Source organism: Strix aluco, chromosome 3, assembly GCF_031877795.1.
Source record: "Strix aluco isolate bStrAlu1 chromosome 3, bStrAlu1.hap1, whole genome shotgun sequence".
In the NCBI taxonomy this organism is placed as follows: Eukaryota; Metazoa; Chordata; class Aves; order Strigiformes; family Strigidae; genus Strix; species Strix aluco.
The window spans coordinates 118,670,577-118,814,755 of NC_133933.1; positions in this window are offsets into that span (position 1 = coordinate 118,670,577).

The window sequence follows — 144,179 nt, forward strand, 5'->3', positions numbered from 1 at the left end:
GCTTTTTTGCTCCACAGCTCTGATCAGCATTTCATTCAAATTCTTCTTGGAGACCTGTGGGATGGCTCTTGAGTCCATTCACTGCTCTGTTTATCCACTCAGGACCTCGCAGGGTTGCCAACAAGCATTTCCCACATACCAAGCAAAGGTAGTCATATGGATACTGAAAAAGAAATTTGCCTTTAAACATCAGCTTGATCTGGAGTACAAGCATTGTGAAATCATGATCTGCTAAGAATATTCCAAATATTCTGGACTAGCCAGAAAAAAATGAAAGCAAAACATAAAAGCCTAGTGTGTGGTACAGATTAGTTAAATAATCAGGAGAGCTTGTTACTGGCACTGAACTGTGCAACTTAGTAAGGTAAATAAAATACAGTCATCTGGGAAAACACTGTGAGTATCTAAAGGTTAGAGAAAATATTTCAGGAGTTAACTGCCAGACTGTTTGAAGAGAAGGTGTTTTATAACTCATACCGTTGTGGATATAAGTGTTTGAGTAGTTGACACAATAAAAAAATAATTCTGACAGTTATTCCTGGAATGAAGGGGGAAAAACAAAATGTTGCTGTGACATTCAGTGTGGCATAAGGTCATGTCGCATTAATTGTACCACCCAAGCTGACACAGTGTATCATGATGAGCATGGTGTGAAGTCAGGGTCATCACTGCAATGCCATTCATCTGGTTGTACTTTAAAAAAAAAAAAAAAAAAGACAGAGTCCAAGGAGATTTTGAAAAGCTGCAGTTAAACAAATACTTTCCTCTAAAAATTATATCTAATTTCAATTAAAAAGGAGCATGACACAACAGCAGCATGAAATTTTGCAGCAAAGGGCAAAACCATACCAATCACACAGTGGCTTCTCTAATCTGTTTTGTCCTCCAGACATGCAAAGCTCAATTTTAGTGAACAAAGCTTTAGATTCTGTAAGGCAATGCAATTGTACTGGGAATCAAACCTGGTATTAAGCAGTAGCAATGTAAGTAACCAAATACCTGGAGACAAATCAGCTGGTACCTGTGACCCACTGTGCCTTACAACACTGATTCCCCACAGTGTGGTAAACCAGAAAGTGCAGGGGTAATTAAAGAGAGTGTTTCCACCTAGCAGCAGCAGCTACTGACAGAACAACCTGAATCTTTAGGGTTTTCCTTCCTTGCAACTCTCTGCCCAGTACCAGGATGTTTTATCTCTCTTCAGCCCCTTCCTTTTGCCTATGGCAGCTCTTCATCCTTGAGGTGGTAAAATTAAGTTTTGCCTACACTGCTCTGAAAACTTGAAGCAGCTTTTCTGAGTGTTACTGGAGAAGTAGGGCTGTTCTCAACCAACTCATCTCCCTGCTACCTGTTGTGCCTTGGTGTAATTTCATTGATTTTCAGTGTGTGAGTTGTGCTTTCTGAGGGCAGCTCAGGCAGAGCTCAGCCACTTCAGATTTGTTTTGGCAACAGCTAGATGTCCAATGAGCACATTTATAAATGAAACCATATGTTTAAGCTAGCCATAACACGTGCTGTCCCTGGCTCAGCAGATGTTTATATGGGTAGAAAGGAGTTATGACTATGGTTTGCTCAGCTACTTCTAGTAATTGAAAAGTTAAGCTTCTAGCTTAGGTCATTTAGCTTTCCACTATAGTGTTGCAGCTATTGACCACCTTGTAAATTCAAATCACAATCGTAATCTCCAAACACCTGCCTGAGGATTTTTATTAAACCTTTCCTGGTAGCTTATCTCAGACCCATGGGTTTGCCAGTATAAGTAGCTCAACATTTCACTGGATAAAAAGTGGATGCTATAATATTTCTATGCAGAGTTGCTCAGTCTGCATAGCAGGACTTGTGATTAGCACAGAATTTCACCTCTCATGCAAGTTTCCATCAGGCATTCTCTTTTGCCCTCAAGTCCAGTAGCTTACAAATTGTAGAACCATCAGACAGCAATGCTTTATTAAACTTTGGCAGGAAGTCTGTGTGCATTTTCACCAGAGTTCACATCACTGTCAAGAAAGATCACATTGCAAGAAATCCATGAATCAAATCTCTGAAGAAGTAGCAAAGTCAGTCCCTCATTCCCTACATCGAAGGGAAGGCCAAAGGTTTTGAGGCTTTCAAATGTAGCTCCAGCATCTTAAGTTTACATCAGAAACAGTTCATTAACCTGTTGGAGGAGAAATGAATAAGATAATAATCTTGAATATTTCTTTATATATGTTAAATTATTTTCTGTCTCAGCTGGTCTCTTCAGGGAAATTAAGTCTTAGGGAAAAATAGATTAATCTATTTCATCTATTTTACTAGAAGTAATAACAGTAAAATAATTTGTGCTGATTTGCAAAATCAGCTAAAAAAAATCAGTAAAATTATATCAATTATTTTTGGTTCTGTGTTATACACACCATATCACTTTGGCAGGCAATCTGGGAAACAGAAGGATTTGAGGAGATGAACTACTGGAAGAAATATTTATAGGTAGATCTGGCTACAAAGCAGAAAATCTGCTTCATTAAAAAAATCACATTGTGAAATGTGGTTTTGTTCTGCATATGCTGAGAGACTTTCTCCTAAGAGAAAACATTTAAGAAAGGATGGATTTCAGAACAGATAATACTTAGAGCTTCCACACTAGGATTAATAGGCCTCTTTCTAAATCCCTAGCTGATGATATAGCTACACAGTACGGGCATCAGAGCAAATTTTGACATCAACAATCTTCTTCAATGAGCATGGAAATCTGTATGGCCTAGAATACCTAGATTACTTGGAACTTTGTGCACTTACATCTTATTTATTTTGTTATCTAAGCAAACACAAACAAACACCATGTTACAGTCTACAGGGTCAACCTACCCTCAGTCTTGGAATTTAAACCTGGATATTAACGTTTCAGATGAGATTTTTAACCACCAGGGGATTGGTTTTTTTCTAAAGTTGATACTAGGAATCTTTACTAGACACTAGCAGGGTTTTTTATTAAATGTTATTGAAAAGATAGTTATCAGGAACACAAGATAAACAGCACCTTGCATCTTTAGGTCAGACTCACTGTGTTGCTAAGCATTGAAAGACTGTGGTCATACCACTACAAAGAAAAAATGGATCAAAACCTCAATAGCTTGAAATACCACTTTTCTCAGTTCTGAGGTCTAGATTGTCTTGCTTGCTTCCTTCCTAACTTCCTTTCTTATGAGAGATGAATTAAAATATATGAATGTAGATTATGATAATGTAATAAATACAAATCTACAGTAGTTTGAGGATGAGGCAATCAATATACTTGAGGACAGAACTGCCATTCAGAGAGACCTAGACAGTCTGGAGGAATGGTGAATGAAATTCAGCAAAGATTCAGGCAAAGTCCTGCACCTGGGAAGGAAGAAACTCTTCTAATGGTAAAGGCTGGGGATGGACTGTCTGGGGAGCAGCTCTGCTGCAGGGATGGGCAGCAGAGTAAACAGGAGTCAGCAGTGCATCCTAGTATATCTGTCTGTATTAACAGGCCATTGGATGGCCTGTTAACGATCACTGGGTGGTTGGAGGGCTGCAGAACTGCCCCATGAGAGGGACTGAGGAAATGGGGCTTGTTCAGTCTGAACAGCATGCCAATATCTATGAGGAGGTCATTAAGAAGATAGAACCATGGCCTTCATAGCTGTGCATGCTGGAAAGGTGAGTGATAACTTCATAAAATGAATCAGGAGAGACTCCATCTGGAGATAAGAAGAAAACTTTTCACTATGAGGAGAGTCAAACAGTGTAACAGGTTATACAAAGAGTCTGCAGATTCTCTGCCTTCAGAGGTTTTGAAGACCTGACTGGATAAAACCCTGAGCATCCTGGTCTGAAATCAGTGTTAAGCAGAAGGCTGGATTAGATTATCTTCTGATGTGCATTCCAAACTGAATGATTAGACCAGATCCCACATCCCTGACTATCCTATTAGAATACAGAGTAATCTGACCTTCTTCAAATAGTTAGATAAGCAAAGTATTCCTTTTGCTGAACTGTAAATGTAAATAGTTAACAGGAAAGTGCATTAAAATTGTAGTGCAAAGAGAATGAAAAATGTGCATTGTTTAAGAATGCAATGTTAGCTACTTGCCCAAGTACAGTATTCATAATTTCAAAGGTAAATTGGAAAGGATTCATCTACTCAAATATTCATGTCTACATGCAGTACAGATAATGACAGATGTCTGCTAAAAATCTGATCAAGTCACCTTGGACTCCCTTTATAGTCAATGAAGAAAAAAAGGCAATTTTAGGTACAATTCAGTATTTTCTGAAGTGGATATGGAAAGCGGGACTGATGAATCAAGACCTAGAAATAATTATTTCTTTTCACTGATCATAAAGTGGATTTATGGTGATTAGTTCAGCCATGGAAGTTTACATGCTGCACAGCAGAAATGAGGTGTGATGAAACCCAGCCATTGTATCTAACTCATTTCCTCCAGGAAATCACACAAACAGCCCCAAAATACTAAAACAAATCACAGTACTGAAGATGTGAACAAGAGAACTCCCCATCCTGAGAACTGAAGTATCCATTTGTACCCAAACTTTGGCCTCTTCAGGGATCTACTTGGCAGAGTAACATGGGATAAATCCCTAGAGGGAAGAGGGGCCCAAGAAAGCTGGTTAATATTCAGAGTTCACCTCCAAGCTCAGGAATGATGCATCCCAACAAAGAGGAAGTCAGGTAAAGATTCCAGAAGCCCTGCCTGGATGAATAAGGAGCTCCTGGAATTGCTCAAACACGAAAAGGAAGTCTACAGAGGAATGAAGCAAGGACAGGTAGCCTGGGAGGAATATAGACAAACTGTCAGAACAGCCAGGTATCATGTTAGGAAAGCCAAAGCCCTGATAGAATAAAATCTGGCCAGGGATGTCAAGGGCAAGCTTTTTTAGGTAAATCGGTGGTAAAAGGAAGACTGGGGAAAATATGGGCTCCTTCTGTAAGGAAATGGGAGACCTGGTTACCTGGGATATGGAGAAGGCTGAGGTACTCAATGACTTTTTTGTCTCAGTCTTCACCAGCAAGTGCTCCAGCCACACCGTCCAAGATGCAGAAAGGCAGGAACTGGGAGAATGAAGAACCACCCACTCTAGGAGAAGATCAGGTTCTAGGCCATCTAAGGAACCTGAAGGTGCACAAGTCCATGGCACTGGTGAGATGCATCTGTGGGCCCTGAGGGAACTGGTGGATGAAGTGGCTAAGCCACTGTCCATCATATTTGAGAAGTCATGGCAGTCTGGTGAAGTTCCCACTGACTGGAAGAAGGGAAACATAACCCCCTGTTTTAACAAGGCAAAAAAGGAAGAGCCGGGAACTACAGGCCAGTCAGTCTCACCTCTGTGCCCAGAAAGGTCATGGAGTGGATCCTCCTGGAAACTATGCTAAGGCACATGGAAGATAAAGAAGTGATTGGTGACAGCCAACATGGCTTCACTAAGGGCAAATCATGCCTGACAAATTTGGTGTCCTTCTGCAATGGGGTTATAGCATTGGTGGATAAGGAAAGAGCAACTGACATCATCTACCTGGTCTTTCGCAAAGCATTTGACACTTTTCCACCCAACATCCTTGTCTCTAAATTTGTGAGACATTGATTGGACAGATGGACCACTCAGTGGATAAGGAATTGGCTGGATGGTCGCACTCACAGAGTTGCAGTCAACAGCGCAATGACCAAGTGGAGACCTGTGATGAGTGGTGTTCCTCAGGGGTCAGTATTGGCACCAGCGCAGTTTAACGTCTTTGTTGATTACATGCACGATGGTATTGAGTGCACTCTCAGCAAGTTTGCTGATGACATCAACATGTGTGGTGTGGTCGACACGCTGGAGGGAAGGTATGTGCCATCCAGAGGGACCTTGACAGGCTGGAGAGGTGGGCCTGTGCAAACCTCATGAAATTCAACAAGGCCAAGTGCAAGGTGCTGCACCTGGATTGAGGCAATGCCAAGCACAAATACAGGCTGGATGATGAGTGGATTGAGAGCAGCCCTGCAAAGAAGGACTGGGGGGTGCTGGTTGATGAGAAGCTCACAGCCCAGAAACCATATCCTGGGCTACATCAAGAGAATTGTGACTAGCAGGTTGAGGGAAGTGATTCTCCCCCTCTGCTCTGTTCTTGTGAGACCCCACCTGCAGTACTGTGTCCAGCTCTGGGGCCCTCAACATAAGAAGGACACAAACTTGTTGGAGTGGGTCCAGAGCAAGGCCATGAAGATGACTGGTGGACTGGATCACCTCCCTCATGAGAACAGGCTGAGAGAGTTGAGGTTGCTCAGCCTGGAGAAGAGAAGGCTTCAGGGAGACCTTATAGTTGCCTTTCAGTACCTAAAGGAAGCCTACAAGAAAGCCAGAGAGTGACATTTTACAATGGCATATAGTGATAGGACAAGAGACAACTTTAAACTGAAAAAGGGTAGATTTAGATTAGATGTAAGGAAGAAATTCTTTACTGTGAGGGTGGTGAGACACAGGAACAGGTTGCCCAGAGAAGTTGTGGATGCCCCATCCCTGGAAGTGTTCAAGGCCATATTGGATGAGTCTTTGAGCAACCTCATCTAGTGGAAGGTGCCCATAGCAGTGGGATTGGAACCAGATGATCTTTAAGGTCCCTTCCAACCCAAATCATTCTATGATTCTATGATAAAATATATGCTTCTCTCAATCCTCCTAGCAGGGTAGATCAGAGTTTACATTTTGCATGGCAATTTAATATTTTATTTTAGAGGGAAGAAAATGTTGAGTAAACAAAATGGGAAATACAAGTTTAATTCTGACTCTGTGGCAGGTGCATCCGCCCAGTGAAAGCAGAGCTTCTTGGCTGTTGAAGTGTGGCAGCTTCTGGCTGTCTTTATTTTCAAGGTCTCGTGATAGTTGAGACCTTTGACCAATGGGAGCCACTATTGACTACAGGTCAGATTCGGCCTGGGTATAAATGGAGTCCCCTGGGGGAGCCATTTTGAGCTCGTCCCCCTGGAGCAGCACGCTGCGGTCGAGGACTCTCCCCTTGGGTTTGGGACGCTGCCCAAGGAAACTCCTCGAGGTGCCTTGAGTCAGGACGCTGCCCTGAGCAGGTCCTCGAGGTTGAGAGCCCTCACTTATCAGGTGAGTGTAGAGCATTTTGGGTTGTCGTTAAACCCTAGGTAGTGAAGTTTTGTTTGTGTTTGGGGTTGCCGTTAAACCCCTGGGGTGTGAGGCTTTGTTTTACATTTAGGGTTCCCATTAAACCCCAGGAGGTGAAGTTTATGTTTGGGGTTGCTGTTAAACCCCTGGGGAGTGGGGCTTTGTAAAGTGGTTTGGGTTGCTGTTAAACCCCAGAAAGTTATTCTGTTCTCCTCTTGCAGATATTCGAATCTGTAATTTACGGAGAGCTGGTTGGTTGTTTTATTAAAAAATAAATTTATTTATTTTTTTAAAATTGGTGGTGGGTCGCTCATTTGGAAGCCTCCGTAACAGACTCTTTTCACTATGTGTATAAGAAATTAGGAGGAAATATCAGGCATCCTCCACCTAGACTTTGCATCCAGGCTGTGTGATCCTTTTCTTAGAATCAGCACCTAGTAGAGTAAGGTTGGCTCTAATAAAAGATGATGTGTAGAAAAATTTTTTCTTAACTGTTCTACAGTATCTTACTGTTTACAATACTTGTCAGTAATGAGAGAACTGTAATTTCAGAGTATCCTCCATCTAAGCAGGCTTGAATGTATTGCTTCTGCTTCCTAAGAAAGTACTTTACTCCTAATATTGTAGTATTTCTAGGTCATACTCTTCACTAAATTATATGCATCTCAGATACAAGGTTGTAAGATCCATAATCTTCCTGAAAGAAATCAGGTGTCATAAACCTGATTGTCACTGAACAAGGGAGTATGCTTAAAAGAAAATGGGTGTCAACCCATGTGACTTTTATACTAGTTTGTTACTGGATTAAAAGAATTAAAGTAAATAAAATCACTTGTGAGAACTGTAATCCGTATAGTAACTAGGTAACTGTAAACACTGTCATTGCATCCTAATCACTACAAGTCCTTTTTATGTTTTGACTTCCTTATATCATGTTTATACCATACTTAACTTCATAAACTTCAAGTATACTTCATTTTTGAAATGCTTATGTGATGGTTCTCCAATGGCTTAGCACTAAGAGAACTCTTCTGTGTTCAAAAAGAACTCTTCTTAATGATATGGATTTAATTCCCTCCAGACCAAACTACTCTTTCTTGTTGGTTAAATAAAAAAAAAAAAAGTTTTTATTAACCCCTGTACTCTTCCATTCATCTCTGCTGCAGGATCACTCACATCCTGAAGCTTGCTGTGACTCATCCCTTTCTTTCAGCTTCTAAAACTCAATCATGACAAGGTTTCCAAACAAAGCTACTTAGATGAGTATTGCTAGCTTCCTTAAAAGGCCATTAATAAAGCAGCTGAAAAGGCTGCAGTGATAAGCTATGCAAATTATACCTTACTACTAGAAGAAAAATGCTGGAAAATAAGAGCTAAATCCTCTCCCCTCACTCTTCACCTACCAAGCATACAAACAAGGAACGAGGTGCTTAACAGCAATATACTTTTCAGGCAGTGAAATTTTCTTCTCACTCCCATCTAACTGGTAATTTCTAGAAGGGGTGAAAATCAGAAGGATTATTCAGTTCACAGCATAGTATATCCAACAAATGAAACACCAAAAGATACATTTGCTGGTAACAGATCACACTGTAAAACTTGCAATATACCACTACTCAGTGATTTTGGACCTAAAACTTCATTAATCATTCATGAACCTGTGCACTGCTAAAGGGAATAACAGTCTATAATCTTCAGGAATTGCATGGGGAAAAATCCCTTTTTTTATTGGAATAAATCAAAATGCCTTTAACCCCTAAGTTGTTTATTCTCTCCAGCTCTTTATAGAGGCAGGACAGGCAATGAATTTTGGAAGAGGGCACCTGCTACTAAATTTCAGAGACCCCTCCACATTGCTTTAAACTCTGTCATTGTCCTCTATCATAGGCCAGATACACAACTTCAACACAGCTCATTTTCCCTATGGGTAAATTAAGGATACTAATGATTTTTTTTCACTGGTGCATTGATAAAGTTTAGTCATAGCACTACTCAGACCTGTAGGCTTAGCCCTTATGCATCACAGATCCTTCATTTTCAACCAGTTATTTTTTGTTCTCAGCCCCATACTTCATTTTTGACTAACACAGATTTTTCATAAATGTCTTAATCTGGAGACATACCATTTCTCTTAATGATTTGCTCCAGTGGCTATAAACATCTTCACATTTTACCTAAGCATATCTGTTTTCAGCAATTAGTCATTGGAGTATGTTCTTTTTTTTCATAAGACTGCATGTCAGTGGGGTTAGCAGTAATCAGAATGTTTTCTCCCTACTTTGGCACTTATGATTAGAGCTGCAGGAGAGCTGAGTAACTCTGTTGTCCATTCAGGTACCCAATCCAACACTCAAATGAGCATAGATGTCTGATGCCTTTGGCTCCATCTATACCCTCAGCTGGTTTTCTGGCCCTGAGTTGCACACAAACTATTGAACTCTCTTTTCTCCCTCCCCGAAAGAGTAGTTTCATCGGTATTGCCTACTGGAGCCATGCCTGGCCAATGTTGGCCTAAATTAGGCACTGCTTGGGAGAGTGTTCTTTGGCCTGAGCCAAAGCTGTAACGGGGAACACGCTAACAATTACCCATTGCAGACTGCCGATGGACAGTCAGCAAAACCATACCTGCTTCTGTTCATCTTGTTACTATAGATGTAGACCTTGTTTCTATGAATAACATTTCTAAGTGCTTACATTACCAGTGGTGGGTGTCTTGAGCTTTATCATCTCCATCATGTTCAAGTCCCAACAGGGACTAACAGGGTTGTTCAAGATACGTGTAAAACCTCAGCAGTTAGTCATCCTGGCACAACAAACAGCTGTTTACATGTCTAACAGCAGTGTAGCATATAATCATGAAAGGCTTACCTGGAGAGCAGAATTATCTGTGTGAATAGTGAATATGGTTTGCACACAAACAAAAATTAGCTCCATATTATATTTAGTAAAAAGGAGTATGTTTTCTCTTTCTCTCACATGTACACAATACACATATTACATATGCAAAGGGGCAAATCCTGTTCATATCTCAGGAATGCAGCCATCACAGGCTTAGGGTATTACTATAGGGAGTGAATGGATGTTGCATACTAAAATAGCAGTTTTAAAAATTTCTGGAAGATGAAACAATATTTGCAGGAATACCTTAAATCTGCAAATGCTTCACAGAGATTAGGCTTCCCTGCTTCCTTGAAACAACATCATATGCACCAACTATTCAATAATAAATAGAAATCTGGTTTATGCTAGCTAGATTGTTAAATAAACCCAGACACCTGTTTGCTAGCTATAAAAGTGTACTGCTGTTGTGATGTTATCCATCTGTAGTATATGCCACATTGCAGTTGCATTACCTAAAATGAGGTAGAATGAGTCCATTAGAAAAATCCTACTTCATGGTTTATAAAGTATTCCTGTTAGGTGCTCGTCATGCTTGGGGTGTTTTTTTTGTTTTTTTTTTTTTTTTCTCCTTCATCCAGGTTCAGGGACTTTTCTTTTTATATTGAAAAATTATCTCCAAGCTGATTTATATCAAGTGCATAGTAAATATTACTTAGGAAAAAGTGCTGGAGATCCTTTTCAGGCCCTATTCACATGAGGTTATATACAGATTCCTTTATGTATGGCTACAGGAGAAATCAAGAGAGGTACAAAGGACTGTGAGAAGTTAAAAATCAGGGTGGAGCTTTGGAAGGTGCATGGTGATCCCGGGAAGCTGGGAGAGGGCAAAATGTTTGTTAGATCTGAAGATGACTGTATGGCTTTTAGCTGGGATAAAGTTAATTTTCTTCGTATTAGCCTGTATGGTGCTATGCTTTGGATTTGCGAAGAAAATAGTTAAGGGTTAAACAGGTGAAGGCAATTTGACCAAAAGAGGCTAGTGGTAGCATTGCTAGGAGGGGAGTAAGAAGAGGTCCAGTATCATGTCTGTGGTAGGGAGAAATGGCCTTGATTACTGTCTTTTTTCCGCTAGAGCCAGGCTAGTGGATGAATGGCACCCAGTGGTGATGCTCTGCTCAGAGATGCCAGCAGTCAAGGCAGTCAAGGCAATCCATCCCAGGAGTTTCGTCCTCCCGGTGGCACAGGTGACCAGGTAGGCCATGGCTTGGAGAGAGCTCATGAAGAGCTCTTATGTCTCACTGGAGCCTCAGGTGGTAAGGAAAGATAAGAAAGTTATGAAGAAACATGTGAGGAAACAGCACAAGATGCAGACCAAAGAATGTTATTGGAATAGGTAAATATTTGAGAAACTAGCATAGATTGTCCTTGATCTATTTGCACTGCATTTAAATCACCTATTGTTCATAACTATACCACTTTTGGTGAGATGTTTTGCAAAATCAGCCTGCTAGATTTTAAAACAAATAATTTAGATAGGCTCAAATCCTTTCCTTTCTCTATCCACTATTCACATTCTTGAGTCACACATACTTCCTGAGATTGAACTGTGTAAACTTAAAAGAGATGCTATTTTTAAAAGAAGGCACTGAATGACATGTTGGATGGAAATACTCTGACCAAGGTCCTGACACAGAAGCAATAAAACAAGCTCAATAAGTTTCTGCTTAACTCCTTTTTCTGCTCCACTGCATACACCTATGTAAAAATACAATTACCATGGATTTTACTACAGTCCATCCAGAGAGAAAAAACAGTTCTCTGAGAGTGATAACGAAGCGAAAACGTTTGTGTTTAGCCCTAGTGTTGCATTCTTCATTAAAAAAAAGAGAAAAGCGAAATCAGATTATTTTTAATTTTCAGAAGAGGATTTCAATGTTTGCCACTTTTGGCATCCCTTTCTCTAATTCTCCCCTTAGCTATATTCTTTTGAAGATGACAATTTGCATGTACTGTTTTGAGTGATTAAGCTGTAAATCTTAGTCTCACCTAGTCATTACGTGAAATATCAAGGCACAGTGAAAATCATGCTAGCTCAAGTTTCAAAAATCACAGATCAAGTACCGAGTAGACATAATAAATAAATCACGATGAATCCATACATTTTACAGGTGTATACATCTGTTACATATCTAATTCCATTCACGAATTATTTATGGAGAAACTGAAATCTGCTTGTGATATTTTGACAGGCAGAAAATGTGACCAAATAGGTCAACTAAATTATTAAGTAAGCATTCCTCATTTAGACTAACAAATTAATGATGTAGTATTTAATATGAGATAAAAAATGGGTAGTTATATATCGTAGATGTTCTTGTACACTTCCTTGTTCCAAGCAGTGTTGCCATCATGCAACAGGACTGAAAAAGATGGATTTTCACTATTAACTATATCCACAATGGAATAAAACTTTAATGCAGTAAAGTTATATAAGACAAATTCAAATCTCGGTGATCTAAAGAGGATGTGTCAGTGTACTAACACTCAGTATTGCAATGCTGGAAATTAATCTGTATTCCTGTAGTCCTGGAATTAGGCATTGCCAAGTGCCTGCATTTTCTGCCTGATGAATGGAGAGTTAGACACCTGAAACAGGAATTCACAGTAGCTACCGCAATAAGTTATACGTAGGTAGTCATTAGGAGCTATTGAAGAAAGCTGTATGAGACAATCTAAAATTAGTTCCACCTAGTCCTAGGTTAAACACCTACAAGAGAGTGGATCAGAATATGAAATTGTACCAGCGGGTTCACACATTTAAAAGGTACAGCTAAAGGAAGAGTCTGCAGGGCTTTTTACCTAAAAGAGGCAAGAGTTAGGCATTTTCCCTCTCCCTCTTCCCTGCTGGTCCCGCCAGCTGCATTTTCTGTTTTTCACCCGAGGGGTCTCAAAGTTCAGTGGGGTGGTTCTAGAGATTATTCTTCTGTGTCGTATCAAGGCATCTTCTGAATTGTATTTAAGGCTAAGTATTCTTCTAGATTCCTGCCCATCTAAATATTGAACACAGCAGTATTCAGGTCTTATACTCATGCTGTGTCTCTTAATGAGGTGAATATTGCCATTGAAACATAGTTAATAAAAAACTACTTTTATGAACATTGATTTGCAACATCTGGCTTTCAAATTTGCAGTTACTTCTTATTTTCATGATAATTATGTTTAAAGTCTTTATGAAAGTTAATGAATTGTAATCAAGATCAGTTATTGTTTAAAACAAAAGAAAATTTAAATTTCACATATAACTTCTCAAAGCTATGGAAACTTCAGAGTAACTTTAGAGTGACAGAACTGAAAAGATGGGTTATTTAGATTTTATCAGGTGGACTGCAGTAAGGACAGATGTGATCAGTACAGAGGAAGTAACACTGAAGACAGACTGTAGGATCTAATATGTCTTTTTAATCTTTAATAGGTTATTTCTTGGGTCAATGTCAAATACCAAACTTCATCACAGTATTCAGAACCCAGACTCACCAACAAACTAATTAAATAGTATAGCCTCTCATGCCAGGGTTTACATTTCTCTCCTGTGTAGGCACAGAGTGTGGAAGGGTTCCCCCTTCCTGCTCACCTCTTACCAGAGCTTACCAGAGACTGACAAGCCTTAGATCTTGCAGACTCTGAAGTTATAAATCATCTGTGTGTACAGAACTGCATGGCAACTTGGATACAAGAGAAAGGCAACTAAGGGTGAGCTGGAAGATGCTGTTGTAACAAAAGCACACAGTGCTGAGCTGTGTCTAAATGGTTATACTGTGGGTGGGAAAGAAATAAGATGATGGATTGTCTGCTGTCAGCCTATTCTTATAATTCTGCCTTTACCCCATCTCTTCCCCTGCCCTAGTCTGCAACTCAGGATCAGCTCCTGTTAGAAGCTTCCTATGTAGGAAGAAAGGCTGGAAAATAGACTTGGCACTACTCCGACCCCACAGATAGGGTCAGAGAGTGCGTATGGAAGAGGAGGAATGTGCACACAGCTCTCAGTATTTGTATCAACTCTCTTCCCCTTCGTCCCTCCTCCTAGTTCCCTCGGACTCTCCTTGTTCATTCCTACCACCAACTCCCTAACTCAAAGCTGTGGCCAATATTCAATCTCACACTTAGTTCTCAGCATGAGACTCATATTTTCTAGTTAAGAATCAAGTAAGTACATTTTTGTTAAGGATGTAAAATGAAATAACAATTCTACCCCATTGGATGTCAGCATCTCAGCTAATTGTAATTACGCCTTTCATTACCCATAAATTGTTCTTCTTTCCAGATAAAAATACCTAGCTCAGTCTAAAGCTGTTATGTGTAGGGATCTCTGACAGTATTTTAAAAAAAAAAAAATAATTCCACAAAACAAAAAGAACTGTTGAGTCCTTTGCAAAAATTCTCCAATAGCTTATTTATTCCTTAAGTAGTTGTCCTCCATCATGTTTCCACACTCCTCTCTGTTCCTGGAAAAAAATAAGAAATATTTTAATGTTGAGATTTTATTCCATCTTCACTTCTGTATTTTATGCTGTTGCGATTACCAGATGTGCTAAGAGGTAGAACAGTGAAAATTCTCTATATCTAATCCATTTTATTCAAATATGAATAATGTCAAGCTGAGGAATGTTTGCTTTAATAACTTTGCCAGCCAAATCACTTTCCCAGCGTTGCCATCTCCTTATACTCTTAAACACAGTTTAAATAAAACAAATACAATACCCTAATTTCTCTTCCAAGGTGAACAAACACACTCAATGTGTTCCAGATTATATTCCTGCCTTGGTTATAAAACAACTGCCATCTTTTCATTGAGAAGTGTCCCATTAATTAAAAACGAGCATCACTCTGCTGCATCCTGTAGACATATGTATATTGCCTAAACCTGTTCTCTGCACCACTAGCATAATTTTAACATACCACAAGATTCACAGAGCATCCTTCTTGCAGCTCATCAGCATGATGTTGTCAAAAACAATGTTAGGTTTTAGAAAAAAGCAAGGTAATAAAACTAGTGTATAGTGATAAAAAAGGACAACATTTCAAAGCAAGCCACAAAAGACAAAGTCAAAGCAGCAGCTGCACCTCACTGGTGATGAGCCCAAGAAGAGTAAAGCACATCTGTTAGTTGCTGTTCCTTTTTTGGCAGGCTTAATGTAAAGCCCTCGGTTAGTAATTTTTAAATACAGCTAAAGCTGTCAGCCTAAAAGATAATTAAATTACTGACAATGTTTTCCACTGCTGTTTTGTTTTGAAAAAGCCAGTGTGGTTGTGTTTTGGGGTTTTTCATTTTCTATTCTCTGTGAGAGCAGGAAGAATATACTGCCTGTTTACTAAACGATCACTCATGCAATCAGTCAGCTGAGCATTAAGAGACTGCTTAAGGTACCCTCTACTACCCAGTGTGAAGAATTGGAAAGAGATGGAAGTTTGGGGCTCAAAGAGGAGAGCAAAGCAAGACTGCAACACCCCTGCCTCTACACAGAACTATGACGTCAATATCTGGAACAAAGGTTTGCTGTTCTCATTCTTAGTTGTAGCAGATTATTTTTAACTGTGGATAAGCCACATTTCATAGTGGATTTTCTGTTTAGACAGGTTTCTATATGAAAATCTGAGTCACCCTGAGCTGCTCAGGAGGAGCTCCCCTCCTGCATTCATAGTGTTGGAGAGTATGAGATTACCATTCCCCTGAGGCATTATATGACAAAACAACTACTCAGGGGACCCTGAGAGTAGTGGATTGATATCCTGAGATCCACAGGTGTGGATCGATTCTACCTGCTCTTTGCTTAACAAGGAGAGTGAATCGTCCTTGTGAGTTTTCTCAGGCAGGTGAGCATCTGGCCCACTCCATCTCCTTCAGCGATTTGCTGAGTGCTCAGAGTACACTACAGAAATGCATACTTCCCAGGCACTCACTAGGAAGTCACGTAAGGATATACTCATGCTATCTATTATAAGTGGCTACCTAGGCATTTTAACTATGATAGTGCTTAAAGCCAAAGAGTTATGGGCAATTTAGATTGCCTACTATTTAATGCTGCCTGACATTTAAAGTCGTTGAAGAGAAGTCATGACACCTAACTTATCAAACGTGACTATGTGTATATTACATAAATTAAACCATGCCTGTGAATGTTCCTGAGCTCCAGCACACTATCATCTACACTTATAAACAGTCAGAAGTGTACTTGGCATGGTTTCAGCCTATATCCACTAGTGCTTTTTACCAGACTACTCCCAGGCACAGTTCAGGGTCTAGCATGGGGCAAACAAAGTTCCCAATATGCAGCATGGTTGTGACCATCCTGGTCTGGAAATTAAGAGCATAGAAAATACTGAAGGGGACAGATCATGACAGTTGACCTCAGGGCCAACAGCAGGCCAACCACTGCCTAATTTGCTACCATAGATATGCCTTATCATCAACAGTCTGCCCAATTTAAACATAACTTTTTCCACTGAGTGTAAAGGAAGTCATTCTTGGGAAGATCTGCCTAAAAGGCAGCCAGAGCCTCTTACCACAGTTACAGCATCAAATTTGTAGCAGGCAACCTAAACACAACTAATAGTGCTGTTCAATGCACAGACTACCACACCCCCCAGCATAGATGGAGATGTTGAAATACAAGGTAGTCTGTTTTTTTTAATGTTATAACCAGACCTTTACAAGTTGTGAAAAACATGTGTTTAAAGTACCTTCCCATTAAAATAATTTGAATACCTCCCTCAGATATTTTCTGGAGAACTGATTTTGCAAGTTACAAGGGAAAGAAAAAAAAAAAAAAAAAAAAGAAAAAACAAAGAAAGAAACAAAAAACCCCCAAAATGCTCCTGTATATGATCTTTAAGAATAGTCAGAAAAGGTAATTTATGAAAAGTACTTCTATCAATTACATGCCTTTAAAATCATTTGTATGTCTTTGTGTTTGTAAAGAAGCAAAATCAGAAATAAAAATAGCTTTTCCAGTTTATACTAATTTCATAACTACTTTTAATTGGAATATTGGATCACAGATTTTATTTGTGTTCCCAGTGGCAGTAGCCCATCTTGGATTACTTATTGTGCATAAAACCTTTATGACAGGATCCAGACTAAACAGACACATGCACAGATGCATGCACCCCCTCTCCTCTCTTCTACACTGAAACTCATAAATATACTGAAGTAAAATTACAATGGAAAGCAAAATAAGGAAACTATTTCCTCAGTTCCTTGCAAGGATGGGTCTTTTAATGATCATCAGTGATATAATTTATCTGTCATCATAGTCGTGAGGAAGGTTAAGTCAGTTTTCAAGAAAATAATTTCTTTTTCAGCAATGCAATTTTATGATTTAATAAAATGCTTCATAAATTCATACCAAACTAAAGGGTAGTTTTTATAAGGAAAAATAAGAAAAAAGCTCAGGAGAAAAAAAAAAAGTATTTTGCTCCTACAAATTCTAAATGACACATGTTGATTTGGGGGAAATTCCTTTAAATGTATAAAGATATACTTTAAAGTTGAACAAAAATAGCAAGAATAAAGTTTCTTTTTTCCCAATTGCTCTTGGGTTTTGTTCATTGTTTTTCCTGATTTTTTTTGGTTTGTTTTCATTTGTTTTGAAGTGGAGGGATTCCTAGAGGGAAAGGCTGCTTGGGTGAGGAAAAAAAAATATAGTACAACCAGTTTGAATTTTAAATGTGCACAATTTATTAATTTTGTCATTAAGCAAAATAATATTTGCATTCAGTGGTGCTGGTGCTACAATTTTTTTCCTCATAGATGAATGTCTTTAGTTCTGGTTATGGAATGATAATTTTCAGGGTTTTTCTACTTGCTTGCATTTTTATTTCTATTGTTTTGTTATTATTTGATAATCAGAAATTTGACAATTTTTAAGCAATATAACCCAGAAAATAGAAATTCATACTATAGTTTGAAGACATCTATTTCAGCTGGTTTTAGTTACTGTACCTCAATTTATACTATTCTCTTTGGGAAAGAAATTCTTTTTCTTGTTTCAAAAGTAAAATATTTATGTTTATTCTCAGGTTTCATGAATTACTGCAACTGTCTAATGAAACTGGAGGTGAATATTTAGGGCAAATTAAAGTGCTGGGTAGACTCATAACAGAGACATATCTGCATATAGATTCAATGACAGGGAGAGTGTTTGGGACCTTTTTTTCTCTTTAGAGAAGAATCTGTAAGTTGCTCACAAAATTCCATGTTTTCTATTTAGTAAGAAAAAGAAAGTGTCTTGTCAGCTTCAGTGGAAGTTGGATCACGCCTGAAATGGCTTTCACATGGATAAGTGATTGTACTTCCTGAAACAGAGCTTTAAACATTAAACAATAATGATTCAGTGCTAAGGAAACATCAGGTCATTTCTGTCGAAACAGATTTCTTCAACAAGTAAGCCAGCCATTCTCCACAAACTGATTTAAGTTAGATTTTGAGAGTGAAACAAGTGGTAGTAACCTGAACTATTTACAGAATGAACACTCATGTGAGCGTGAATGCAATAATATTGGAGACTATGAGTTGGCAAATTATTATCTTGTATCACCAAAACAACCATCTCAGCTCTTCTGCCCGGCATTACAAAGAAACAATTTAACATCAGGCTTCTGATGTCTGTAGGGAATACACTATGGAAGGAACGTGCATGTGGCAAACCCTACATTCATGCATGAGGGAGAGCAGCCAAGAACCGAGACAGTGTGAGCAGTTGCTGGTGAGCATGAAGTCTCACTGGGAGAAAAGCAAGCTCATGTTCTGCTCCTTGTTTAAATGATATCTAAGGGAGCATCAGTGAGGAGAATGTGCAGAGAGAAACCAGGCAGTTAACATGGCTGCTGGTGCAGAAGGGGTCCAGAGGCACTGCTGGACTCTGAGTGAGGCTGCCAGACTTGGTACAACAGTAGTGACAACACATGGCAAGACATGGTGCCCTGCTTGATGTGACCACCTCTGATGCACCACATTCTTCAGACCAGACTGAACTATGGCGACAGGACAGATCCATCCATTTTGTGGTCTACAGACTATGCCCAGTGCTCCCTCCTTTCACAGGAACTGGAGATGACAGTGACTGTCCTGCAGCAACTGTAGAGTTGCTGAGCAGGCAGGAGACCACAAGGAAGCAAGGAGGAAGAGGCATATTAACAGGATATTAGTGAAAACTCTACAGGGACAAGAATGCAAGTCCTACATTGCACTAAGGAGGGATGCCCTGGGGCAACACTTGAGCAGAGTGAAGATAGGGTCTGCTTTGGCATTGGTGACAGAAGCTTGTGACTTACAGAGACAAGAATATTTGTTTTCCACCTGCAGACATTCAGTTGGGGAATAGGTACAAAGCCCCATATAAAAGGTGAGAACAATCATCTGAGCTGGTCATGACTGATCAACAGATTCACACTAGTGCTACCAACAGAACGCACCACATAATGGAGAAGTGGTATTCTCTTCTGCACACAATGGAGGCACTTCTCTGCAATTCAGACCTGCTGTTTCCAGGGGCTTGCTGTTTGTCTGCAGCCAAGGACATCATGGAGAGACTGCTGTGGCTATTCCAACCCTCAGATTACTACTACCTTTTGTTGTTCATCTGTGGGTGCACCAATGATTATGCTGAGGGAGATCTTGAGTGGACCCAGTATGACTCTGTGGTCTAGGTTGAAAGGAGCAGGAGTCCAGGTATGGTTCTTCCCCATCCTCCTAGTCAAGCAGATTGACAAGGGCAGGAGTAGATGCATCCTGCAGATCAACACCTGACTGCATGGCTGCTTTCACCAGCAAGCCTTTAACTACTATGATTCAGAGACCAACTGTTGGTGAAAGACATGGCTTACCTGACAAAGTGGACCAGGAGCATCCCTGACAGGAAGTTTGCCCAGGCTTTAGGAAACCTTTAAATCAAGATTTTCAGGGAATGGAGGACAAAACCCAAAGAAAATTAGAGAAAGAGGGAGTAAGGGAGAAGCACAGATGGCATGTGGCAAAGGAGGCTTTCAGTTTCCTACAGAAAGCGAGGAAATAGGGTGTCCATTTGATCTGCCTGTACACAAATGAATGCAGCCTGGGAAACACATGGGAGGAACTGGAAGTACGTGTGCAGTCACAGACCTGACACCAGTGGGATTACACAGATGTGGTGGGATAGTTCATACAGCTAGAGTATTCCCATGGATGCAGAATCTTAGGAAAAGACAGGCAGGGAAGTCAAGGGAGTGGTGGTCATCTCTACAAAAAGGAATGGTTTAAATACATGTTGATCTGCTATGGAATGGGAAAACAACTGCTCAAGATTTTCCTGACACATTGAAAATCAGCCAGTGTGATGCCCGTATATAAGAAGGGTCTGAAGGATGATCCAGGAAATAACAAGCCTGTCAGCTTGACTTCGGTGCCTGGGAAGCTGATGGAGCAGCTCATCCTGAGTACCATCATACAACACATGTGGGACAACCAGGGGATCAGGCCCAGTCAGCATGGGTTTATAAAAGGCAGGTCCTGCTTGACAAACCTGATCTCCTTCTACAACAGGGTAACCTGCTTATTGGATGAGGGAAAGGCTGTGGATGTTGTCTACCTTGACTTTAGGAAGGCCTTTGACACCGTTTCCCACAGCATTTTCCTGGCGAAACTGGCTGCTCGTGGCTTGGATGGGCACACGCTTCACTGGGTAAAAAACTGGCTGGATGGCCGGGCCCAAAGAGTTGTGGTGAATGGAGTTAAATCCAGTTGGTGGACAGTCACAAGTGGTGTCCCCCAGGGCTCGGTTTTGGGGCCACTCCTGTTTAACCTCTTTATTGATGATCTAGACGAGGGGATTGAGTGCACCCTCAGTAAGTTTGCAGATGACACCAAGTTGGGTGGGAGTGTTGATCTGCTCGAGGGTAGGGAGGCTCTGCAGAGAGACCTGGACAGGCTGGAGTGATGGGCTAAGGCCAACTGTAGGAGTTTCAATAAGGCCAAATGCCGGGTGCTGCACTTGGGCCACAACAACCCCCAGCAGCGCTACAGGCTTGGGGAGGAGTGGCTGGAGAGCTGCCAGTCAGAGAGGGACCTGGGGGTGTTGATTGACAGCTGGCTGAACAGGAGCCAGCAGTGTGCCCAGGTGTCCAAGAAGGTCAGTGGTATCCTGGCTTGCATCAGAAATAACGTGGCCAGCAGGGACAGGGAAGTGATCTTACCCCTGTACTCGGCACTGGTGAGGCTGCACCTCGATTACTGTGTTCGGTTTTGGGCCCCTCACTACAAAAAGGACATTGAATTACTCGAGTGTGTCCAGAGAAGGGCAACGAAGCTGGTGAAGGGTCTGGAGCACATGTCGTACGAGGAGCGGCTGAGGGAACTGGGGTTGTTTAGTCTGGAGAAGAGGAGGCTGAGGGGAGACCTCATCACCCTCTACAACTACCTGAAAGGAGGTTGCAGAGAGCTGGGGATGAGTCTCTATAACCAAGTAACAAGTGATAGGACAAGAGGGAATGACCTCAAGTTGCTCCAGGGAAGGTTTAGACTGGATATTAGGAAGTATTTCTTTACAGAACGGGTTGTTAGGCAGTGGAATGGGCTGCCCAGGGAGGTCATGGAGTCCCCATCCTTGGAGGTGTTTAAGAGGCGGGTTGACATAACACTTAGGGATACGGTGTAGTTGGAAACTGTCAGTGTTAGGTTAATGGACTAGATGATCTTCAAGGTCTTTTCCAACCTAGATGATTCTGTGACTCTGTGAAGATTTTTAAGAGAAGGATGGTAAGGGAGATATGGTGAGCATGTGCTTCAGACCCCAGGGGATGTGCTCTGCTGGAGCTGTACCTTGCAGATAAAGAACTGCTTGGAGTGTGATTGTCAATGACAGTTTTGGTTGCAGTGACTGTTAGGTGGAGGTTCCAGATCCTGAAAGAAGGCAAGATGTAGAACTTGAATTTCAGGAAAACAGATTTTCTTTAGGTCAGAGATCTGATGAACAGGATCCCGTGCAAGGCTGCCCTGAAGGAGCCCAAGAGAGACGGTTGTTCTTCAGGGCCTGTCTCCTGATAGCACAAGAGTGGTCAGTTTTGACTGAAGAAAGTAGAGTAGAAAGTAGTTTGAGCTCAAATACAAAAAATATATATTTGGAAAGTGACAGTGAGGAGGGGCTGTCCAGGAAAATGACCTGGACATGCAAGGGTGGAATTAGGAAAAACAAAGTTTGGCTGCAGTCAAAGATGGAGGTGGATATCAAGTGCTACATGAAGGCAACTTACAATTATATCCTTATTTATAGATTTCAAGGCAGAAAGTAAATTAAGTGTACTGACTGAAAACAAGTGGTGGTCTTTCATAGCATCCATTCTCATAAAACTTTCAGACTTTGAGTTATTTGTAATGTCAAATTCCATATTTTAATTTCCAAAACAATTGTTTTACATCTTTTACTATATTCATTAATGATAATGTGGATTTTACATTTCACTCAAGGAGTTACTCTGCTGACACTTCCTGCTGGAAGCACTCAAGACTCCCACTGCTCAAATCATGAACTAGGTAGTTTCAAGGTTGCCGTAGCTATCCAGGATTTTGTGCACTACTCCTAAAAGACTGGAAAGATCAGCCAACTGATCCATATAGTTGAAGATCCGTGTTCCATAGCCTTCCCCATGTCACTAACGCAGTAGAATAAATGTTATGATCCATAAATAGTGGTTATGGATCATTGACACCATGTTGTGCACCCTACCTTGTTGTTACTCACATTGGTTCTGCTGCATTCCAGGCCTTCCACAGCCACAGAGGTTATGTGAGATGGGATTTATCTGATCATAATTCCTTTACCATGAAATTCTTTTTCGTAAAATTGTTTAGGACTCGATGGCTATCTGAAGACAGTTAGAAGCTACATTGGGAGCCTTGCAGAAGATACTGTGTTTGAGGAGTTAACGATTTTGAGCAGGTTAGGTCTGCTTTATTGGCCTTTCTTAGGGCTTGAGAAACCCATTTGTTAGCATGAGTAGCTGCTGTATGGGAACCTGTTGGAGTGCCCTGTGACAGGCTGTGCCGCACATACATGGGTGTTGTGACAGAGATAACAGTCCAACCTGTCAATAAACCTTCTCTTAGCTGAACAGTTTACTAATATTCTATAATTTAAAATATCTTTGAGAAAGGTGAATTGTATGTGGATCAAGGGGTGAAATGCAGTGATTCTGAACAGGAGACCAGTGTACATCAAGGTGTGAATGATCCACGTAACAGTTAACCAGAGTAGGATGAGTAGGACCAGGTCTGTGCTGTCCTGCACTGTGCTGCATGTACAGCATGATGTTCAGACTGTGTTGTGCTGCACAAATCCCTTGGACACAGGATAAACTCGGCCAACTCATTGCAACAGAGGAGGATGCAAGCAGCTCCCACTCTGCACCGGTAACTATGCCACCTCTGTGGCTTTCCTTTTATCCAAAAGTGCAGCAAGAAGTTCTCATGCAAGTGTCCTTTATGAACAGAATTGTTTTCCTGTGAGAAAATTATATAATAGCTCAAAAGACCACAAAAGGGGGACTTCTACCATAGAAAGCATCTGCAAAGAGTGCTGTGAGAAAATCCATCTAGGGTCCACCCAACACTGCACAAATGCAGGGTGCCCAGCATCTGAAGGGACAGAAGATTTACTTGTTCTCTGTATTCCTCTCTTTAGTCTATCTTATTAAGACAGATATTTTATTAAGCCATTTGTTGTTGGGCCTTTCTTATTGAGATCTAGAAACTACTCTGCATGGTCTCTCTCACCTCACCTCCTTCCCTGGTGCAGAACAGAAGCCTACTTAAAAAATGCAGATTTCTGTCTGATCAAGCATGGAACTGGTTTATATCTTTACTGTTTTCCACTGATTGCTCCACAAACTTAGCTCCATTAAAGAAGTCAAAACAAAGATTCAGTTCTGTTTAGGCTCCCATTACTCAAAACCGTTAAATCTAAGGAATGACATCAAAATTTTACATTAAACATTTTCAGAAATACCAGGGATCAGTATGAAAAAAATCACACTCACTCACCTGTAAATAGAAAAGGAAGGATCTCTATAAATCTTTAGAGGTGAATGAAGTTGGCAGCCATTTCAGATACAGCTGAGCTGGCTTGCACTCCTCTACCACAGGTATTGAACTTCTCAGATATGAGGAGTTGACTGCTGCTCCAGGTATTGACTCCTCCTCCAGATATCTCCTCATCACTCTTTAACATATGGATCAAAAAGACTTGATAAACAATTAATGAAGGCTGCTTTGGCTAACCCAACTCATTATGATTGAAACATATTAGGAATGTTATCTCCCTGCCCCAAAGGTAAGTTAGAGGAAAACTAAGCACCGCTCAGCTGCTCACTCCTTCCCCCTCAGGGCTGGGGAGGAGAAAATGCAACAAAAGTCTTGGAGATCAAGACAAGGATAGGGAGGGGTGATTCACCCATTATGGTCATGAGCAAAAGACAGACTCATTTGGGAACATCAATTTAATCTGAACACCGTCACCATCAACTGTTAATTTTCCAGTCAAACAGAGTAGGACAGTGAGAAATACAACCACATCTTAAAAACACCTTTGCCCCACCCCTCCTTTCTTCCTGGGTTCAGCTTTGCTCCCGATTTCTCTACCCCCTCTCCACCAGTGGCACAGAGGGACAGGTAATGGGGGTTGTGGTCAATTCAAAAACCCATTGTTTCTGCTGTTCCTTCCTCCTGAGGGGGAGGACTCCTCACACTTTTCCTCTGTTCCAGTGTGGAGTCCCTCTCATGGGAGACAGTCCTCCATTAACTTTCTCTGACATGAGTCCTTCCTATGGGCTGCAGCTTTTCACAAACTACCCCAGCATGGGTCCCTCCTGCATGTTGCAGTCCTCCCATAAATGAATTGCTCCAGTGCTGGCTTCCCAGAGTCCCGACCTTCTTCAGGAGCAGCCACCCACTCCAGTGTGAGGTCCTCCATGGGCTGCAGGTGGGCATCTGCTTCACTGTTGGACTTCCATGGGCTGCAGGGGCACAGCCTGTTGGACCTCCATGGGCTGCAGGGGAATCTCTGCTTCGGTGCACCTCCCCCCCTCCTCCTCCTCCATTCTTCCACTGACCTTGGTGTTCTCATAGGTATCTTCTTCATGACTCCTCCTGACAACTCCTTCTCTTCTCAGGTTCCCCTTCTTAAATACATTATCACAGAGGCACAGCCACCATTGTAAATTTGCTCGACCTTGGCCAGAGGCAGGTCTGACTTGGAGCTGGGGGAGCTTCGAGAAGCTTCTCACAGGGGCCACCACTGTAGTCCCCTCCCCTGCTACCAAAACCCCCCACCACACACACACAAACCCAACACAATGGAGTAACTTCTTACACAGGGTTATGGTGGGAAATGTCAATGGGAAATATCAATGGGGGGGTGGGTTTATTTTTGTTTCAGTCAGCTCAGACTCATATACACGTTAAAGATATGTATTCTCAGACACATGCTCATCCCAGCTAAAGTTAATCATTTAATCCAGCCGCCTATGTCAGGAGCACTATTGCTCAAGGTTTCTTTTGCAGGCAGTGCAGTAAAAAAGTATTCCCAAAGGGTGTTATGTTACCAAAGATCTGAGTTTCCTTTTTGGATATATTTCTCTCTTGACTATAGTAGGAATCAAGGATATATAGGCGTCTCATTTAAATACACTGATAAACTTTTAAAGATAGACTGTTTAAAGATAGGGGGCTGAATCTGATCACCTGGAACAGATCCTACTACATAAGGTATGTAGGATTAAACTTCCAGAGTTGAGCAATCAGCACCATCCTTCCTCTCCAGCCTTTTTAGTAGCAATTCTGTCATTTGGCTTTCATGCATAGGTCATGCTGAGTCTTTCTTACACAAGAAGCATTTCATTCCTTCAGAAATATCTTGTCACAGTTACCCACTGCTCATGTGCAGCATCACATGATGGTGCTTGTGATAATTGCTAATAGTTACATGGAGAATATTTTTAGGAATGTCTGACTTCCCAGTGTCATTTCAGTGTCTTTTATTTCAGTAATTACTCCTCTATGTTTTAATGAACAATTAGAATTTTGGGACATTATGTTTTTCTACACCTACTGAAAGTTTAAAAAATAAGAATAATTAATAACAATAAGCAGTAAATATGTTTGGTTATAAAAAGCTGGATAAACCCATTTTTGTGAATCTCTTGAAGAACAAGCCAATGTGTTAGGAACTTGAGAACTGGGACACTGCTGCTTTTGTGTGGCAGTATCTCAGGCTCCTGGTTTAGTCCTCTATTCTAATATTAGGCAGCTTCATCATCCCTGTTGAAATCAGCAATGAAATATCTACCCTTTTTTTTTTTTGTTGTTACCTTCAAAATCAAAAGCTGAGATAGTTTAATTTTGTTCATGTTCCAACAGTGCTCACATAAAACATATGCATCACAGCTTACCCAGATTTCTTCATCCCATTCATTCTTCTCTTCAAGCAGACTGTCCAAGAGATTGATGGAAGAGCGGTGTTGTTAAGTTTATTTCCATTTGGCTGCCTGCCTCATTGGCTAGAAAGGAACCAGGAGCCTCAGGTTCCCTCACAGGTCCTCAAAAATGTGATCTCACAGACCTCTCTGTCTCCAGTCCTGACATTTTAGGAGGGGGCACCATCACCACCCATTGGATTGAGGTGGCAGATGTGTGAACTGCCCCATAATCAGGGTTAAACTCCCTTTTTTCTCATGAGTTTTTGGATTTGAGGTTCTTTCTTCAAATAGCAACTAAACTAAATGTTCAATCATTAAAAGACTTCTTAAAAAAGAATTAGCTCTCTACTCACTCTTCTAGGTCTTATTATAGAATGTGGTTTTTAGAGGGTGGAAAATAGCTTTGGCTAAATCCTAAATTTCATTTAGGATATGATGCTCAGTGTTCAGCTGTTTTCCCCTCCCTGATGCATCATTTTCCTCCCAGCTTATTCTTTTTCTTTCCTATTCTTTTTCTTTCTGATTCCTGCCTAATAGCCTGGCTCAGACTGCCAAATCAATTCTATTTCTTCTATTACTGCTGGGAATGTATGACTAGAAGAGCAAACAAAAAGCAATGACTTAAACAGATTGACACTGGAAGAAGTTTTTCAGGCCTCAGACTCGCTGCTAAGACCTTATGTTGTGTTAGTAATATCCATCAGTAAGGTTCAAATAAAAGAAAACATTTTCCATTTTCTGTCTCTGATACTGTTCTTCCTAGAATTATATTTAAGAATATCCTGCTTTCTTGTAGAGGGAAGTTCAACAATAGGTTGTGATTTTCTAACCTGTCTTTGTCTTCATCCTAAGGAAAAGAGGCTCAATATGAAATGAAAACTACCACATAAAAAAAGCATATTTTTCCTGCTAAAGGGAAAGTGAATAATGGATACAGTTAACAACGCCCCCTTCAAAAAAAAGCTTTGCTCATCTCTTTTAATTACAAATACTTAACCTGTTTTCTTTCCTTTCCCTCCACCCCTGCCCCATATTTAATGAAAGATTTAAAGAATGTGCACTGGCAGCTGTTACAGTGAAAGTTTCTACCAGTGTCTTAACATGATATCCCCAACTAAATCTCACATTTTAATATTGTAACAATGAGGAAGAAGTTATTAATCTCTTATCTCAAAAATCTCTTTTATGAACACAACAAGAATAAAAGAGTTCCTCACATCCTCTGAGTAGGCATGCAAAAAAAAAAAAAAAAAAAAAAAGAAGATCACAGCTGAGTGCTTTCAGTGGTACTTAACACTATAAATAACCTATTGTAGTATCTGTGGACATGTAAGGAAAAGGAAGTATTTAAGGTGAGCTCACAGAATTTAACTTGGTTCAGCAATGCTGCAAAATGTATCTTCTGCCTTGTCACATGTTACCAAAATTTGATACTGATTTAAATAGAGCTTCAGTAGGATTAGATGTAATACATGAAATATCAGTGAAAAAAATCTAACATCAGACAGGCCTTGACAAGGAACTGTTGCATGTAAATTGATGGCATAATTAGCTAAATGATCACACTCGAAGATCTTAAACCCAGAACTCCTTATGAGAAATGAATATTTTCTACATCAGTAAGAAATTAGATTGACCTTGTCTCAAGCTTTTACAATTTCATACTATTTCAGTACATAATTAACTGGAGAAAAAATATTAATGAGAGTCATGTTTGTGACTAATATCAGTATGGCTGTGTAAAATTTCACTTATAATCTATGAGCCTTGGGAATAATAAAGTATTAAAAGTGAATATTTTACAATACAACAAGATAGAGAGTTACACATCTGTGCCAGCTCAGAAGCTTTAAAACCACATTTTTTTTCTTAATAAATGTCACACTGATATTTCATGGTTCCTATGGAGTATGGTTTATGGAGAGCAGCTTAAGTGAATTTGCATTGCCATGGTACCCATCGCAGAACCAACACAGTGCAACACAGTGTTTAATCTCCTTTGCTGGAACTGCACAGGAGAAGACTTTTAGGCTGCTTTAATGGTAGCTTAGTTCTAAATCTACACAAATCAGTGAGATGTAATGACACTTCTAGAACCATGAGAAAGGAATTTTATACAAACAGAAGTTTAAACCATGAATAATTCTCCCATGTAATGGCCTGGGTTATTTTTATCCATTTTGCTCTCTCCTTGTCCACAGTAATCAGGTTGGTCAAGCATGATTTATCTTTGGTAAATCCATGCTGCCTGTTCTCAGACACCTTCTTCTCCATCAAATGACCAAAAATGGCTTCCAAAAGGATTTTCACTATGATATTCTGAGGGACTGAACTGAGACTTTCAGGCTTACAGTTTTCTCGAGTATCCTTCTTTTGTGAAGATGTCTACAATATTTGCATTTCTCCAGTTACTGGGGTCCTTCCCTAGTCTTCACAACCCTTAAAAGATGGTGGAGAATGGCCTTGCAAGGACATTACCAGTTCTTTCAGCAACCTCAGGTGCAGCACATCAGGTTCTATGAACTTGAATGGGTCAAGTTGTCTCATATAAACCCTGGCTCACTCCTTATCCTCTTCTCCTCCTTGAACCATGCTTTCAAACACAGAGGCCTGGGAGGCTGAAGCAGTGAAAACTAAGGCTAAGAAGGCCTTATCTTTGTCTGCTGTCACCAAAATACCTACTCCACTCAGCAAAGGACTTAAGCCCTTATGGTCTTAAGTAGGAATTTACCACCATCTTATGACAGTAAGATTGGATACATCTGGCTAAATGAGATATCCGCATGTATCATGTGGCTAACAGTGAATGCAGAAAAATAGACACTTTGTGATGTAAACCAACTCATACACCAGTAGACCTTAAAAGTGTCTGTTTGTTTTCATTCCCTTTAAAACTCCATCTCACCCCATTCCCTAAGGTGACTAATTGGTGACTCTTGAATCTTACAATCAACCCTCCTAAAAAAAGGGTGGTCAAGGAGGGAAAGAAGTAGTACACAACACAGAGCTGTCTGAAAATAAGCTGAGAGTAAGGAGAAAATTAGAACTCTGATAAGCAAATGTCACAGTGAACAAGCCTATGAACTACTGTAAAGCCCTGTGTATGCCCTGCAACAGAACTGGAGGCTGAAGTGTCTCCTGTCTTTCCACACACTCAGCCTGGCTTGTATTTCACAGGGCTCCATTCCCAGAAAAACCCATCTGTTATCAAACCCCCTTTTTTGCTTAATGTGTCTAATTATAAACTGAATACTTCTAGTTCCCCTTTTGGCTTGCACTGCTTATCCCTTCATTCTGTTGCCCATGGCAGTTTCCCATTTGCTGACAAATGTAGATCTTCTCCTGGTTGATTCAATTACTATTGCTTCCTGGTATCTCATGAGAAGGATAGATTACATCTCATAGTAAAGGACAATTAATAAAGTATGTTTTTTAAATGCACCACCATTTCCAGGGGAGCAATTGGGGTACTTTTGGAAGAAATAGTATGTCCCCTGGTCTGATTCTGCTTAACCTATCCCTAATGTGATTTTCTTTATAGTTAAAAGATGAAGTGCAGTGCTTCAAAAAGGCCTTTTATTTAAAATGCTGTAAAGAACAAAAGACCCCAAATCATGACTGTTCTACTGCAAGTTAAAGGAACCTCAGTCTGTAAAACTACTTGACAGTAATGAAGCTATGTGATGTATGTTAGTTTCAGTTTGGCCTAGCAAACTGTAAGTTCACTACAAAGAAAAGATTTCTTTATAAATGAGGTCAGGAAGCCCTTGAAGACCAAACTCTGATTCTTCAGCTTTGTTACTAATGTTATGCATAGAAGCAGCCTCATAATCCAGTTGGAAATGAAAGGCAGAAAGACACAATACATAATAATTCACAGATTCATCCTTCTTCCCATCCTTTTGCTATTATGAGAAGTGTTTCTTGTTACATACCATCTGCCAGCTGTATGAGCAAATGTAATAGCACACACAGATACAATCCAATGATGGCAACAAACCCAGAACAGAAGAGATCTGTCAATAAACATATGAAACTTCATAATAGATCATTTTTGAGCTCTTTCCTCAGAAATTATGCATAATAAGGCATATGACTTTTCCAGTCATCCAAGTAGTTTTATTTCTGTTCCTTCAGAGTTGTTTATTTATGTTGAAACATATTTAATAATTCCAAGGGAATTTAATTTGATACTTCATTTAACTCATAAAACTAATTCATATAAATGAGGATCAGACTTCATTCACTCATAGAAGTTAACATCTACATTGAAAAGTGAAATGAAAACAATAATCTTATTAGTATTTCTTTACAGATGAGTCAATTCGCTGTGCATTTCCCATCAACTTTTATTATGCTCTACAGTGTCCTGAGAACATTGTATGTCTAGCAGTTTTTTTAATCAGGCAGCAATTGTTTGCAACATCCCCAAATTTCCATTACGCTTCCTCTTTGAATTGGTGTATACATAGTAATGCCTTCTTCAGCACAGTTTGGTTTCTTTTTGTTAGAGCTGAATCAAATCATTGCAGTGATCAAGTTATTAAATACTTGGAAACAAATTTATATCATACCTGGAGAAGCCAATGATCCTTTTACTTTAATAGACTTGCACCAACCAAGTAACAGCAACAGTAAATTTGCATTTTTCTTTTCCTCCAGGTTTCTAACTATTTTTATATATGCAGTTGTCATTTCTCTGGTAGTTAAAAATCCTCTTTCAGGCTCTTCCATGATTAAGTGATTCACTGCTAATGTGAATTTATAAAAGATTTATGCTTATGCAGCTTCAGGCATGATCTGCTGGCATTTGGGGAAGTGTTTTTACTGTATAGATCTGGGTATCTGCAGGATGCATACATCAGAAACAGCCTCTGTAGGATTTTCGCATTGCCAATTGGGAGAAATAGGTTCCTCCAGAAAAAAATTTATGAGTCTCTTGTATATTGTAGAAACAGAGACATTAATGAGAGGTGCAAGGTTATCTAGCAGTTGGGTAGTTTTGGACTCCCTTTCTTATCTCTCCCTTTCTCATGGTTCATGGTATAGCCTTGCACTCAAAAGCTATTGCTTATGGCAGGATTCAGAAGCATCTTTTCTGCTTACAGTGTAGTAGCAAGAAAAAACCCACCAGTGTTCTGTAAGTGTGAGGAACTAATGAAAGTTTTAAGTCTGATACTGCCTGAGTTAGGAACGGATGTGCAGCACTTCAAAGCTGTGATTCCAAGTTTTTGTTGGTGTATACAAGAATAATCTCTGGCTTCAGGGGTCCTTAAGCAGAGCAAAGTGCTGAGAGGAAAGTATCTGATAAATCAGGATAATGTAGTTTTAAGTTCTGGTATCTCATTACCTGTCATGGCTCTTAGAATTCAGCCAGGCCTGGGGAGCTGAAAGATATCAGATCTCAAAACTAATCCTGTTTTCTTGTCTTCATCCTATATCAGTAAGTGTTGCCTCCTGCTGTTGCTATTACAGTAAGTAAATTAAATAGGTTTTTCCTTCCTGCCACTGATAAGCAAGGCCCGGGGTGAGGACTGGAGGGTGCACTGACTCCCAGTCTTTGGTAGAAACTATGGAAAAGATAAAAGTATGTGCATACAACAGAGTGCCTTCTCTATTAGCACATTAACAAGATAACTAGGGTGCAGCAGAACTTTAGAGTACACTTTTGTGCCCATACGGACCTTGTGCCTCTGAAAATCTTTAGCCAAGTTGGTTTCATCCCAAAAGCTATGTATTCCATTTTGTCACCTGTCATTATTGCTTGCTTTGTTCACTTACTCTTCTTGGGAGGTCTTCTGCTACTGAGATGACAATAGTATGTTGATTCATTGCCCTGTCTCTGGTCCACATGGAGGAGGTACTCAATGATGTCAACTTGCTTTTCTTTTGCTACCCTTTTATTGCTGGTTTTGCTTCCCTTGCTTATGGTGACATAGCTCTTCTACTATTTTTGTTTAATTACAGTCACAGAATTCTACATTCCTGCTGTAACTGTTAATTAACAAATCAATCTGACTATTTAACAGATGAAAAGTGTCTATTTAAAGTCCTACTGACTTCTCTTTTCCTCTCTCTCACTTTTATCTTAAAATTGTGAAAAAACCTCCCCTCCATATAAACCCTTATGGCTGGCTAAAATCAATGTCAAACTGATTTAATTCACAATCCTAGTTAGTTCCCTAATTAATTGATGTCAGCATTCTTTAGTACCTGAGGTTTATCATATCAAAATATTGCATCCTCGGAAGTTAAACACTATTGCAATAAAATAGTAAGGCATAAATTCTTAAAAACACTGAGATTTTGGAAACAAGAACCAAACCCAAAACCTCTTTTTTTGTCCAGAATAAGTTTAACAGGAGCAGGAGCTGTGTTAGCTTCCCCTACTGCCTGCAAATGTGATTACATCTGAGTCAGAAGGACCATGCTTTAAGGAAATAAGATATTTTAAGCTCTCTGCTGCAAGCTGCAAGTCAAGTGCAAAATATTAGAAACAGTGATGTAAAACAACATAAACCTTAAAAATGTGCTCAGGATAACAACTGCTTCCTGATTACCCTGCGGCCTGAATTCGAAAATAATCACATAGTTTTTTAGAAGCCCACCGTATTTTTACGGAATTTTCTCTCATTTCACCAATGGAGGTTTCAGTTACAATGTCATGATTGACTGGTTTTCTGAATCTGAACTTTGACATTTTTTATATCAATGTACTTTCAATCAACCTTGAAGAGTTGAGGAGCTGTGTCACCACTAAATACAATCATGGAGTTACACACACCATAACAAATTGTTCAATTTGCACTATGACCATAACACTACAAATTTTCTGTAAAAATTAAATATACAGAAAAGGTAATCTAGATTCTTTGATAAATGATCCTCTAAAAGAAGCAGTTAAAGGGGAAAAAAATTCATGGGTTCCATGTTGCACACTTAATTTTAGGTATTTTGAATTACTTAAATCAACCCTTCCGGCTCAAGAAACTGCTGAGAGTACAGGCTAGAGGATTAAGTCCTAGCCCTCATAAGCTTGAAAGGAAGATCTGCCTTCCTCCTACAATTTCCAAACAGTTAGGCATATCTCACCTACTTCAGATGGCTGCAACTGATATAGTCATATAAATGAGAGAGGAAGGCACTTCATCAGACTGATATGAAAAATTTGTTTTAGAAAAAAATTATTCACACTGTCACACAGTCATTTATTTATCATTGACTATAAAGACATCCTTGAATAATTTATTCATATGTAAATGCCTGCACTGTGGATATATCTATTTGGAAAGATGATCTGATCCAGACTCTCAACTGGACTTTGATGTCTAAAATGGAACAATAGTTTTCTATATAAAAACAAAAACCTTGCTGAGATAGTCTAGAAGAAAGACTGATCAGCTGGGTAGCAGAAGAGTTTAGCTCAAGTCTTTGCTTCAGTTAATTTTTACTTTCTTATGCAAAATGAAATACCCATAGAAAAAGAGACTGAAAAAATATCATTGCACAAACTAACTACTTGTCTGGTAGCTAATTAGGACCCTTGTGAAGACTTGTGCAGGAGAAGTAAGCTTAAGTTCTTAGTTCAGATCAGACATTGCAGGGAGAAGAGTAAGATGTTTCACAGACAAGTCTCCAGTACTTTCATCCTGGACTAATGGATACCCACAACACATTTTCTTGACCTCAAAAATCACAGCCTGCCCTCTGTGTAAAGCAGTATTCAGAAGTGGTGCAGTGAGAGCTCTGAGGCAACACCTGAATCAGAGTCAAGAGCCTTCCGCTCTGTGTAAGGGATCCAGATTTATTTTTGCACTTGCACAGTGGCAGACGTTCACATGACCTGAGGGGAGAAATTTTTTACCTAAACAGAAGTGATATGTCATAAGGTACCATTCCTAGGCTCCAGCTGCCTTTCCAGAGGGGAAAAATATCCTCCATAGGTCCCACACCAGATCTACCAACTTAATGGAAGTATCTCAGGTAGCCTAGGTCAACTCAAATGTCATTAAACATTTTTTCCTGTGTTCTACCCTATGACCTGAGTTTAGGGAACTGAAAAAAACCTTAAGTGTGGCATCTGTTAAAACACATAATTTTCCACATGTAGATGACAACATAGCAGGTGTTTAAATCTCCTTTATAGTCAATGCAGATCCAGTCAGTGGAGACTAGGCATTGATTCAACTTAAAATATTCAGCTTAAAGTTTGGTGTAAAGTTTTGATCTTAGTGGTTGGCAGCTCATATGAGGGCACCTAATGAATGACTGCAGTATGGAGTAAAGAGAGGAGGTCAGAAGCTGATAGAAGAAGATGCTGCCTCATTACACATCTCTTCTACCTCTAGAAAACAGCATTGAGGAAGAGTGGTTTTTAAAAGTCCCTACTGTAAGGGGCTTAGATAGGCCAGGAAGCCTATGATGCAGTGGTAAAAGTGCATTTTAGCAGCCTTCTCAGGTTGGAGGAAGAAAAGAGTTGGAGTAGCTTAGGTGCTGCTGTTATCTATATTATTTCCTTGGTCTGACCTCCAAATGTTTTCCTCCTCTAAACAAATCTGAAGAATCTTTGTGTGTGTGTGTGTGTGTCCTTGTTTAGCAATCTCTCTAATTTACCCTCTTGAGAATAGATCATCTCATTTCCAGCTATTCCCACATCACCTTGAACAATACTGAAAGGAATAGTTTGTGTATCTTTTTTCATTTGTTTCTGATGAAAACAGTGTATGTAATCACACAGTCTTTGTGTATGCTTGTATATCCCTCTGGCAATGTTTGAACCTGCTGTCTAATTTCAATCAATGCTAGAGCTCCCATTGAGCATCCCCTAAAAATTGTAAACTGGGTAAAAGAGAAATCAGGATTGAAAATTCCTAAGTTTGCTCCCAATAATTCTTGGTCCTGTTTGTAGATTACAGTATTGAACATCAAATATGGCACCTTGTCTTACTTCCAAAATTCTCTGTGAGAAAGCCTTTTAGATACAGGCACAGATAGCAGAAAAGATTAACATCATTTGATTTAAAGGTCAATCAACTAAGAGACATGAACCCATAGGAAATGAAGTTATATTCATTTGTAATTGAATGTGATTGTAACTGAAGAGCATGTGATTGACATTATATTTTTAATGTCTGCAAACATCAATGTAAATAAACTAACAGTTTATGTAAGAAGTAAGTATACAGGAAAGTTACAATTTTAGGGAGTATTATTCATTGAATTAATTCAACATAGACATCCAGTGTGCCTTGCTGAGAATCAGTTCCGGTTTCCAGTGATGTATTTACAGGCTTTTAATGTGGACTTGTCCATTTCAGGAGAACTGATTTCCCTAATATTTTCAAAGGCAGAAGATTTTCACACTTCTCTGAATGCCACTTGACTGCAAGTAAAAATGTTAACAGCTTGTGAGAGTGCTAATTAAAGCATCATAAAATTTATTGGGATTCTTTGACACTAACTTAACCAGAAGATGAAACTCAATCTGTTATGAAAATCTGAGGATTTTACTTCTGCTTTCATATCTGAGCAAGAAATATTAAAATTCAGAATCTAGTTTTAGTTCAAATAATACCACTTTTTATGTTACACATCTTTTTATCATATTCTTGGATACTTACAGGTTCCAGAGTCCTGTTAGGTTTGTATTGGAAAAGAGAAATTCCTGTCCACCTTTTCCACATTCAGCTCTTCTTGACACAAGGCACATAAGCCTACAAATATGTATCCACAACCAATTAATAAAATTATCATAAGACATGCATTGTGACAGACATAAATATGTACATAAATGTCCACAGCAGTGTGACCCAAATAACGCTGACTTGGCTTTTGTAACTGTATATACACGTACAAAAGGAGACACAACTTATTATTCATTTTTGAGCAGATGCCTCATTCATACATTTTCTGGTTTGGTTGTTGTCTCTACAGTGCCTTAAGGAGAGGACTAAATATACAACAACTTTGCTTTCTCAATGAGCAAGTGTTGAAGCTTGAATCAAGGAAGTAGCTATACCTAAGTTCTAGGTATCTAGTCAGAGCTGGTTAAGAGTATTTCATATACTGTTGATGGAATTAGGTAAAATGCCACGAGGGTCACAGGGAAGAGATGCCATGTACTTTATTTCTGCCACTGAAGTTTGCAGACAGGATCTTCCTCTGGAAGTCTTCACAGTATCCACCTCTTCTCATTGATCTTTACATACACATGTGGGGTCATACACATGGCACAGGCCCTCCCACAGATGCCACCTGTTCTCTCAGTGCCAAAAATTCACATGCAAGTTCAATTCCCTGTTAGATAATCTGGGACTCCACATCCCTGGTCCAGACATAGCAGCAAGGGAATCTTTATGAAATGAAATTAACAGGAAAATAAAATTTTATATTATTTTATTTTATTATTTATTATATAAATTTTATATGTTATATTTCAGAAACAGTTTTACATATTAGGCTTCCACTTTCAGCATCTACATGACATGGCTAAGGTACCCTAGCATCCAGCTCACCTCAACTCCCACTGGTTTTGCCATATTTTGGGGTTTCAAAATCTGTCTAACCTTTCTTAAAATTAAGAATTCAGTTTAGGTCAAGTTTTTTTTTAAGTCAAGCAATTGCATGCGTCACTTTCTTTGAAATCTTCTTCTTAGTATCTGGAAACTATTAAGAGTTTATCTTGTTCTTCTTATCACTTACTTTCTCTGGGAAAAAGATTGATGCTTGATTTCACTCTACATCACATAATTTTAACTGATGAAACAATACTCCTGAGCTAGATTGATAGAAAAAAGCCCATCTTCCCTGTGTAGCGAATAGAGTTAAGTAATTCCTATAAAAATTATCCATTATTTATCTGACTTTAAAAAATGGATGAAAATAAAAAAACAGAGTTTTGAAAATTTTGAGTAACTCACTTTTTAGACTGAAAACCATTATTATTTGCAAGTTTTTTTCATCTACATTGTCTGTATTAGGGTGGGAATTGGAAGCATCTTCGGAATATTTGGGGAGTTTCTTCATGAATTATTCAGACTGTAATCAACTACAAAGGGAAATTCTCAAAAGCAATTAGGACTTTTGGAAGAAATTTTAAACATTTCCTTCATTTATCTAACAAGATAGTAATTTGTTTATTTTTAATACAAATGCATTGGAAGTGACAATGACAACTGGGGATTGTTTTAAATGTCAAATTGCTTAATTTTTCTATTAAATTAATCATTCATGTTTTAATGCTCAGAAGGCATAGTACATGTGTAAAAAGGCTGTTTTCTCAATACACATGAGCACCGAGATATTTACAGTTTCATTTTTATGATGTAAATCACCATACTAATCTCTATAACATGAAAACCTAACCTCAATTTTGTAAATATTTTTGTTACTTTTCCTGATAACAGAAAGCATAAGTCCCTTTATGAAGAGACACTGAGTAACAGTGTTATGAAAATATCGCACAGACTTTTTCTAATGACCACTTCTACATACACATCAGATTTAAAAACTGAGCACTTTTCCTACAATACTGATTTTACTTTAGATAATATATGGATAATTTGGTCTACATGAATACTTCTTAAAATGCTTCTACTGACACATCTGAAATAGAAACATGAAAAATATCCCTAAAAGCATTATCCATCACATAAGAAAAAGAATTGGTTTTGCTTCCACAAAAATCAAGTACTATTATCTCACCGGCACAGCAATACCAAGGAAAGCATCGCCTATGAAAACTGTGACTTGAAATTGTGCCCTGAAAATGAAGGGATCTTTTTAGTAAAGATTAGTGGTTTTCTTAATTGGCCACTTAATTTTTTCATGTTCATATTATCAAGATTTCTGCAGGAGACAGAAAGGTGAAAATATGTCTTTGTTTTAAGAAGACTTGAATATGAAGAAAAGATTGCAGGAACTAGGTCTTTAAGAACACCACATATACTGAATCTTGAACACACAGAAATTGCATAAATTGAGCCATACAAAATGCTTGAATCAGGAACTCCTGGGAAGATAGCATTCAGGAGGTCTAACCAGGGCACATTTCATCAAAACTGACTATGCAAGAGAAAGTGTGAAATCGGCCAGATGTAAAGTGCTTCAAATACACAAAGCCAACAAAATGAATTCTGTCTAGCTCCTTCAGCTACTACAGCTACACTATCTTCAGAAAAGGTTGTGATTATAAAGTTCTACCCTATTTATTGATATGTTTAAAATTATTTTTAAATATCAATGCAATTTGACTTTTATGCTTATACATGCTACTGTTATGCTTTATATATGTTATGATAAACTATATTAAATGACATATTGTCCTGGGTTTGAGTGGTGGGGTTTTTGGTAGGGGGGGAGGGGGCTACCTCAGTGGTCCCCTGTGAGAAGCTTCTTGAAGCTCCCCCGGCTCCAAGTCAGACCCTCCTCCAGCCAAAACCAAGCCAGTTAGTAATGGTGGCTGTGCCTCTATGATAACATATTTAAGAAGGGAAACCTGGGAGGGTCTGGGACTTGTAAGGAGGAGTTACAAGAAGAACATCTATGTGAACACCAAGGTCAGTGAAGAAGGAGAAGGAAAGGGGGGAGGTGTGCCAGCGGAGACACACACCCCCCCCCACCCACTCTGTATCCTGTGGTGAGAGGGCAGGGTGCCCCCCTGACACCCCCAGAGGTCTGTGGTGGAGCAGAGGCTGACCTGCGGCCTGTGCAGGGCCCCATGCTGATGCACGTGGCTGCACCTAAAGGAGGCCAGGACTCTGTGAAGAAGAAGCCCCAACTGTTGTAGTTCAGTGCTGGGAGGACAGCAACACGAGGGGTAACCCACGCTGGAGCAGCTAGGGAACAGTTGCAGCCCATGGAGAGAATTCGCGACAGAGAGAGTTCATGGAGGACTGTCTCCCATGAGAGGGGATCCACGTGGAGCAGAGGAAGGAATGCAGAGTATTGCTTCCCGCCTAGGAGGAAAGAGTGGCAGACTGACCAAAAGCCCCCCATTCCCTGCTCCCATGCTGCTGGGGAAGGAGGTAGAGAAATCAAGAGCAAACCTGAGCACCAGAGAAACAGAGGGGTGGGGAGAAGGTATTTTTAAGATGTGGTAATGCTTCTCACTGTCCCATTGTGTTTGTTAAGTAGTGTTAGTTTTGAATTAAAGTAGTGTTCTTTTTCATCCCCTAAGGAGTATGTCTTTTGCCCATAACCTTAATGCATGAGTCATCGCTCCCTGTCCTTATCTCGATTCCTGAGCCTTTTGATTCAGTTTCTACTTCCCAGCACTGGGGGGGAAGGGGTGAGTGAATGTCTGCATAGTGCTCAGTGTATATTTATATATACAACATACATACAACCTAAGGCAAGAATATACACTAATTAGGAAACTGAAATAATTTGTGGAAACTTTCCATCTTCTCAATCGGCTTGTGAGGGTTAAAATGCACACACTATGTTATGAAAGAGTGAATGCTTACTGTCGAAAGAAACAGTAGCATTATTGCATGTTATTTACACTAGAAAGATATTGTTCCAGGAGTCATGTGCAAATGAGCTTTTAGCACAAAAAGACTCAGCTAGAAGAAGTGAAGTAGCATATGTGGCTTTTTGCTGACAATTAATTTTTTTTCTGGTCTCATAAGCATTATTATCCCCTATCCCTAGTTGTCAAAGGCAACAGAAACACTTGCTGTTCAGCAGTAAATAATAAATTGTCAGAACAAGATGTGAATCACACCTGGATATCTTGGTTTATAAACTTATGCACCAGTCTGTAAAAAGGAAAGCGAATTTTTTGCATTGCTGTATTTTTGAAAGTTGTTTTAATCTTTTTTTGGCAGACCAAATATTTCCTGCATCCTTGGAACAATTTTTTCCCACAGTATTGCAGACAGCTGATGTGTCTTGGTCAACATAATACTCATTTTCACTTAAAAATGTATGCTTTTTTTCTATGAAAAGCAGTTTCGTTATAAAACCAATTGTCTGTTTTCCTTCCTACATCAGTTCCTTGTGCTATATGGCTGTTGTCACAGAAATACATTTTATGACAAAGCACTTGTAGTCTGGAACACTGCTGTTTTCATTGGGAACTGTAATCTTTTTTAAATGTTGCAAGTATGAAAGTTTACTGCAGCAATCCACATACTTCTCTACTCTAGACGTGTAAACAGCCCTTGGAAAATACAGTTGCACTCACTTCCAGCAGTATAAAAGAGTTGTGGCATCATTTGGTTTTGCATGCATTAAAAGGAGGGAGAGCATTCCTCCAAATTTCTGCAAGCTCTTCAAAAGAAATCCATTATTTATGTAGACAATAAAGCAGTAATTGTATTATGTTACCTTTTTGTACCCCTGAGCTCAAAAAGAGTGCTTTGGCATTCAAGTTATAATAAAAGCTCAAGGGTGGAGTACTAGACGAAACATGACCAATAGAATAAGTAACAAGGCACAGGATACAAGACCAAACAACAATAGATGTGTGTTTCTCTTTTTATGATAATAAAGTGAGGTGCACACACACATGCACATGCAGAGAGGATGTCAGAGTAATTAATTCTGCATCCCCATTTCTGAAGTAGATGCCAGTGCATCTGTGTGATTTCTTATCATTTTATATACAGTTAAAAGTTATCCTTACTTATGCTTGCAATCATGGGAAGCTGCAATAGGCTTTCACAAAATCTTAGGCATGTTATATCCCAAAAGAGATTTTATGCAACTCTAAAGGCTGCATTTTTTTAGTGAGAGTCAACATTTGTGTATATGTTTGGACCATTTGGGGGTCATAGCTAGCACAGCATAAACATTCATGACCCTTGTTGACCAAGGTCATTGGATATGTCATTATAGATATATTAGTCTGCTGGATAATATATAGTCATAGTGCTTTGGTAACTCCTAGTTATTAGAATCTATTACAGAAAACAATCATGTAAGACCCTTTCTAAACTGTGACACTATTCACTCTTCTGTATTAACAACCAGACAATGTAAAACCTTCCTCCTTGCTGCTCTTACCCTAGTGCTCTTGCATGTTCTTTGACACATATTTTCCCTTAATACTTTTAATTAGTTTTGTAAGTACCCTGGAGCTGTAACAAAGTCAGCAGAGTGATGCAGTATTTTACTTCCACAGTAAAGAATAGGGTTTATGTGTAACCATAGAGCAGATATTTCAGAAGAAATCAAGTTTAATTTAAAAAAAAAAAAAAAAAAAAGTAGAAATGATCATTTAAGGATTTTCTTTGTTTAAAAAATAGATTCCTGGGACCTTTTCATAACTATTACCATTGGATATACGTCTCTAACTTTTTTCCATTTGTATGATAACTAAGTGAGAATTAAGCAAGGTGACCTGCTATCCTTAACCAAGTATTGCTGTCCTGTAGGAGCTAATCCACAAAGAAGGAAAAAAAAAAAAAGCAAAAGAAAAAACAAAAAACAAACAAACAAACAAACAAAAAAAACCCACAAAAAAAACCAAAACCACAAAACCCCACACATAGGACATACTAGGTTATTATCTAATTAAGAAGATATTTCCACTGCATTCTTATTGGCTTTGTATTTGCATGTGGCTCTTCCTTTCATCATTGCAGAAACTCTGCAAGTGTATGCCTGCCTGAATACCTTGCCTTGTCCTTCCTCAAACACATAGAAAAGATACTTGATTCACCAACATTTAGGAAAAAAAAAAAAAAAAAAGGAGTTTATAACCTCTAGTTGAATGTCCATCAATACTTGAAAAAAAAGGTGATATCTGAAATCTAGAAAAAATCCCTGTATTTTATTTCCAGCCATGCTACTTCTTTTAAAGTGTATGTTTAAGCTGACAGATAACTACTTTTTGGCTATCTCCAAACTGTATAACTACAATTACCTAAAAAAGCATTTTGAATGTCTTAGTAAAGCTAGGTTATTTACCTGTAGTCATTCAGACAGGAAGTTCAACTGAGCATATTGAAATTCCACATGAATCATAAATACACACAAGACTAACAGTGATAAGATCTAGACATTTGATATTTGCGTTTGTGATCTGTGAACAAAAGATTTTTACAGAAGGTCGATATATTATTGATATTATTACAAGGATCTGGTTAATGTCTAATGATAAGTTCATCTTCATAACTTTTAGACATCATATTAATATTTTTAAATGGTAAGTTTTTAACTGGGAGGTGCAACTTGCACTCATTTAGGGTTTAAAATCTTGGGTAATTTTACTTGAATGCACCTTATGATAATATAACAGGAGTATCATCAGAGCACAGGAAGGAAAAAAAAATGTCATTATAGTGTACACTCTGTGCATTTCAGTTATTCTACATGATGCTTATTGTCAAGGAATGTTAAGTATATCTTGCTCCATTTCCTCATTTTTATGATGTGTTCTTTTCAGAATCTACTTTTCTGTCTTGTTTAAATACATTTTTAAAAAAAAGTAATAAACCAGTTCAGCTTTTTTTTTTTTTTTACAAAATCATACTGTATTCATTAAAAAAAAAAAAAAGTACTTTTTTCTTTTCTTACTCCTGCTTTATCCTTTCTATTTTATGGATCTCTGGATAAATCTTTGACAATTCCATATCTGTTTTCAAAACTCCATGTGAATATTTTGCTTTGAAAGGATTCTAGGTATAAACAGGTAGTTACAATGCCAACAACGAATTGTAAGCAATTAATGTCTGATGCTTCTTTCAGTTACAGTCTTTCGGGAGGATATATAGATAATTTAAATTCTCTCACTTTAATATTTATCATATGATACTGAAAAGGGAATGCCATGAATATTTAAGGTTTTGAGTTGGTTTTGTTTAAATAAATCTATTCAAGAGGAGAGCCATCCTAATGAGTAACATAATACTTTGTGCAGGTACCTCAGCTCCCTAGCAGGAGAAGAGTAAAAGAACCCGAATCCAGGACAATTGTGTTGTAATAGATTTCAGCACTCAAATTCTAGTAGCTTATCAAGGTCTTAAAAAAAAATTGCTTAAAATCCCTGAGGAGAAGGAACGCACTTGCCTGTGCACACATATCAGCTAGAATAAGACCCTTCTACCCTTCACACACTTCAAGAGTGAACTCCATCATATAGCACGGCCTTTCCCAGTTGCTGATCCCTGACATTTCAGTGATGGGTCATCAGTTCATCAGCTTGCTTAACTGCAGTTAGTTTTGAACACTTTGAAAACAGAGTTTAGTTTTTATTGCCATTTGCAGCTAGACCAGTTTTCTCAAATGTTGATTTTTAACTCATCTAAATAGATGAATGTCTGGCTGCAAGGTAGGTGATACTTGATTCATAGTTCTGTACAATGTCATTCCCTTGAAAGGAACTGCAGGAAATGGGAGCATCAAGGATAATTGTTTTGCAATGGGCTTCAGCTCTCAGCTCCACTCTTTTTTCAACATTCAAAACTAAAGCTTGAGCTTAAAGGATATAGAAAAGAAAAGACACTGCCTACCAGTCAAACAGTAGAAGCCTCTCGTCTCCTCCTTCTCCTTCTTACACTTCAAGAATAACCTCTAACATACATGTGAGCTGTGTACTGTGAGCATTTGGATCAAAAGCTACCCCTGTGTAGAGTCAGTGATGGATCAAGATTTAATTAATTACAAGAGTTCTTTGATAAAGCAAATAGAAGAAATAAAACTGTAAGGCTGGAGATAGGATTGTTTTTTAATCGCTCTAGCAGTCTTCCAGAAGGCTGGTCTTGGTCAAGTTATTAATTTAATTAAGTACAGCATAGCAACTATAATTAATTAGTAATCTCATAGCACATTTTCCTTCAAACTCAGCCTAGTGGTAGAGGTAGACAGCACTGCCATTGACAAGTAGAAGTGCTCACTTTTTGTGCATAATACAGTAGGACTGCTGTTCTCTCCCTTGCATCCTATTTGCATGATGAGCCTTTAGGAGAAAAGATCCTTCTATGATTAACTAGCTGGCTCCAGTGCATAAAAACAGCACAGACTGCAGTTTTCACTGTTTTAACTTATCAAGGGTAGAGTAGACTACCTCTATTGCAATTATATTTCAGGGAAAAGTGACATTTGAAAAGCATACTGTAAAATTGTCACTGATATGGACTTGTAATATTGATAAACTGTTAAAGTGGCAGTAATCTTAGACCTGTATTGACAGTGCCTAATATTAAGCTTTTCTCTGAGAGGCCTCTCCCCACACTGACCCACAAGAAGAAAGGAATTAGGAAAAAAATTATAAACAACATTTTATATTAACATTGTATATTAGTGTTTGGTTTATGTTTTATAATTTTTGTTAAATTAATATCTTATTAGAATAAATTTGCTTGTTAATATATTATTTATCAATATAAATTTATTTATTAGTATAGATTTTATTAGATTTATATTAAATTTCCTTGTTGTCCTAACAGTTCTCTTCTACTCCATCTGTATATCATGGCAGCCAAATTTACCTGTGAATAATAATAAGTTAAAAAATAACCAATTTGTTTTAAAATCATACCCCAGAATTGCTAGGGGGGGGGGGAAATAATTAAATAGTTACTATATATATACTTGGTTACCAAAACAAAGTATAAATATATATTTTTGACCGAAGCCTTCGATGCATTCAGAGTAAATTTTCACAGGCAGAAAAAAAATTCCTAGCAACATAAAAAAAAAGCATGTTCAAATTTAATGTATTCATAACTAACAAGGGATGCATGCAAATCTGCATCTGAGTATTAAAATTAAAAAAATAAAAATTCAAAAGAGTGTTTGCACACAATTGACTGACTGGCATTCAGGTTGCATGACTTAACAGAACTACTCTAGTAAGATTATTGGATAGAGATTTTCTACTCTAAAAGCCTAAGTATAAATACTTATGGAGATATGTGTGAGATACTTCTGTACAACTGACACACCTTAGTCTCAATTAATTTCATATGGTTGGTTGTAGATATATACTGTTTTATGGCCCTCCCTTTGTTCTTGAAAACCTTAAATTTCTTTCTTGTTATCTTTGCCATTTCATTGGTAAATAAATTACCTGCCTTCTTTTCAACGTGATCCCAGCCCCTTCAGCAGATCCTTACATTTCTTTAATCTTTCCTTTACTTGTGGCTCAAGAAATTGTTGAAATCAGACCAAAACACATTTTATTTCATTGAATGCTGTACCATTTTTAGCAGAATTAATTATTCAGATATGTAGTTGTGGTGGGTTGACGCTGGCTGGACACAAGGTGCCCACCAAAGCCGCTCTACTACTTCCTTCCTCAGCTGGACAGGGGAGAGAAAATATAACAAAAGGTTCATGGATCAAGATAAGGACAGGGAGAGATCATTCAACAATTATTGTCATGGACTAAAGACTTGACTTGGGGAAAAAATAGTTTAATTTACTACCAATCAGATCAGAGTAGGATAATGAGAAATAAAAACTAAATCTTAAAACACCTTCCCCCCACCCCTCCCTTCTTCTCAGGCTCAGCTTCAGACTTAATTTTCTCTACCTTCTCCCCTCAAACTGCACGGGGAGACGCTTTTTCTGCTGCTCCTTCCTCCTCAGTGGGAGGACTCTTCACCCTCTTTCCCTGCTCCAGCATGGGGTCCCTCCCACAGGAGACAGTCCTCCACAAACTTCTCCAATGTCGGTCCTTCCCATTGGTTGCAGTTCTTCACAAATTGCTCCAGCGTGGGTCCCTTCCACAGGGTGCAGTCCTCTGTTCTCACAGAGGTGCTACCACCATCGCTGATGGGCTCAACCTTGGCCAGCGGCGGGTCTGTCTTGGAGCTGGCTGGCATTGGCTCTATCGGACATGGGGGAAGCTTCTAGCAGCTTCTCACAGAAGCCACCCATGTAGCCCCCCCCCAGTACCAAAATTTTGCCATGTAAACCCAATACAGTAGTATACTACCAAACACTTTTACTATTCTGCACACCACTAGCAGATAGACTACAACCTCTCACGCTCTCCATCAACCCAGGAAATCCAAACCTACTGTTAGGTATCACTTCAGCACATATTGTAACAGTGTTGGTGCAGTTTAAGTCACTGTCATATTTATTAGTTCTGTAAAATTCTCTAAGCGGTTGGACTGAAAACTGATATGGTAGACGAGTGTTGATTTATTATTATGATAACTTTGTGAAATGTGAGATTAACTGAAGGATTGGTTTCCAAGTACTCTAGTGCCTGAGTTTGCAGTTTACATGTGAAGTGGTGCAAAAAATGTTTCTCCATTTACAGTGTAATGGTCTCATAGTCAGGTGGATAACTTTACAGGTAGGAGATAAAAATTAGGCATTTTTATCACAACATGACATGAAACTGAACCTTGAGTCAAAATTGTATAGGTGAATTTCGTATAGATTAATTCCACAGTCCTCATCACTCCATAAAAAAGACATTTGACCTGTTAATTTGTTCTATTAACACTTATGAAAGTGCTAAAAATCTGTGTAGTGAGCCACCGGAATGAAATGCTTAAAACAGTGGGTAGGAACTACAGGACAGCTTCTTTCTGGGTTTTGTTTAAACCAGAGGATGGTCAAATGATCTGTAAGTAAATATAAAATGCTCTAAAAGGGAAATATCTGATATTTGAAGAAAAAAAGAACAGGAAATCTGGAGCACATATATATCACAGTATATTGCTTCTGTTCAAAAGGCTCTGCCATTTGTTACATTATCTGCTCAATGTTCATTTTGCAATAAAATGCATTCTCAGTACAGCTATAGGTAAAATTGTTAATAATCTTTTCCATGTTACAAGAATTATTCTTGTCTGAAAAGGGGATTACTTATTAGTGGAATATTTTTCCCCAGTCTTTATAGGGATACTGAGTTTTCTACACCATACTGTGTTTTCCTGTCTCCTCACTGTTAAGGGCCTGTTGCTTTATGTTAAAAATTAATAACTGTATTTTGGAGCTCTACTGTCTTTCTGTAGGTAGTCAGGAAAAGAAAAGGAAACCAGTGAACTTTGATCTTTGCTTTTCTCAATGGAATAATGTGCAATTTGCTGCCTTACCTTTGGTACTGTTTTCATTTACATTATACTTTTTAATTTACAGCAGGGCAAGCACAAATGAAATACATTGCTAGTTTCTGATTAACTTCCTGCACATGCTATTGGAAGAGTACAATGCTGCCTTATGCAAAGATGAAATCCTAAGCTTATCTCTTTTCAGCATTAATGACAAAACTTGCTGACCAATATATTAAAATTATGTGAAGAAAAACTGTTTTCTTGGCTGTTCATATTGAGTCAAACTCATTCATTATGATTCCATATCTGAAAGTACAGACTGCAAAGTGTGGAGTTTTAAAATCCAATAACATACATATGTTTACAGAAAATGTATGTCTTCTGATATTTGAGAGTAATGATTTTCAAGATGAAGTTCTGTCTTCACTAAAATCAACAGAAATTGTGTCCCTCACTAATGGGAACACAATATCATGGTCATGTCAGCCTCTGACCCATCTGCTGATTTGTCCTGACACCTTGAGGACTCACTTCCCTAAGCACTACTTTCTGTTTAATGAGCTTGTGAAAAGTTGCTTAGCTGCTTTTGTTGCAACATGGTGAGACATGGAGCCAACTGAACTGACTGTAGTTCACTTTATCTTCTTCAATGATAGACACTGTTTTAGAACCCATTCATCAAGAATCATGTTCTATATATGCAGATGATTCAGGTTTCAGATTTATATGAGGTTTTTTAGGTTTCATCACTTGCTAAGTTCTTAAGCTTCATATTTTAATAAGAACATGTTTATAAGACAGTTCTCAAAAAAGACCCTCAAGCATTATGATATTTAGCACTACAGTGCTGAAACTTAGGTCCTCAGTGCTTGGAGTGGAAGACTTTGGCACCCAACTCTTGTACGTCATGTGGAAGTTTCATTCATGTGTTGGGATTTTAAATGCTTGCATGCCTCAGCCAATAAGAAACAAGAAAACAGGAGTCTTTCAAATATTGTGCAATCTGACATATTAAATTCAAGGACTTTCAGCTGATTTGCATTTCTTTACACAGCCATAGGACCACCTACCAGCCATCTAGACCAGTCCCTACCCAGTCATCTCAGGGAAAAATTTTCTCTGGAGAAAACATCAGTACCCAGTGTGATTTTACCAGAATTCAACTGTAACTGAGTGCAGCACTTTGCTCTGTGAAGTAGCAGGGGAGACCTTTGGTACCTCCAGATTCACAGCTGGTACCTAACCTCTGAGGTTGGAAACCCTGGACTTTGCATTTTGGCAGTGTCCTTTTCTACATTTAGTCTAAGACATCATCACCAAGTAAAAAGATAATGATGACAGTGCCTTCTAGAGTTCAGTCATCCTGAATGTTAAATTAGGGTTGCATGCTTAAAACTTAAGCAACAGCTGTGTTGTAATTTAACTTTCTCCTCACATGCATCTTCTGATGCTGCCAGATGTGTAATAACCCAGCTTTAGTACACAAGGTATAGGTCACCCTCTTCCTTTGACTACTTTAGATCCATAATGTGGGAGGTGCGAATCCTTCAACTGAAGGATTCACAAATTATTCAAACTGGAGAAGATTAGTCAGATATTTTGCTTCTGGAGCCAGGACTCTGAGGTTTGGGGAAAAGGGACATTGGGCTATACTATTCAAAACAGACAGTGGTAGCATCATTGGAAGTGTCTCCAACTGTCACTTTTTATGCTACACTTCATACTGTTGAAGCCAGATATCTCAGTTAGATATTTCAGATACATGAGATGAATTGTCTTCTGGAGAGGTACCTCCACAATCACTATAAAGGAAGCTTAGTGTGACTGGCTTCAAATCTGGTAGCTAAATTTTACATGTCTAAAGTTTGATGTCTTTTGGGTTTTGCTTTCTATTTTAAGACATGATGCACCACATGAGTGAACCTGTCCACAGAGAATAATGCAAAGGAGATGGGTGACAATATGCTCAGGTATGCCTAGCAGGACTGTTGTGCCAGCTGGTGGTCTGCACTGACAACCCACAGCTCTGCAAGCTCCCAAATGTGAGTACCAAACATAATGCCTGCAAAGCTGGCAGTCCTCCAGTCTGAACCCCTGCTTCTCCTAAAGATTCAGGTGTGCCTGGAGGCCTCTCATAGCTGCATGCAAGTGAAAAGCATATTATCAGATCTGAACAGAAGAGGAAAAAATGTAGAGTTACATAGAGAAAATGAAAAACCCTCAAACACAAACTGAAAAGTTGAGGCTGACAACTAGAAGGATCCCCCAGGTTTGTATATGACAGCAAGTGTCTGAAAGTATATGGTCCCCATAAGCTTAGTGCTTCTCAGTCTGTAATCAGAACAAGCCCCAGGCTTATTGGCTTGGGCAGACATTTGTTGCAGGACTGTCATTACAGTGGGTCTTTAATTCCCTGAACCTGATTCGATAGTTTCTTCAGTTATTGTTTGCATCATTCATCACTGTCCCACTGCCTCAAAAACATCACCTCCAGCAACAAAGAGATGAATGGTTTGAAAGTGAAAGGTTTCTGTGTACATTTTAACAATTGAAAGTCTTTCAGCTTTTTATTTTACTCCATCTGTTACACTTAGCTTCATTTTGAGCAAGAGTATTACTGTAAATAATTATTCTTTTTAAAGCAAAACAGGGTGAAACTTGAATATGAGTGTTCAATAACCAACTATCCCACTTCATGCCCTTGTTTGTACTAAAGATAACTGGATCAACACTTCCACAAGTTGCATGCTCAGGTGCCCTCTAGAGAGATTATCTTATTTTGCATACATATACATGTGTATAAAGACTGTATAAGACATTTTTCCCTGGAACCATTCTATGCGTGATTTTTATGATAGGCAAGTAAGTATATATTGTACAACATTAATAGTAATTATTTGTATTTCAGGAAAACATGAAAAAACAGCAGAAATTAGCATCTCATTTTGTTAAGTGCTGTGCAAAAAATATCAGAAAGCAGTTTTAGTGCAGAAGTTTATAAATTAACTCACTGCATGCAAATCTGTTATTCATAGCTAATGAAATGATTTGTAAGATCAAACAAGACAGAGGCCCTGTTTGTAAATAGAACCTCAATTCTGTTAAATGAATAAGCAAGCCCCAGCAGACACCTTTATCTTGTTTCAGTTAGTTTATATTTGTCCCCTGTAAAATCTGCAGTCCAGGTAGGACTTTATCCCTCTTATTTGCTAAACAGACCACTTCTGTCAGGAGAGAAACCTTCCCCACCACAGATAATTCTAGTTAGTCTCTAGGAAAGGCTACACCGAAGAACATGAACCATGCCAAGTAGTCCAGCAACGCAGCATAATTATAAAACTTCATGAACTCCTAAGTCAGTGACTTTCATTGACAGTATCTCCAACCACACATTTCTGTTAAAACATTGTTGGCCAAACCAAGATTGGGTTTCACAGGTGATGTAAATGTAGCTAACAAGTAGACCTGTTCGATCCTGGGATGATGTCAATCTTGGCAGAAGTGCATGGCCTATGCAAGCACGTGTGGGATGTTGTGGAACTATTCAGCGTTTACAATGCTCAATCATGAGCCCTGCCTTCACCCTGGAAGAGGATGGCTAAGTCAACAATACTGTTTTGGGACTGGCAGTAATGTTATATATAGCCTAGACAAATAATTAGCCATTCCTTGGCAGTGCACTAAATATTCCCTCTTTGGGGAGTCTGCGTCAGACCTCAATTGACAGTAGATGTGTACCACAGCAACAGGTTACAGGGACAACTTTTGGGATATTGGGTTGCGTCTGGAGAGCATCGTGCAGTGACACTCCTTGCAGTAAACTGGAAGAAATGCTGGCTTGGCACTGACTTCATGCTGAGAATACATTTCTCTGTCCTCATTATAACCACTGCTAAATGCAGCCAGCAGCCCTCTCAGCCCGCTTTGCTGGTTCCCCAGGCCAGGTGGGGAAGAATGGTCTTGCTGAAACAGTATCTTCTGTCTGCTAGTTTACTTATTCATGCACAGGTCTGTAATCTTCCCTCTACCCAGACACTTGTTTACGCATCTTTCACGATATACAAAAAGTCTCTACAAGCAGGATTCATGCAACTCGCTAGTGCATGGCGAATTTTTTCTGTTAATGCAAGGATAGTTGTCTTACTGACCTAAGCATTAATATGTTCCACGCTCCCACTAAGCCACCTAATGAGTCCCTGTTAGCTGGCAGGTATCAGCCAGTTAGAGTGGAGTCAACCTCCATTATTCCTTGGGACAATTCCTCCTTGAACTTGTTTTTTTCTGATTCACCATTTTTTTTCTGTCCTTGTGTTTTATACCTTTTCATGAAAGTATTTTGAATCCTGGAGTTCATAAATATCAGTCTCTCAAAATTCTGGTTTTACTTTTCCTATCTTGCATAGCTTTACCTTACATACTGTGTTACAGCTCAAGCAACTGATCTCTTTGTAAAATCAAGCCAATACCACACAGCTGTGATTCACAAAACTGAATCTTTGGTCACAGAAAACTGAACCTTAAGGCTGTGGGTTAACGGCCTTTTCAGAAAGCCTCTATGTAGCAGTTTCTCTAGTATAGCCTTGACATTTTGAAGAGGGTGCTGTGCAGAGGAATGTTTTGAAAATATACATGTTGCTACCAGAATTGCAGTTTGTGTGTGAAGAATCATCTTGTTGAGAAAGCAGCCCTGAAAGATGCACTTGCATCCCTGATGTACGGTACTGAACTTGTAGGTGTCTGATAAGAGGTATGGGGCCCAAAACACAGAGATGTATGTAAATCTGTGAGGGACTACTATCTTCGCAGGCTGCTAATCTGCTTTAAGATTTCCTTGATCTCCCCAAATCCCTCTCCCCTTTGCTTTTTTTTTTTTTTAAACAGGCAACTGGCTCATATTCCTCGGTCTGCTGAAGCTACCATTTCAGCTCCCTGGCCAGGACTGTCCTAGAATTAACAATTCTTCCACTGCTGACATGGACAAAGAAAGCTGGAACTTCCAATTCATCTTGCACTTTTCATTGCCTTTCATAGTTGTGACTACAGGATGGAAATGCTGTTGAGGAACACTCTTTGTTGTCAGAGCAATTTACATGTTGCATTTCTTTTGCTTGGCACCACTTGTTCAAAGGATCTGGTAACAACAGGACTTGTTCTCTCCAGGACCTTTGCATGATCACCTGATCAGACTATCATTGTTCCAGTTTATAGGCTGATCTAGAAGACACAGTGGGCTTTTGCACTTCTTTAGTGGAGTTATCCTTTAGACAGAAATACTGGGGGGATCTTTGGGGCATAGTCATGGCCGGATCAGAGGCAAAAAGACCACCTTTGTTTTCTTTCTTTTTTTACTTCCATGGAGTCTCAGATCCCAGCTGGCACCTTAGGCTCAACTCCCTGGGATGTACTGTGAACTGGTGGGTCTGAAGCACTTCTAAATACCTATTTCTGCATCAGTATTCTGGCCACTTCCAATTCTACAGTGGAGCTAATCCATGTGAAGTGTAAACATAGGTCTAGAAAATGAAACCGTACCTGAAAATCCACCAGCCTCTCCTCCTCTTCTTCAGCTTTCCTCATATGTTTTGCTTTCTGTAAGAAGAAATCCTGGACTCGTGGACTAGAATATAGTTGCAGAATGACCCAGAGCTGTCTAGCATTTTCCAGGAGTTTACTTTCTTCTTCTTTCTCTTTTTTCATGACTCCTAGATGACTAAATGATGTCAGATTAATAGAAGTAGTATTTGTAAGAGTAAGGAGCTGAGCAGAGTATTCTTTGCACACATCTGGTGTGAAAGGAGAGAACGAGTCCCTTAAGTAAGAGATGTAATAGTAGCATTTGTTTTTGTCTAATCTGGGTGTGTGTTGTGTAACTTCTACCCCAACTTCTTCTATAAAGAAGTATCTGATCTCATATTCCCTCTGTTCTCTATTATGTCAAAAATAATACCAAAAAACCTGTTTGAAAAATTAAAATAATTTCTGTATGTCATAAAATTTCTAACTCTCTGAAGGTTTCACACTATTAGGTCTAGAAGATGATAACTTGAGTCTGTTTTGAAATATTTTGCTTAAATGAATATCTTTTGTACTGGTTGCAAAAATACGTTTTTCATGTTTAATTTTTTGAACATCTGAACAAAACTGGTTAATATTATGACTAGAAAAAACTCTCACATTCTTTTAAGAATGTGGGGAAAAGTGAGTCTAAATATATTGTTGTCACTAAGTCTTAATCTTGAGGTGACAGTTGGATTTTTCTGATTTATTTAGAATTCACTCACTCATCACCTTTATATGGAATAACAGGTGTAAAGGACTGCTGGAAATCAAACTTTGTTTTCTTGTTTAAAATGCACTGCCTATTTACAGTTTTGATTTTTTGGTATAAAGTCTGTGTATTCCTCAACCCTGCTGAGCATTAACTCTCAGGTATATAACAAATAAAAGAGGAAGATGTGGACAGATACATTTGCAAAACTGCCGTCATTATCATTGTAATGATGCTAGGTTGAGCACTAACAGAGGCTCAGTAATTTACCAAACTGGGGAATAAAATGTTTCATAATCCATAGCTTCCAGAGTACGTGATACATATGTAGAATGCTACAGCTGTGCTCTGGGCCTTCCTGGGAGTTTGCTGTACATTTTTTGTGCTCTTTTATTGTGTAACAGCACAATTCCACTACTGTTCTGTCCTCTTTAGGTTGGTGGCAGCCATTTCACAGCCTGACAGAAGTAACTTTCCTCAGTTTCAAAATTCCTCCCCTTATGGGAGAGCTTTACTTCTTGCTCTCTTGCATTAACACTGGGAACATTGTAGTTTTATTGGTTCCTCTGTTTTCTAGTGTTCATTTTTTATGTAGGCTATTCCATATGAAGTGCAAAGATAAGTCTAGAAACTGAATGAATTTTTCACGGTTCCACCAAATTTCAGCAGCTCATAGCTATTCAGCTTATTTATAACTGTCTGGTAGACTGTTTTATGTAACATTTAGTATAGGCTTTCACAGTTCCCAAGACAAATACTGCTGTTTATTGAAATGACCAGCAGAGGCACAGAGCAGTTTTAAACATATTCATTTATTTATTACTTTTTTTTATGAACTGGGGGTCCTTTGCAAATTGTTATTCATGTAAGAACCTTGATACAGTTCCTGAGCAGAACTTTTTGAAGGTCAGCTAAGAAAACCTGAAGAACTAATAGGAAAATTTCACTTCTTGGTCACTTTTAGCAAATATCTTTTAGAAAAGGTGAGGTTGTCATCATATACTCAACAGTGAAACTAGATTTTTGAGTGACCCTACTCTCCCCTATGACAAGAAATTCTTAAGGATCCTCCAAAATCTGTTTTTCCTGATACTTCCTTGGTAATTCTTTCCTATATTGCACTGCATGACATTCCATGAAAGGTGACTGCCAGGAAACACGTGATTTATCTGCTGAGATAGCTGAAGGTCATTGATTTATAAATCAGTTTAAAGTTTAAAGTATGGATAAGGAACTAGTGACAAAGTGTGGCAAAAAAGTCATGTTTTAAAAAGAAAAAGAAAAACGGTTTGGCCCATGGATTGAAATCTCACTGAGAAAAAGAATAGAAATGGCTCCAAGATTATCAAAAAGATAGAAGAGGACATGGAAACATATCCGGTTGAAATCTTAGTTATCTGTGCATCGTTATAGGAAACAAAGAGAAATCTTAATGTTAGTATACACAAACTGTAAACAAATGAAACAGCCCTCTGGCATCACTTAGATTTAGTCAGGTAAGGTTAGGCCTGGAATATTAGTATAGACCTGATCAGGAAAGATGTCAAGAAGAAAACATTTTATGTACAGCACTCAGAGAGGTGAGAGAGGAAGCACAGTGAGATTTGCTGAGGGAAATACAAAGGGAAGGGAACTGAAGGATGTTGTGGGAGAAGTCTATCCTAGATCCTTGCCCTAGTAGGTAGATTATGTTTTTCTTTGAACACAAGGTAGATAACAGAAGGTGGGATTGGTAATAACAATAAACTTTCCTTACTTCATTGTCTATTGGAGAAACATTACAGAATCACAGAATCATCTAGGTTGGCAAAGACCTTGAAGATCATCCAGTCCAACCATTAACCTAACACTGACAGTTCCCAACTACACCATATCCCTAAGCGCTATGTCAACCCGACTCTTAAACACCTCCAGGGATGGGGACTCCATGACCTCCCTGGGCAGCCCATTCCAACGCCTAGCAACCCGTTCTGTAAAAAAATGTTTCCTAATATCTAGTCTAATATCTAGCCTATTACACCAGACCTTTTTTATTTTTTTTTAAGGAGATGTTTCCAAAGTTCTTGTAAAGTGCAGAAGTAATAAAGAAAATACTACAGGTTATTAATGAAGATCAATTATTTTAGATTTGATTCTGATTTGATTTTGACTAAGTCCCAATTACTGATTGAAAATTGGAAACTGAGGAAGGAAATTCATGTGAAAGTGATCATCAAATTTTAACATGCATGCTACTACAGAAAGGAAACAGCAGCAGAATAATGGTAATGGTTTAAAAAAAAAACCAACAAAATAAGATGGACCTCAGACTCAGGTTCTGTAGATCAGTCCTAAGAGAGAGTTCTCATGAGAAAAGGGAGTTTAGGACAGTTGGCAGTTTCTAAAAAAGACATTATTAAAAAAATCTTCTGAATACATGGGCTGTTAAACATAAAGGTGCAAATACAACCACTACTTCAGGAAGACTTTGTGCCAAATATTACTGAAAGTGCAGATTAGACATTCTTTCTTGTCTTTTGAAGGATGAACCTTTCCTCAGAGCCAGTGTGACTATTCTTCTTACGTCCTCATGATGATAGTCATTTACTTAGCTCAAAGAAAGCAAAGAATGATGTAGACCATGATCTACTTGCCTATTCTAAGTATGTAATCTAGATATTGTACCATTTAAAAAGGGCACATGGCCAGCACAGAATGATTCAAATCAACTGACATGATTTTTCACTTTGACATAGATCCCTGAATTCTATGATATTGAAAATACCTTTTTTTTAGCCACACCCTGAATTTACCATGCAATCCATTTGGTCAGAAAAAAATTACTGTAATGGCGATCAAGTCTCTTTCTCTAATGGCAGGACTGGTTTTAACTCTTTTTATTCCTTCCATGATAAGAAAAATAAAATCTAAGAAAACCCCTAGAATAGTCTTATTTATCATTGTAATCTTCTTTTTAGTGCTAATTTAGTGGGGTTTTTTTCAAAAAATTTTTCCTTTTATTTTACTTACAGACAAATATTTCTATGCTTTATTTATCTTTTATTTCTTGCTGTAGTCAATATTAATAATAGAGTTCTGCCCTCTTCATATTAGTACAATTGTTTACAGAAAGCTATTGTGTCTTCTCTAGACATGTTTCTCTCATAATAACATCTTTGGTTGTCTCTCTCTTTTTTTTATCCTCTCCTGCTGCTTTAGCTCTTTGCATTTTCCATGACATTTATTACTGTGCAGCTATGCTCTGAATTCTCTCTTTGTGCCACTTTGAGTGAACCGCTGCAGAGGAGTTCAGGATTACTTAAATCCATCCTAACACCTTGACAGCATGAACATAGTTTTGATTGTTCTGGCAGCTCTCTTGAGATTAGTTTTGTTGTAGAAATAAAGTAATTTCCAAAATTAATATTACTTCCTTTCTCCCACTAGAGTGGCTCTGTTGGCCTACTGCTCCATAGTTCAGTATGATCTTGTAGTTTCCCTTTTCAAGATGTACAGTTCAACAGCTCAGTACAACCAGCTGGCTGGTCAAAGCTTAATAGCTTAATTTCTGAGAGTACAAAATTGCAGAGTATCCAGAGATACAAAATTATCCACTGAGGCCAAAATCTGCCAGTGTATTGTTGTACCCAAAACATTTAATTTCATAGATGTTGCACCTGTTAGAAAATTACAGTGGTCTTTACAATGGGAAGGGAATCTTCAGGATTCAATGCCAAATCGCAAGAGGGTTTTTGAAATTAAAAGTGTTTAAAGACTTAGCCATTTTTATAGCATGGTTTCTTCTGACTGTGGTTCTCGCATAACAATCTGATTTGATGAAACATCATTGATATTCCCTGAGTGAAGATGAAAAGACACTCTACTAATTCTTTAACCCTTTTCATGAACCATTTTCATAAACCTTAAACACCATTAGCTTTCTATGTGGACATATCAGAAAATAGAGCATTAATTAATGGAACATTAATATTCAGAAGAAAATAACATTCAGAGAGTACTGAAGAAGAGTGTGAAGTGCTATCATTTGTGGACTCAGTATGCAACCCTCAGACTCTCTTTATTGACCGTGAGGGCTGCTAGGAAAGATATTGTTACTGGGTTTTGCATATCAGCACTTCAAAACATCAATTGTCTAATGCATGGTATGATGTCTTGATGCACACCTGAAGAAGTTCTGATATAACATACTCTTATTAAAGATTTATTTAACCCTTTGTCTTGCTCAGGCTTTAAGCAGGTGTGAAAGGAGGTGACTTTTTGAGGTCTCCTCAGCCCTTATGGTGCCACTAACTTAGGTTTTGTGGCTGGCACAAGGAAGTATGCTTCTCCAGGAGGCAAAAATAAGGTTGTGCCTCTTAACCGTGAGTGGGCAAAAAGTAAACAATATTTATTTGAACATGTCAGCAAAATCATGTCAGTAGGGAAAAGAACAGACCAGATGCTGCACAAGTGGAAGAGTCATGATCACCAGCTAAGTCTGCAATCAGTTAGAGTGGGAACCCCTGTGTGAGCAACCATTTCTGTTTATTACCTGAATGTAAGCACAGCATACAAGTCATTTGACTCATACTAAGAATTCTTTATGACTGTGACACAGGACCTGACCTGACATGCATGGATTATGATGGGAATTATTAAAGAACTGGTACTCGCTATATTCAAAGAACTAATATAGATGTCCTATCATTAGGCCTAACAGCCTTCAGATCAAATGCCTAATTTATGCCTGTTTTGGCATTATTTTGTCAGTAACTACCAACTTTAAAGAAGGAATATCTTTTTAATTTTTTACTTTTACACCAGCAATGGGATAGTTAGAATTAACATCAAATACATTGCCAATAAACCACTGGCCTGTGGATGATGCTTAACTACCTGGACTGATAGATATGTCCCTGCAATTCAGTAGTTTCATGATGAAGTGATACTCCCTGAGGCACCCCAAGTGGTAGCTTTAACTTTTTAAGTTACAAAATGTTTTACTTTGAATTGCCTTTTTTTTAGAATAAAACCTAGCCAAAGGGATAAGGGGTAGCCATTAAAGGTCTGTGAAAATAAATGGCTGCACATCATTGTCAAAAGACTGAGATTTTTACAAGTTGCTAACTGTTAGCACTTCTTTCCAATATGATCTTTTTAAAAATTGTTTGTGAGGTTGTTGTTAACTGGAGATAAAATTATTTTGCTTGTTGGACAGTAGTTTCATGCACAAACTTCTAAACAGCTGTTTTGCTCTTGTTGTGATACAACCTGATATAATTAACACTGGTTCACTGCATGAAATGTCTGGTTTGGAAAATTCTAACCACTAAGATTTTGATAGAAAACCTAAACTAGATTTTTGCAGGCTGTTCTGCCACTTGCAGATTATCCAGTAATATTACTGATCTGTCTGCAATATTAATCAGAAGTAGAAATACAGATGCCAATAAAATGACTTAGGTTTTACAGAAATCTACATGAAAGTCAAGCTGGAACATTATTTTGCATTTGGCATCTAGAAATTTGTTTCTACCCTACAAAAAAATTGGTCTTATAAAAGTAAGAACACTTCTAGCTTTAAAATTTAATAGATAGCTACTATGAAAGATGTAAAACCCACTGGGGAATAAGTCTGGATTTTAGTAAACACTGCCAAATTATATCAATGTATCTTTAAGACAGCCAAAAGGGGAACATCTCAGGCTTGATATTAAGACTGTTCAGAAAGACATGCATTTTGTTTAAAAACCCAACATATTTGTGGAGCAACGAGAGACAGGTAATATTATTCTGAAATACTTGCATAAATTGTGGTTTTAATTTGTAGGGCAATATACTCTACCTAAGTGATGTAAGTAGTAAATGTCTTCCTTCAGCTCTATATTAATGTTATTCAGCCACTGGGGTTTGACATTGACCTTAAATTGACTTGTTTCTGGCAAGGTAAGAAATTCTTTTGGAATCACATACAGCTTATTTCTGCTGTCCTTTAAATCATTGGTAATTTTCTTCTCAACATCAGCATAAGGAGCTTTGCCACTGTTGCTATGGGAATGTCATGTTTCTCTTCATTACGCTGTTCCCCCACAACCGCTGACTTACATACATCCCTCAGAAATGCATTTGTACTTTTTTGCATACACAGTCATGACAACATGCATACAGTAAAGAATGACATAAAATACATGGTGAATGTCAAAATGCCAGATCTGTTCCAGTAAGGCAATCAGAACTGAAAAAGATGCACTGAAAAGATTTACCCTATTCTCAAGCCAAAATCACTCCTGTGGAGTCATCTAGAAATGAAGAAACAGTAATCTGAAAGCAAATCTCCTGAAACAGTGGAAAAGGGAAGACTGTCACAGAACCTTGTAACAAAGCTGATTTCATGTCATCCTTCAGAGATCATAATTTTTTTTTTATTTTTTATTTTTTTTTGTTCATTTTTTTATCCTCTTAGACTGCATAGGAAATGGAGTGTCTGTAGATTGCTAGTCAGTCCAAACAAATTTTCAGCAAATTAAATTTATATCTTACTGATACAACATTCAGAGAACTTTACAAGTGTTATTGATTAACCCTCCAAATACACCTTGAGACATATTAGAACTTTCCCATCAATTTTAGAGCTGGGAAAATCAAGCCAATAGTTAAATGGCTCACCCTAGTTCTGGCAGTAGGTCAGTGTCAGGAACAGAAGATGAGAATTGCAGTTCCAGTTCTGAGATCATAATGGTCTGCAAATTATTGTAGTGCAGTTTTGTTTCATATGTGCCGTTAATTGTACTATCCATAAAGGGATTTGGAGACAAGTGATAAAAATACATTTGAGTGCAAAGACTCTAGACACTTACTAATGTAAAATGTTTTATAGCAGGCAAATCAAACTTAAAAGCTGCCACTTATAGTCACATTCATTTAGGTTCTGAGGATCCTCCTTCCCTATTGAGGATGCTTAGAGAGTAGCTGTTTCCATTATTTTCCCATACAGTTATAATCATGTCACAGCTTTCTATGGCTGTCTCACTCCCAGAGGCCTTCCTAACCACCTCTAAATGATTTGGATGCAGTTTCTCACACATTAATATTAATACTTAACTGTGAACATCAAACTCTTTAATTGCTTTCATAGTGAATACTTGATGTGTCTGAGTAAACATTCCTTACTTAAATCTGTGGGTCCATTAGTAATGATAATTATAGTACACTTCACAAATAAATCCCTGATTTTAATATACTTAAAGTGTGCAAGATATGAGTAACTAATTACTTTATAGACACGGAAAGTAGGGAGCAATAAGGAGAAAATATGAATATACAAAGATGAACTGAAGAATGTTTGGGTTGTAAAATGCAAGTTCTTTTTAGAGGTCAGAGTACACATTATATTTTTTAAATTTACCTTTTCCTCTTATATGTCTATGTCTTGAAATCTCTCTAGCACAGCTTCTGGGAAGTAGCCAGAATTTTATCTTTCTGAAGTGCAAGCCTAACTGAAATCCATTTCTTTATCATTTTCCATTAGAGTAGCTCTATTTCTTTTATGGCTTTCCAAACCCTACACTGCAAACTATACAGGCTTGCAAAAGTCATTGCTCCTTCAGCAAATGCCTCACTGTTAAAGTCACCTCCATGAGCTTTTTCAGAAGTAAATTCATAGACAGGAACCAGGAGGTCTTTACGTCCCTGTCTTTTAACTCTGCTGTGTGCACTGTATGAACTGTGGGTCATATGATGGGGAGGGCAGAAGTACCACTTCTGGATCATCCACGCTGTGGCTGCCTTCCACCCCACTGCTTTCCTATTCCTGAAAGTAATTTCCGTGGATTTTCTATGCCCACTCAGTCTAACTGACCTTATTTCCAATAAATCCCAAATCCAAGGAGAAAATTAGGCATCCAAATCACACTGCAGATTTTTCATCTTCAAAGAAGATTTGAGGAGTATTTTAAAAATCAGCCTCCTTCTGCGTACAGTAATGCAGTGGTCAAAGCTCTCACAGAGCCTTGGGAATATCCAATTTAAAATCTTGCGTCTGCCATCTCTCCACAACCATAGCCATTATGTAAACAATCTGGTGTGGAGATATATGTAACTTTCTCTTGAATCTTCTAGTCATACAGGTAATTAATCACTGTCAGCCTAAAGGAGAAATGCTTGAAAAACACAGTTCTTTATCCTGGTATTTAGGGTATTTATCTTTCTTTTTTTTAGCTAATTAATAGTAACTGAGATTTAAATGTTTAACAGCTGAAACTCATAGGTTTAGGCATATCCATTTTTGATTTAGATACCTAAATCAATTCACTTTTTCCATTATTCTTGACTCTGATTTTACATTTTCTTCAATAATACTTCACATTCAGGTTTGTGTTACCATTATATATATTCCTATCATCTCTGGGAAAAGATTCCTTCCAGTACTTACCACTGCTTCGAGGTATTCCCAACATGAACTAGTTTACACTCCCAACAGTCAGCAGTAAAACTTTGGTATTAGCAGAACTAGCTAGGTCAGCCATGAGAACTTCTGGTCTGAAAATTATTATTACTGGATCAGTGAGTTTTAAGTAAAATATCTTGTATTGTGTCATAATACATAGTACTGCAACTGTCTAAACTCTTTTCCCCAGAAAAGATTGTGTGGGAATCTCTAAAAACAACCCTTCTTTCAAGATTTCTGCAATGATAAGTCAGTCATTAGAGCCCCTCTTAGGCTTTTGGGAGATCTCGCTTAAAATATTTACATGGAGACAAGTATCCAGCACCTCCTTCAGTATCTCAAATACAACCTCAAATATTATTTTCCAGAAAAAATGACACATTTCTCTTACAGGTGGGTACGGTTAAATGAGTGCCATGAAATTATGATTCTAAATATGGTAATAAATAATAGTCACAAATATATGTAATTTGTGTATTCTTCAAAGTGACATGAGCAGTAAGTCACATTCTCCCTTCTGAAGAATCTATAGTCTGACAAAAAAACAAACATCTGCAGAACAAGACAAAGGATGACTGATTAGGTGAAATTAAGTCTGTGGTTTGATAATTACTGGCCTTTTCCTGCAAAGTTCCAAATGCCTCTTGAGAAATCAATGGGAATGGAGATCAATTGGGAATTTCTTACTGCCTTTTAGGAACCACACCTAAAAAAAGTGACAGGAGAGAGTTCTGGCTTTTTAATGAAACCAAATCCCTTCTGATTTTTGAAATCAGATGTGTCTCAGGAAGGAGGCAGCTATTAAATATAACTAGTTCCCTTTTAGTCATCCGTCTACTTGGTGTGATGCTAACTTTGTACTTATAAAATGTATCTTTTCTCCATATGTTTTTCTATTAACCTTCTCTCCATATGCTTTTCTATTAACCTAGATATTCTTCCATTTCTGTAACAAACACACTGAATATATTCTCTGCCTGTAGGGAAGCAGAAAAAGAAATGTTGCCTTACATATCAAAGTGCTTTTATAATTTCTCTCAGGCCATATTATGGAGCAATACAAAACTTGTGATGAGACCCAAGTTAGCCAGAACTTTGAGTTAGATTTACCTCAACCTTCTCCTTAGGTTCACTATTGAAAGAAATCCCAAGTCCTTTAAAATGTGCTCTCTGCCCAAGTTTCATTCTGGTAAAAATTTAGAATACCTAACATTTTAAACAGACAAAACTCAAAGTGATCAAGGGAGCAAGAACAGAAATAGGAGAGTTATGAGGAATTCCTCCTTGCAATTGCTTTCTTGCAAACAAGTAATTTCTTCCAGGTAATTTTTTGATCAGAAGATAGAGAAATAACTAAATGTGAGGAAATTGCTATTTCTAGCAGGAGGAACTGGTCAAAAATGTCAATGAGAACAGAATTTTTATGAAAAAGATCATAAAATGAAGTGAATTCATGACATTAAGAATGGGAAGAAAATGAAGACAAAATAACAAAAATAGATTTTAGAAAAGCAGGTTTAAAAAAGAATCTTGAAAGACAGCCAAAATGAAAAAAAAAAAAAAAAAAAAAAAAACAAAGAGAAAGAAGGAGTTTAAAGACACAAGTACTAACTGCTTTATTGCAGAGGAAAGACAGAAAGTACAGAAAAAGTTTAACATTCTAAAAGAAGAAAAGATTACATAGAAAGTCTAAATTAAGGCCAGTTTATTAAACACAAGTGCAGAAGAATTGTACATAAGAAAATCAGAAATACCACGATAAGAATGACATGGAAGTAAAAAGTATTGCTGACACTAACAAAAAATCATTTTTCAAGTACATTTCTAAACAAGAAGAAGAGAGAAGGAATTGTTCTCTAAAATGTTCTCTAAAAGGCTTTAACACTTTTTTTTTTTAATCTGTTCAAATGTCTTCACCTCAAATAATGTTTATAACCATATGTCCATACAAAAAATAATTTCAGTAGTAAGGTAGTCAGATAAAAGGCTATGAATTCAGTCTAGTAAAAGGAAGACACAGTTAATAAGCTTTTTCAGTTTAGAAATCACTTTTTAGCTTTTTATACAATTAGTTACATAACTGGTTAACAAAATTTCAGATCTGTTGACATACTTTGAGCACTCCTAAAGGATATGTGTTACACTAGAAAACTGGAAAAAGCAAACATGGTGCCTATTAAAAGAGAAAAGGAACATTATAGTCCAGTTGACTTCTACTTACAGAAAAATACTGTAAGAGATGGTCAGACTTCCTAATTACCTACAAGATAACATGGACATCAGTAATAGCCTACAGTGACTTTCAAGAACAGCTTGCAAATCAAAGTTACTTCTGCAACATGATAGCTAGTCTTGTGAGCATGGGAAAGAAACGAGTTCATATCATTTATCTTGACTGCTGTATGATTTCTTGGCAGTGTCTCAGACGTCCTTCTCATAAGAAGCCTGACCAAATAAATATAGCTGAAATGAAACACACATATATTTTTAAAGAAGGATGATTGAAAAACCATTCTTGGAGTGTAGTTATTAGTGACTGGCTATCAAAATGGAAAGACTTGTTGAACACAGTTCTTGAAGGATCTCTCCTAGGTCCTGGATATGGAACTATTCGATATTTTAATTAATAAAATGAATGATAAAATAGAGAAAATTAAATCCCCATGTCAAACTTAGAGGTATGTTTGAAGACGAAATTAGGGTTCAGATTGATCTTGACAAACTGAAGACATACTGAGATAGAAATAAGGTGCTGTTAAGATAGACAAGTACAAGATACAACTTACAGGCATAAACACAGGACACAAACCAGGGAAGTATTACAAGGTATGGGAGTCACTGGAGTCCTGAGGCAAGAACAAGTCAACAACGTTATACAGTTGCAAGAAACAGGTATTTGCATGCATGAAGACTAAAGCTTAGAGTATAAATGAAGTAATCCCTCTAGTCAGCTCTGATTACACCTCAGTTGGAATACTTCATCCAATTTTTAAGCATCAAATTTCAAGAAGTCATCTACTTGAAGACACTCTAAGGGAGAGTTGAGAGACCATCATAACCCAACAATAATTTTATCAGTGTGAACTAATTAGCTGGAAATTTTCCACACTACTTTTGCCAAATTCTGACATTTTTATTAATTTCACCAACTTTTTTGTACGCACAATAAAATTTTTATATGATTATATAACGGCTCCTCCCACTATTGCACGAGAACAGAACTAGACTGCAGATGAAGCAGAACTATGCAGAAATGAAAACTTATTCATACAGTCCTGTGCCGTTTGCTACAGAAGCTGGAAATGTATAGTACTTGGGGAAAGGAAAGCAATGGTTCTATGAAAGAGGAAGATAAGTGTTGCTTTGGGGAATTGAGTTCTGGCTATTTAATGGAAAAATCACTCTACTCAAACATTTCACAGGTGATCATTAATTGTATGCTACTCATTTCCTGTGTTTTTAATTAAGGGCTGTGATTTTTAGTTTGAAAGTTTTCACCTGTAATTGAAATTATAGGAGCTGTGCTACATTTAAATACAGAGTGCTATATAGTGCAACATATGCTGACATAAATCACATCCAGATATTCAAAACTGGCATCCAAAAACAATGGATGTTTCTCTCTGTCATGCCTCTATGTCCAGATTCCCCATATGTCAAATAAGAATAGCAATTCTTCATATTTTGAAGCTGAGAAGGGGAGGAATCAGTGTTTGTGAAGCTCTTGCCTATTATAGAAGAACTGCTAAAGAAAATCTGTAGGGAATATTATCACTGTTGTCCTCAATGTAGTAAAGATAACATGGGACCACATCAATATCTGTTCATTAGCTGTGCAATAAATGAGACTGAGCTCTGGAGGAAGGCTATGCTCTAATGTACACACAAAGGTCCAAAAGTGCAAGCAACCTTCACAATAACATTTCATGACATTATTTTGCACAGTCAAACTCTCAAAAGCTTTTAACATGGCTTTTTATATTTAATAAATATCTATATAAGCAGAAAGTGCCAAACAGGATTATGGAAATTAGAGTATAATCAAAATAATAATGATTCTGTAGTATATATGAGCCAAAAAGACCCTATATTGCATTCAAGTGTATCTCACCCTTTTTGACCTGACAGTGTCATTTTCTCCCAAGCAATACTTTGGATATCTGTGAGGTCATTCCTGTTAGTGAGGTAAACACACCTGTGCTCAAGAGATTTAATTCAAAACCTGAAGAAAACTGAGATTGGGATAAACTGTAAGCAATTCTCAGCACTCTGCAATCTGAACCTGTTGCTCCCAATTTTGGAAAGATTGTCCTAAGGGAAAACAAAATATCCAAGGAAAGGAATCTCACTTGTCATGCACTCAGGAATGTAAGATTGACACCATATTAAAAGCAAATATGGAGGAATTCAATGCTGCAGTTTAGTATTTAAAGGCATCTGTAAAGGAGTCCTGCAGATCTAGTTTATTTTTCGTGGACTGTTTAAAACCTTTACATTTGAAAGTTATGATACACGAATATTCATGGACTTAGTCAGAAGGAGGCTTGGGTACTATAAACTAAACAACTAAAAGAGAGAGGTGTTTACATGGTCAGTTTATCCAATGTCATGCTAATTCTGGGCATGATCCAGATCATCACAGGTACTTAAACATGTTCAGCGGTGGAGGAGAGAGTTTTATAAATCATTCTCTTGGTCTTACTTACCTAAATCCTGCTTAAACCTCATTTTAGCTGCATGATCATTTTGGTCTTCCTCAAAGTACTGTCATAGGCATCAAGTCTCATTACTATTATTTCCTCAGGCAAATTTATATAAACATAGATGTGGATTCAACCAACCTCTCTTTGAACATGTCCAACGTGATCTAGCACCTCTAATTCAACTAGAACACCACTCTATTTTAACCATAGATATAAACCATAAAATGTAGAGAAAGGGGGGGGGGGGGGGGGGGGCATGTCATGGATTATATAAAGATCTTTATTTTAGATAACCTTTTTATCAAAGAATTTGTCAGTCTCCTTTTATTGTCTCCAAAAAAAATAAAATTCTGTTTGCCTAAAAGATATTATTTTTATGCTGCAAAAGTTTTCTGTTTGAGCTACTTTTTTTTTTTATTATTATTTTCTAGAATAAATAAAACAAACTATATATGGATATGGAACATAATAGCTTTCTGGTTAATCTTCAACTACCGAGACACATTAACTTTCACCATAACTTGAAACAGAAGAGGAACAAGTTCAAAAATATTATTATATACCTACATTGAAACACAATATATATACAATAAATTGTATACTTACATTGAGATAGAGGAAAGAAAGCCCATGAAGTGCTGATGCTGCTTCAAAGCCTCCGCTCCCCCAAAGCCTCTGCCAGCACAAATGTGTGCTGCCCTGGGTGTCACAGATACTAACCCATTGCTTCCACATTCATCCCCAAAGTCACACAGAGACAGAGAATTAGAAATATAGCATAAGTCCCCATTGCCACAATACTTTACCTTGCAATAGAATCCTTAATGACTACCTGAGAGCTACTGTCAAGAGTAAACCTGGTACACATTTCATTCACAGAACTTAATCAAACTAGTGGAAGTCCGTTGGCAGTTTCACCTGGTTCATAGTAATTAATTTATAATAATTGGATCATCAAACATTTCTTTGTGCTTAAAAATTACCCAAACTGTGCATTAGATAGATCATATATGTGACATACATATGAGTTAAATATGCTTATATATATTGAGTATTTTAAAAATAAAATTAATATATTGTTTTAAGTATTTCTTGGCATGTCATTAAAAATATTAATGCAAATTTAGAAAATAGTGCCAGCAAGATGAAAATTTTCTAATGTTTTACTTTTAACTGATGTGGAAATTAAGTGGCTTTTTGATGTGTTTTATATTATACAGTATTCTGTCCCTTTATTTTTTTTTTAATTTCTAGAAAAATCCAACCTGATGCAGACTTGAAAATAAAATAATTAAATTATAAAATAATTGTAGACACCTTTAAGTAAAAATATCTTTCCTGTAACTCTCACAATGGTATCACTTTGCATTGAAACAGCTGAAAGAACAAAATGAGAACATTAATATATAGTCAATGTTCTCTTTCAGAAATGCCATGTTTTCCAAGATAGCTTTCTGTTATCCTCATGCTGTATTAGTGAGATGTACAATTGATTTCACAGTCTGGAACTCACAGGATGCCCAAAATAATTTTCATGCACTTCAATGATTTATTGTTAATAATTAACAGAATAACTGGAGCTACTATTTGTGGGTTTGTTGATCTCCTGGTTTTCATCATATACGACAAAGTTTACTCTGCCACCAATGTACATTTCAGCTCAGAAGAAAGTCGTTTCTCCTGGTCTTTGAACCCTAGCCCTTTGTCTGTTGTAGTTCAAACACAGAGATTTCATCCCTGCTCTAAATCACGGTGTGTTAGCCACCACCATGCCAAAGCATGATCTCAGAGACAGTTAATTGGCTAAAACCACTCCAACTTGTTAATGTACTTGGCTAAAAATGCAGGAACTTATAATTTCTTATTCAAAAGAAAATTATCTTGGTTTAGTTTTTCTGCATTCACCCTATTCTTAACAAGTTAATTTTCCACCAGTTGTCTCTTGTCTCTTTCTATATGAAAACGATTGAGGTATCAAAGCTATGTCATCCTCATTAACTTCCAGTGGTAGACATCTTCATAAATCTTTGAGACTACTCATAGCAGAGAATTCTGCTCATATATGAGTAAGGATGGCAAAATCTGATTCACTAGCATGAGAACAGTGTCAGGTGGAAGACTGTAGACTTCTGAATTACCTTTCCTATATAATGAGGAAAATTAAACAGACTGCATTTCAAATCGAACTGCATTAGTTTAGAACTCATTTTTTCCTTTTTGTATCTTTAATTTTAAGGAAATTATCTCATTTCAAATTCTGAGTTGACCTGTATGGTACATAATGTTCTAAATCCATTATTGGAAACCATAGTCAGTAATTAAATAAATTATGTGAAGTTAATATCCAATTAGTTTAAGTTGAACAGAAGTTGGAGACCAGAAAATACTTTACTAAGGATGGTGAAGAATTATGAAAATGGCTTAGAAAGCACAGAGATAAACTATTACTTTGGAGAACTTAGAGAATATATTTCTACACGTTATACTGCAATAATGTGTTCTGAATAAAATGGGATTTCAAACTTGGGAAAACAAAGATGAAAGGCTGAGGGTGGTTGAAGGTGTGAAAAATGTAGCAGTCCTACAGTAGCAGAAAAGACAAAGAAAGGATTTTAGGAAATAGAGGAATTGAATCTGATCCTCATGTCTCAGTTGAAATTAGACTTTATTTATGTGGTAGATTTGGGATTTGATTTAGGAATAAAATATTGAATTTTAGGGGCTTTTTCAGCTGCCAACGAATAAATATCTATTGTCATTTAAGTCACGGAGACATGTTGCCCTTGGGTGTGCAAGAGGTTTGCACACACCTAGTCCGTATTATATAACTATCATAGGAGACACGAATCCTTGTGGATCTGCAGCTAAAAGCTCTACAAAAGATTTTATCATCTTAAATGGTGCTAGATGTCCATGTAGGGACAACTGACTGTATATTAGCTATCAACATCAAGCTGAGTTCAGACTTCGAGATCTCTATTGTACACCATGGACACTGTAAACACTTGCATGTAGCCACCTATCACTCAACTTAGTGAGTCCTTTGCAATACCATAAGATCTCCCAAAAACCCACATGGGGCTGGCAGATATGAAGCAAAAGCAGTGAGAGACACTTGACCTTTTCAACAACAACAGGATGCCAGGGAACACATCCTATAATACATCAAACGGCACTCGAAGATTGAATCAAAAACTGAATCAAGCCCCTGTTGTTTAGCAGGTTTTTGTTCAGTTTCAGTAGGTTTACCTGTATGAGCTTGGCATCCAGCACTAAGTAATTTTCTATCATCTTTTTTCCTGCACTTAGTTTAGAGAATTTATAAACTACATTCCATAATTTCTATTACATATATTGCTTTCCCATTATTCCATATCCTCTAAGTGTGTTACTTTTTCTGTGAGTTTTCATCATACAGTTTTCCTAGCGAAAAGAGTATTGAAAATCAAATATTTTTAATATATGTTTTGGACAAATATTCATTAATCTTAAATTCCTCAATCTTTCAGTATTTATGAAAATTTAATAAATACCTGATAATTATACAAAAATGTTTAAAATAAGTACCCATACATAGCTCAGAACTAATTATCTGCAAAAAACACATATAAAAAAATAAGTTGGTGGATTTTTTTTCTTCAGTTTGATCAACTTTTCCTTTATAATTAAATGCAAACTTGAAGCCCTGGAGAATATGAAAATCTGCATTTTTAGCATCCATAGGAAATAGGAAAGAGGTGAATCATTGATTAACATTAAAAAGGACTATCCAAATGTGTTATTATAATCAGAAGACAGAACTGATTCACCTACTTCATTTGAAGCTCTTGGGTTCAGATACATGTTAAGTTTTTGTCTTAATATTACATTAACAGCAGAGGTCCTTTTATTAGGAATATATCAAATCTGATGTAGCCTCTGATTTCTAATGGCAATTACTGTTGTTACAAAAATAATATTTACAGTATGGAAAATATTGCACCCCATTCAATTTGCATGGTTGAAAATGACTCATATTAGCATATTTTAAGAAACTATGATTAATTACAGCATTTCAGTTGAAATGATGATCATTTGCATTTGAGAGGGAGTATGATCTATGCAAAGGGCGGTAAGTTCTTAAAAGTCACTTTCAGCTGCTAGGAAGTGCCTTAGTATTTGAAATATGGATAAATGAGATCATTGAATGCCTTGTTGGATAAATGTATGGGAATTAAATCCTTTTTCTCATACTGTATACAGAGACTGAACTCCATCAAATTCACAATGTACAGTCATACTGCCTTCTAAGCAACAAGTAGTCATTTTAAATAAATGAATAAATTATTCTCCCCAAATCTAACAGAGTTGCAATTAAATTTCCCACTAAGCAGCTGCTTTTTTTTTTTTTTTTTTTTCCCTTTTTTCCCTTTGTAAGATATCTGGGCTAAAGATTTAAACTCATCATGACGACATGGAGAGTGGAGGAAATTCAACTTTTTTCAGGTGATTAATTTCTTTTTACAGTAAATTAGAACCACTGCAAATTCATCCTACAGTATTCCCTAGATGCAGGGAAGTCAAAGATGATACAGTAAAAATTCATAGGTAGTGTAATTTTAGAAGATATCTTGCACAGAGGGTGGCTCTGGATGGAATTTCAAGAGATTATCTAGCTCATCCTCTTCAAGGCAAAACCACCTATACCTATATTGTTCTTCGCAGACATTTAACTAACCTGTTCTCTAAGACCTATGATAAATGAGACTAGTTTAGGATTGTCATTTCACTATTCCAAAGGCAATCCCCAGTCATAAACTGGTAACTCCTGTGAATGAAGTTATAACTCTATTTCTTGTATTTAGTTTAATACCTTGAAATCTGAACTTGCAAGTGAGTTATTAAAATAAACAATGAAGATTAAGGAATTTCAGGAGTTAAATTCTGGTAAATGATATGTGTTATGTCAGAAATACTTCTGGCAACAGAAAGAATTTGCCATACAAGTTGGATTCCTCTATTCTGTCTTCTCAAGAGAATGAGATGGAGAATTTTCTATGCTAGTGTTGAAAAATTACATAAGTAGAATGAAACAGTTGGCAAGCAAAACCAAGCTATGGGTACCTCCCATTTCTCACTACACTGGGCAGCTTTTAAAGCTTTCTTATGTAAATTTAAAATTTACATTTAAATTCAAGACCTGTTATTTGGAAAACTGTCCTGCTTACTCACCTCTGCATTCAACCCCTTAATCTGAAAAGGAGTTTATGCATATGTAACCATCTCAACAGAGAAAGGTTCTCATAATGTAGTTTCTCCTTTCAGATTACCCATTCATAAGAGGCAAAGTTCTCAGTGAGCTACAGAACTGACTGCATATTGCTCATGCAACTTATAGTGGTACCTCTTTCACAGGAAGCAAACAATCTATGTCATTTTCCTTGTACTGGGTAAATTTTCTGTATGGTTCATAATTCAATAGGAGTAAAACAAATTAGATCTATAGAAATGTTTTTAAATTCTATAGCAATTACTTTAGAAAACTAGAGTCATCCTGAGAATCAAATTCTTTCTAAATACATTTTAAACCTCACTGAGAAACTTATAACAGGAATTCCTCATATGTATCCTACTTTATATACATTCAATCAGCATAAATTGAGTTAAAGGCATTTGAAAGAAAAGCCAAACTTCCAAATAGAGATTACTTAGATTCTTAATGCTCCCTAGCTCCTTTCTGTTTATGTCTATGCCTGCCAATCTTTAGTTTTATTTCAATCCATAGAATTAATCCTGTATCAATGAATAAATATTGGTCTAAATATTTACAAGATTCAAACATTAGGGAATAAAATAACAATACTTGTATTTTTTTTTTTCACAATGCTGAAATTTTACCAATAATTTTAGTTCTATTACTAAAATGGACATAATAGTTAACATTGTTTCTCACAAAAAAATTTAAAAAATAATATGAAACACTACTTTTTTTCATAGTAACAGTTTTAGACAACTCTTTTTGTTCATCTTATATATTTGGAGTTTATCTATTTATAGTACACTTATTTGCATGGATTCCAGTATCTAAAACATATCATTAAATGATGAAATAAGTAGATAAAAATCACTCATATCTAATGATAATTTTTATACACTGAAATGACAATTATGAAATTACCTAAACTAAGTTAAAGTACAAAGGTATGGGCAAAACTGAAGACTGATATCTGGGTTAAAAATATTTGCAGGGTGGGAAATGCAGAGGGTCTGAAAAATGATCCTGAAAATAATTAAGAATGATGGTTTATTGTCAGCTGAACACTGCCTCTTTATATGGCAGTGTGGCCAAGTATGTAAGCCAAAGCATAAAAGAAGTTGCAACTAGGGTATCAAAAGTAAAAAACATTCTAAGTACATGACGCATAAGGAAGACCAAGAAGTTGTTTAGCACCTGGAAAAATATCCTAAGATTGCCTAATTTTCATTGAGTATTATAAATTACCACTGTGCCAGCATGTAACTTCTGTCTAAAAAAGAGATCTCAAGGGGATCCTCACGGACCAGTGAGTCTGACTTCCATCCCTGGTGAGATGATGGACTCAGTGATAAAGAATAAGACCACTGAGCAAATGCATAAACACATTTTGGTGGGAAAAAGTCATTATGGCTTCTGTAAAGGGCCTCATTAATATGCTGGAGTGTTATGAGGATGTCAGTGAACACATGGACAAAGGGTATCCTGTGGACAAGGATAAAAATGAAAAAAAGAAAAGTCCAGTCAAGAAATATAAGTTGTCACAGGGTTAGAAGAAAGGCTCTTTTATAGACTGAAATATGGTGAAAGGGCAGAAAACATAGGGTAGGTTTCCATGGACAATTTTCAGGATGGGGAAGAGTCATCAGTGAGTCCTATAAGGACAGCTTTTGAGACCAGTTCTATACACCTTTTCTATTAATGAACTGAAAAAGGGAACTATCAATGAATATCTAGGTTTCAGGATACTAAGGTTTTTAAGTATTCATATGTCATGCATAGGTTTAGGAACTCCAGAGGGACTTCATAAAAAGAACTGAATGGTCAAAAAGGTGACAGATGAGGTTCAGTGTGAACAAAGATAATGCATGGAAAAAATATGTATGTCATGCATATGTAAAACTGCACTTGGAACTGACAGTTACAATGCAAGAAAGAGATCTTGAGGTCATCATTGATTTCAAAGATTTATCATCAGCATCTTAATATGCAGCAGCAGCTAAAAAAACCTCAATAAAAAGCATTCAGCAGGAAGAATAGTATGAGCAAGGCAGAGGTCATAATTTTGTTGCTACCTGAAAACTTGGTGATCCCACATCTTGAATACGGAGGTGATTCTGCCCCTCTACTTTGCACTGGTGAGACCCCACCTGAAGTACTGCATCCAGCTCTATATTCCTCAACACAGAATAGGCATGGACCTGTTGGAGTGGGTCCAGAGGAGGCCACAAAAATGATCAGAGGGCTGGAGCACGTCTCCTATGAAGAAAGGGTGAGTTGAGGTTGTTCAGCCTGGAGAAGAGAAGACTCTGGGGAGACCTTATTGCGGACTTACAGTACCTGAAGGGGGCTTATAAGAAAGATGGGGAAAGACTTTTTAGGGGAGGGGAAGGGACTAAAAGGGGAGGATTCTGAGAAAGGTTTTAAAATCAAGAATCTGATGTTTAAGCTGAATGCAGAGCTGTTACTGCAATATTAGAAAAGGAAACCCAGAAAAACTAGTAGGACATCAGTTTAAATGGGCTAAATACATACTTTACACAATAAATAGTGAACCAGAATCAGATGTAGTGGGTACAAAGTCAGATCTTGTGGATGCTGACATTAAAAGCTTCAAAAAGAAATTAGTGAAATTCATAAACTGTGAGTGAATTCTTAGGTCTAAAAATGGATACATAGTATATCCCATAAAAACTATGGATTTATACAGCTTCATAGACAAATTCATAGGTTTAAAAGTGGATGTTAAGAGGAGAAGGTAAAAGTGTATCCTCTCATATCCTAAAAGAGCAGTTCCAGATGCTGTATCAGTTTGAGCAAAAGGACCACAAAAAGTGGGTAGATTTTGCAGTATGCCTGAATTAAATCTTGTATTGCCACTGTTGGAGATATAATGCAGAGCTAGATATTTGTTTGATCTATAGTTTGATCTATGAGAAAATTCTTTATGTTCTTTTTAAATGTAGCTGCCTTAGTCATTCTCATTTCAAGTTTCAGATAATGCTTGCTGTTGGGTCTGTTATACCACTGTGGATGAGAGCTGAGAAACTCCCACTTTTCAAGCCTGAACTGCAAATAAGTCACTACAAATATCAACCTTGACCTTTATAGCAGTGTTTAGCCTTTGCATTCTGGTATACAAAGCATGAGCTGGTCAGTCAGTATAAATCCTTACATAGGAGAGAAAACCTTGGTAATAGACTCATCAATTGGCGAGATGTAGTACCTGAAACTAGGTAAAATCTGTCTAGGAAAAAAGAAACAATACTTAACATCTGTTGTCCTTAGTCATTGGAACAAGAGCTGTGGAGAATTCACCAGCTCTTATTGTTGGGTATCTGTTCCACTGCAGAACAATGATTTACAAGGATATTCCAACAGACTGTGTTGTACTGCAGACCAGATTAGAGGATCGTTCTAGTCTTGTCCAAAATCTACAACCTCTAAATGTGTAAAACAGCCAAAGTTCTTCACATTCTTTGAAATGTGTTAATAAACACAGGTACCTACCAGAAAAAAACATATGTACATATACAGCCAGTATCAGATTTCCCCTTGGAGATATTAGTAATTATTTAAATTTTGTGACAAACCAAAGTGTATTCAGATTTCAACTACCTGATGAAACCATTAAAATACACAAGTGTAGTGGGTTAACCTTGGTAGGCAGCTTAACCCCACAAAGCCAATCGCTACCTTCCCCTAAGTGGGATGGGGAGAGAATTGGAAGTGTAAAAGTGAAAAAACTTGAAGGTTGAGATAAAGATAGTCTAATAGGTAAAGAAAAAAGCTGCCTGCACAAGCAAAGCAAAACAAGGAATTCATTCACCACTTCCCTTCAGCTGGCAGGTGTTCAGCCATCTCCAGGAAAGCAGGGCTCCATCACAAGTAATGGTGACTTGGGAAGGCAAACACTGCCACTCCAAACATCTTCCCCTTCCTTCTTCTTTCCCCAGCTTCTATTGCTGAGCACAACATCATATAGTATGGAATATCAATATGGTAAATTGCAGTCAGTTGTCCCAGCTGTGTCCTCCCCCAATTTCTTGTGTACCCCCAGCCTACTCGCTGGTGGGGTGGTGTGAGAAGCAGAGAAAACTTGCTGTGCAAACATTGTTCAGCAATAGTTAAAATTTGGGTGTGTTATCAACACTGTTTTGGTCACAAATCCAAAACATAGCACCACAAGAGTTGCTATGAAGAAAATTAACTCTATACCAGCTAAACCAGTACAATAAAGCACTGTTTCTATCCTAAATAATCCATAATCTAGACAGAAACTAATGCAAGTGAGCTTTGTGTGAGAAAACAGAAAGATAGTTGGAGCAAACAAAAAAGCAGAAGTAAGAGTGTTGAAATACAATAGAAAATATAAATTCCAGCATATTCTTTTACTTTTGAATGACTGGTAATGAAGCAAAATAATTACCAAACCTAGTTCAGTGAGAGTAAATCCAGAAAAAGTTATTTAAAACCAATACTTTACTTTCCAAAACTGACCTTTCACCAAAGACAATATTGACGTTAATCAACAGCTTTGTGGAAAAGTAAGTGGTTTTTTTTTTATTTTTTATTTTCTTCTAAATTTTTTTTTGTCATAACTTTTTTTTTTTTCCCTCCAGGATAGAAATATCAGGAAAAATGTTTTCATGTCAAGTGTACAGAAAAAATCTCAAATCACGTGCTACGTGCCAACATTTTCAGCTGCTTCTCTTATACGTTCATGCAAAATCTCTTTAGTTGCCAATTTTGCACAAAGAAAAAGGACATTTGCACATGCATTGTTCATCCTTTGTTTTTGAAATACATTAGTGTCTCATTTAAAATTCAGTGAAGTCAATGAGAGACTTTCAATTTGATTTCTGTAAGATGATCGAACAGAAAAAAAGAGGCCAGATGAAATTTAGATGGACATTTGTGTTTTCTTTCCAGTATTTTATGTGTATTTCATAACAAAGTTAAAGGCCCAAAGTACTCTCTATATTCTGAATGCTTTATCAGACCTACTCAGCCTGGAATTGCCCAAAATTAAGTGTCCTTTGGCAAAGGCAGTTTAAGAAATTACTTACCTGATGTTCCTCTCTGCTTGTCCACAGCACTGAAAGCAGGACAGATGGATCATATAATAAAAATACCTTATTCTTCTCCCCAAATTGAAAAAATAATTTAAAGAGACTACCATAAAGAGAGAGATTTACACTGTAGACACCTATAGTCTGGCAAAAAATTCCTATCCTGTAAATATAATAACAACCACAAAATTAAGTTTAAAATATCCTTTGCAGACTTTTGCTAGAAGTTTTAAGGGATACTGTTTACTCTTTTCTCTGAAAAATTGACATGTATTAGATTTTAATATAATTCTGTTGATTAGAAAGATGACAGTTTTTCTTATCAGCAATTTCAAGACAGAAATTTTTTAGTCTCAAGTATATTTTAGTTAATTATTTTGTAAGGAATATATGAGTTATTTAAATTCTGAGAGTTCTCTTTTACATTTCCTATTCTTTATTTAGGTTTTTTTTTATTAATTGGAAGATGTTCAAGCTTTCTATCACTTTGATTTTTACTATATCTTTTATGGTTGTGCCTTCCCATCCAGCCAGAGATTTAAGAAGGTGAGCTAAAGAGTTTCCATTCTTTCCCTTTCTTCTGTATAATATGATGAATTCCTGACTTCTCAGGTCTCAAATCAGATTGGGATGCCCATAAAGTGTTACACAATCACACCTTCTTCTCTTTTTCACACCTAAAAAATTAAGAAAATAAAAATCTTGGGCATCCCTGGTAGTAAACACAAAATTAAACAGTAGAGTCTCAGGCCTTCAGTTCTGATGCTTTCTGGATTCTCATAACATAGTTGTTGGAAACACAACCCAGAAGGTAAACAGTGAACTTCTTATTTCACATCTGTGTTTAAGTACTGGAGAGGAAAGCAGAAAACACTGTTTTTTCCCCTCTGTATTAGTATCACTTCAGTTGAACTAGGTGATGTTCCCTAAACTGCAGGAGCTCAGCTCTGTCCCAGTAACACTATATCACCTGAGCTTCCCTCTTCCTCTCCAGATCTTTATGTTGCCTGTCCCTGGCTCTGAGTTCATCATGAATTTAATTTCACTTGGTTTGTTGATTTGAGGGTCAATTTTGATCTACATGGGTCTGTGACCTTGTAAATCCTGCTTTTACCCTCTTCTTTTATAGCCTGTGGATTTTAACTGCTCTCACTGCTTTATGAGGTTGCACTCTAACTTCTGAAGGCAAATCAACATCAGACCGACTTTGGTGATATACTATTTGGTTTCTGCTGGATGGCGTGAACTTGTCATTTACAGGTTCTAGATTGTAAAGGTTCTATTGGAATCAGCAGTGTATAAGATACTTGGAGATTTGTATGACAAAACTAAGTTTGCGAGTTGCTCACAATCAAATGCATTAAAAATTTCAACAAATGCTTTGAAAATGTTATTACATCAGCAAGCAAGCAATACTAAAATACTGTAAATTTGATGCTTGGAAAAAAACCTCTAGTAATAAAATCAGTCAAAGAATATTCACCTATCAGAAAAATTAAAATTAAGTTCGAACTTTTTATATGGTTTCATCTCTCTGTTTCTTTTTCTTTTTTAACCACGGCAATCAAAATATCGGTTGGGTTGTGTATTACCATCTCCAGATAAAAGTTATATTGAAGGATATAAAGAAAAAGTCCAATAGGCTTCTACAAAAAGTATGTAATCATACAGAAGAGCACCAACGATCAGGCACAAAGTGACTTACGGGTATATTTATATGACAGATTGCTGCACCATGAAGAAATATGCAAGCTAGAATAGAACCAGACAGCTTAGGTGACAAAAGAAAGGGTGAAACTTTGAATTCCCATCCGCTCTCCCTGTTTCATTACTACGGCCTTGAGTTTCCTGCTCTCACATGCACATGGGGAGACAGACTAGTTTCAAGGGTCTAGAATGACTTTCTTTATCAAGGGTTTCATTAACACAAGATCTATTCAAGTTGTTTGTTTACATTCATACCGTCATTTTGAAAGAAGTAATTTTCCTCTTCAAGTTTTCGTTACGTGTATTCCCTGTCTGCACTCAGCATCTGTGGGTCAACATCCTCAATACCAAATCTTCAACTTGTGCAAATCAGTGTAGTTATACTCCTGAATCTCCCAGAAGTATGACAAAACAGTAGAGTAATATTTAGGAACAATTTCACCCCAAATTATAATTATGAGCCAAATACTAACCCAAAATGGACATACATTATACTCTGAGTTTGTTTGCATTTGAAATCTTGTATGAACAGCTCATCTCCTTTGATTTCAGCCTAAAATGGTGGAAAAATTATAGGAACAGCTCTTATTTCTAATCCCAGAAAGAAAAAAAAAAAGATTAATCAATCTACTGAGATTTCTGTCCTTTCACATGTTTTCATTTAAATCAACCTGTCTACAATGATTCAGACTGGGGAACTAAAAAAAAAAAAAAAAAAAAGAGTAAGATAACACCTTGAGGAAAATGTTCTCAAAATCCTTTTTAACTTTTCCATCAGTGAGAATGTACTCAGGAACCAAACTTAGAAATATTGTTTCATCAAAACAAATCATCAGTAGGTAATCTTCCGAGCTCACCCCAGGGAGTAAAAATGTTTCAAATTAATCCTCTAATATACGGCATGAATTCCATAACATCACCTACAGAAAAGACTGGTTTGAGAGAGACATTGTTCTTGGCAGATATAATTTTAAACTAATCAGCTTGTGTTTTGAACTACAGAAATCTGTAATTCCTTCTTGCATTCTAAAAATAAGTATCTTTAAGTAATACAGTGTCAAACCTTGTAATGCATTACTAATTACTTTAGGAGACACAGAGATCTTTCTACAAAAAGAAAAAAAAAAAAAGCTATGCATAACCCAAAGGTAAAAATATTGAAATAAATCATTGATTATATTCTCCATTTCTGCTATTAGAGGCTTTGGCTAAACATCATTCCGTATTATTGCTAAGATCACATAGGAGAACAATTAAGCCATTAATAAGAACCTAAAAATAGAATGTCACCACATTATTCTATATATGCTAAAAAACTAATTACATGTTATTTCAATGCTGATTGCATCTGTTTGAGTTATATTTACAGTTAAGAAAGTCTTATCCAAATTCTTTTGTCTCCACCTAACTTGATGACCCCACAAGCAGAAGATCCATTGCAATCCTAAAACGTTTGACTTCCACCCAGCTGTGCTGACACTCCCAGGATGACCTATTCTAGGATGTCCTAGATCATAATACTGTTGGGTACTAAGGAAAAACCCTGAAACCCTTCCCTGGGTTAAAGATAAACTGATTTAAATATGTCTCAACACTGAGGACAGTGCTTTAAATTGTCCAGGTGGATTTAAAGATATAAGACAGCTTATTTCCCTTCTGAAATTCAGTTCAAAGAGCATGAAAAGAAGTGTGCATGAATGATGAAACATTTTCTCACTGGGTATCTTTTTTGCTTGTTAAATTTTCATTTTCTTCACTTTAGTTTGCATGGAATCAACATCTAAAACACTTCAGTCTCTTCAGTAGCATCTGTTTTCAACATAATGTATTTTTTAATTTCAGCCATAACAGACCGATCTGTGTGTTTACAATCTCTTTCCTGTTTGGGATCCATCTTTATTCAAGTTTGTTGCATTATGTGTTAGATGGTTAATTTAATTTGTTGCATGGGAGTTTTCAGTTTTCAGTTCAGCTTAGGGTGGTTGCTTTTCCTATTGACTATGTTGTTCTGCTACACTGAATTAAAGACATCTTGAAAGAGTGTTCTTGTACGAATGTTTCCAACTTCTCCTGTAGGGTGTCAGTAATTATTGTTTTATAATTTAACAGAATGGAGTTGTGCACAACGGATAGATAAAATCCAAACAAATAAAATCCACTTTAAGATATATTTCAGTCAACCATAGAGAGTTTAGTATTCAGTACTCATAGTTTCAGGTCACAAAATCTAAAATTCTGTCCTTTTCCAACTCATTTGCTGAATAAAATGAATCAATTGAAGTAAGCTTCACAATAACCCCTATAATAAGTGCAGATCAATCTGACTTGTTGATAACTTAGGATCTGAATAGTGCAGATGCTGCAATTTGCATTTAAGATCAATACCCTCAAGGCAAAGATAAAAAATTAATATACAGTATGCCAGTGAATCCTAAAATCTTTATACTTCAAAAATAGAAGGGAACTTAATCTTAGCAGAGGGTACAAATATCCCTTTTTATACACTTGTACTGTTAAATTGGTTGTAGCATTCCTGGGTTGTAATAAAGTCTCCAAGGACATGATCTTTCCGTAGCTGTGAAAGAATAGGTAGACAAGTCTTTAAATCTCATTGCAGTTTGTTGCAGCCTTCAATAGCTAATATGGCTTTTCATGAAGTGCTCCTCCGAGATATCTCATTATAAAGTTCTTCCTTCAATAATCCAGATACCCTACTGTTTGGATGCTTGTGCTTTACTACAAGGTTGAAGAATAATGCTGAATTCTTTTGGGGTCTGTCAAGCTATATTACAATAACAATAATAGATACATATATATATTCAAGCTAAGAATACACAAGGTATGAAATACTTATTTTACTTTTTTTAAATACCCTTTGAAAGTAGTCTTTTAACTATTAATTTACCCAAATGGAGTGATGTACTCTTCTACTTTGTCTTTCTGCAGTCTCCCAGGTTTGTCAGAATGGTACAACCAAGATATGTTACGTCTATATAGTCACTGTTTAATTAAGAGGTGGAGCCAAAGCCTATTTCAGGAGTGGATTTATCAGAGGAGGTAGGTATAGCTTTCCTCACCAACTGTGAGTTGAGCAAAACAGTACTTCTTGAGAGAGAGAGAGGACATGCTCATGTCATAAGCTACAACAAGAAGTTACAATACCTCATCGACAGAGGAGCCAGACCAGCCCTATGCTGAAAATGGGTGCCCAGCCACCATCATTCCCTCTGCTCCACATTTCCAAAGTTAGGAAAACATAGAGTTTAAAGTTGCATGAGAAGTATAGACACATGGGTCCACAGTGACATTTCCCCAAACTAACACAGAATCCAAAGTACTTAGAAGCCATGGTTTGTACTTCTGGTCTTAATAGTTCAGAGACCTGAACATGGACAGACTGCTTCACTATCAGAAGCTATATTTGCATTGTTCTCTGTAAGTATATGTGCCCAGAGAGAGCTGAAAGAGAGCTCAGAAAATAGCCCACTTACTTTGAATACCCATCCTTCATTTTGATAAAATTTTTTTATTTAAAATGGCTTCACAAAATGTAATGGAAGTATGCCAAAAAATGCACTAAACATCATTAAAGTCATACCTTGCAAGCTGCAATGAAAGTATATAGGTGGAGCTCATAAAATATATATGTTTTCCTAAAGCTGATTAATCAGATACATGGTTAATTACTATTTCAACAGAATAAATGGGACAATTAGAGAACACTATTGCTGGACACTGATAAAAAGAGAAGTTGAACAAACAACAAATCAAATAGATTCCATAAAGTGCAATATCCTCATACATTTGCTCGTCCACTAATGTAAACATCACTGAAATTCACACCAAAAAATTTTAAATAATTTATGAACTACAAAGAAAAATGAAAAACAAACAGAATAAATTGCACACTCTTAAGAATGATAAAAAGCTGTTATCAGGTAAATGATACAAGTTGATACATCATCAAATGTACTTTACAAACACATTTGTGTCATAATACCAGAAAGCAGGCATGTTGCCACAAGGTTGTTTTTTTCCACAAACAATACATCCTGTCACCTTTCTGAGTCATAATCTATCAGTGTCTTTTTCAGATCTTTGGCTGTGATCTTTAAGTATTCACTCAGTACGGTCACATCCCACTGTAAAGATGAATGTTACTTCATTTGGCAGGATTTCAATGAAGGGTTTATATATATTTCTATGGGGAAACCAGTTAACTGCATTCTGCTAGGTCAGACAGCAGTGGATCCTTTGATCACTGAACCCACTGGAACGATTCTACACATCATCTCCATCTATAATCACTGCAGAATATACAAGTCAAGACTAGCAACCTTACTTAAATCCAAAGACACACTCTGAGGACTAATTTTTAATACCAAATGTATTGAAATTTTTAAAGCTCTGTTCTGAATCTTTCAGCATGGTGGGTATTCAGGAGTATTTTGAATAAGATAAGATGTAAAAACCCTATCATAGCTCAAAGAGGCCAATATAAACCAATTATTTCTCTAGCTGCAACTAAGGGACCAATTAGCAGTAGCTGACATTGAAGATTCCAACCCAGTTAAAAAAGGAATAGCAGCCAGAGGGGTCAGGGTCTATTTCAGAAAAGGGCCTCAGATAATATATGTAAGGTTTTTAAAAAAAAAGTATGATAGGGAACACAAAAGTGGTACCTATTAGAAGACAAAGGTAGGACCAACCCAGGGAAGAAGAAAGAGTGGACCCTTGTATGCTACTGACTCCTTTGTCTCTTATCTACAGGGGAGGAAAAACTGGCCTTTAAATATAAAGGACAAGAAGTGTCAACCTTCTGTGCTTGGAAGGGCTGAAGTATGAGAATCAGGCCCAGCAGACATTAGGTTTTATTTGTACTTTCTATTACTGCTTTGATTTCCCTGTTTCTCTGCCATTTGAACTGGCTAGAATAACTCTAGTATGTCTCTTCAAAAGAAAGTGAAAATGGATCATGCTCCTGCAGCTTTGAAGTGCTGCCTCTGTAATCTACTATCACACTGACCAGCTGAGCTGAATGATTTAAAACTTTCATAAGGTTAAGACTGCACAAAGAAACTATGAACAGAGCAAGGTCCTCTCCCCAGATGGTGAAGTCTGTAAATTTGCTATATTCAGTTCCATTTTGTTGCTTGTCTTCAATGCAGATAAGTTCATATAGTATGTCAATCATATTTCAAAAGCAATAATGGAAGGGTTTTTTTCAGATGCATCTTTAGAGTTACGAGGATTCCTTCTACAATTTTCTATAAGGGAACTGTTAAGGGACTATTTTTCTATTTTTCTGTGTGGGTAAAAAAAATACAGCCTTGAACTCCTGAATTGGCCTTTTCATATGATCTTCTTACCTGTTTATTCCTTGGGATCTCTTTGAGATCAGAACAGCAAATATGAAGTGAAGAAATCCACAAGGATCCCTTTCCCTGTTGTTAGGTTATTTCAGGAACTGAAGTTAGCTAATTTAAAGGCAAAGTCCACTAAAACACTGTATGTGTCTTTACAAGCCAGACACTTCTCTTAAATTTTCTTCATCGCTTTGACATTTCTGTCAGGATAAGCCAAAAAGTGCTAACTGTTATGAGAATACCTGTGGTTTTTAGTTCTAGATCCCTCACATAATACGAAATTATCTATTAAGTTTTGTAATATAAAACCTAGCTGCTGCATTTTAGACTGTTGATGTTAAGGTTTATGTTTCTAATACAAATTTGTCACAAGCCTGTGTCAGGAGTATCCTTAATATTAACTCTTAAAATCATGAGGTTTTCCAAAACCAAAAATTTCTATTTAAATGTTAGCTTTTATTTTATTAATTTCTTCCTCTCTAATTTTTCTAGCAGATCATGGTCTGTCACCTTGTGCACTCCTTTGTAGAATACATATGAAAACACAAACATCAATAGAAATTTAAGGGATTAACTATTAGAGTGGAATATCATGGGTCACTCTTCATTTTTATCACCTACTCATACTCACTTACATCAATATCTCTCTGCAAAGCAAACTGACAAAATAACAGGGATCATAAGATAACCTTGTATTTTGTGTTGTGTGTGTAATGGAGATTATTGTATGTATATGTTGAGGTAGTGAGTGTAGGAAAAAATGCAGGTATCTCAGTCTTTACAATGATACATAAAATTACCTTTACTAAGTGGACAAAAATTACAAAATGGCCACTAAAAATCTAATTATAACTTTTGTTCTCAGGTACACCAATCCCACTATTCTTCCATGACTATAAACACAGGGAAGACCTTAACATAAAAATTCTGCATTTGAGCTGATAAAACAAACTGATCATACTGTTGATTATGCAGCTAGCCACCGTTGTTGATTTAAAACTTTGTTCAACAGAATGAAGCTAACCACTTTTTACAGAATTGGATGAAAATGCTTGTTTCCCCCTGAAGTTGATTGTGGACATCAAGCTTTTTATACTATTAATATTTTTAATGTAGTTTCAATTAAAGAAAAGTCTTGGGGGTGTATGATGTCATGCCTACATCTACCTGATTTGCTTAGTGTTTGACACCAACATTAAATACTTCCATAAAACTGTGGGGAAAGGCTGTTCAACCTGTGTCCCCGTGTGTGTGTGCATGCTTACTTCTTCATCTTGCTATCTACCTTTTATGTCTTTTAAAATACTGGCTTGATTTACATTCCTTGATAAAAAAAGTGTACTTGAAATGACTGAAAATAGAGTTTGACATTGGAACAACTCTATTAAGTATTTTAATTCTGACTGTGAAGTCATATTATTCATAATTCACTAGTACAGTACTTTTACTCAGTTCTGCAATTCTGCAATTATTAGCACTGTATTTAAAGACATTAATCATATAGAAGACTTCTTTACCATGTAGCGGAGTCATATATCGTCAGTTTTGTGAAAATAAAGGGCAGTTATGTCTCATGCTGTCAAAAATGGGAAAGTATTCTTTTTCTGTAATAAATTTCCTCAGGAGAAATCTTGTAAGATACTCATCTTAATTACACTAGTATTTTAGTAATGCTGTAAGGGTAAGATAATGATGATGGTATGAGTCACACTGAAAAGATTTACAGCCTAAATTAAAGATGATTACTTTTAACTTACTTAAAGCATATTTTCCAAACTTTTAAACTACAAAGGGCATCTGTGTACATAATATTCTGCCTAAGGTTGAGTGAATTTGCCAGAATGTATTTTACTGTAGAAAATAAGTTTTCTGGGATGTACAACCAACACAGACTCATCCAAATTGTAACCATATTTCTTCAATTGTTTCAGGAAATGGAACTCAGTTTGGAAATACCACTTGTGAATTTGGAGATGAAAAATTTAACTGTCAAGCTAAAGAAAGTACTGATATCTTTCACATTGCAGTGAGTAACTTCATCAAAAAAGCAGACAGAAAAGCAAAGCCAGAACACAAGGATTGGATATGAAGTGTAATATTCAATTTGATATTGTTACCTAAATGCAGATGTCCATACTTAGATACTGAAAGTTTTACTAGGTTAGTCCAAAGAAATGTAGTCACTTCAGCTAGCAGAGTCTGAAGAGATATTTAGTTTACCAGCTGTTAGCATCTGGTGTCAGTTCAGATATCATAAGATATGAAGATATTTGCATGCAACTCTCAGATAAGACATAAAACCTACAGGAAACTGATGCCTTTCTGAAGTGCCAGATGCCCTCCAGAGTACTTCATATGGTGTGAGATGCCTATGTATGGACAAATGAGTCAAGGCTATAGTGGCTTCTCCTGTGCTTTAGCCCCAATTTAAGCAACATAATCAGTGTATGTTAAAAATGTTAGTTATGTTATCATGAAGAAACTCTGTACCTGTGTAATGTTTTCAGGGATGCTTTCTCAGATGTCATTAGTAAGGGGTACATATTATATTATATTCCCTGCTAATCTCACCTGTATTTGAAAGAGTGGTGGTTTAGCCTTGGCAAATAGTCAAAAGCCCACCCAGCTGCTCACTCACTCCTCCTCCTCAGAGGGTCAGGGGAAGAAAATAGGATGAAAAAGCTCATGGGGCAAGATGAAGACAGAGAGATTGCTTCAATGACTGTTGCAAGCAAAACAAACTCAGTTTGGAGAAAATCAATGTATAGTCAATTAAAAAATATTTGGGTTGTGAAAAACAAATACAAACATTAAAACAGCACCTTTTCTTCCCCCTTTTCCAGGCTCAACTTCACTCCTTCACCCCCAACTCCTCTATGCACTGCCCTGAGCAATGCAGGGGGGAAGTTGGATGGGGGACTAAAGTCACTACATAATTGTTCCTCTCTGTCACTGCTTTCACACTTTCTCCTGCTCCAACACTGGCTTTCTCATGGGTTGCAGTCCTGTTTAAAAAAAAAAAACACCAACTCTGCTTCCACATGAGTTCTCTCTAAAGACTGCTGTTCCTTCAAGAAATATTAATCTGCTCTGGTGTGGCTCCTCCATAGACTGCAGTGGATATCTGGTCAATGGAGCACCATGAAGCCCCTCCACCTCCTCTTCTAACCTTGTGTTCCCTCTGCTGTTTCCCTTTTTTTTTTTTTTTCCTCCTCTTCTGACTGTTAATCACATTTTGCCCTCTTATGTACATTTCACAGAGGTGCCACCAGCTTTGCTGATGGGCTCAGCTGTGTCCTATGATGGGTCCGTTGCAGAGTCGGCTGGAACCTGATAGAACCAGCTGTGTCCAGTATGGAGCAGCCCCTGACCGCTTCCCACAGAGGCCACTCCTGCAGCCCCCTCCACTACCAACATCTTGACACCTATACACAATACAGAAGCCAAATGAAACAAGAAAAAGAAAACTCAACCCACAAATCTATCATTTGCATCCAAATAGTCCCTCTATAATTTGAATTCAGCTGTGAATTTGTCCAAAAGACATAATGAGAACAGAATTTAATCAGCTAGGCAGTCACTCCCATACTGCTCAGAAGTCTTCCTTTCATGTTCTCATAAATGGTGATGGGAGAAGCTCAGATCTTCCTTAGACAGGAACATAGAAGATCTTTGCCGGTAACACTGTATAAGCTGATCCTATTGTAAAAAAGTCAGAAATTAATTCCTACCTTTGTCCAGGTCTGGTTTTCTCATCATCTCCTGCATATCACAGCTTACCTCCTTTACTTATATATTAGAATGAAAGCAGAATCATTGCAAAGAATCTTTCATTTCTTACCAGCAAAATTATTAAAGTGCATACTTGTTTTCAATGTAATAATGAAGTTCAATTATGTGGGCAGATGCTTGATCTTATCTACTTGTAAATCCTTTCAGCTGAAGTCACCCATCAGGCAGTAGTGGTAAGACCATATCAGATTCCCTTTATAATTATGGAAAGAATTAAGAGTTTCCAGAGGCTGATTTATCCCATTCTCAGACAAGAATCTAAAATAGATTGTATGAACTGCATTCTGGAAGTGACCAAGTTCAGCTTCCTGAAATAGGCATCTAGTGCTCTTTGGAATAACCCGGTGTATCCTGTCGAGCCTCCAGCTGCTGTTCCAGAAAAGCATGAGCACTCCGTGGGCTCCTTTCATATTTGCCGTACCTGTGTGGCTGCCTAATATACATTATGATGACTCAAAAATACACTGACTGCCCCCAGTCTGTGGTAAATGACTACAAATTAATCTTCACTAAAAGATGAATAGGCTCCAATAACTCTATCAACTTGATTTTTCCTGTCCACAATTGGAGTGTAGACAACTAGTATTCATGTGGATGTTTATATGCCAACACCTTAATTTAGGCTATCCAATCTACAGCTGAATCACACTCCTAAAGCTGGTGAGAGGAATTCCCTTCTAAATTTCCATGTGCACTAAAGAATTAAACAATGCACAGATGTACTTGTGGTAACAGGAATATAATTACCCGCACTGTTAGGTTTTTAGAATTGCAAGCAAGGCCACATCTCCCAGACTATTACTGGCCGTGATTTAATAGTTAGCAGAGGACAGATACCATTCCCAGAAAGCAGTTTGGATGTGATCACCCTGTCCTGAGGTCTAAAATATTTTATTAGTATAGATGTGGCCAGACTGTGTTAGCTGGCATAAAAGGCAGAGAACAGACTGGCAACATTTTTACTTAGAAAGAGATAGCCAGAAGATGCCACAATTAGTCAGCTACAGATCTCCCTAGCAAAGAAACAATTTACATCTAGCTAGATAAATGCAAGAAAACATGAAATCATGTGTTTCTGTATTATCCACACACCCCTACAACCACACAGAGGACGGCACTGGCAACATCCACCCATGAACATACAGAAGTCATGCTTAGGTTGCCCAGAATGCACATGTGCACCCTTCTCTATGTGCTTTGTATAAAATAAACCTGTCACAGTAGCATCCGTGGATCACAGTCCATCTTACTCTACCCATCATCTTCTCAGCTTCACCTCACATTGGGGCATTCACTTACTATAGATTTCCTACAGGAAAAATAAGCAAGGCAGTTCAGTCAGGCTCCTTAGGATGAGTAGGCATGTTGGTTCTGTCTTCTGACGTCTATGGGCAGCAAAGTGCTAGCACCATGTTGTTTTCATGTAGTTCGCTGATTCTTCCAGGGACAATTTTTTTTTCATGTTTCTTTTCTACATCTCTATGAAAGGGAGAAAATAGAAAAATTAGCCACTATTTTTGTGTGCTGAGGGTGTAATAAATTATTAAAACATAAATTCAGCAGAAAATATATGCTATGCTTTTTCTTAATAAAAATTGGCAAATGCTCTCTTTTTAATGCCCTTTATATGCAACATTCTTCTGTCTTAAAATGTCTCATATTTTCTAAATGGTGCTTTAGAAGCCTCTAGAGATATGATGATGAAATATTGATTGTCCTTTTCTTGACTTTTCCCACTCCCCAAACCCTCTTCACCACCTGCAGTACTTCTGATTTATATTTTTTTATTATTTTGACAAATTAAAACCTCTTCATACTGTGAAATAACTAGTAACAAGGGAGAATTTCATACGCACGTACATAAGAAAGAAAAACAAACAAGCATGAAGCACATATATTTCTATTACTGCTAGATGAGCTAACTGTTGAAGCTCTGGACTCTAGCCTTGCCTTTGAATTTATGGGCTGAATTCAGAACACTTAGTCCTTGATTCTGTAGACACTTGAGGGAATGCCCAGCTTCAAGCTTATGAGCAGTTATATGGAAGTCATATGTTAATAATTCAATATAGTATTAAATGTTTATAGGATCTTTGACTGTTAAACTGCCCTAAAAACAATATTCTTGTAATTTATTTCAGTCATCCTAAATTTGACTTTGGAGTGCCTTTTTTTCAGCTTACTCCATGCCTTTTCTAACCTAGTCAAAATTATGATCCATAAATTTAACTAGAAGTGATGTATTCTGGATTACTGAAATCCATGGAAGTTAACATCTCAGGTTAAAGCTGTGAAACTTTCCCTATAGGTGAGACCTAACAGACAAATTTGTAAGAGCAGGCAGACTTTCAGAAACCTAATGGACAGGAAATTGTACTCACATGTACTGGAAGTTGTGTCTGCAAAACTGCAATGGCAAAATTATGAGTGCATGGCTCATGAAGGTTGGAAACAAAATTTGGTCTAAGTCTGCATCCAGAATTTTGTGTTGCTGACTAGGAAACGGACACAGACAGCTGGCACCCTGATTTAATGTCAACTTTTAACTTAAGGTGTCCTAAGAGAGACTGCATATACCAATTCCATGTGGAATCTTTCCTAGCAATGCCTTTCAATGTAAGGTGGTTCACTTCCACATGCAAAAAGGGTAAATCTTATCCAAAATCTGCAGAACATGAAAAAACATGTCAAACCCTGAGAGAAAAGTTTTTATTCATATAAGAAATCATTTTAATATTCTATAACGATTATCAAATAGAAAAATGCAGTACATTAGTTAAAAATACAATAACGAAGTATTTTTAAAAGGAACAAATTCTCAAAAATTAAGTAGAAGGTCAATATCTAACAAGAGCTGGTGGTTCCTTTTTAATGTCATAGTCAGAATCTATGAATATTTCACAATCTATTTTTCCATTTACTCTAAGTTTAAAAAAATATAGGTCCATAAGGAGGATATGGACATTTTTCAACATTCCACTTCAACACAAAGGATTTTCCCATTTTACGATTGCCTGTTACATTTGCATTGTAAATTCCACTGTGTTGTAGTAAGATGCAAACTAGCAGGCTGACAACCCCTAACATTTTCATTCATTCAGTAAGTGAAAATTTAAAAAAAGGCAGCGTACCTTAAAATGGTCTTTTAAATTATAACAGCAACAGTCACATGTATCACTGCTAATGCAGAATAAGGGAAAAGTTAAATGCTAATCCTTAATACATGCTGTAAATTCAGTTCCCTTTTCATATCTAGCCACAACGACTTTTCTGCAATCCAGCAGAAATAACTCAGAAAATACATGATAGGACTAGCAATTGCATTACACTAACCAGTAGCATTAGAAACAAGGTCACTTATGATACAGTAGTTATCGCACACTGTTAACTCTTGACAATATACCACCAGACATTAACACATCATTCTCTTAAATGTTGGTGTATATTGCTGAGGTCAACGTGTAAAAGATTTGCCAATTCTTGTTAAGAGATGCTTTGAAACTTTATAATTTGAACTAAAGGTTTTTAGTGAGCTGGCCCCTATCTCACTGCTCTCACTAACTCAACCAATTGCTTTCAATGGTCCTGATTCTTACCCATGGGAGGTCAGAGACATCCAATCATCTCTTCCACCTCTGCAACTGCTGTTTGAATTAAACACGAATCCTGGCTAACTACTTGTGGTTTAACACCAGTCAGCACCTAAGCCCCACACAGCCACTCGCTCACTCCCCTCCAGTGGGATGGGGGAATGAATCAGAAGGGTAAAAGTGAGAAAACTCGTGGGCTGAGAAAAGACAATTGTATAGGTAAAGCAAAAGCTGCACATACAAGCAACGCAAAACAAGGAATTCATTTACCACTTCCCATTGGCAGGCAGGTGTTCAGCCATCTCCAGGAAAGCAGGGCTCCATCACACATAACAGTTACTTGGGAAGACAAATGCCATCACTCTGAACAGCCTCCCTTCCTTCTTCTTCATCCAAATTTATATCCTGAGCGTGACATCATATGGTATGGGATATCCCTTCGGTCAGTTGGGGTTGGCTGTCCCACCTGTGTCCCCTTCCAACTTCTTGTGCACCCCCAGCCAACTTGCTGGTGGGGTGGTGTGAGAAGCAGAAAAGGCCTTGACTCTGTGTAAGCACTGCTCAGCAATAACAAAAACATCCCTGTATTATCATCAACACTGTTTTCAGCACAAATCCAAAACATAGCCTTATAGTAACTACTATGAAGAAAATTATCTCAGCCAAAACCAACACACTACTGAAGACACTTTTTATTTTCAGAGTCTTCTGAGCATCACAGCAATTATAGCTGTGTAAATAAAGAGCATGCTTTTTTGGGTTTTGGCTCTACAGGTGATACTACTGAATAGGTTTGACATTCAGTAAAGATTTGCAGATACTTGCCTATCTTGTACAACTTCGTTCTTATTATAGATATCTTCCTTTCTAGTGTTTTACTCACTCTGGTTTTAAATGTCACAACAGCTGAATGGGGAGCGGAGGTTGCTTGTTTGTACTGGCTAAGAAACTGTGTTGTTTCACTCCCTGTTCACTATCCATTTACAACTATACCAAACGAGTCAATATCTAGTTTTTTGGGGGGGAGACATGATTTCCCTCCAAAAAGAAACCTTAACAACAGTTGATGAAGTAGATTGCTTTGGAGGCTAACTTCTACAGACAGTGTAGAGGAGGTAATATTAAATTCATCTTTTTTTAACCAGTACTATTCTTCAGCACTGGTCTATCAGACTTTGCATACATACATGACACACATGCCTCCATGGCATGCTCTGTGGAACACATCATGCACCCCAGTTTTGATGATATAATGCATATCTGTGGCAGGCTATAGAGTAGCCTTCTCATTTTTCTTTAAAATTTAAAAAATATGTTTAAAAACTTATTGAGACCAGAGAGATGGCTTCCGTGAAGGTCACAAAAATGAATGAATGGGTGAATGAATGAATGAGCCCACAAATAAATCGATCAGATCTCTGACTTGGCTCAAATGTGTACATGGGAATCTGCATTCAATAGCAGTATTATGTTCGCAGTAAGCTGACACTTCCTTTCAAGGCTGTGGTCTATGGCCATACAGGTAAGTATTGAAAATTTCACAAGAAATCCAGCTGGTCATGGTATAATGTGTGACAGTTAGAGAGTAATAGCACAGACTTGACATTATACCAAGGCCACTGTGATTCTCAGAGCATGCAGCCTTTTCCTCAGATATCCTGGTCATACTCTGCATGCATACTCCCCAGGCATCATAGAATCATAGAATCATAAAATGGTTTGTGTTAGAAGGGACCTCTAGTTCCAACCCCCCTGCCATGGGAAGAGATATCTTTCACTAGACCAGGTTTCTCAAAGGCCCATGCAACCTGGCCTTAAATATTTCCAGGGAGAGGCATCCACAACTTCTCTGGGCAACCTGTTCTAGTGTCTCAGCATTGTCATTGTAAAGAATTTCTTCCTTGCATCTAATCTAAATATGCCATCTTTCAGTTTAAACCCATTGCCCCTAGTCGTACCACTACAGGTCTGGTAAAAAGTCTCTTACTACCTCTCCTGTAGCCGCCCTTTAAGTACTGGAAGGCCGCTATAAGGTCTCCCTGGACCCTTCTCTTCTCCAGGCTGAACAACCCCAACTCTCTCAGCCTGTCCTCATAAGGGAGGTGCTCCATCCCTCTGATCCTCTTTGTAGCCCTCCTCTGGACCCTCTCCAACAGGTCCATGTCTTTCTTGTAATGGGAACCCCAAAGCTGAACACAGTACTCCAGGTGGGTTTTCACAAGAGTGGGGTAGAGGGGGAGAATCACCTCCCTTGACCTGTTGGTCACACTTCTTTTGATGCAGCCCAGGATACGGTTGGCTTTCTGGGCTACAAGTGCACATTGCTAAGTCATGCTGAGCTTCTCATCAACCAACAGCCCCAGGTTCTTCTCCACAGGGCTGCTCTCAATCCACTCATCACTCAACCCGTATCTGTGCTTTGGTTTGCCCTGATGCAGGTTCAGGACCTTGTACTTGGCCTTGTTCATGAGGTTTGCACAGGCCCACCTCTCAAGCCTGTCCAGGTTCCTCTGGATGACATCCTTTCCCTCCAGCATGTTGACTGCACCACACAGCTTGGTGTCACGAGCAAACTTGCTGACGGTGCACTCAATCCCACTGTCCATGTCACCAACAAAGGTGTTAAATTGAGCCATAGAAGTCAAGAGGTATGTGACTAGAAAAGCTTGCCTCTCCATCAGTTGCACAAGAAAGAGCTGTCTACATAGTTGTTTTTTTCCACAATAAAAGTACCCAGTAACTAGAGCAAAAATACAAGAACCAAAAAGGTCCTATTCAAAAAGTTATAGTCTAATGAAACACATACTGGTTGGTGAGTGTTAAAACAACAATAAGACTGGACTGATTAGGATGAGAAGCAATGATCCTACTGAATTAGGAGCTGTATAAATGTGAAGGATTTATTTTAAAATTCATGGAAAAGAAAAAGATCAGTTAAAAAGCTTAATGAGTGATTCCAGGTACATCAGAAACAGCTCTTTATGAACATAATAAAACTTATATTTGGTATTATTTAAAGCTTATATTATAGTTTTATAAGGTAATGGTGAAAATCCACATGACATCTTAAAGGACCACAAAAGGACAACTATTTACAGTAAAATATTAAAAGCCACCTTGATCTCTAATTAAGCTTTCAAACTCAAACTTTTACATGCAACTCTTTTACTTGGGATCATCATTGTACAGTTTCTTTTTCCTGGTGACAAAATGAGACAACCAGACACCTTTTTTAGAGCTGCATATTGCAAAAATGTTAGCAGATACTGATTTCTAATTTGTCCTATAAAATTTCATTTAACGACTGCTAAATGAAATAAAACTTAATATAAACAACTATGTTTTTGGGGTAGGGGAGGAAACAAACAAAGGTATATTACACACAAAAAACCCGCAAAGAAATTTTAATTACTCTTTAGTAATATTTTATTCCTAAAACATCAAATGGTACTTATTAAACTGATATGTAAAGCATCAGCACACACTTAGAGAATTCAGTTCATATTAAGTGGTTAGTATTTACAGTCTTACATCATACATGAGCATTTAAAAAATTACATTCCTTTGTCAAATATTTGTGGGGTTTTTCAGTAGCTGACTTATTAAGAATTATCTCATTTGTACCACCCAGAGAAGTTAAAAACACATTCACTTTGAATCTGAACTGGATGGACTGGAGTGAAAATCTTTTAAAAATTAAAAACATTTTAAATTCAACCATCTTGTCTTCTGGGATTTTTTTCTTGCAATTTCTCATGATTTTGATATAATTTATTATGACACAGACTCCCTTGTAGATATAGATTTACTGCAGAAATCTGTTTCTTAAATGCTTCAAAAAAAGGCTAAACTCTGTGTTACATTAACTCATACATCTTTTACATTATAACAGCTTTTTCTCCTGTTCTAGGTTTGTCTATGGTTTGTGCATACAGGAGGAGCCCTGGAATCTAAATAATATTTCCATTGCATTCTATATAATTCGTTTTCATTATTGTTCTTTTGTGTCTCTAGCTCTTTGTTGGTGATGACATCAAGCAGGATTTCTACTGTGACTGTGACAGCAATGCCATCAGTTTTTAATCTGTCAAGTCCCCATGTAACCTCCTTCAACTGCTATTGTAACTTAGTAGGTATTTTGTAGTGTCCCATTTTATATAAAATGTTTTGATCAAATTCCATCTCATGCTCCATCCAGCTGTAACATGCATGCAGTCATTGTACAGAAATATGGAGGACAACATTCCATGCAGCTGACACACACCTTAGGTTTGACCCTTTGTCTGACAACTAAAGAAAATGCCATTCAGAAATGAATAGAAATCTGTCTTACTGAAACACTCAGGAGTGTTGGCACTGGTGTGAATTTTACTCCCTTCTTAGCAAGATTGAAATGTGTGACAAATGATAAGCATGTTTAGAATGATTGAAAAAAAAAAAACCCTCTGCATAAAAATATATTTCTTCATTGGGGATGTTTTCTTGACATGACTTTCTTTAACAGTCCCCCTGCCAACTTCCTTCAAGACTTGCCTGTCCATTTATGCCTGAACTAAGCTACAAACACTCAGGCTACACACACACTGGTATAAAGACTTCGGGAAGCAATGGAAAGAGTCTATAACGGTTTGTATAGAAACATAATGTCTTTACAAACCATAAGGTCAAAAAAAACCCCAAATTATTTTAAGCATTATTCTGGGCCTGCTTATAAGACATATATCTTAAAAACACTACTTTTGTGTAAATCCAGCAAAAAAAGCATTTGACAAATTGACTTGTAATTCACTATGACTTTTGGGGAATCTTTGATTCCAATCATACCCTTTCCCTCTTTACTCCCTTGCCAATGAGTGGTTGTCCTGGTTTCAGCCAGGATAGAGTTAACTTTCCTTGGGCTGAGAGGGAGCACAGCTAGAAGGCTGGGCCCTGATCTGTCACTGGAGTATTCCATATCATGTGACGTCATGCTCAGTATATAAAGGACACACATGCTCTCTCATTCCCGTTTCCTTGTCAGTGCAGCAGGATTTTTGTTGTGGTCGGGATCGCTGCTGGGGGTGGGCTGCGTACCGGTCGCCGGTCAGTGAGCAACTGTATTGTGTATTACCCGTTTGGACTTACTATTGTTACTGTTGTTTTGTTACTGTTACTAAATTTTTTTTATTCAACCTATGAATTTCTTTTTTTTGTCCCTCCCCTATTTCACCGGGGCGGGGGGGGGGGGGGGGGGGGGGGGGGGCGGGGAGAGGGGGCGGCGGCAGAATAAACGACTGGCCATGTGGTGATTGGCTACTGGCCGAGTTCAAACCAAAACAGTAGCATGCAAGTCCAAAACAGTGAAGTTCCTTCGAGCTCTTGACTGATGAAGAACATCTGCTGCTACTTGGAAAACTCAGTATCTCCTCTAAGGCAGAAGTTACCTAAATTAAAACTAACATTAAGATTAGTAAACCAGTGTGAATTAGCCAAGGAATCATTAGAAAGATAAAGTGAGTAAAAGGTTTTGAGAAGGATTTAGACTGTACAGGACTGGGGGAGCAGGCTTGGTTTGCTATTTAATGTATATATCGACAGTCCCTGAAGACACAATAAAGAACGACACAGAGTATTTAAACCCAGCCAGTTGTCCCTTTTCAAATACTAAGTTGCATCATAGACAAACTTAGGTGGAAGGAAAACAACATCCAAGGAATGTGAACTGAAGAAGGTTCATTTTTTGTGCTCAGAATCTCTTAAGAGGTTGGTTTCCTTCTACATAGGAAAGTAAAAGAAAGAAGAACTCTCCATAGGAGAGAAACAATCTCCCATTCAAGCCAGACAGAAAAGTATTTTTCAGTAAGTATGCTTCAACATTATTTATGTAGCAAGGCATGAAACTACTGAGCTGGCAAGCAAGACTAACTGTAGTCCGGTGTCATAGCAACAGATGCTGGCCTACACAAGTTGGAACTCTCTGAAGACATCAGACAAATTGAGGTCCTCCTTGCATACTGAGCTGTTAAAAGCATATGACTGCTGAGATGGGGCATCTGTGAATCTTTTACATGCAGATCTCTGAGGGCCATGAGGTCAATATGGCTAACAATGACAGAAGTGCCTGTAAGCACAAAGTGTGAGATTCCTGGCATCCCTAACCTGCCCCTAACCTCCATACATTGTGGACAGAACATGGTTTCCCTATAGACAAATTAAGAGAAGGGCAGCATAAAAATTCACAGGACAGTCTCATTGTGAGTCTTGCTTATGAAAGGCACCTTCCAAAGATGCCTGCATTAACAATGTGAAGATTGCAAATGCCTTCCTACTCTTCTGTTCTTAAAGTCCCACAGTATTACCAAGTACTAATGGGAGAGAAAAAAAAAAAAAGTATTCATACACTGTAGAACATGAACCTTGACTTATTAATTTGAATTTTTAACACCACATATCCTAACTTTTCTGCGTTTTGCATGCTACACAAGTACATCACTGAAAGATAATGATGGAACACAACTCAGGAGTACTGCAGAGCACTAACCACAAGCATTATTTCCTGTGAAAATAGAAGCATATTGAAATAGCAGGGGCAATGAACATGCTAGGAAGATATTTATAATGCAATCAAATTTACCACCTTTAAGTACTCTGGCATGAATTCCAGCAGCTATTATGCTCATTAAGAATCAGACCAGGAGGAATTTTCCTTGTATACAATTTAAATTCAGCCTGAGAATCAAAAATAAAACGTGAATATTGTCCCTATTGTTCCTTATGGGCAGCAAGCTATAACATATAATCGCCCCATATCATTATGTGTGATGAGTGGGCTGTAGAACAGCAAAGTCCTGGCCCAGGCTTGCAACAGAATTGGAAGGAGTTCATTATTACTTGTTTCAAATCCAAAGAGCAGAGGCAGTATGAAATAAATCACCAACACACACCTGCCTGTGCTTGAACACCTCAGTTTCCTCTCAGAATCAATGCAAACACACTTTAGTTCAAACAAAAGGTAAGAAATCACCACCAGCAGCATTAAATCATAAAGAATTTGGTCAAATAAATGTTTTTTTAAATAACCTTTAACAGGTCTTTTTTTTTTAATTTGTTCAGTTTTACAGTATTACCATAAAGTGTCTCAGTTTTAGGTAATGAAAGGATACTGAATTTTCCCACTGTGTCTCTTTGACTCTTTATATTTCTAAAAGCTCTAGACATATAGCTTTCAGCAAACTTATGTCACCTATTTCTTCTTTATGTGCATGTGTATAACTGTCAAATTCTTAATTTTACTGAACTCCTTAGCTCCCAAAGAGACACACTTTATCAAAACACACCTTCATAGTACATCTTCATTAAAAAGATAGTTGAACACCAGACTTTTCCAATTAGGAAAAAAATGAGACAATAATTTTTTATGGCATTGCAAGTCAAGAAATTTATTTCAAAGTTAGGAAATTTGCTTTCTAATATCTATTTACATGATTCAATATGCTCTAATGCCAGACTAACAAGCTACACAGTATTCTGGGAAAAATCTGAAGTTCTCCTTATGAAGCCACTACACCTTCTATAAATAATTGTTAATTTGGGACACATCTGGGATGTCTGCCTAAAGAAAGATGAAGGAAAACCAGCTTCAGGCAGCTCATTCAGAAGATATTTAATTCCAAACACTTCTGTACAGTTAACTGGTTTTGGGTTTGAGACCTGCCAACAGCTGACCATGAGCCAGCAATGTACCTTGGAAGAAAAGGAAGTCAACAGCATCCTGGGTTGCGTGAGGAAAAACATTGCCAGAACGTCAAGGGAGGTGATCCTTCCTCTCTGCTGTGCACTGATCATGCCACATCTGGAGTGCTAGGTCCAGTTCTGAGCTCCCCAGTACAGAAGAGACATGGAGATAATGGAGAGAGTCCAGTGAAGGGCCACGAAGATGATTAAGGGTCTGGAGCACCTCTCCTCTGACAAAAGGCTGAGACAGCTGGGACTTTTTAGCTTAGAGAAGAGAAGAATCTTGGGGGGACCTAATTAATCTATCTAAATACCTGGAAGGAAGGGTGAATAGAGGACAGAGCCAGACACTTTTAGTGGTGCCCAGAGAAAGGACAAGAGGTAATGAGCACAAGCAGAAATACAGGAAATTCCATTTGAATATAAGGAAAAAAAAAAACAGCTTTTACTGTGAAGATGCTCAAACACTAGAACAGGTTGCCAAAAGGACTTGTGGAGTGTCTGTCTTTGGAGATATTAAAAATTTGACTTGACACAGCCTTGAGCAACCTGCTCTGACTGACCCTGCTTTGAGCAGGGATTTGGAGTAGAGAAGTCTCCAAAGGTCCCTGCCAGCCTCAACCATTCTGCCTCTTAAAAAGAAGTGACACAGGTTAGGAAGCCACATTGGACAATATCTATACATCTGTTTTAATGAATTATTTCATTTTATCCACAGATTTGTTGCAAATAGATTTTTTTCCATAGTGTTTAGCAATTACTTCTTTTCCTTGAGTATCCTTCCCATATTATTGAATGTTACTTCTGTTTGGAGCAATACTCTCTTCAAACCTGAGGCTGAGCATAGGTATCACAGTAATATCATATGATTCTGTTTCAACAGGTTTGTGATCATCAGATACTACATTTTGTGGGATCTATAATGAGGAATAAGAAGTTTCATATCTCAGGGTGGAGACAGATAGTAAACTGCCTGCCATTAGGAAGACAATTTACCTTTGGTTCTTGGAAGATTCATACCTTTTGCCTCATTATGTTTTACACAGAACTTTGCAATACTATATCAGGTATTGAGGAAAATGTGTATCAAAAGCATCACGTAAGAAAATTAACATATCCTTAATGTCTTTCAGGTTATACTGAGAAAACTTACAGTATGAGTTTTTTAAAATATCAGTGGAAAGGCTATGGCAAGGAAGCACCACCTTCATTTTGTTCTGAAAATCTGATATTAATAATACTTCTGCAGACCTCATCAGTTTTCTAGTCCTGCTGGTCCTCTCTTAAAGAAAGAAACACTCAGAGACAACAGTGAAGCCAGCAATCTGAGGAGCATATTCCTTTTTCTGCCAATGGAGTTTACAGTTCTCTTAGACTCTTGCACAGTCAGTGTAGCTGGCAAGAATTGTTTCTTGCAGAATAGCACTAGTGAATGCTCCCTGAAAAGAGAAACTCTTGCCCATCAGAGACATACCTGAGGGGAGCGAGCAAGCCAGGTTAATGCTATTCCTCCCGTACAGCTGAGTCCATTGTGCAAGGTAGCACTCTTGTGCAAAGTAACACTCTTGTGTTGAAAGGTGCGTGTCACTTAAGGCTAACCTTATGATGTCCACCAGCTCAAGAAGGAAGTGTAAGTGAAGCAACACTCATACTAGAGAAAGAAAAAAATATACATTCCTTAAAATATATTTATAAAACTAGAGAATTTAAAAAAACATATTTTATTCATATCTTATACACTCTTTCTTCAACTGAGTAAATGTTGAACTTTAATGTAGTGTTGTCTGTTACTGTCACATGTCTGAGTTCTGTGTCAACACAAACATTGTGTCATTGTGTACTGCCAGAGTACGTATCTGGTGAATGCCAGGAGATAAGTTTGCATTTACTCACTGTTATATAAAAGTCTTTTCCAAAATACTGTTCTACACACAACATTTTGACACAACTGTTTACCTCAGCTTCATTTTATGAAGTAGGAGATAGAGCTGATGAGTAAAGTGATTTACCCAAAGGTATATTTTGACATCTGGTTGGGTTTTTTTATATATTCTTGATTGGAAAAATACTAGAATGATATATCAGAAGAGCACGTGAGGTAGCTAATTGCACTAGAACCATATTTCAGCTAAAATGTGATAAGTCATATTGCTTTATGCTCAAGACATTTATCTAATAATGCCTTTTAATAACACATTTTTAAAGAACGTCAAAATTACAATAGCATGACTACATATCATACATTGTGTACAGAGAAAAACAACATAGTGCTGAAATGTAGTGCTGGCAAAACTGTCAAGGGGTAAATTTTTGGTCATAAAACCAAGTGATCCTAATGCCAGAATAATTTGTGTTTCTCAGACTCTGATATCTATTTAAGAAACAGCAAGCTACAGTAGTTTCCTGTGTCAGTTCATAGGAAACAGAGTACATTCACTGCACCAGAGGAAAGTAGTGAACTGCAATGACCTTTTCAGTAATCTGTGTCTACATAGCACAGCCATTCCATGTTTTATTTCTAAGACAGTTGTTTATTATTATTATTATTATTATTATTATTATTATTATTATTATTATTATTATTGCATTCTTCTATTCTGGCTCTGTAGATGAGTTGACACACAGCAGAGGGCTTGCTGAGGCTGTGACACAAGATTTTACAACAAATCACCATTTACTCAAAAAGGCTGAATGGATAGAGTTGTGTAAATCAGAATTTCCAGCCCCCTGTTGTTCACACCAGGTTGTGTTGATGTCTTTCTAGGAGCAAGTTGATCTTTTCTGCTGGTAATAAAAATTTCTTGCCCAGTACAGTTTGGAGAATTTTCTTGTATAGAACAAAGTGCTGCAGACAATGTGCTTAGAAAGTGTTAAAAGATGGTGCAGCATGGGGTTTGGTTGGTTTTCCCTCACCTGAAAACAACATTGGATATATCATTGGTGGCTGGTTAACATATCATTTCTTAGCTACCCTTGGGACTAGAAGAGTAACACTTGACTTCAATATTTATGATTGCCACTTTCTTGTTCTGTTAGTTTGTGATAAGACCTGAACCCATGTTCTTTCTCTAGAATATGTTTGAGGTAATTTGCACATGAAAGAGCTGTAAACTGTCCCATATTTGTTATGCATAAGAGTATGCAATGTAAATGTATCATATATTGAATTATTTTTCAAAGATGCAGAACTTCTAAAATACCTATAAGTGCCCTGTCTAAATCTTTGGGTTTGAATTCCATGTTGGTTTAGTCTAACTTTAAAGAGAGAAGAAAATAGACCATAATCATGGAAATATCCATCTACTAATTACAAAATTGAATCTCTGCTGATCTTTAAGTGTTTTTATCTTTGATTTAATATCTTAATTTAATTCACCATTTCCTTAGAAAAAAGAGAACATTCACATCATTGTCTTTATCGATAACACCTATTAACATTTAATATTCACCATTCAGATACCCAAGGACATCACAAATCATATCTGCCACTGAGATGCAGTCTCTCTGCTGTGACATTCCTCAGGAACCTATAGTCATGCTACATTGCGAAGGAAGACCTCATTTTACTCAAAACATAGGAAAGTTTACTACAACTGAGGGTCAGGGCTGAGCACTACCTCTCCAAAACTGAGTTGGCAAAGAAGGAACTCTTGAAAATAATCCCCTAGACTAACTCCTCTCACATTTGACCCAGATCGGCTCAATGGAACAGTTTCCAGCATGAATTCACAGACAGCTCTATAGGTACAGTGGAGGGAACACTAAAGTGAAGAATAAGGGAAGAAAAGTGGCACAGAAAGGAGGACAGGAATTTTCTAATTGGGTTTGTTGTTAAATATGGCATTTTCTACAATGATGGCCAAGGCTGTGCCTGTCTTTGTCAGTGATTTATAAGCCCGGCTGTTTTTAATGAAAACCTGGAACACACACTAGAGGTCTATTCTCAGATTGTAGGAAGTTATAATTTTATGCCACATGTAAATCTTATTAAAAATTAATTATTTCCAAGCTCTGATCAGGACATTGTGTAAGTGTGATATAAAGGCTACATCTATACTAGAAAATAATATTGTCTGGGTAACACTTCCTAGTCCTTGGGCAAGATGACAGTGCACCTTGCATCCACATAGCTAAACTCTCTTGGTCACTAAAGCAGGGTGGTTACATCCATATTGCATACTGGAAAGTTCTGTGACCAGTGGTAATTCCCCATGCCTGGGAATTGTCCAGGGAGTGCTTGTTAACTCAGGCAAAACCCATACTAGGGAACAAGCTAACAATTTATCAGCTAGGACTATTATAAAACAATGTTTGGGCCTATGCTCTGACTGGTTGGTTTTTTTTTTCAAAGTGTAGATGTAGCTACTTGGTTTGATATCTTATCTCCGCTAAAGTTCTCTTCCTGTCACTGGACTGCACTAAATCCCATTACTGCTCATTCTCCATTCGGTTCTAGATAAACACAGATTCACAGGACAAATTTTACCACAAACCTTCATTTCCCTGCTCTGCCTGCCTTTTCTCTCCATAACCAGGCCCAGTGGAGCACAGAAAAAACAGGTTTTAAGAACCTAGAGCTAGATTCCTTTTCAGATTTTTGATCAGTGAAGGAAAAGGGAGCTCTAGAACTCCTTGCAAGGTGGGTGGGAGCAAATGCAGGAATCAACCATGAAAAGTGGATGGTATTCACTGAGCAGGGGGAGTTTCACAGACCTTTTCCCCAAAAGATTAGCTGAAGCAGAAGGTATGTGATTTTTCCTTTACATTTCTCTGAGAAACTGTGAGTCTCCAAACAGCAAAACGCCTCTTTCATTGAAGGGAAAGAAAAAAGAGGGGTGGAAAAAAAGTAAATTTGTTTTTTAGAAAGCTGGTTCTTTATTAGAGTTTTAGTCAGTATCTGGATTTTCCAAAGTCATCCTTTTAAGCAATCTCTCACAATGTTAGGTGATCTAATGCCTGAACCTCTAAAACAGAGGTTACTAAAAGCATGTGGTAGTTATGTTAGCTGAGTGTTCATCCAACTCACAGTTCATTGCTCCAACATTTTATTTACTCTGACTGGATGGTTCAGTTTAGGTGGATTTGAGTTACAAATTTATCTACAATTTTTAAAAAAAACCATCTTTCCTGAGCACAAAAAAAGAAGAGATTTCTCAATTTTTCATCATTTTGTAGACTTGATCCTACTTAGAGGATATTCATAAGAATGGTAAATCACTTTTTCTTTTTTTTTTTCACAGAAAACAACTATAAATTTCAAGGTCTTATTTCTAAAAATGAAGGTGTTAAACCTTCTTTAAAAATATTTGCAATAATTTTTATAATCTATGGAAACAATATTTCTGTATGTCTTATTGTTAAGAAATGGAAGAAATTATTTTGTTGAAGCAAGCAAGAAGGAAATCAGCCTTATGCCATCATTTGGCAAGTAAATTTTTTGCCTCTATGTTTGTGTTTTGTTAAAATTACAGGCCTTTGAAACCAAGGTGTTATAATAGAAAACAGATAGACTTAATAACTCTGCCTATAATGTAGAAAATTGTAAAAGGAAGAAAAAAGCAAAAAGAAACAAAAAACAGATTTTAAAAATAATGTCAACTCACGGATCTGAGAAACATTTTGGAATTCATTACCCTCTGGGCAAAATCTAATACTAGAAAAAAAACCCTCATCTCTGTAACACTCTGAACTAAGTTTTTAGCAAAAGCTTAGACTAACAGAAATGGATGGCTCTCAAGGGGATGTGAAACGTGCTTTTGAGCCTCTCATTTTTCAGAAGGGGTGGTAAGAAGCAGAAGAGATCCATGATGACTTCAAGAGGTTTTACCTTGGTAGCTATAACAATATTTAGTGCTTCCCAAACATTTTTCATATTCTACTTGCTACATCATACAAATAATATCAACATATTATTAACAATAATAACAATAACAACAATAACAATATTAACAACACCTGGAGTGTGGTAAGGCATGGAAACTGAAATATATTTCCTTTTCTAGAGATGTAGAGAGACCCTTCACCTGGGATAAAATTATATTAGATAATTTTGGAAGTTATGTACTGTTACCCTCCAAGCTATCTTTTCAGCTGATCAGTAACCCTTAGTCTCTGAAATTCTTAATCCAGAATGTTATAACATTTTTGTAAAAAATAACTTGCAAATATTTTTGGATGTTGAACTTCATCACTTACTGTTAGCTGAAGAAGTTCTTAGAGAACTTCTTCCTTACTTAGGAAACCAAAATTAAGATCATGGTACTAAACATGTATACTTTGGCTAAGAGACTTCCACAATTATGTCATGTGTCATGAATGGAGAGGAACTATGTTGTGCAGTCTAGAGAGGTACAATTAAGAGCAATCAGAATTCTGAAGATGGGAAAATTAGACAACTTCAGATAAGTTAACAGTAATATCCAGTAAGTTGTGGATCAGAAACTGAGGGCAATCCTATCACTGGTTCCTTTATTGATAAAATGAACAAAATACTGTAAATCTTCCTGCAGTTGAAAGTTACACACTGTGTGATTCTGTCTTGAACAATGCAAATACCTGTGCATGCTGAATACACCTAAATATGTAGTTCATGTCATTGATTTCCCCCAAAATGATGAGCTTTACTGCAATAAAAGGGATTTAGATCAGCCATTTAAGGCGTAATAATACCTGTACAAGGAGAATATTGCCAATGTAGTACGTAGCAACTTCTTAATTAAAAATTTAGGCTTTTTTCTTTTTTTTTTTTTTTAAAGTATGTTAGACATGTGAAAGGAAAAGCTTAGCTGTGGTTGATTCTGCCTGAATACAGGGGATCAACTATATAAACCTTATGATTTTTTCAAGAGTAATTAATGATTATATAACTATATAATTCACAATAATAGTTGCACTAGAAACATACAGATGTGAAAAGTTGCACCTTTTACTTTGGTGTTCTATGAATAATTCTCTTGGACAGCTGAGCTGTGAGAGTGACAGGAGAGGAACATGGTAAAAGGTGAAAAGCAAGCTGGAATTTCTGTCTGACTGTGCTGGCAAAGTCCAACACTGGGTCATCCCATAGCAGAAGAAAAGAAGTAATGATAATATAAACTACTAAAGCAGGAGAAATTGAGTCAGTAGAGAGGGAAAGCAGCTATTGAAAAAATACCTATATAAAGATTACAACACTATCATTAAGAAAAATTAACAAGTGGAAAGAAAATAAATATCTTGATACCAAACAATGGTATATATTTAAAACATCTAGAATGTAGTGCTAAATTTCTCAAATATTAGTTTACTTCTGTAGCTCTGGGTTTGCTGCCTACATAGAATAATAGAATCATAGAATGGTTTGGGTCAGAAGGGACCTTTAAACGTCATCTAGTCCAACCCCCCTTGACATGGGAAGGGACATCTTTCACTAGATCTGGTTGCTCAAAGCCCCATCCAACCTGACCTTGAACACTTCTAGGGAAGGGGCATCCACAACTTCTCTGGGCAACCTGTTCTAGAGTCTGGTCATTCTTATCATAGAGAACTTCTTCCTTGCATCTCATCTAAATCTACCTTCTTTTGTTTTAAAACCATTGCCCCTTGTCCTGTCACTACAGATCTGGTAAAAAGTCTCTCCCCATCTTTCCTGTAGGCCCGTTTTAAGTATCAAAAGTTATCCCTGGAACCTTCTCTTCTCCAGGCTGAATAATCTCACCTCTCTCAGCTGGTCCTCACAGGAGAGGTGTTCAAGCCCTCTGACCATTTTGATTGCCTTCCTCTGGACCTGTTCCAACACGTACATGGCTTTCTTGTACTGGGGGCCCCAGAGCTGGACACAGTACTCCAGGTACTCACAACGGTGGAGTAGAGGGGCAGAATCACCTCCCTCAACCTGCTAGCCATGTTTCTTTTGATGCAGCCCAGGACACAATTGGTTTTCTGGTCTGTGAGCTTGCATTGCTGGTTAATGTCCAATTTTTCATCCACCAGTACTCCCAAGTCATTCTCCGCAGGGTTGCTCTCAATCCTTTCATCGCCCTTTCTGTATTGATACTGGGGATTGCCCCACCCCATGTGCAGGACCTTTCATTGGTCTTGTTGAACTTTGTGAGGCTTTTGTGGGCCTCATGAGGTTTGCATGGAGTTGAGTTGACATAGTGCTGAGGGATATGGTATAGTTGAGAACAGCAAGTGTTGGGTTTATGGTTGGACTAGGTGATCTTTAAGGTCTTTTCCAACCTAGATTATTCTGTGATTCTGGCCTTGTGGATGAACATCTATCTAAAAGTTGTAACATGTAAACTCTAGGGAATCCATTTGAAGTCAGGCACACAAGTTACCTTCAAGGAAGATAAATAAATGGATTAAAACTCTTGAAGTGTTTTCATGAAAGGATGAATGCTAGACAAAACAGGGATATGAAGTTAATAATGAATAGAAGGAGAGCAGATAATAATGAAAGAGAGGAAATGAACAAAAGGAATAAAGGGAGATAGATAGATGTAAAATTAGATCATTTCATTCTGAAACAAACAAAAAAGTGGTCTGGGATTTTTAATGGCCTAAACAAGTATGCAATGTCATCCAATTAATCTAATGAAACTGAGAAACTGCACAGTCAATTTGCTGGTGTAAACATCAGTGCAGATTTTGTTAGCAGAAATCATGACTGACTGCTCAAGGACAGCAAATACAACAGATAACCCATCTCATTTCCAGCTTAAGAATTTACAAGATTCTGAGCACGAAAGGTGAGAAGAGAAATGAAAGAACGCATCTTTTAATATGCAACATGTCTCCCCCTATGAAGTAGGTGAATTCTGAGAGTGATTAGATAAAAAAAAAAAAAAAAGAAAAAGACAACAACAAATTCAAGACATAGTGAAGTAAGCATAACAGCAGTGCCGGTTTGTAATGGTATTTCAGCAGTCATTTATCACTCAAAATGTATTTGTACACCTCTGCTGCACCATTACACCTCAGTTCAGTTGCTGCAATGGACTTATAATCACTGAGAGGGTGCGGAGAGGAAGAGAGGAAAATTTAAACAAAAGTGACAATCTAAAAAAGCCTCCTTTGTTCCTATTCAGTACAGAGTGAAGAGAAGAAAAAAGAAAAAATGTATAGAGAGAACAAGAAATAAGGAAAGTAATAATCTTCTTATAATCATTGTATCACAGGCAACCCACAACCCTGATTAGCTTTTCTAACATCAAGACAGCAGGAGACATAAGCAATTTTATATCACACAAAAATATCATCCAAGAATCTCAGTCATTGTATATCAAACCCCACAGAGTTGCTAACCTGAGTTTCACATAATAAAGCAGCCACAAGTCACACATACAAAAAAATCTGGTCCCTGTTACCTGCTCCTCATCACACACTGATACATCACATGGTCCTGAATAGAGAACTAAATGAAGCTATTTACACTATTCTTAAGCACAGTTTATCACAAATGAAACCCATCTGATCCGCTCCTTTCCCACATCCGGTCACTCGAGGCTCTGTAGAGGAACTAGCTTGGATTATGACTTCATGGTGCAGTTTTGTTGAAAGTTTTTATTTATTAGTACTGTGTTCATAAGACTACAAAAAATGTGACTTTGGGGAAAAAAATCCTTTGACTCAGGTAGCTCCTACCTTCGCAAACTCTAAAAATACATAATAATAAACTTAATCTCATTTTCCTTTGAAATACAAAAAGAAATCAAGTTTGGTAATTTTGATTTTATTTTCTTAGTGGAAATTATAGAGTTTTTTGTGGGGAGAGGTGTACTAACTCACTAACAGAACTCTTAATTCAAAGTAATGATTAACCTCTAGAGTTTAAGGAGAAAAAAAAAAAAAGAAAAAAGAAAAAAGTAGAGTTTAAACTTCAAACAAAAGATAGGTGGGGAGCATACTGCCTTTGGAAGTACCTCCATGGTAGGGCTGAGGTAAGGGGCTGAACTGAGTGGTTCAAACTGATTTTTAAGTGGGTGAAGTTAGGTCAGAATAATTCCCACCTCTAATGACTTAGTTATAGAGTACAAGAGAGTTGGACAAGATCTAGGTGAATGTTATGGTCCAATTTGGTCCCCAATATGACAAGGACTCCAAGGACTCCTCTGGGGTGAAATTAATACCCAAACAATGCCAGATGTCACTTGGCAGCCAGTGGCACTTTACTAGTGCTCTTGCAACTTAGAGAAAGAAAAGGGAAGAGAAGAAAAAACAAAGTTGGAAAGAAGAAGAGGGATAGATTAGCATACCACCCACCTGTTTCAATGGCATCCCACTGATGGACTGCCTCGGTGGGAGAAGCTTCTGTCTCTCAGTCCACGTATCTGTCATTTATTGTCCATGTCCCCTCCTCTCCCAGGAGATAGTCAATTACTTCTGAGAACTGCTTTGCATTGTCTTGCCCCCGCATTACATTACTCCTGCAGCTGATGCACATGCCCAGTACTGTCATTGAGGGGTCTTATGGTGGTCTCCAAAAGAAAGGTGGGTGTACACTAATGACCCTTGGCCCAGGTTCATGCACAGTTCAAGGAATGGAGAGTAGGCAGGCCTGGTCTAACCAAGTTCATTTTTTTGCGTTACTTTCCTAGGTAGGTTAGTTGATGGTGTTCCTCTGTGGTTAGCAACGTTGAAACAAACAACTCCCACACAGTCTCTTCACAAGAAATATTTTTCCCCTACAGGGGCTATGTTTGAGGCAACTAATCAATGGTCCCTTACAGTGAATGATAATCTTTTAACAGTCTGTTAAAATGAAACTTTTTAAATTTCTCTTAAAAAAGTAGTTAAAGAGCGAAGCATTAATCAATTTCATTTTGTGGACAACTTGCTCAGTCTCTACTCAAAACACCAAAGTGGTTTGTGACTTTTAGTCCCTCCCTGTTTTCCATGCTTACACTGTTAATTAAGAACCTCCACAATGAGGTAACCCAGTAGCCAGGCAATTATGAAGGTTGTTGTCAAGTCACATGATTAAGCCAGTCTATAAAGAGCCTATTCCTCTCTTATTTTCATGCCAAAATTTCATACCATAATGCAAAAATCTATATTCATTGTTGATAATAGACAACGAGACAGCTGCATTTCTCCATTCCAGGAGGTAAATCATTTCATGTCTCTCAGTTAATCTCAGATGTAAGGGGCCAAATTATAGCCAAAGGTTTCAGTTAAGGGAAACATTCTCTTAATCCTTTTGGTACTGTGCCTTATTACCCTTTTTATAAGAAACTGGCCTTTATCTCTCTGACTGATAAATTGATAGTTTAAGTGAATGCATCTAATCTCAAGTCACTACTTCAAAGTCTGTTCTTTTGGAAACAACATGTAACACCAGGTTGCACAATGCTTTCATCCAGTCTTGGCAAGTTGTGAGCGGGTGAAAAGTTAAGTTATTGACAGCATCTTAGAATTAATTTAGTTTTCTCAGATAGAAACTATTGGGCTTTACAGTAACAGTAACTTTAAAAGGCTCATGGGACCAATAAAAACCAGGTGCTTTCTCTGAAGGTTATGCTGTGGGAGTTGCCTTTGTCAGGTGTAAGTAACTGAAAGTAATGTCTAAACATTCACCAACACAGAAAACCTCAAGGACAAGCTGTGGCCTTTGGATTAGTCTAAGGAATGTCACCCAAGGAAGGAGTGTATTGAAGGATGCACCCCCCACTCCTGTGCAGTTGCATTGACAAACTCCTTAGATAAGCCTCAAAGCAGAACTGGACTGAGTGAAACCAAATGTTTCCCCTCAAGCAGAAGTAGCGCTTAATCACTGGCTCTATTGTGTAAGCCTGAGACTTTGTGGCTCTATTTTGTAAATCAGACACCATGCTTGCCTTGTTAATGACTTCCTTGCCTTTACCATTGAAGAGGTGACAAGAACTGATAAGAAGTGATAATTTCTGCCCAAGAGCGGGATGACTGCTCAAGAAGCATGAAGTCAACATCAAAAGAAAGACCAGGGAGAGCCTCCAGCCCCTGCTAGACGCAGGAGGAAACATGACAATGAGCGATGAGGAAAAGGCTGAGGTGCTTAATGCCTTCTTTGCCTCAGTCTTTAATAACAAGGCTGGTTGTCTGAGGGAATCCAGCCTCCTCAGCCAGAAGACAGAGACTGGGAGAACGACACCCCCGCAATCCAGGAGACAGTCAGTGACCTACTGCATCACATAGTCACACACAAGGCTATGGGACTGGATGGGTGCTGAAGGAGCTGGCTGGGGTGCTTGCCAAGCCACTTTCCATCATTTTTCAGCAGTCCTGGCTGACCGGGAAGGTCCCGACAGATTGGAAATTGGCCAATGTGACACCCATATATAAGAAGGGTCAGAAGGATGATCCGGGAAATTACAGGCCTGTCAGCTTGACTTCGGTGCCCGGGAAGCTGATGGAGCAGCTCATCCTGAGTACCATCACACAACACATGTGGGACAACCAGATGATCAGGCCCAGTCAGCATGGGTTTATGAAAGGCAGGTTCTGCTTGACAACCTGATCTCCTTCTATGACAGGGCGACCTGCTTATTGGATGAGGGAAAGGCTGCGGATGTTGATTACCTTGACTTCAGTAACAAGCGATAGGACAACAGGTAATGACCTCAAGTTGCACCAGGGAAGGTTTAGACCAGATATTAGGAAGTATTTCTTTACAGAATAGGTTGTTAGGCATTGGAATGAGCTGCCCAGGGCAGTGGTAGAGTCCCCATCCCTGGAGGCTTTTAAAAGTCAGGTTGGCATAATGCTTAGGGGTATGGTGTAGTTGAGAATGAGCTGTGTTAGGTTAATGGTTGGACTAGATGACCTTCAAGGTCTTTTCCAACCTAGATGATTCTGTGATCCTGTGAATCTGTGAAAAATCTCTGGGAACAGAGGAAAAACCAAAGGTGGGAAGGGTGAGTATGACCAGCAACTCAATTGGAACCCCTACTCCACATTTTTCCTCGTCTCTCATGGAAATGAGTTTGTGGAATACCTGTCCCTCCTTGTCTAGTATGCTAATCAGCTTATAAGATGAATTTAAAATGCGACAGAAACTTTGCTGTGTGTACACCCACCACCCAAGATTACCAGACCTAAGACAATGCTGGACCCAGGGGTGGTGATCCAGATTTCTTTGACTCCTTTCCTTTCCTTTCCTTTCCTTTCCTTTCCTTTCCTTTCCTTTCCTTTCCTTTCCTTTCCTTTCCTTTCCTTTCCTTTCCTTTCCTTTCCTTTCCTTTCCTTTCCTTTCCTTTCCTTTCCTTTCCTTTCCTTTCCTTTCCTTTCCTTTCCTTTCCTTTCCTTTCCTTTCCTTTCCTTTCCTTTCCTTTCCTTTCCTTTCCTTTCCTTTCCTTTCCTTTCCTTTCCTTTCCTTTCCTTTCCTTCTCACAGATTTTTTAAGAGACCACATTGCTTATTATCCTTTTCTGAGTTTAAATTGTTTTCTACCACAAGTAACACATTTTAACCAGTCATTCGGTGTTGTTTCACCTTAATTTAACCCAAGGGGATCACAGAACCATTGCGACCCTCTGGGCTTCCAGTCCAGGTCATGACACCAGGCTGACTATTTCCAAAGTCAGAGACAGATAATATATCAGGAAAAGGCAGGAAGAGTGCCATGATTTTGTTGCATATCTGTTGTGGTTTGAACTCAGCCGGCAGCCAATCGCCACGTGGCCAGCCATTCACCTACCCCCTCCCCGGTGAAATAGGGGAAGGTCAAAAGAAGAAATTTGTAGGTTGAATTAAAAAAAAAATTACTAATATTAACAAAAACAACAGTAACAATAGTAAGTTGAAAACGGGTAAAATGCAGCAGTGGCTTACCGAGCGCAGCGACAGGTATGCAGGTTGCCCCCACCACAACAGCGATCCAACTGCACTAGAAAATCCCACCATGCGGACACAGAAATTGAAAATGGTGCGCGAGAGAGCCCACGTCCACCTATATACTGAGCATGACATCACATGATATGGAGTGCTCCAATGATCAATTGGAACCTAGCCCTCCAGCTGTGCTCCCTCTCAGCCCAAGGAAAGTTAACTCTATCCTGGCTGAAACCAGGACAATATCGAGGAGTAGACTTCCCCTGAGATACTTAAGGCAATAGGTTTTAGTATTTCTCCAATGAGAAAACAGTTCTGATGGATGAAACCTGTCTGTGAGAAGCAGAAACATGCCTGTGAAGTAATGAAAAACACACCATACCTGTTAGCCAAAATTTATGGTGGTGGTGAAACTCTTTTTCTGCCATCACAGATGTTGGAATGATCATGAAATGGAGACTCAGTTGTTGCTGACCTTGCTCCCTGACTCACCTGTCCTTGCTGCATGACCAGGATACATGACTTCTCTCACATACTCATTCTTAGAAAAGTAGGTGACAATATTTACTATACTTTCTGTGTTTTTTAAAGATGGAAAACATGGCAACTGACTACCTGTGCAGATTATCAATAGAGATTCACCAAAGTGGGAATCAAGAGGATTTTGTCAATGTCAATATTTTCAAGGGCATTTTTAGATCTGGACTTGATCCCATCAAATTTACATCACACATAAAACAAGAAGGAAAAATATACCTCTCTGTATTTTTACACAAAATATTTGCTTTATAAATCAAATAATCTTTCAATTAACACACACTGATATATTCAGATGTAGACTGCTGTTAACCTAAAAGAGCAATCTTGGTGGGAAATATGAGGAGTAAAATAAAAAACCACTAGCTTTGATATCGCTGGATATTTTACTTGACTTTATTGTGGAAAAAACTTTTGCCAGACTTACCAATAACAGTGAGGAATTATTCTGTAAGAGGGGAAGAATCAATCTGTATTTTATTAAAGATTGTAAAAACTTTTATGCAAGAAAAATTTAAAATCTAGTGTTTTCTTACTCATTGATGGCAGTATGGAGTTATGTTCTGTCCTTACCTGAAAATTATCATTTATGGTTTATATTGAAGTAGTACTTGTGTGATACTATGCCTCACCAGAAGTATACGGAGCATAGGGTTTGAAACTTTTTTGAAAATTTAATAAAGTTTTACATTCTGGAAAGTGTTAAGCAATTTGTTAAGAAAAAAAAGCTTTCTAAAGTAAAGGGGAAAATGTGGTTTGGGTAAAATATTACACACTCAAGGTACATTACTGAAATGGTATTAAGTCAACATTTTTTTTAATCTTTGTTGAATCAATCTGATGTAAATTATATGTCAGACCACAGAATAATGTACCTGTAACTCACAATGGGTTTGTGTCTTGTGGGAGTAAATTACAGGCATGGGATTCAGTTAAGCAAGAACAAAAAATGCTTTCTGCTGGGCATTGACCTCATCTCATACAACTCCCCACAGAAACTGGAAGGAAAGGTGTGAGTGTCATCTACTGCTTCATGCATGTCACATAACCCAGGACCGTTCCATGTGCACAGTCACTTTAATGATTTTCAGTATTATGTTTGCATTCAACATGGCTGGATTTTGTTCTTATATTCTTGGCAATAGAGAAATGAATGAAAGTCAGTGATCAAGCAGGATGAAGTTCATACCTATTCCTTATATTACAGTCTCATACTGTAGAAAGAAATTGGTGTTATGGAATCATAGAGTATCTTAATTTTTCTCTTCATGGAGATACACCTACACCATTATTCTCACTTTCTACCAGCTTTGCTTTTGCTGCATAAATCATTTGAGATCAGAGAAACAACCCAAGTTCACAGTTATAGCTGGATGTTTGGTTACCAAATGCTCCTTTTGTTCTCTTGACAGCCATTTCCACAACCTGCCCATTTCACTTCTGTGAATTAATAACTTCTTTTCCTAGAGCAACAGTGATGATGACAAATTTAGCTAGCCAAATTTCCTGCAATTGCCAAACCCCTCTCACCATCTCTGGGTATGGTCCAGGCCAGTGAAGACTGCACCAATGTGCAATAAAGAAGCAGAAATCAGAGGACTTTTCTCAACCAGTGCTTCCCACTTTGCAAAATTGCCTTGTACTGCAATATCTTGAAAAGCAAACAGCAACATTTTATACCAATTCCTGAAACACATTTTATTTCAGTTGGCATTAATTTGTTTTAACTTTGAGTAGGTGGTGAATGTTAAAGAAGGTACTAAACCAAAGAATGAATAGCTCAATAAATATTTACCACTAAAACCAATCTTTGTTTCTCATCACCTCCAAAGTTCCTCTAATCAGCCTCTGATTTGTAAGTCAGGAAGAAAATTTGCACCTTGTCAGCTCTTACTGCACCAAGAATGTCTCTGATGAGAATGTAAAGAGTGCTGGTCTAAAATTATTCTTCACTTATAAACCAAATGAAAGTACATTATAGGCACTTCTTTTATCCCACTACAAGCTTATTTCAGGTCACCTTACACAATATCTTTCAGGCCTGATGAGGGTATCATACTGCATTTCATACTTGAATAACTTCACTGAATTCAGGGAATTTTTTCTGATTTACACCCTTGTAAGCAGACACAAGACCAGGCAGCTGTTCTTTCCCAAGAGACTAGAATTAACATTCCAATTTCAGGGAAAATCTATTGCAAGGCAGGTAAAGACCTTTCAATGTCTTGATGTTAATGTGCTGTATCCCCTCCATACTAATCATACCAGAACGGTCTCAGCTGCTGCAGATTGTAGCTTCAAGATTTTACCTGAGTTATACCCTTCTCACTAGCTGAAGATCCAGCTAATCATTCTATAGTGCTGTATGCTGCACACCAGAAGGTGTATAATCTATTCTTTACATAATTAAATGGGGAAAAATACATTAATGGTGCATTATGGCTGTGGGGTTATGCACACAAAAGACAACATATTTAAAATTATGGTCCCCCAAGCAATTTTAACTCAGCTGCTTTGTATAAATATATTAAAGCATTAAAGTTAATATCATGTGCTGCAAAACAGAATGCAACATATGTGCCAGGGGATTGAGATATCATCACAGTGGGAACTGTAAGTATTAATTTGCTGATTTTGGTGAAATAAAGGCTAACCCTTGGCATTATTTTCCTTTATTTATTTATTTATTATTTTACCTTTTTAGTTTCACTATAATTATTTCTATTTTACCACAGAAAAGATTGTCTATTGATCATACACTTTGTCTCCAGCTCTTGAGAGAAATTTCTTTGATGTAAAAATAATTTATACAATATGAACATGGAGGATAATTCACAAATAAGCAACACATCAAATACTGGAATACAGTTCTAGGCAGAAAAGCCAAAACCACATGGCCCTTTTCAAGTCAATGTTCTACCAGCAGCAAAATTGAATTCTGAAAGACCAGTGGTATTAAATGTTTTGTTTCTAAATTGTAATTAGTCTTTAAGACAGCCAAAGTCGGGGAAACTGTTTGCCAAAATAAAAGCAATTAGAATTTAATCTTAACAGATTTCAGAAAATATTTGTAGTGCACAATAGATTATGCTAATTCATCTAAATCCCATTCCCACTGAAGAATGTGTGAAAATATTTGAGTCAACATGATATAAAGTTATGTGGCATGATATAAAGTTATGCTGTTGCCACTTATATTGAAGAAAATAGCAATAAAAAGATCTTATTTATTGTAAAAAGCAATAAACATGGAAATTTATGAAGAAAAATTTGTGGTTTGCATGCAGAATAAACTCTCATAGAACCAGCACTTTCAGATATCTTTTGTCCAAAGTAGCCCTAAGCAAAGATAAACAGCCTCTTCTGAGTTAAAAAAATAATTGTTTCAGTTCAGCAAAGTGATAGATGATATAGGGCTACAAGGTAACTAATTATTAACTGTAACATTAAACAAGTAGTTAACAGATTAATCTTCAAGTCAGTTTACAACAAGCACAGATATCTCATTAGATTACTATAATTTTTTGTGCCAGAATAATAGGAATGATGCACAATTCTCATTAATGAGGCTGTTATTTCCTCTCTGCATGAAGACTTTTGAATTTTTTTTTGCTTGAACATCATGTTTGATATGCACAAAAAAGGCTATGAGCAGATGGATCTTAATTGGACAAGAAACTAGCATTTAGAGTTAAACATGAATTACTGATTACTTTTCTTTTTTAAGATTAACCTTTTCTATATTGCTCTGCAAGACTGTAATTTCCTATTAGAATCACCTTTTTGTCATGTTGATATTGATTCAGTATTTATACAACATAATTTGTTTTTAAATGCTAAACACGGAAACCCACATATTACCATAGAATTTCTGAAACATATGCTTTGTACCTGGAATAAAATATAGCTTTGAAAAATTGTCTTCTGAAATGATGTACTTGTTTTGAACCATAAAATGGTTTTAAAATATCGTTCCAATACTATTTTTACAAAATTTTAAATGTGTAAAGGAAAACCTATAGGAAAATCAGCTAGATATGGAAACTGGGAAAAAAAAAAAAAAAAATAGAATTACTGTCTTCTAAGGGGGAAGGTGAGGGAACTGGTGTTGTTTAGTCTGGAGAACAGGAGGCTGAGGGGAGACCTCATCACCCTCTACAGCTACCTGAAAGGAGGTTGCAGAGACCTGGGGATGAGCCTCTTTAACCAAGTAACAAGCGATAGGACAAGAGGGAATGGCCTCAAGTTGCGCCAGGGAAGGTTTAGACTAGATGTCAGGAAGTATTTCTTTACAGAACGGGTTATTAGGCAGTGGAATGGATTGCCCAGGGAGGTGGTGGAGTCCCCATCCCTGGAGGTGTTTAAGAGTAGGGTCAACATAGCGCTGAGAGATATGGTGTAGATGGGAACTGTCAGTGTTAGGTTAATGGTTGGACTAGATGATCTTCAAGGTCCTTTCCAACCTAGTTGATTCTGTGATTCTGTAAGAGAAATAATTGCAACAGTATAATTCCAATAGCAAGAAGGATAGATTGAAACTATTTTTCCTGTCTTAAAATGCAAATATAATACTATGACACTAGGCTATGTCTATGATACTGAACTACTTCTTGATGTTCATATAAACCATTTTCAGTAGTACCCTTCTGCCAAGTTGACACATTACAATGCATTTATCCAGTATTTCAGATCCTTAGACAAAGTATTTTTTCACTTTTCTTCTTTGTACATTTTCAAATCAACAGAAGAAAATGCTCTAATTTTCTTGGTTTTTCTTAAGCAACTTACAGACAATTAAGTCATGCCTGAATCCCAAAAGTCTAGGAAATAGTTCCTATCAGGCAAATTTTTGTTGAATAGGTTTTAATTAATTATTTTTTAAGATAAAATAAAACTATTTACAGAAAAGTATTTCTCTACAGATGTGTGACCTGGACAATTCAATTTCTTTCTTGGTTATACGGATTGTCTTCAGCTGTGCTTCAAATCTATTCTTGGAAGTGTCTCTCATTTAAGATTCCCCTGATTATAATCTTAACTTCTAGTCAAGCTAGGAAATATACCAGTCAAGAAGAATAGTCATGTGCATATCAGTAAGTTTGTTATGTACAGCACATGACATAGCTAAAATCTAGCCAGCTCATTCTGAAGGCCTACATTCTACTTCTGTGTCTTGAGCAAGTCATCTAGGAAAGTAGCAATTTTACCACATTTGTGAAATGAAAATAACATGACTCATTTTCCAAGGTAAACCTGGATCCACAACCTTACTTAATGTTTCAAAATGGAACAGTTAGAACCCAAAGAAAAAATAAACATTAAATTAGATGGTGCCATTATACAGAGATAATGTCTTCTACTCCCCTTTACCCAATGGAGTGCAACCGTTGATATACTACAGTTTCAATCTTACAGGTCAGGAAAGAGTTCTTTGGGCTTGACTCAGAACATCCAGGAAACCATAGCAATCATCTGTAGGACATATAAGAGCATAAGAAAGTTAATAGAAGAAAAACCAAAGGCCCTTTCACCTAGTCTCCTGCGGCAAATGGACAAGGCCAATGAAAGGGAACCAGTCTCTAGCAGTTAACAGCTCATGAACTTTCCAATCAGAATTCAACTTTTATAACACATTATTACATGTTTTTCTCTTCTTTGAACCTCAGTGAGGTTTTACCATGCAGAATATCCTCTGGCAAGCATCTCATCTTGACTCCATATTGTGCAAAGCCTTTACTTCTTTTGTTGTTTTGGATAAGAACTGTTGTTCCCTATTCACCCTACCCATGATCCTCACAATTCTATAGATTTCTGCAGTATATCCCTCTGAATCATTCTTTCCTTTTCTTGCATGGGACGCTTCATGAAGAAGGTTCATAGTCTACCTTTGATCACCTCGATAATCTTCTCTGTACACTTTTTAATTATATTTTTTTGACATGGAGAACCCAAAGAGCACATAACATTCAGGATCTGCACCACTAGTGCATTATATTTTGGTTTTGTTCTGGTTTTTGCCTTAATAATTTGAAATATCTTTTGAATTACTGGGCATTGAGCTAACATTTTAATATTACAAAACTAGAATCCCATTCCTGTATTGTAGTAGTTGGAAATGGATGATCAGTTCAAAGATCACCTCTATGTAAATAGGTTGTTTCCCCATGCCTCACTTTCTGACCCATTTATCTGACACTTTATCACTCAGTCACCCAGCATTGAGAGGTCCTTCTCCTTGTCCTTCCAGACAGAAGCACTGTCAGCTTCTGTGTTTCTAAACAACTTGACAATCAGACTAACTGATTACCAGCAGCTAATATTGTCAACACACCATAGACCCCCATAAAATGCCATAAGTGTCTTCCCTTCACAGTAGAGGCTGAATATTCCCACAGTTTGCTTTCTGTCTTATACCTTTACCGAGGTAAATTTAAGCAAGAATTTACATACCATGATCGATAATTCATCTAAGTCATACTTTAGTTCCATTACACATCTTTAGATCTTTCAAGCTATTATTGTTTATTGTTTTTATTTGTGGTATAGAGTCTTTTACTGACATTTCCACCTTAGACAAATCTCCACATTCACTTTGCATGAAAAAAAGCTCCATAATGTGTTCTTCTCCTCTCTTCCCTGCTGAACATAGGTGTAAAAATTAGGTTTTCTGCCAGGGTTTTATCTTTTCAAAACACATTTTATATACATTGATCTTTTCTGACCCTAAAGACTCTCTGGCTTCCCCTAATCCCAATGTGTTTGAAAAAAACTTTTTTATTAGATTTAGGCCTTCTGCATGGTTTTCTACAAACCTATTTTGACTGCCTTGATAATGTTTTTATTTCATTTAATCTTCTAGATTTTAACTTTATTATATTTTATTTTCCCTATTGAATACAGCTTCAGCTTTCATAAGGATGCATTTTAGTTTTAGAAATCACTCTTACTTTAGTGTTAGATCATGGCAAGGATTTTTTTTGTGTTCTTTGTAAGACTTACTTCACCACTTAACTGGGGGAGTCTGAGGGGTTTTTTTGTTCTTTTTATTTCTAAGATCCTATTATTTACTATTATTTGTATTGATTCTCAATCTGTTTAAAAATACCAATATGATATTTTTATGGCAAGAGTCTATGTGTGGTCTGCAAATATATACCCTACTAGTTGTTCCTTTTATTTCTTGTTTAACATGATTTGCTAATTTAGGCAGCTGCCCAAATTAAGCATTATCACACTGGGTAGGTGGTCTCTGCTCCTCTTTCTGGAATGTATGTACATTATGGCCACTGATATATAGTGATTTAGTGTTTTAGTAATAGACACATTTGTAACCAAAATAGATGTACTGCTCAAAACCAATTCTCCCTTTGTGGACTACTATAAGTTGTTCCATTAACAGTTCATTTAGGAGGTTTAAAAATTTAGACTCAGTAATTTGACATTTATCCATACTATATGGCAGCCTTAAGTATAGTCCTGGGAACACTTCAGAGATCATTGCCAGGACGCTTCTTCATCTACCTCAGTTCTTCCAACAGAATCAACCTCCTTTCATTCTCTCCATGACTAGTACCAATATGATTCATGAATTTATCCAAATCAAGTTGATCTCATAAGACATTCCTTCCCCTCTGTAGCACTTGGGCTGCTGTCCCAGAGGTGGAAATGATCAGTGAGGGTACCTTGAAGGTATTTTTGATTAAACTTGATGCTGCACAGACTGTTACTACAGCAGTTTTGCTACTACAGCTTGCAGGGTTCAGCTTCAGCTTTCTCCAAGGCAGTATTTCATCTCTGAGCACTTTGACATGTATCTTCCATGTACTGACATATATGTTTGCCATGTCACCTGACAGACAGGGAAATCTCTGGTGAAAAAGAATTGAATGCTCAGTATTTAGTATGGCATTGTGTTAGGGCTGAGAGGATACATGATAAAAGCACTGAAGTGTTGAAACTAGCAGTTATGCATTGATAGTGACTATGTCTACTATGCATTTTAACTACTATCTTGGATCTTTTCTCATGTGAAATCTTATTTTGTGTTCTACTTACTGTAAGCCTGTTCAGACTAAGATAAAGACTCAATACAATTTTGAAGAGAAAACTAAATTCATGCTGCAATTAGTTGTGCATTTGGTCATATTAAGGCATAGTGTGACTCATATGCCATCTGCCTTTTTAAGCATTTAGCATATCCATATGGACTTTCCTAGAAGGACCCTGGTATTGACTGTCATAAGGACAAAAGGGAATTGTAGAAAAAATGCACTAGACAGCTTCTAAAGACGGTATAGAATGAGTATACCAACCCCTTGAGGTTATTCCTCATTCATGTTTAAGAAGGATATAAAGTTATGAATCATTTCTGAGACTGGACCAGATTTCAGAAAGGGTGAGTTTCAGGAAATGCAAACAAGTTTCTGCAAAGTAATTTCCATTCCAATCCCCACCCCAGTTGAGCTCATTACAGGTAAATCGAGTTTGAGATTATGCTTTTTGACTGATTGCAGATCAGATTCCCTTACAACTCCAAACTTTCAACTCATATTTTACTTTCAAATATTTACGGGATTTTTAACATCAATTTTCTATTCTCTCATATGTAGTGGCTTCCATGTCTCAATGACTTTTTAAAGATGGTCTCCATATACTGGCATTTTAAATAGGGCTTGCTAAAGAGTGAAATTTCCTTGTATTGTGTTTTTGGAAAGCATTGATATTCTGAATTGAGACAAAAAATAGAGGATTTTACATTTTTCAGTGAAAGACAAATTATGTAAAATTCCATATTTGGGGAATGAAATGAGGGGTTTTATTCTTGTTTAGCTGCCCACCCCACAGGGCAATCAACTGCAATCAATCATGCTGCATGAGGGAGCAACTACTTACAGAGTTAGTCCTCTTACTACAACTATAGTATGTGATATAGTATCTGGGAGTTGAACAACTGTGGGAGGAAACAACTCAGAATACAAAAGTTTTGACACACAACACATTATCATGAAACATTTAAATTCTAAGAAATCAGGTGTGCTTTTCAGTTTTGTTTTTTATGGAGGAGTATGTGTGTTAAGGACTGGGTTTTAATCATATCTTCTGAAGATGAATGTCATTTGATTGCATTCTGGTTTGGTTTTTTTTTTCCAAATAGAATGTTTTTTTCTAAATCTGTTATCGTCAGTATTTGTTAAAGCCTTCACCTTAGCTGTTTCTTTTTCCCTTATTTTCTGTGAATTGCAAGAAAAGGGGCTGAGGGAAATTTCTTAACTTCTACACATGAGAAATAGTTGTTCTAGGAGGTAATTGTTTGAAATCATTAGGAAACTTCTCCTAACATTTATTGTGATATCTGATCAATTTGTGTGTGTAACATTGAAATAATTAATTATTACTGCTCAAATAGTTTTAACTCTTTCAAATGTCTCACAACATGCTATTCTTTATTTGCTCTGATTATGAGGTCAACAATACAAATCTATCACATTTTCTATGCTCTCCTGAAGGTTTAGTTCCACATGTGCATCTTTATTGCCCACATCCTTTGTTTTAGGAATAGCTTATGTCTAGATCACAACGTACCATTGATTGTTTTCTTTCAGCTATATTTCAGTATCATATATATTTCACATGGCCAAGTTTTCTTATTTGGCCAGTTATTCTTTTAAAAATTTCCCTTTGATGTTCATAAATGCAACACATGCTGCACTAAATTTGGCTCCCATTACTCATGATCACCCACTTGGCAGTTTAACTCTTTCACTGGTTTTACATGGACACACTATATTTTATTCCATTTTCTCTCTATGCTGTGGAAATAAATAAAAGCAGATACTACATATCCTGATTAATTGTTTTCAGAATGGAATTAATCAATGTCAGAAACTCTTGCAGATCTCCTTTATAGTTCCTTTCCAAGGTAGAAGCACTACAGAATTTAGCAGACCATGAACTAATGTTTAAAACAGCAACTATATACCTAAATAACGGATTTGTTTGCTTCACTAAACTCAGAACAGCATTTCTGCTCTTCAGTGTCCATTTCCAGGTATAACAAAAGTTACAACTTTTTTAAGGAAATTAATCTCCTAATATTCAAAAAATTCAACTTGAGTTTCTAATTAGGTCTGTGTAAGTCTGTAATTACCACCACAAGAAAAAAAAAAAAAAAAAAGAAGAAGATGATACAGGAGATAACTTGCTGACAGATTCAAAGCACATCTTAGACCATTTAAAAGCAAGGACTGTTCAACACCCACTGTATAGTGCCAAGTATTATTATGCCTAATTAGGCTCCTAAAAACTTGCTGATCATATTTCTGCAGAGCCTGATTTCCTTTTTTCCCTCTGTGCTGATTACACATTTATTTCTATTCATTTTCTATTTTTTTAAAGTTAAAAACTATTATCACCTTCTGAATTTAGTGTTCTCATTTCACTTTACAATTATTGCTTTATTCTGGTATCTGGCTTTTTTCTTCATTCCTTTTTACCTTCTGTGAATGCAGTTTGTGGGGTTTTAAATGCTCTAACAAAGCTCACCATTCAATTTCTTTTATTTCTCTTGTTCAGCAACACCTGCTTCTTTTTATGTTTTAGTGTTCAGAAAGATGGCAGATTGACAGCCTTGAAAGTGGAAGTCCCATTTGTATGTCTACAGGATTTCAGCAAGCTGGAGTAGTAAAAGATTTTATCAAGGTATCCCAGGTTCCCTGGTGCTGGTTTTGACTGGGATAGAGTTAATTTTTTCCATAGTAGTTAGTATGAGGCTATGTTTTAGATTTGTGCTGAAAACAATGTTGATAATGCAGGGATGTTTTCACTGTTGCTGAGCAGCACTTACACAGAGTCAAGGCCTTTTCTGCTCTCACACCACCCCACCAGCAAGTTGGTTGGAGGTACACAAGAACCTGGGAGGGGACACAGCCAGGACAGCTGACCCCAACTGACCAAAGGGATATCCCATACTGTATGACATCATGCTCAGCATATAAAGCTGGGTGAAGAAGAATGAAGAGAGGCTGTTCAGAGTGATGGCGTTTGTCTTCCCAAGTAACTGTGATGTGTGATGTAGCCCTGCTTTCCTGGAGATGGCTGAACACCTGCCTACCAATGGGAAGTGGTGAATGAATTCCTTGTTTTGCTTTGCTTCTATGTGCAGCTTGTGCTTTACCTATTTAACTGTCTTTTCTCAACCCATGAGTTTTCTCACTTTTACCCTTCTGATTCATTCCTCCACCCCACAGAGGCGGAGTGAGCGAGCGGCTCTGTGGGGCTTGCTGGCTGGTGTTAAACCATGACACCTGGAAAGGCCACTGATAAGGTATTTAGTCCAAGTTGTCTTTTATAAGTCTTCTCAGAAGGTTGCTAGCTGTAAAGGTATTTTGTTTTTTAAATGGATCACTGCCTACTGGACTTAGATAAATTGGCAATTTCTGTCTTAGGAACACAGAAGTTCTCTCTTAGGCCAGAAAACATCTATCAATTGCTTGGTTACAACTCTTGCATTCCATTATCAATTCACAGTACCTGTTCACCCTCCACAACAACAATCATGAGATTCACAGTATGTTCCAATGCAGCTCTTTTGAGGTGAGGAAGTGCTTCCATTACCATTTAGCAGACAAATAAATAAGCTAAAAGAGATTAAAAATGAAACTTCGTATAGTATTTGGACACCAGATCTTATACAACTAAATACATCTATTTGATGAACTGGGTTTAAATGAGTTCCTCAAATCCATGCAGGCAGGCTATCAAACAGAACAAAGTATTTAAAGCCAGCTATATCCACCATTATGCCAAGTGCTGAATGACTAAAGCTTTTTTCTTTTTTTTAAATGTAGGTCCAAGTCACTGAGTATAAAGATAAATTTTGTACCCTCAAGTGAAGAAGGGCACATCATTAGATTTTTTAAGGAAATTAATCTCCTAATATTCAAAAAATTCAACTTCAACCATTACTCTCTTGAGTAATTTTCTGAAATCACTGTCATATTTGAATTACAGAAGTTTGAAATATTTGGTCAACTGCATGAAAGTTGTCACAGTTTTTGACATTTCCCTGATAAGAAAATCATTATTGGCATCTTTTTTTATCTTGAAAGACAGAGGAGTCATGTAGATCTGAACACTAGCCCCATGACACTCCATGTCCTGTGGCTTAACAGGGAGACTGGTATTTAAAAAAAAGCTAAAGAAACCTGCAGTCCATTCACAAAGAGAATCTGATTATACCCACTTAACATTATATTGTTAAAGCACAGCTCACTCAGATACAAAGAATTTGTCAACTTTTCTGATGACTGGATTAGTATATCAATATCTTGGACACTTAAGAATGACAGAAAGTATGTGAATGTGGTGGTCACAGATGAGACAATCGAAGGTGAAAAAAAGAGAGTTAGAAATAATTAAAGTAGCCCAAATGGAATTTGTTACTTTCCTTCACTGTGATACAAAGTTTAAACTGAGAGCTAAACTGCTTGTGGCTGGTCAGTGTAGCCCAAGGGTAACAAGAATACCTTGTTCTCGAGTTCACTTTCTATGACAAAAACCGTAAAAATATAACAGTGCTTCTCTAGATGAATCACATAACATTGTCACTTCAGATCCAGAATTGCATGAATAAGGCACTTCTGAATCATAACCTTTACATTTAAGACTCATTCAAGATCACAACCACTGATCAGTTTTGTTTAGAGCACCTAGAATCAGACTTCTTATTAAGAAGTAATAGTACTTGGCTAATTTAAATGAGAGGTAGTCACCCAGCTCAGCTGCTACTAATTAACAGATCACCTTTCAATTTGGGAAGATAAGTCTTGTTGATGTGCTGTTATGGTTTGCATGGAATAAAGAACACAAATTCTGAGATTGGTGTTGATATATTAAATGTTTCTTTCTTAGTTAACAGTAAAGAAGCCTTTTGATTGTTTTACCTGTTCTACTATTTAAGTTATGTGAAAGCTGCAAATTTCATAAGGTGCATTTGTAATGGAAGAGATGAAACAGAGTCTAACTATCCACATACTCACAGTCCCGTTGCTGTAACACCTAAAGGCTCATAATCATCATCCTTTCACTGTAAATATCAGTAACTCTGGAGCAGAAAGTGCAGTGTGGTGTTTTCTGACGTGCTATGGGAACTAAGTATCTATAAGCATTTTTGTTTATAGAACTGGACAAAGAGTTCCAGAGTGTGGACTTTAGAGACACTAAAGTGATCACAGCTGGTCATAGCACCTGTTCATGACAGGAACTTCATTAACAAGCAAAAAACTTTGACATATTTTAAAGCTGTAGTTCGTCAGAGCACCTACCTAAGAACACACCCTTCCTGCAGAACTTTGTTTTACAAGAGTTCCAGTAACAACAGAATAAATTAAAATCTTTAGCAAAATACATACAACAGTCTTTCATTAGTTTATGTGCATTTGAGTCTTCAGTGATTTACAAAACAGAATTTAAAGTAATACCAAAAAATGTTAGGGAAATGCACTTTTTATTAACTTTTTTTTTTGTGCCGTCACTAAAATACCAGTAACTGCTGAGATTGTTGCTACACTTAAACCAAAATTTGTCATGATACTACTTCAACACTGGCAAATGTATAACTTCTAATGCACCCAATGCCATTTTAATATTTCTTGTTGTTACAGAACAATCTGCTTTCAACTTTCCCAGACAAAATATAATTCCCCCTCACTGGAGCCATCTCATTTTGCCTACACAAGAAACTCTGTGCAAATCAAGCCAACTAATCCTGCATGGAGATAACAAAAACAAAGCTGATTTCAAAGAAAAAAAAAGCTGAAATAAATTTTTTAATTAATTTAAATAAATTTCCACCAGTTATTAGGGAATTAGCCTTCCACAGTCTGTACTTAGGAATATATTTTCCTTGAGTGAGATGCCTTCCCATTTCTAAGGAATATGAAAAGACTACTTTGTTCTGCTTGAAATTTAAAGCTGGTGTTAACACTGAAAGTTCACAATTTGTGAAAGCAAAACTTGTTTGATGCTTTCTTGTCTTTTCAGAATAGTTTTACATATATTTTTTTATTGTCTAGCTATGTTTTAGTTGAGGATTTCATAGAACTAGATAGTAATTTACATATATTTCATTAACAGTTACAATGTAGATGTGACCTTAACAATGTGAACCTCTAGCAAAGGTAAAACGGGAGATGGATCTAATACTTCATAGAAAGAGTTCTGAATAATAATCATAACAAAGAATGACTACCTGGGACTGCCTCCCTGAACCCTTTTGGGGTTGTAAGTCTCTACCTCTAATTGCAACTGCAGCTATAGCTGCAATCTGAATGTTTGTGTTATATTTTTGGAATAAAGGTTTATTTTTTCAGATTCATTTGGTCAGTATCTCTACTTAAATCCCAAAGGTGCAAATCTTAATAGTAAAAACAAATTTTCAAAATCACATATTTTCTTTTATTCTTGAAAAGATCTAATTCCTTAAATTCAGTATGAGTTCTGTGTCCTTATTCCAAAACATTTAATTTACCCCTTGCAAAACCTTTCTGATGTTTAGGTCAGCTAAAGAATACATAGCTCCACTGTTTACAAAAGTTGATATGAAACATGACAATAAACCAGAATATTTAAGCTATCCCTTTCCACAATAAAACATGATTGTAGTCTGCCTTTGTTGAAAGCACTGAGGAGCATCAGGAGCCCTTTGTAATCACTGCCTCCTTCTGTGGAATTAATGTCACAGTGCTACTGGCAGTAGTATAAGTCAACAGTTTAGCTCATTTTTTATTATAATTTGTGAAAAACAAAAAGATAACATCTGTGACTGAATTAGAGGTAGGTTCAATAGAGGGAAAACAGTGTTTATGTGGCAGAATGGTTCATAATATTTTCCAGGAACCCTTTTCTTGCCATATGAAACTCTATTTTGGCCACTTAATCTAGCACTTCCTGTGATGCAGAATTAGCCCTGAGAAACAAAAAGAAACAACAAATATATGAAACTCAAAAGCATTACAAATTATGAGGTACAGTGTTTCCAGATGACTAGCTCTGAGAATATCTAACACTGATACTACAAGGAGGTTCTGTACTCAAAAAGGTCTACTATTTGAACAAGCATCTTAAAAAGCCTTAAGACATAAATAGAAATAATAAAAGACATGAATTACAGCCAAAAGAAAGAAGATACAAAATCCAATTTAAACCTTAAAGTTAGTTGTTTACTCAAGATAGCAATGTGAAATGACATTATAATTTAAGTGTTGTATTAGTACTCAGAGAAAAGAAACATGTAATTTAAATATATTGTTCATGTTTATAAATATAATTTTTCCAGAAGGATACTATTAAATATTTAGGGGTTTTTAGTATCTGAAGTCAGTGTATTTCAGCCAGCACATAATGCAAGCTCAAAGCTAGAAAAGTTGCATTGACCAGTCCCAGTTCAGTATCTGTTAGAAATATTAAGAAAAAGACAGTTCTCACCAGGTCCAGTTTCACAAATTATGATGTTGTATGTCCAAAGTCCACATGTAATCTTGTTCCTTGATCTTGCTCATAACATAATTGTTAATATAATGATATCCATGGAGAATTTCAAGTACACAAAATAGACCCAGGACCAAATGCTAAAAGATTTTTCTGTGGATGTGGAGCTGAGATATGACAGAGACTGAGAAAACACAGATTTCTCCTGAAGACTAGGAATGGTTTTCCTAGGAAGGAGGAGCTTCATCATAGTTTTATATTTGCTTTGGGTTTCCCACCTCAAGCTTCTGTCTCCTTGGAAGTAATTCTGTGAGCCTAGAACAGGCTGAATGCATGGTTCAAGCTCCACTTTCTGGTGACCTTACAAGAGTGACTGTATGAACTGTAATCAAGACAATCACTGACAGAACTGATAGCATGCCATGACCTAGCTGGTTGTACTTAGACAGGGTATATCTATATCATCAGTTATTTAAATCCCCAGTTCTTCCTTGGATTCTGGTCCCTGAAATATTCACACTGCTAGTATATTAATTTTGCTCTCAGATTAAACCAGAATACAGGAGATAGCTTACTCCATGCACCATTGCCTAAAAGTGACATTGACAAGAGAAGAAGACAGCACGTTCTCATTCTACATTGTCATCAACAAGGCAACCTTTAACCCCAAGATCTTGTCATGCCTTTCCAGGGAACTCAACATCAAATGGGTAAAAATACTATTTTGAAAGTGGTGTAAAAATACTATTTTGAAGAATTGTGACACAGCCCCATGTTATTACACTTCCCTGAACTGGAGAGACTTTTTTCCTTGTTCTTTTTGGTTTTTTTCCCCATGAGAACCACTGTCACATGAAGTCCAAAATAGTGATCATAGTCATCTATCTTCTGAGTTGCACAGACATGGCTTTTCTGTCTAGAAGAGGCTGGTTCTGAGCAATGTGAGTGCAAGACACTTTGTATCTGGGGATACAAAGAAATTATCTAGGGATAATTTCTGAGGACAGGGAAGAATGCCTTTAACAATGCAGATATAAACACTCAGTGATCTGGGAATGAGATTTTAGATAGGTGAGGACTATTCTGTATCTAGCAAATCTTGTCTTTATCAAGATGGACAACTGATAAAGATGATGAAAGCATTCAACAAAAACCTGAGTGAGTTTTGTTCATGTTATTGAATGTGTTTACTCTATTTTGCCTTTGGCTGTTTTTCTTTTCCCTTCAAGTAGAAGTACTTGTTCTTTATCTCTAAGGACTCCTGAAGGCCTGCAAGTAGGTAAGAACCACTTTCAACTAAAAACTCCATAGTCACAGAATCACAGAGTCAGAATGATCAAGGTTGGAAAAGACCTTGAAGATCATCTAGTCCAACCATCAACCCAACATTGACAGTTCCCAACTACACCATATCCCTCAGCACTATGTCAACGTGACTCTTGAACACCTCCAGGGATGGGGACTTCACCACTGCCCTGGGCAGCCCATTCCAATGACTAACAACCCGTTCTGTAAAGAAATGCTTCCTAATATTTAGTCTAAACCTTCCCTGGCGTAACTTGAGGCCATTCCCTCTTGTCCTATCGCTTATTACTTGGTTAAAGAGACTCATCCCTAGTTCTCTGCAACCTCCTTTCAGGTAGTTGTAGAGGGCGATGAGGTCTCCCTTCAGCCTCCTCTTCTCCAGACTAAACAACCCCAGTTCCCTCAGCCGCTCCTCGTACAACATGTGCTCCAGACCCTTCACCAGCTTCGTTGCCCTTCTCTGGTCACGCTCCAGTAATTCAATGTCCTTTTTGTAGTGAGGGGCCCAAAACTGAACACAGTAATCGAGGTGCGGCCTCACCAGTGTTGAGTACAGGGGTAAGATCCCTTCCCTGTCCCCGCTGGCCACGCTATTTCTGATACAAGCCAGGATGCCATTGACCTTCTTGGTCACCTGGGCACTCTGCTGGCTCATGTTCAGCCGGCTGTCAATCAACACCCCCAAGTCCCTCTCTGACTGACAGCTCTCCAGCCACTCCTCCCCAAGCCTGTAGCGCTGCTGGGGGTTGTTGTGGCCCAAGTGCAGCACCCGGCATTTGGCCTTATTGGAACTCCTACAGTTGGCCTTAGCCCATCGCTCCAGCCTGTCCAGGTCTCTCTGCAGAGCCTCCCTACCCTCAAGCAGATCAACACTCCCACCACTCCCACTCTCAATAGTCTGATATACTGAGGTAAAAGGAAGATAATGGCTATGAGTTTGAGGAAGAAGCAGAAGGGAGGGGCTCATGCTGCAGATTTATTCACTTAGAAAAAGGTTCTTTTGCTGAACCCTCCTTCAGGAGGGTTTTTCTGTGGAACCATCCTTGCTGATACCACTAATTTCTGACAGAGGGATCCTGTGATTTTGAATCATGCCTGTGAAATTCTTTGTTGATGTATTTTTTGTTTTGCTCAATAACTGTTCAATGTAAATACACTGCAAGGGAACAATGACTGCAAAACTAGAATCCAGGCTCTCAGCCAACTGACCTGATATCTAGGCTAGAATCATGCTCTTTTTATTTGTTCTCCTTCACCTTCATGACTTGCATGCTTTATTGCAAGCTAGTGCAGACTCAGTAGGAAAAGCTATAGTAAAAGACACTGTAGAAAAGACTCTATAGTTTGAACGTGGTCCCAAGAAATAACAGCTCGGGGATCAGTGTCTCCCTGGATGCATTTCCCAGGTGAGGACAGCCTGCAACTCTGTTCCCCTAGGCTATCTCTCCAACAACCAAGTTAGGTCCAAAAAGGTAGATAATACCATCAGCACCTGCTCTCATAGAAAAAGGCATCAAACTAGTTTGATACCTATTCCCAGAAGAGACCTTTACTCTTTGGCTCCTGAGTGAATTGCAGCATTTAATTTGCAGTGTTATTCAGAGTGGAGCCAGATCTCTGACAGATTCCTGCATTCAAAGGTAATGACCAGCTATAGCAATATTTCTGTACAGCATGCCAGCTTTCTAAATCACCTTTGGAAAACATTTTTCTCACTATCAACTGGACAAAAAGCCTACTTATTTCAGTAGGTATAGATTGCCCTGTCAAAGTGACTATTGACTGTCCTAAAAGTCGACCTGAATCTCATCCTAGAAATAAAAGCTTAGAGACTATCCATATGATCTCAAAGAAGACTAAAATTACACTATCCAAATACCAGGAAGAACAAACAGAGCTCTAACTAGACTACTCATTAAGTAACTTTTCCATTACAGTTCTCTATGCCAGGGCCCTGAGCACCCAAGGGTTTTACTGCCTGGACTCGGGGTCAGCCTCAATGATGCAGCTGTGTAGCCTTGAATCAGAGTGCTGTGTAAAAAGAGGTCTGTGAGAAAATGCTCTGACAAGCGAGGGCTTGTCGCCCTCAGCACAAGCTGCCCTTAAGTTCAAGTGCTTGCATTTGCTCCTGCTGTCATGGTCATTTCTGACTGTGTACCTCACTGATCTGGACTGGATCTCAACCCACTGCCTTGACTTCCTGGCTTGGTCTCAGACCTGCCTTGTCACTGTGGATGTACCTAATGATCTCGACTTTTGGATGACCCTGGTTACTCTCATCAGATCCACTCTGCTTTTCTTGTTCAGGTACTGTGGGACTGTGCCCTCACTGTGACTATGAGGTTACTGCCCAACCTGCCTCACCATGGCTCTTGTCTCCTGGCTCATCTTCCCTTACAGAGTAGCTGTGGCGCATGGACATTTCATTGTCTGTCAATAAAAGCAGAAGTCAGGTCATACTGTTAAAACTGCTGTCACTCAGCAATGATTTTGTGAAGCACATTGTGCCTGAAGCTAATGATGGAGCTCAAGAAAAGTCTTTAGCAAGAGTGGAGCACATTACCAGCCTTCTCAGCACAATGAACCGTAACAACATTGCTTCCTTTAATCTTCTTCTATTACCACCTGAAGACTTCAGTCTGTTTTTCAACCATTTGTGTTTGGAAAACCCAGGTATCTCAGCAACCACACTCTCATCCTCCTATGACACAGTAAGAGAACTTTTTTAATTTGGGATATAACAGATGCCCAAATACTGAACCAAAGTTTCAATTCAGAGAGGGAATTTAAACATATATACCCTGAGGCATGTCTGCTGTCCCCAAAAGTCAATTGGACTACTGGCATAGTTCAAAGTTATGCATAAAGCTTAAGCACCTTTTTAATCATGAACAAAATAGGAAAGATAAAGTGTTCATACTCAAGCTTGCTCAGCTGTGGAATGAGCTGCCAGAAGAGATTTGACAATCTAAAATCTGACAGCTTTTAGAATGCTCTACTACCTCCTTTTTTAAGTTTCACTTGAATGGCAACAAAAGAAGGGTAAACTTTCAGAAACAAAGAAAGGAAAAGGAAAAAAACCCTCTTAAATAAACCTAGATGTTAAATAGCTATTACAGTAATAGCAATTCTAAAATAAAAAACTGAAAAATAATAATAGGAAGAAAAAGTCTCTATTTGCAGATGCTGCTTTCAACTGCTAATACTTTGGAGAAACAGTCAAATTCAGCTTGCATTTCATGAAGTCCTTGTAGAATTTATTGGTACACAGCATCTTGCTAAGAGGTCCGTTTGTAATATGAGCGAGTTTCAAGGGTGAAGTGGTTAAAAATATGACAAACAGGTCCTAATTTCAAAACTTTTTAATAATTAAAATGTTTTCCATCAAAGCAGGAAATAATAGTTTCCAATTTACTTTACACATTAGCCTGTAGATAACCAAACAAAATAATTACACCATATCAGTCAGGTAAATTTGTGTTTATGTTAGTACTTAACATAAGACTCATTACAGTAAGGCCGCATTAGTAATTGCATTAATACCACAAACAAGACAATGAAAAGGAACAGTACAAAATTAGTTACAGAATCTCTAAGAAATAAAACACTTTAATTGCCATGTCTTCTGGACACTAAGACATGTAAAGAGCAAACAATGCTGGACTCTTCCAGTCAGCCCTGTCATAACCTTAGGAACCTGCAATTGCAAATGATCAAGTCTCTGCCCCACCATCCATCTCAGAATCACAGCTACTGTTGATTTCCTTGCTGGAGCATTAAAACGTTGCAAAGCACAAACACAGAGATTTGTCAAGTCTTGCATAAAGAGAGTGAATTTCAGAGAACTGGTATATCACACTGTTTCACCCAAACACAGGCCTGCTTTTCATTCACTTGCTGAGATATGACCTCTCTTCTGTTTGTGATCCTGCAAGATCAGAGCATGGGATTTCCCTCACTGTAAGCAAGAAATCTGAGAGGTTTGTCTGTATGCCTAGGAACCACTGAAAAAAGGTAAGACAACTAACAGTAAACCAAACACAAAATTTGAAAGACAGTGGCCTGTTTGAACTAACATGATTTTATGAACACCAGAAAAGTTTAGAGGGAAAGACTACAAAAATCATATATGCTTACACAAAGAAGTAGGGCTTTAAGAGTTAAGCAGCTTGGCCATTTCATTCTATTGACTATAGTCCTCTAATTTTATTAAACTGTAGTAGTAAGTCCTATAGTTTGTCGTTCAGACACCAGAGAGGAAATTATTCACTAGTATATCCCTGTCATCTCTGGTACCGAATCTGCAGAGAAAAGGGAAATTGTGCACAGGTAATTCAAGCTGCAGAAGAGAGAAACACAGCTCAGGGATGATTTTAAATGTTGTGCTAGAAGAACAGTGTGGATTGTAGACTGTTTCTTTAAACATAAGAAGAGTGAAACTGAAAATATGTTTCACTTTGTTTTTAAGAGATACAGTTTCATACAAGTGAAACATTGAAAAAAATCATTAACAGGTATTGCTTGGAGGTATTTTGGGAATAAATTGGCAAGTAACCATGTCTGTGTTACCCACAGAGCTGAAGCAGAACTGTCTGTAACTGATAGTATACCAATTAGAAGTTACAGAATAGTGGGACCAAAGGTAATGACACACCTCAGAGAAGACTTAATAGAAACATTGATACAGAAAAATGTTGGACTTTCAAAATGTACTATATTGGTCAAAAAACATCATAAAACTGAGAAAACTAAAAATTGCATAATCTTATGTCTATTATATGTAAAAGTCATGGTCACGAAGAGGAATACATTTGTCTATATCAGCAAAGATTGCTTTTTAATACATTTATTATTCACGTTATCTTGGTATTAGAAAAACAACATGCCCCTGTGAGTATAATTGTATGATCACCACAAATGGAATCTACTGTGGTATTTGAGAAAGGTCCATAGTTCAGCCAAATTTATGCAAACACAGAAAATAAAGCTGAATAGATCGATGTAAAATGCCTTTAAGTTAGTAAAAAGATTGTTAAGAAACCCTATAGAATAGAAAATAGATTCAGGCCATGCTGGAGAGCAATATCCTAAAACATGTACTATCACTGGTTGAAAATTTATACAAGTGAAATATGAGAAACAGGACTCTTGGGTTAAGCAAATCAATAACAAAAATAAGGACTGAGCTGATGCATATAAAAATAAAATAAAATAAAATAAAATAAAATAAAATAAAATAAAATAAAATAAAATAAAATAAAATAAAATAAAATAAAATAAAATAAAATAAAATAAAATAAAATAAAATAAAAATAATAATAAACTAAAAAAAGATCTGATAGAGAAATACCAAAGTTAAGACAGAAATTTAAGACTATCAGTAACACTTAGGTGTAGAGATGCAGTTAACATACTGACTCTTTTTTGGCTCAGAATGTTGCAGATACTACGTCAGTTGTTTCTCACATGAAGTAAAATATACAAAATAACATATTTTTAGGGCAAAAAGGTAACATTTGTGAGAAGTTCTTTCAGAAAAGGTGCTATGGAAATAGAATTTTCTCTGTGAAAGTGAAATCACTAGAAAGAAATATGTCTTCCAGTAAAACATCACACTAGGATACAGAAAGTGAAGCAGAAACTGAGACTTCCATGTAACCATTAATAGCAACAGTAAAAGGGAAAGAGACACAATCCCAGTTCAGCTGGTATCTGTAGAGCTACTGAAAGACTTACTAAAATTAATTTGCTTCGTATAAAAATGGCCAGAGAAGGGGGGGGAAGTAGTAATGTGCACAAGCTCCCTCTTTGTAAAATACAAGGAAATATGAAGGTTAAGGTTCAGGAGCAAAGCAAGTCAGGAGTGTAATGACCAAGGATTGCCGAAATACAAAGCTAGTTATACACATTCTTCTGATTTAGTTTGCTGCTTTAGTCAGAAGAAAGCTTGCTTACTCAATGTTCTGAATAAGGATTCCTTCTTTAAAGGAATTAAATATCACCATGCATACTCTACAAACTACACCAGACATTTGGGAACAGTAAGGAGTGCCAAGACCCCAAACCAGACAGAGCTGGGAAATCATCCATATTTTTTCTTTAAAGTGAGCACATCATCAAGCTCTGTATCTCAGCAACATACCATATGTCTGTATCATCAAGCACAATATTTTGTTATAACACAACTTACACACTGGAACAGCAGAACCCTTCAAGAAGAGAAAACAGAACTATGAGGTTCGACTGTGGGATAATCCTAAACCAAGGGTTAACAAACATATTTCTCCTTCCTCCTGCACCTTTTCAAGGGATGTGTTTCTTCCACAAGTCTGCCTTTCTAGTGGATTTCTGGGCTTATATAAACTCCAAGAAACTCTCACTAGCTTCTTACGAATTCTCTGTATTTTAGTCTACTCTAAGGCATTCTGTAGCTCTGTTTCTGGATGCCAGCCCTTGTCCCCAGCAATATGTCTGCAGTTTCTAGCAGTGCTGATGGTTCACTCTTTCCTGTGCTTCTCCTATTTCTTGCCCATATTTCCCAGTTTAGCGTGTCCAGTTACTTGTCAGGAAGGCACAGTTGCCTGATCCCTCCATATGGTTTTCCCTGGTCCTGATCACAGCAGCCAAGACAGGCAAACCAGCAGCCTTCCTCCCTATGAGGTGAAATATACAGTGCAGGGTATCTCCAGTGATACAGTTTAATTTCATCAGTTTTAATTAAGTCTGACACATGTGTGTTCAGATTCTGCTTAGCTGTTTTCCACTGTATTTTTACACAGTCACCTGTGAAATCAAATCATGCGGTTCAACAATTCACTACAGTTTTCCAAAGGCAGGGGAGTGTAATGAAGCCAATAGGATTGAAGAAACTGTCAATAACAATTTTTAGAAAGGACAACCTCTGTCAAAGGACTAACACTGTCTTAATACATTGTTCAGCACATGCATGGTCATCCTGCAGTAACATACTCACAACATCAGTACAGTGGAAAACAGCTAACCAGAATCTGAACAGCCATGTGCCAGACTTAATTAAAACTGATGCAATTAAAACTGTAACACTGGAGATACCCCAAGCATCCATCTGGGACACTGATACCATTCAGATTCACCAGGATAAGTGGATTAGTTTCATTGTAGCCACTAGTTTTAATGCAACTATATTGTTTTTGGCTCAGTTTCTCCCTGCCATTAAGTGGTCTGGATATCTCACAGGTCATTCTTTGAACACAAGATTCAGTACTTTCCCATCTCCCTAGTTCAGAGATGGCATCTCACATTTTAGGCCAAAACATGACCCCTCTCCCACTCCAAGACCAATAAGACATCTGGTGTCAGGGAGATGATAGAAAACTGTACTACGCTTAGGCAGTGTGACACTTTGTCAGTCCAACACTAAAAGGAAATTGTAGCCCTGTTCTCCACCTGCCACATGTCTTTTAATGAATATGCCCATGTCTTTTAATATTTTCATGCCTGTTACATGGTCCAGCACATAAAGTCTAGCAGACAGGACGTTAAGATTATGGAGAGATGTACTGGTCTAAACTTTACTTCCTGTTTGTCAGCAGCATTTTTTAAAATAAACTGTGAATGGGTAGATTGGACACTAGAGAGAGTGTGCATAACACTATGAATTCAAGACCAAGTGCAGAAATTACTGTAGCCAAATAAAATGGCTATTTCTATACTACATATTTACATAGGAAATGCATTTTTCTGAGTAGTCTAAAATGTAGAACTCTTTTGGCGTTGTATCTTCAAAGTAATAGGTTTGATAAAAATAATTTTTTTAATCTTCATAACAACATGAAGAAATCAGTGGTCAAGCAGGAAGGTTTATCCTTCAATAACCTTTTAATACATATACTGTGTTAAGTTTACTATTAACTTAATGCACACAGATCTTGATTAAAAGTAGATAGCTCATTCTGAATACCAAGGGTTTAAATAGCATGCTTAATTTTCTTTTTCCTAGTTAAGTAACTTTCTATTATGGTTTATATGTCTTCTTCCTTTAAACAGTTCTTTTTAATAAAGTAGGCACAATAAATGATACTTCTAAATTTTTGTCTCGTTACGCCTTGGTTTTCTGACTGAGAAGTCAGGCCACTGTAGTAAAGACAATTAGTTACACAAGTCTAAGGCATTTCCCTCAGCTTCATCATTCTTCAGAACTCTGGACTTCAAACCAAGTGTGCAGTGTTGGAGCCTCGACAACTGTTCCTCTTCAGTGTCATAATCTGTAATAGGAAATGGGCCTTTCTAATGAATGAAATTATGCAGGCCATTAGTTCATAATTTAATTAAAGAATATTGTAGTTGAGAGATTAATGTGGCAAAAGAAACCTTTTGTTGTAGCTGTGAATGCAGGATTTCAATGAATAGCAGAGTCATGTAGCTTATTCATCTCTTAGCAACCTTCCCATTTTATCTCACTAGAAGACGTTTCTATGCCTTTTACCCAGAGAGCATTTTTTGCTCTCAGTGCTATTAATGCTGACTCAAATCTATGGATTCTTCCTACATAACTTTAATCAGATGATAACGTTGGTTTTATCTGCTTGTTGTTTTCAGAATATTTCCTAATCAACAATTTCAAAACAAAAGAAGATTCTTTTTAATGCATACATTCAGGTCATACATTGAGTTTAAACTGTATAAATAATAAGATAAATTTTGAGCATAGTCAATGCCTATCTTGCCATCTTCAACAGCTTCTCACTACTGTTCTAGAGTTAGTCTAAAAGTGACACAACTAGAATTTTTCCTTTAAACAGTTCTCACAATTCAGATTGCCAGAAATTATTTAAGAATAGAGTTTTCCTTTGAATTCTTAAACAGAATAATTTGGATCCCCATACAGTTTTAGTGAAATCAACAGAACATGCTGACTAGGATTTAGAGAGGATTCTTCTGTTTTCTCTTTCTCTTCTTGGAGTTAAAGGTATACATTAAGAGGTAGTCTTAATGGATTCAACTGCTACTTTACATTTAGTCTTAATGGAATTAGCTGCTATTTTATCAAGGTACACATTCTCACTCTTGGCAAAGGAAAAGCATTTAATTGTAAAAAAATAACTATAGATAAAGTTCTATCTATTCCAGTGGAAATCAGTTGTGGTTTCACCAACAGAATATATTGAAATTGGTATTTATGTAGCCATCATCTGCCTTGGTGAAACACAGGAAGGTTGTGAGTGGGTGCTGTCTCCCCATCCTACTGGTTGCTCCAGGGGAGCATAATTCCCTCCATGCCTCCTTGAAGTAAAGGCTTACCCAGCTCCATCTTGTGTGACAGATCTCTTTCAATACTTGAGGAGGAGCAACAGATACAGTGGACAGGAAAAGATGAAGGTTAACAGAGAGAGAATGTCTGTGTTTGCAGCAGCTGTGGACAGTCATAGGGCATGGTACCTTCTTGTAAAGTATGGTCATAGGGCCTCACGCTTTGAGTGTCCAAACAAGGAAATCATGGCAGACAACAAATATTATGAAGTGAGTAAAGTGAGTAGAGAAGCAGACCCAAAATGTGGTCAGACAAGTTAAAAGCCAAAATGATGAGAGTTGACTTGCAACTTAAATAATTTTTCCAACCTGGGAACTTGGTGTTCCTGAATGAGAAACACCAATCCAGTCTGATATTCTGCCTCCAAGTACATATCCTTATCACTGCCCAAGTGCCAGCGTTATGCTTATATAGCCATGCGATGAGTCAGTTCGGTGAAGTCCTCCATATGAAAACATATTTTAGGAAAATACATTATACCTTTCCAGGTGAATCCCTTTCTCAGTTTCAGTTCAAGTGTGCACCATGTAGTACAATATAAAAGGCGTGAATGTGCAGCTGCAGTTAAGAGCAGAACAAGTACAGTCCCACCAGCAGTGACCTGAAATGTCATTTGCCTGAGATGATCAGGGAATACCTTTACTTTTCTGCTTGCTTTGGCTGCATGTTCTCAGCCTCTGCCTTGCGCAAGTGCTGTGGGTGTGGTAAGTAAAACCGACAGTCCTCTATCACCAAAAGATAGGGTTTATTTTTCCATTGTCTCATCTCTCTGTGATCCATGTGGTGTTATTTCTCAAACTCCTCTGGTATTTCTCAGCACCTTCGGTGATGTAAACTCACTTATTAAGCCCAAAAGGAATAAAAGAAAACAAAAAAATAAAAATTTCCACTATAAATTCAAATGAGCCCCAGAATAAGTAGAAGGAAATTGAGACTGGGGAAAAGGAAGAGGTAAGAAGTGGTAACTCACTCTTTCAAGAGCAGCTTCAGACTATTAAACTGACTTAATCATTTGTGATCTGATCAAAAAGACTCTTTTCCTACCACCCTCCCCAAGAGAGTACTACCAGACTTCGAGCACATGTAGGTCTATGAATACCAACTGTCATATCTACATAAGATCTGCAGCTTACAATTGTATGGAAAATTGTTCAGCGCAAGTGAAATCTGAATGAAATCTATTGTAACATTTCATCAGCACTAACTTTTCTCTTCAAGGATTTCATTTTTCTAAGTATCCTGGGATGTGCTTACTAAAGTGGGAATATCTTTCTTATGCAAAGCCTCCACATTCTGAAGGAATAATTATTCTGACTTCAACAGCAAAACTCTGAGAAATGTCAAACGCCTTCACTTCCCTGTCTTATCGTTCCTGTACCACTGATGTGATTCACCACATCTTCAGTTATGCTAACACAGCAATGTGTCTGACTGTGTTGGTGAACCAGAAGATTTAAACAATCTAGATTAAAAGTAGCCTTCTGAAATGAAGGACCGTTTTTAATCCAGGCCATTGTTGTCATCTGCTTCTACTACAGAGTCATAAACAGTTGTCTCAGCATAATGGAGGAGGCTGAGAATTGTAGTGTGGAGTCAGATCAAAACTTCTGAACTGAGGTATCTTCATGTATGTATCTACATTCATACTAGGTGTATAAACTCTAGGGCAGTCAATACATGCACAGAGTGATTCAGCTGACTTCAGCCAGAAGAGATACCCTAATGCACCCATACCCATTCGATACCTATGTTTAGGCAACGGTAGTGAATTCTAGGAGCCTACCTTAGGGTAAACTACATTGGTGCCCAGCTCTAGTAATTGCATTGACTAGCCCTCCATTGGTTAAATGGGAATTTAGACAGCTACTGTGTATGTGGAGACCAATGCTGCAGATTGTAATCTTAAACTGAATCCTAACCCTAAAATTTTATGTTGTCACATAGGTCTTAGATTCTGTGCCCACTCACAGAATCACAGAATCATCTAGATTGGAAAAGACCTGGAAGATCATCTAGTCCAACCATTAACCTAACACTGACCGTTCTCACTGACCATACCACTCATTGGTACCTCTTACTATTTGAGACCTCCTATGGCATCCAGACTGCCTGAGGCTGGTAGATATGAAATTCAGCCTGTGGTCTGATGTCCTTCAGAAATGCCAGACAGGATATTCAAATATCATTATACATCGATGTCCAGAAACAAAGCCCAAACCCTGAATTGTAAATAGACATGTGTCTCATGTTCATAGACATTTCTCTAATGGCACAGCCACTGTGTGTAGTCTTCTATTCCATGTCACCTCTTAGTTCTGCCAGGGGGATTCATTGTGGATTTCCCTACTGAATGGACCTTTAGGCAAGTTGCAATGTTTCTCTGAACTGATTTCCCCATGACCCCAAAGCCAACTGTATTGACAGAAGTGATGTGATGATACACAGAGGCACTCAACAGCTGGACAAGGAGGGGACAGCAATGGAGAGAGCAGAAACTTAAGCCACTATTACACCAGAAAAAATTACTGAAAACAAGTAAATTTTATATATTCACAAAATCAAAGCAAAATAACAGAATATCCTGAGAATCTGTATTGTTCAATACATGAGTAGCATGCTTCACTAAAGAACATGCCAACAGAATAAGGTTTCCTGCTTTCAGACTGCTTGATAAGGCATGTGCATACTTAATTAATGCTTATGGAATGTAAAATTACATTTAAAATTGTATGTAAACTTTCCTTTTCACTTTGTATATTAATTTATTCAAGAAAGAAACGTACAAGAGGATGGTAAATAATGAAAAATACATTCTGTTTCTAATACCTTCAAAAACATGTACTTCAATAAGGCTTCCTGAAATACAAGTTGGAAATTAATTTGGATCAAAATATTTCACTGTATCTTATATATAACATTCTTCTGAAAATCCCTTGTCCATTCTATGACAAGGTACTATAATAATTATTTTCACCTCAATATATGTTCAGTTAAGAGCCCTGCAAAAACATTTCTTACATAGTCACCAGGAATGAAAAATGAAGATGAGAAACTGAAACGATCTATAATTAGACTAATGTGCTTGGCTTTGTACATAATCTTTGGAGAAGAACACGGTGCGCTGTGTAGGAACAAGTCTTTTAATGTTTGCCCTCAGATTTGATGTTGCCAAAATGGAAAATTCAAATGTCTGTATATTTTAATTGATTTTGCATTGATTTGAAAACACCTGTTTTTAACATTTATTTCAAAGACCTTATTTAAAGCCTACTTTAAATTTTAAATTAAGTTGATTTTTCTAAGGGTAAGATTTCTAATACCATAAACCAGCTTGGAAACAAAGTCTTCATCCATTGTAACAGAGCTAAGAAAACCAGAAAGCAATATGAATCTCTCATTTAAAGCCAGAATAATGAGTGCCTCTAGTTACTTCCTGGATGTTAAAATATTTCTTTTTTTTTAAAGCTTCTTGAGGTATACAGTTTCTACAAGCAGGAAAACGATACGTTTTTTTTAAATATTATCATCTCGATTTTTTGATCTGGAAAAAAAAGGTGGGGGCAATTGAGTTATTTGGGAGACTGAGGAGTTGTTATTTATTTGTAGAATATTTTAGACATGACTCAGAAAGCAAAAACTTCACAGCTCTTTTGCCGTTATGCCTAACGTAGAGATTCCTCAAAAAAGCAGCTGAATTTTGCAGCTGAAGTGATGATGATACGGGGTCAAGGGAGTGAAAAGACTGCAAGGCACTGAGCTACAAGGGTAAGTGAGACGCCAGGATGTGGAGGGCATATGAAGGTGGTTTTGAGGGCTGTTGAGAAGGGCTTTATTTGTTTAACATTCAGTGTCATTAAATGCACAAGGTCAAGGAATGGGACAGTTTGCAGACTAAGATACTTGAATGGATAAGTATATTTGAAAAAGAATAGGGCTGGAAGGTCTCAATAAGGTTTTTCTGCAGAAGCCTGGATGTGAAGGCCTCTCTTTTTTGCCACTCCTCCCTCTCCATCCCAGTTTTTCTTAGTCATTGTCATCCTTCACCACATTTTTAGGGTACAAAGTCTTCATCTCAATTTCGCATCTGCTGAGTGCTTACATGTCCTCATCAAGGCCACCTACTTCTATCCATGATTCTCCACAAGAAATACTTCCTCCTACTCCTCCTTTTCCAATACCTCCTACCCTCTCCTTTGAATTTATCATTGGATTGAATTCAGTCACCAACAAACTAAAAAAGAGAGTCATCTAGTCATAGATACCCTGATATCTCTTGGATCCCAGTCTCTTTATAGAGTGTATGGATGAGATCAGATGTGTGTATACAGTTCAGGGGAGTGTGAAAGAAAATCTGTTTAAGACAATGATGGTCACTGTATGGACAGTGGCTTGAGTCTGAAAACAGTCTAAATTAAAAATAACAGTTCTGCACCCAAGGTAATGACTTCCTATTTCATGCTC